The sequence below is a fragment of the Anguilla anguilla genome, chromosome 4 (genome assembly GCF_013347855.1).
Source record: "Anguilla anguilla isolate fAngAng1 chromosome 4, fAngAng1.pri, whole genome shotgun sequence".
NCBI classification, from domain to species: Eukaryota; Metazoa; Chordata; class Actinopteri; order Anguilliformes; family Anguillidae; genus Anguilla; species Anguilla anguilla.
Window position 1 is genome coordinate 31,893,819 of NC_049204.1, and position 121,896 is coordinate 32,015,714.

Below are 121,896 nucleotides of genomic sequence, written 5' to 3' on the forward strand. Positions count from 1 at the left end.
CACGCAATAGGACAATGATCCTAAGCACACAAATAAATCTACAACTGAGTGGCTGAAAAAGAAAAGAATCAGGGTTGTGGAATGGCAATGTCGAAGTCCAGACCTCAACCTCAGTGAGATGCTGTGGTGGCAGCTGTGCAGAAACCAACTGCCTCGAACAGCAATGGTAATGTATAATTTTCTAAAGTGGACCATGTTTCGTTTTTTGTTTTGTTCACCGAAAAGTGCCAACAAGAATTCTCCAGTATTGACCATCAACAGTTGATTTCTCTAAACTTAGAGACAAAGGAAAAATACTCAGGAGTAAAATATTAAGTGCAGCTAGTAACCATTGTAAAGTTATAATTAAAGATGAAATGAACTGGTTACCAGTTGCCTTCAGTTGAAAGCAGCTGGATCAGACGGTAGAACAAGCAAGGCCTCTGCTATTAATTGTAGTGTTTCTACTAGTTAGGGTAGCAATTATGCAATTTGATATGAATTATTATTGAATACTCCAGTAATAAGAATAATTTGAATACTTGTTTAAACTAAAACAGTTATTTGGTTCACAAAATGTAGCCTATAGGTTTTGTATTCCTTATTTTTATTAACAGGACCACACTAACAATTACCCGAAATCAGTCGTTCCAAAACTCGGTCCTGGGTCCCCCTGCGTATGCCGGTTTTTGTTCCAACCACATTCGCAATATCATAATTTCAACAAGCTGCTAATTTTTTTTAATGAGGTGCTTTTCATGTTTAGAGGGATTATTTACCCTCTTAAGCCACATTATGTCTGAAATAGCTTTGTATTCCCCAAAGAATACAATTCCTATGTAAATATTGTGCTACAATGCGCTTATTGTGCTACATTGCAAACAATTACATAAAAAGAGATACGTTTTTTTATCAAATGAAAAGACAAAGGTAAATCAATATGCACCTAATTAAGTTTTTGAACACGTGTTTAATTTATGTCATATTTTTTTCACCTTAATATAATGAACACATTGCAGATCTGACTCGTTGTAATTTTCTTTGTCTTTGAATTCATAATCTTCATTATCTTCCAGGTGGTTAGTTTTAGTGGCAGGTGTCCACATTTTCACCAATTAGGAGCCTGATCGCCATCGTCTTTAATTTGAGGTTTTACCTCTTTTTATGCAATATAACACAATTAGCACGACACAAACATAGGGAATTAATTATTTATGGCAATACATAGCTATTTCTGAAATAATGAGGCATAAGAGGGTAAGCAATCCCACTAAACATGAAAAGCACCTAATTAAAAAAAAAATAACAGCGTGTTAAAATTCTGAGATTGCGAGTGTTTGGAACGAAAACCAGCATACATAGGCGGCCCCAGGTCCGAGTTTGGGAACCCCAGCCCTATATAAATGGCCATTGTAATCTGATCATAAATACGCCAAATAAATTGCCCATCAGTCAGTGCAAATGAAACGATCCGGTTATTTTAATGGTGCACATGTGAACTCGTAGTAACAGGATGAACATACACCTCTGCTGTCGATTTTGTGAGTGTTGGAAACGTATCTTAGAAAACCACGCGTGGATGCTGCACAGCAAATACCCTAAGTTTCATTAATGCAATGATCTGTGGATGCACATCGCAAACACTAACTTTCCGGTATATTAAATCTACTTTCGTTTTTTATTTATTCCTTTATATATTTTCATTTGATTACACTTATCATGATGCAAGCATTAATTTACAAATAAGATTATAGCAGCTTCGTATCGTTAGTAAACATACAACTGCTAACTTTTAACATTGCCAATGTACTTTAAATCGCAAGTGCACTCACGCGGACGTGTTGGTACGGAAGCTCCACACCACCGACGGTTGAACCCGCAACCATGTCGCTGGCTTGCATCCCCAATTGACCGCTAAAGCAGGGTGCTTGTTCGAAGATGTGCAGGGAATCGTTATCTGCCTCTTGCCGGGATTAGTATTTGCGGAAGCAAGCAAGCAGCGGAAACCAAGTCACATGAACTGTCAAGATCATGCAAGCTCCAAAAGCGAGGTCAGATCTGTCGAGTTTCTCACCAGCCGCAGCCCAAATGAGATTCACAATATGAGGCAATCCTCCCTTCGAAATAACCTATACTTAGAAATATCTCACAGGAACTATGTTACAGTAGGCTATAGCCAATTGGCAACTTATAAGAATCATAAGAGAATCGATCCTCTGTTCGTTTAATTAATTACTTGCATAAATTCAAAGTTTATTACAATAGCTTTCGCTGAACTGTCTTGGCATCGCAAATAAAAATATCGGAAAAACCATGCATCCTAGAGGAACCCGTTTCCATTTACTACATCAACCTGCAGGGGTGAAACACAGAGCTTCAGGACCACAAAAACCTGCGTGGTACACACACACGCTCCCTCCACTGCTGGTTTGATCAACAGATACTATTACAGAGGAAACCACTCGATGCTAACGCCCTTCCTGTCGTGCTGTGCTATTCACACATCTGCAAGATGTTGCTGCTCTTTCTTCCTTAAACAGCACATACTCAGCACTACAACACTTTGACACACAGTAAGCGAACTTCAATTTGGAAAACGCTTTCTCTAGTTTGGTATACTGTTTTGCTGGTGCTGCCAATTCCTGTTCTCTCTGCTGTTAACAGTAGCCTATACATTGCTCAGTTTGTACACTCATACTTATAATAATATTATAATAAGTTAGTTCATTAATTTGGTTATCAACTACAGGCCATCAGTAGTTGACATAAGATATCTAATTTTTTTTAGCCGCCCAATTTTTGACACACTGCGTGGTGTGACGTTTTGTGATGTTTTATTTTGCAACACTTGGAAATGACAATAAGGAAAAAAGAGTGCAGTTCTCTGGAGGAGAGGCTTGCTGCCTGTCACTGTTGACTTCCTGGGCTTCTGTGACTTTGTCTCCCCAGTCACTTCAGCTCAGAGAACAACTCAGGCCTAGTGACTGACCAAAGCCTTCCAGAGTCCCACATAACCTGCCCAGTCTCACAACATTGCACTGTAGGAGTTATTGCAAATGACAGGGCTTCGCATTACATTTATGGTGAAAAGGTTTTAATTGTGACTTTAATATGTACATGCAAACAAGTTCCTAAAAGCCAAAGAGTTACTGTTCTTTTGAAGGAAGTGAAGAAACTATAGAGAGCGAGGACTACAAAAGTAGATTTATCGTACAGATGGCTCATCATTATCTGCAACACTTCAGGGGTTTGATTCACATTTAAAGTGATGATGCCAGTTATTTTGTTGTTATGTGGTTGACACAAGACCTTAACGATGTATTGCATGCTGGAGTGGCCGTTTATTCATAAGCAGTTTCATTTTCCTGTTCGGTGTCATGTAACGTATGCTGAGTCATTAAGAGTTTTCATGGTGTGACTAAAAAGAGCAAATTATGGAGAATGGGTATCAGGGTTAAAAGGGTAAACTAGTATGAATTAGCAATATCTAATTTCAACTAGGGCCTCCAGAGGTTTTCAAAATGGACACTAGGGTATGGGAACCTACTGTGCTTCTTGGTTTTTGTTTCTGCCGTAATTGCAACGTCTGAATACATGAAGAATAAATATTCCACATTTACTTCCCAAAATTTTTAACCAGTGAGATCAACTGATTGTGTGGGTTAGAAACGGCAGTTTGGATTTGTGAGTGAAAGAAGGCTGACTTAGCAGAGGCAATCATAGATGAGAAGGAGACCAGGAGTGAGTGGAAGACTGATAGATCATGTGGAGCTCTGGTCATCCTTCACTTCCATTAAAATGGAAGTGGAATATACACCCAATATAGATCAATAATTCTACTTACCGCAAATCTTTATACTTCATTTATGCAATGAGTGTGCCATTCAGCTGAACTATCATGATCGAGAATGAACAGTTTGAATAACCCCCTGGCATGATCAAGAGGACCAAGGAAGCATGGGGCATCTGATGCATGAGTGTGGCAAGGGTGCAATGTCACTCTCAATCCCACATGAAACTTTAATGTGGTTCTCCAGCTGCCACAGGAAGTCCCACATACTGGCAGAGTGGCACAGAGTGCACAGAGACACATCTGCTAAGAAAGCACTCGCCACAGTCTAGGAGCTTTAAATGGCACATGCCTTCCATACGATTCCCATGGCTAATTTCACACTGTAGTTCAGTTATAACATTTGGAACTTTTTTTTCAATTTTGTACCAAGGAAAGACCTGAAACTGTGCTACTATTAAAGATACATGGCTCATATCTCAGCCTTTGGGTCTGAACCGAGATATCATTAAAAATGAAATCTAAAAATCTACTGTAGATCCCCCCCAAACCCTGCATCACAAGGGTTCCAGAACACTATGTGTTATAAATTGTCAGGAGTAAATTGTTGACTAAACCTTCAATCTATCCATCCATCCATCCATTATCTATACTTGCTTATCCTGGGCAGGGTCACGGGGGGTGCTGGAGCCTTTCCCAGCGTGCATTGGGCGAGAGGCAGGAATACACCCTGGACAGGTCGCCCATCTATCGCAGAGCACACACACCATTCAGTCACCATTCACTCATACACACACTCCTCATACTCAGTGTTGCCAATTTAGCGACTTCGTCGCTAGATTTAGCGGCTTTTTGACCTTCCCTAGCGAGTACAAATCTTATCTGGTGACTAGCGACAAATTTGGCGACTTCTTGCAACTTTGGCAACCTCCATTCTCCATTGCAACAGCAGAAATCACCTTTCACCGATTTGTAAATGACGTCTGCCTTTCCTAGTGCTCTAGCGTTGCCCATGTTTATAAAAGTAATGATTTACCTATGTAGAATCAGTTGCTGTAATTACAGGGAAGTAGATGTTCTACAGATCTAACAGGTACTACGCAACTTGGCCAACATCATTGGAGGGCAGGCAGACACAAAACATACGCTATGCCTATCGCCGTGCATGGCTTAACATACGTTTTTTAAATATGCAAATGATTACGTGGTGATGTCATACATATACAAATTAACATATGACGTCTTCTAGCGACTTTTAGAGGAGGCTTTAGCTACTTTCCATAGAAAATAGTTGGCAACACTGCCCACACTATGGGCAATTCAGTCTCTCCAATTAGCCTACCTGCATGTCTTTGGACTGTGGGAGGAAACCAGAGTACCCAGAGGAAACCCACAAAGACACGGGGAGAACACGTAAACTCCACCTTCAATCTATGAATTCCCAATTTCACAAGCCCTGATTGCCTACAATCCATGACTACATTACAGATTGCGACAAGGAGACTGAACAGGTTACATTTTGTTCCCAACTGGGGTTAACCAGAAATCCTGCAATAGAAGCTGAGCCTTATATTTCCATTGAGCAAATGCTGATAAACAAATTACCATACATTAATGAAGAAACCAAGGAACTGTCATTTTGCGATACTAACCCTAACCAAGGGGATTACAGTATTAATCAAAAACAAAACCAACAGCACTCCCTTGTGGCAACATTATGAGATACCTATTACAAGAACCAAGACATTATTGTAGTGCTCTTCCATGGAAAGATGATTTTAAGTTGTGATGTAAGTGCTTCATGAACCGCATAATAAATGAAGCCACTGTATGTTGTCAATTTGAATTGTATCAACCAATGAAAATACTTAATTTCACAACATCATAACAGAGGGCATTTAACCAGTGCTTCTCCTCTCAGGATCTTAAACTGCTTTTCAGTGAAGTGAAACTTCAACTTCTGAACCACCACCATTGTGTAGCACCCACCTGGACTTTTAAGCCAAAATGAAGAAACAATTAGCTATTGTCAGAGTTCTAGTGATTAGATTGCGGCCTTCAAGAGAGAGAGAATATAATAAGTGCAAACTTGTTCATAGTCCATACAATATTATATTGTTACTGAGTAGCCTTCTTTTTTTCTGCTCTGTCCCTTTTTCCCTCACAAATATCAAAGGAAATGTCCTTAGGCAATTAAAAGTTACAATGAGCCCTGGTCGATGCATACAATCTATGGTGTCTCCTCTCCTGCAAAGTTTAACTGACACTAGAACGCAAAGCTATTTACGAGGTGTCAGAGGCCAGCATGGCCACACATTGCCACAAGGGTAATCGTTTCGTTTTTCCATTTTGGGTTTGAATTCCAATCGGCAACATTTGATTGAAAAAATCAATTGAAAGTCTTAATGTCTATGTAGACATTGTTGCTGAGGCCTGCTAGTTTGGAATTCTCTTAACAATTCTTGTTACAACCATCACCAGTTTTTAAAAGCAGGAGTAAATATCCATCTTGTAGAGGAATTCAATAGCTGAGCCGAATTACCTCTTAACATATTAATGTTTGGTCTTGTTAAAAAGAGGCTAAAACCATACATCTTTTAATAATGATATCATGGTGCCTAGCCCTGCTTTCAACAACATAAGGTCACTTTTATAAGTAAATTATCAGCTCTTAGGTCGGGCCTTCAAAAAGAAAGACATTCGCACATTTTCTCCATTGCAATATTTCACATGCAGTAAGAACCTTCGCCAGAGCATTAAAAAAACACACAGATGCACAAAACATTTATAGCCTATTATCATGCCTATAAGGCGAGGGTCACTCATTATGGAAAATAGCTCTGTTAATCAACTTATTAACTATCCCTTTTTAGATCTTATTTTCACATTACAATTCAAGGTTGATCTGGGGAAGCAGCTCAAGTTCCCAGACACTATCGCAGTGACCATGCTCAGGCCAGACATGGTTCTGATGTCTGAAATATCAAGACAGGTGGTCCTGCAGGAGCTGACTGTTCCCTGCGAAGACCAAATGGAGGAGGTCTACAAGAAGAAGAGGGCCAATATGTGGACCTGGTTAGGCCATTCTCTCCACAGGGCCCTCAAACTCCTTGGCATTACAGGACTGCACAGCAGGAAAGCCATCAACAACACCACTGAGGCTGCAGAGAGGCTGTCAAGATGGCTGTGAATCAAGAGGGGGGATCCGTGGACAACACATGCTACTCGGACACAAGCTAGGGCCTGATCAACCCTGGATGGGTCACCTGGGTCAGAGTGTATGATTGCTGAAAGACCCGAAACACCCCATGACCCCAGGTTACATCACTGATGAAGTGTCCAAGTGCATCACAAGATATGTGATTCACGTTTGTATAAAAGACGAATATATATTAATATTTTAAAATCCCATATGTGAACAACAGTAAACGCCAACAATGACAGAAATGAAAACTTTTTAGAAAAACTTTTGAAAAAAAAAAAAACTTATTTGATTCCTCTAAAAAAACAAATGGACCACCTGAATGGGATATCGGGCAGGTACAGTATTTGTTATAAGACTGAGGAGTAAAGGTACAAAATACATAACACTGAAATATTTAAGAAATACTGGCATATTTTATGTAAAGCTGAATTAAAAGCACCTTCTATACAGTGTGAGGGATAGCCTCTTTCTAGAAATCTTTGTTTTATAGCAGAATCATTTTATTCATTTTCAATGAAATCCTCAGTAGAGGGAGACCTTGTTTTAGCGCTTTAGGATGTGCCCTACTGGAAAGGAGAAAAGTATTGCAGCCAGTTTCTTTTTGATAGAAGGTAGAACTAAGCAGTGTTCCCCATACATTGCATTTATTAGGGGGCATGGCAAATTAAATTTGCACGTGGCCAAAAAGTTTTTCTTTGTATTTAGTTGTTCTTTTTTTTCCCCCAATGTCAAAGTGACACACAGCCGATGCTCATTACGCTGTGCAAGAGGCAGAAATACACCCTGGACAGGTCACCAATCTATCACAGGACACACACACCATTCACTCACACACTCATACTTATGGGCAATTTAGAATCTTCAACTCTCAATTGCCCATTAAATTATTTAATAAACAGTACAAACAATCCCCAGAAGTGAATTTTTGGTGAAACCCCCCCCCCCACACAAAAAAAACAAAACAAAACAAAAACACTATTTGTATCCTTTTTTAATAGCATTTAAAAATGATACTAATTCTCTGCTGGAGTTCCTTTAGAATATAATCCAAATATTAATGCCACTTTTGGATTTTTTTTTTTTTTTTAAAGAAAGGGTTATATATAAAATTCTGCTGAAAATGCCCCATGTATAAATTAGCTTAATTTGGAGTGAAAGTAGAGCCCATAGCTGTCCCCTAGATCTGTAAAAAAAAAAAAAAAAAAGTAATCTTTATCAAAGGAAAAATAATTAAGTTTCAACACAAAAGAGGCCAATGTAAAAATAAATTCATAAGGTGGTAATATGTCACCAGTGCTAAATCATGTAGTTTGTAAATTTTATTTATAACATCAGCGGAGTGTCTTATATAGGCAGGAATTTTAATAAAGGGAGAGGACCTCTAATAAAGAGGCGATACTTGCCACAATTGGCCTTCCTTTTGCTTTTGTCAAGCTTTCAAGCATCTTTGGCAGCATATAAAATCCAGGGTCACTGGATATTTAGAATTGAGATATTCAAATTCATGTTTATTAATCCAGGTACATTTAAGTGCTGATGTAGTCTAATCCAGAATCTTTTTTTGAAAGTCAGCTGTGGGGTCATTCTTATGTATAAAATTGTTCATCATATAATTGGCGGTAGGCTTTGGCTTAATTATATTCTGACATATTTTGTAGCACAATAGCGCCCCCTTTATCCCCCAGGCCTGAAGCACTCAAACTCAGCATACCAGGGGTCCCCAGGACAGAGGCCGGGAACCACTGCCTTAACCGAAAGAGCCATGAGCCGCGTTTCCACCAAAATTACCCGGAACTTTCAGTCCCAGGAACTACTTTACCAGGAACTAAAAGGTTCCTTCAGCCAATTGTCTGCGTTTCCACCGGGGTCTAAAGTACCGCGAAGATTAGGCAAATTAGCCCACTGACGTTGTCGTCGGTCCATCTGTCATATGATTTCTTCTGTAACCCCATACTACCACCGAAGTAGCCTACATTATTTTCTAATAACCGGGACAGCCCGGAGGGGTTTATTCCACTTATATACAACGGGTTACCAACAATGACTATATATGGTTACTTTTGTATTTATTGATTTTCATATATCCTCTCAAACACATTCATTAACAGCAGAAAACATGCACACGTTGTAAACAATTTGCTGTTTTATTACTTTCCGTCGTCAATTCCATATAGGCTAATCGCAAAATGACAAGAATAGAACGAAAACTCGGACTTGCGTGAAAATGTAAATTAGTAGTGGTACAGCCACCGTTTGCTTTCCTTCGAAGTTACTGCTAGCCGAGCAGCGAAGTGTGCCCTCCAGATGCGAACCATGCACCATAAATGAGTCCATAGTCTTCCTGGTCTTTTCGTGGAATTGAAAAATGGCAGTAAAATTGAGTAAAATTACGGCAGTCTGAAAAAGCTAAAGGGAAGATTACTAGAATTAACCTGTTATTTTACCCGGATAAAAAGTGCGGAAGGTGATTTCCAGTTTGCTTGTACTGTATCACCAATGTTAATTATGCAGAACTACCGCATACCTCACATAACTGTATCAAACGTTTTGAGTCAATTACAACGGGCTAACAAAGAAAATCCGGAAGAAAATATTCAGCAACCGAATTAATTTGTTTGAATGTTTTGGTAGCCTACGTAATATGCTGTCCCAGCACGAATGCTTAGCATTTTATAAAACGAATACTAAAGCAAGAAAAGAACAGAAGAGCACACGTTATAATTCCAAGACGTTGACAGGCTATAACCAAAAGTAGGCTACTGCGCCGCATAACATACAAGTTTGATTTGAAGTTATTATGAAAATAAATTGGTTTGCCGCTGCATATTTTCAAACATGGCGGGTAATGGCGGAAAATAAATACAACACAAATGCTACGAGTACTCGACCAATCAGAAATGTTCAGCGCTGCAAGCTCCACCCAAAAGGTTCCTGTACTTTCGGAAAGTACTACCCCCCGAGCAGGAACGTTTTGGGGGGTAAAACAAAGCCCCCAGAACTACATTTAGACCCTAGTTCCTGCGGTGGAAACGCACTGAGTTCCTCAAAAGGTTCCTAGTTCCAGGGTATAGTTCCTGCGGTGGAAACGCGGCTATGGACTGCACTGAGCCCCATGATCCGGATATGGATCGAATCCTTACACCACACTGTGGTGCTTTACCTGAATGAACCACCGAGCAGCCCCTTTGTTAGGGCCCTTGGTTTTTACCTGAAAGACAATCTTGTGTCAGTGTCCCCAGTCTGACAGGATAATTGGAGGTATTATTTGCCAATCATTTATGACACCTCCATATAGTCTTACCACATTCAATAAAGCTAGTGGATAGACACATTTTCCAAATACATTTTGTATGGGAAGTGATTAACTCAAAAGAAGTCTGGCACAAGAACCCAGCTAACCTCATACAGTAGATCAATATAAGGAACCCAGGAATTCTTGTTCCATAACGAAACATAAATACATATTGAACTGACAACTTGCAGACTACTCATTTAGACTTTATTTTGAGGCAATGTGAAGTCATTGATGTCAAGGATAAAACCTAACAAACACATTTTGTGAAGTTCTACTAGACCAACAACACAATAAATGGTCAGTTACATTATTTTGATGGTAGCTTCTCCAGTTCTTAACACTTCATATTTGCACAGGAAAAGGGAGTAAGAATTATCTGCATGCGTACAACTAGCTCTTCTAAGAAAGAGCCCAAACTCAATTATCTGCATTTGTATAACTAGCTCCTCAAAAGAAAAAGCCCAGACTCAGAAAGTTGTCCCAGTTGGCCACACGTAGAATTTGGTAACAGGTACGCAACAGTGAGTTTTGGCTTCAACACATCCCATTCACGCTTCCCACTTCAGTTCATTTGTGCTATAGAAATGAGGTTTACGTCAACACATCCACTCTGTTAACTACAATGGCAACAATAATTAAACATGTTAATTATTATGCATCCATTATTATATATTGAATATATTTGCCACATTTTATATTTCATTTGGCCTCATCTGAACTGGCATAAATGTCCTCTACACGTTTTAAGTAATGTCACTTCATAAAATACAGTAAAAAGTCATTTCAGACTATATATAAGTTAAAACTGCCCAGGCAGCTGAGTTCATTAGTCCGCACTGTGACCAATGGAGAGACCCCTGCCCTTCCTCCAACTAAGGCCCCCATCATGCCCAACTGCAATTCTTCACAGGGTGTGGGTTGCACTCCCAAAAGGAATGTTAGGAGTACTCTCCGTGCCAACAAACAGTTTCCTTGGCACACTACCACCACAAAAGTGGCATCCTAAGGGGGTTTTAACCATCCAGCGGTTTCCCCAGATACACCATTGTCACTTCAGTGTTCCCATAAACAGCCGAAACAGCAGGGAAGAGACAAGCTTTTGGGAGTCCTCGGAAGGCCACTCCAAGAAACTCAAACCCTCTCTCGAAAGCCAGTGTCTTGTCCTCCATGTCTAGGATAACACGTATTCTCTCTCCAATCTGGAAGAAAAAAATTAAAATTAAAATTAAAATCACACACACCATGATCACCCTTCAATGATGAAAAATTTCCATTGTAACTCTCCTTCTGTTTACTCCTGTAAGATGGTAAAAAGGTAACATGCATGTAGAATGGCAGTAATTATAATCCAAACCTCATTTTAGAGGCATTGTTTTAAATTACTGATGAGCAATGTTTGTGTAATACTTGGATGTGTAGTACCATGAACAGTTATGTGGGTGTTTACAGTTATCGAGTTCAGCAAAAGGAATGGAAATAGCATCACCAATTCATAGCACTACCACCTGCCACAGAACTTAAGAGGCTAACAAGTTAACTTACCATAGCTTCTGCTGAACACACATACTTCAAAAAAGACCTGGAATGGCTCAAACTACTATGAATCCAGAGTGCTATTTCCATCCCTGCTGTCCATTATTTCTCAACCAACAAGTATACCTGGTACTTGGGTGCATTGTTGCACTGAGGGAAGTTCCCATTGACCTCTCCGTTGTGAAGCAGGTTGTTGTCCACCAAATTCCATCCCCAGCTCTGATCATCACTGCCCAGGAGTGCCACATAGCCCTGGCACTGCATGGGTGCCCGCTTAGTGGCTATGCCAATGACAGCCACAGTTCCAAGAGGACCCTCCCACCAGATCTCCCATGCATGCCTGCCCTCTGAAAAGCCTATCTTTCCACGGGCACCATCGGTGCTCTGGGCAATGGGGTTGCGGTGTAAGGTGAAGCCATTTTTCTTGACATACACATTACGTGAGCAGTCGTGGGAGCTCAGGGCATGCTGGTAGGATTTCAGCTACGAAGAGGAGTATTGAAAAGAAAAAAAAAACAGATATCAGATATGCAAACACACGGTAATCGTTGTCTGTAGATACAATGTCAACTGAACAGTGTGTATGTGAGGGGGATCCATGAAATCACACCAAGAGACACAATAGGTAGGTGCGCATGCAACTTAGTTATTTGCTGACAATTCTACAATTCAAATTACAACACTGACATATTTAGCTAGCGCGAACACGGTTATCTTGCAGTACACCAGCTTGCTACAATCAATCATTTTTTTAAACTTAATTTACTGCTTATATAGAAATTTCGCGTGCAATGAATTGTGCAACGAACAGGAGTACGTCACTGTCAAATGCGTTTACATTCAAATTGATAGGGAGCTATCTTACAATATTCAACTCACAGTAACATGAGCTTTGAATATTACACATACTGTCTACCTATGGGTATGAAAGACTACTAAAAATAAAGCAAATTAGTCAGCAACTAAGCTAGCCTAAACGTCAAACTTGGTTGAGACACAATAGCTAGACTATTGTACATGCACAGCTATCTTTTCTATCGATTAAAAAACAAACAATCACGGGTTCGATCTTGCGGCTACTAACAACAGACAAACAGCAGTGATTTAGCAAGCTGGTTACCTTTCCTTTGTAGGTGGGCAGATTGCAAAGAATATCGGAGCGCAGTGCCTCTTCGCTCAGAGTGCGGTTGCAGAGGCTCCTCCAGACTTCACTATTTTCATCGGCGAGACAGCTGTTCCAGTGCCAGCACACTAAGGAGCACCGCATAAGATCAGGCAACTCCAAATATGAAAAGATGTGCTCCAAAACCCGACTGGGTAGCCTGCCGGCCACGCCTGCGCCTCCACCAGCTCCAACAGCAGAAGATCCGACGACGCTACCACTTGCAGTGGCTGCTCCGATGCATGAAGACGCCCCACCAGCGGCCGCACCAGACATTCTCGGAAAACTATCCCGCTTAGCAGCTATTAGAAACTGACAACGAAAGAATTGTACGCAAAAACTAATAAATAACAAATGAAGAGGATAAACACAAATTGCTCTAAAACTCGTCTCTGTTCTGGCTGGAACCACAATTATTGCAGATGTGTCAAGGTGGACCTAGCTTGCTAGCTCGCTTCAAACAAGGGGCAGGCGTAAGAAAAGAACCGAGAAAATAAAGGTCCTGGAAGCAAAACGAGATTCGGCTATGAAGTAACTGTGTGTATACAAAACACATTGCCGTTGTAAATTGGTTTAGATGTATATGTCATACATAATTATATTTTTCATATGAGTATGGCCCATTTTTTGAAAATATATATGTTGCTATGCAGAATATGATATTTATACTCCTTTTAGGACCTGACGGAAGACCGCCCAGTAGCGTAAACATGGGTGGGATCCGGGGACCAGGGAGTGCAAATTTCCATTCAGAACTACGAATTTACCCAGGCTGCATTATATTATTTTGGGCAGTACTTTTTAAGCTCTAAAAGGTATTCACGCCGAACTACTTTCCAGGGACCGAATTCTCTTCTCAGCCCCACCAAAGTAATATTATTCAGCCTATAAAATGTATTTAATTCGATGCGTGTTACAGTGATGACGTCTTTTTGTAGGCCAACCCGGACGTTTCTCCCACCATATGTTCCTTCAGTAGATTTCCAATGCTTTCTTCCCATAGGGATTTTGTTTTTTGCCGAAAATAAGGTCTGCTGTTAATGTACGCCTAAGAGAGTTTCACGTTTCGTTCTATGAAATATATTACACCCATTAATATCTCAACCGTAAAATTCGAACCCGTTATGCGCTTTTTAAAAGTATAGCCTATTGAAACTACAACAATGGTCGCATTTCTGGCAACCGCTGGTCAAGTTTTCACACTAATCCGCCTGCGGACGACAGCCGATGTAGTTTCAATATTGCAACTTTTTAGCAACTTACTTTTTTATTGCAAACAAGTGTTGTCTCAAATGATAAAAAATCTGTTGAATAATAAATGCAAAGTATTCATTTTTCCTGCCTGTGGGATTTATATCAAAATCAAATTGTACAGCATATGATCCACAAAAACTCCTGATTGGCTTTTGACTGAACTGGGATATGCCCATTGAATTGAGAAGCCCCGAAATCAGCAATCGGCCCTATGATGGGCTGTGATTTACAAATAGACGTGGTCTGAATAGGCAGGTGGCGAACAGCGCAAATCGCAGACCAAAGAGAATAGAAAATTGCACTGACTGCGCCAGTCTGATGTACTTTTCCAGACAGGTCAGATATGGAAGGAAAGGTGAAAGTTTGGCTTAACAAATATGTGGCAGGTATAAGATATAAAGTAGCGTATATCTTATTCTTTCTGTTCTAATGTAGTCATCTAGCCTCTCAGAAGCCAACGAAATGCAAATGTTTCCTGGGGGAGGACGACCAGACCCCCCATTCACCCCGTTTTTTTTTTTTTTTTTTTACCATCTGAAGAGAAGAGTATCTACCACAGTTTGTTGTCCTAAAACATGGAAGTGAGTTAGCATTTTTGAGCCATGGGTTCCCCAGGCAGATTTCCAATTTTTTTTTTCCCATAGGGATTTTGATTTCTGCATAAAATAAGGTCTGTAGTTAACATAAGCTTAAGAGTTTCATGTAAATTACACACATTAATAACTCAAGCGTGAATTCCGAAGCTGTTATATGCTTTAAAAAGTGAGTTGCTTTTACAAGTTGCTATATTGAAACTACAACGGTCACATTCTGCCAACCACCACTCAAGTTTCCATACTTGTCTGCCTCCACACCACAACGTTGTTATTTCAATATATTATGAAATTAGAATTTTTCATTAATTTCCCAAAGCAAATATCTTAAAGTTAATGTTAGATGCTGTCAGACATGGGATAATCCATTTCAAATTCTGAAGAAAAAAAAAAAAAGAAAGAAATTAGGCAAACATTGGCACTCTTGAACTTTTAAAGGCTAATTTTCTGCTGATAAGGCACAACGCTCCCTCTTACCTGAACTCTTACTTTACAAGCTGCACACACACGATGCATGACAAGTAGCCTATGACAAATAATGACATTCACTGCCTTCCATAAGTGGTTCAATCTCAGGATATGTGCTTATTACTATCATTACACAAAGATAATCGAATTTGGGTTTTAAAGAAGTTTACTAATCATTTACATCGTACAAACGTTATAAACACAACATTTTTGCAGTGACAAACTACTTCTCAATGAAAAAAGCATTACAGGATGATTTCGTCCATTTCAATGCCTGGTCTTTGAATGCCAGATCACGCAAACTGTGACCAGAGACTGAAGCCACATAGACCGTTAATTTCATTGTCACGTGATATAAGTCCAGCTACTGGGATGCCTCATAATCGGAAGTGACGTTCGTAGGTGAATGTTTGGTTGGTTGGTTGGTTGGTGCGCAAGTCCAGACAGGAGAAGAGACAGCGAAGGGGAATATCAAAACCACAAAGGCTTTTTTCAAGACAAGAAAGGCTAAATTCGGTGAGGTAAGGTGGAAGAACTTCAGGGAAGCTTGTACCAAGTGGTTCGTGGTAATGCTTACTGAATCATCGTCGTTTACCTGTTGCAACGAGTACTTCGAGACAGGAGCGGGCAGAAGGTCGAATGGGATTGCAAGCATGCTAACTCACTGGGGATGAGAAATGCTAAAGCAGTCTTGCAAGTGCTCCTTGCGGCCTGTGTAACATTGTTATGAATTTCTGAGTGGTCACTGCGGGGCATCTCACGACAAATAGTCACGTTTGTATACAACTGTTATTCTATAGCTGTTTAACATTAGTATGTTAGCTGAAGGAAGCAAGTTAACTTGACTTTTTCAGGTGCTTGGCTAGCAAGGTAAATCACATTGCCTCACGAATGCTGCTTGGGACCTCAGAAACGAGCGCACTAGCTAGCTAATGTGAGATCTTTTCGATTCGCGTTGTTTCCTAGGTAACTTAGCCTGTTTACCTGAACGACGTAGTCCAGCTGGCTAACGTTAATTTGCCCGAAGTATTTACTCGAAGAAAGGTCCGGAGAAATTGCGTCTGAATCGGATTAAGCGTTGCTAGCTAGCAAGCTGTAATTTAGATGGCACGCTAGTCTGATACCGGTGTTCGTATTAATTTGTACAGTGTTAAACGCCTTTTCTAACCGTTGGTTTGTTCGGGTCTCAGTAAACAGTCGATCATAACGTTAGTCTAATATTAGTGGCAAAATAGCAGTCGCAAATCAGTTTGCTCAATTCGTGGGCTTTGTAAGTAACGGTGTCATGTGCGATTATACTCGATGGATTTTGGAAGTAATTTCATGTAAAGTCTGAATGAAGTTGTTTGCCTATAATGCTTGTATGCTTGGTTACAAGTAAACTATTGCATTTAAATGAACACAGTATGAATTATGCATTCTGCGCTCCATTACACATATTGGAGTCTGTTTGCATATTTACTACGTTACATGGATTTGTCGAACCACTGTCGTCGTTGTGAGGGTTATTCAGAGTATAGAATGGTCAAATAAGAGGAAACCGAAGATCTTGATATGCTCATACCAATCAGTCGGCTCTACCGCCTCTGCGCCCTGAGAATGGTTGGAATGTATTATCCTGTTAAATGGTTTGAGGAACAGCTAAGTTACAGCTTTCGACAAAAAATGAAAAATAAATAAATACGCATGTGTATGTATGTGTGTATATATATATATATATATATACACACACACACACACACATACACTCACCGGCCACATCATTAGGTTACTTGCTAGTACCGGGTGTGGTCTTCTGCTTCTGTAGCCCATCTGCTTCAAGGTTCGACGTGTTGTGCGTTCAGAGATGCTCTTCTGCATACCTCGGTTGTAACGAGTGGTTATTTGAGTTACTGTTGCCTTTCTATCAGCTCGAACCAGTCTGGCCATTCTCCTCTGACCTCTGCCATCAATAAGTCTTTTCGCCCAGAGAACTGCCGCTCACGGGATATTTTCTCTTTTTCGGACCGTTCTCTGTAAACCCTAGAGATGGTTGTGTGGAAATCCCAGTAGATGAGCAGTTTCTGAAATACTCAAACCAGCTCGTCTGGCACCAACAACCATGCCACGTTCAAAGTCACTTAAATCACCTTTCTTCCCCATTCTGATGCTTGGTTTGAACTTCAGAAGATTGTCTTGACCATGTCTACATGCCTAAATGCATTGAGTTGCTGCCACGTGATTGGCTGATTAGATATTTGCGTTAACAAGCAGTTGAACAGGTGTACCTAATGTAGTGGCCGGCGAGTGTATATATATATATATATATATACACACACACATATACGCGTGTGTACACTCCTGGGTTAAAAAATAAATAAATAATGGGCCAAGCTCAAAATGGCAAAAAAATTAAGCTTTTAATGGTCTTAACAACAAATCATTGGTCAGAAAATTAGCAAGAATTAAACAAATGCACTCCACCATTTGCTCGTTTACTTTTGCTGCAGTGAACTGTTTGGGGGAAAGCTAGAAACAGGGGAATTCACTTATACAGTAGACAAAGTAACATAATGTCAAATAAAGGAGTCATGTTTTGTATTTGGTTGCATATTATTTGCATGCCATGACTTCCTGATGTCTGTGACCTATCAACATCATCAGAGTCTGGATATCTTATTTTCAGGTTGTCCTACAAGCGAGACAAAAACTCTGCATTTGAATGGATCTCTATGGGAATTGGGGGCTGGGACTAGATTCAGCTGTAAATTATGCTGATACAGTATGGAACACATTTGTTGGCTAAATGGCTGTAAGTCATCAAGGGTCCAAGGTATCAAATGAGCCTCAAACCACTGTGCTGCTGCCAGATATGCAGTAGATACTACAAGCATTGTTTCTCCACTAACACTTTAAAACGGTATATTGTGTGACCAGATTCACCATTAAGAAAATGTCATGAATACACACAAATCCACTCTGGCCTGAATATGGACTGGTGCGACTTAAGGGGTTAATGATAACACAGTACAATCCACTGAATTGCATAACGGATTATCGCACGATTCAGTATTTGCATAGAATTGCCAAATCCTGAACCATTTCCCATTCATTACTGTGAAGAGATTGCATATTTGCACAAACCATTAGCGCATGTTGGATACTTTCATGGAATTATGAATGATCTATTAATACACAAAAAAAAATCAGCAGATGGGAAATAAACCGCCAATTGTTTGATAAAGACACGAAATTGCCTCTTATACAATTAATTGGATTCTACTGTAGTTAATTTAGTGAGTCTAAGGTTGCACGTGAACTTGAAAGCAGTCCAAACTTAAACTTGAAATTCAGTATCATTCATGACCAAATTGTACCAATAAATACACAGATCGTTTGTAATTGTCACTCGTGTTTTTTTATTGTTTTTTTTTTTTAATGTGACTGGAAAAACCGTGCTTGAAACTTGGCATGTGTGAAATGTAAGCTAGTAAAACGGGCCCATTATAATGCAGCTGCTAGTAGCCCCATTACAAGTGTGTGCAAATTTGGAGCTTTGCTTGTAAACCGGAATGTTGGTAGTGCCTATCTTTAACAGATTTCTTTAATAATTACTCTGTCTCTCTTTTTACAGCAACTGTAATAACTACAGTATGAACCCTGCATATAGCCCCACTCCATCAGGGGTCCCTTTTGCTAACCCAAAGGGAATAGGGTACCCAGGTAAGAATAGAGCAGAACTTCCCTTCACTAGCCCTGTTTGTATTATGTGCCTTCATGTGCCATGCATACTTCAGGTCCTGACCGCAAATAACTAAAGCAACACATACTCTGTAAATTTTCTCCCTATGTTAGGCCTGTGGCATCACATAGTTGGAACACACCTGTTCATGCAAAGGAGAACGCCTGTTCATGCTAAGTCTGTGTGCCCATTAACTGTACTGTTTTTCTGATTTACGTTTTTGTGCAGCGGGTTTCCCCGTTGGCTATGCGGCTGCTACACCTGCATACTCCCCTAACATGTACCCTGGAGCCAACACGGCCTTTCCCACAGGTAAGGGCCCCTTTTCCTTTTCCTTGTCCTTTTCTCTCCAAACCCCTGAAATTCATCACTTTGCAGTGTGTTTGAACTCCCTCCATTTCCAATTACAACAAGGTTTACCTACAACAGGAATCTCACAAAGCTCTAGACTCAAGCTCAAGCTCTAGACTATTAGGGCTCTACTGCATCAAGACAAGTAGTGCATACTTGAAAGACTGGGAAGACATTAGAAACCCATTAAATTTTAGTTTCTTTCAGAGTGATTGCAGAGAATCTACTTGCACATTCTTGCAGCTCAATTAAGTCTGCATGGCAATAATAGAAACAGGAAACTGAATTAATTCAAATTAAGCAAACTGCATAATTACAGTGCTACTGTGTTTTATTCAATATGTGACAACTCTCCTGAGGCAGATAATTGAATGCTACACCCCCCCCCCCCCCCCCTTCCGCACACACACACACACACACACACACAGTTTACCAGTACATGACATCTCCTTTGTGGCTCAGGGATGACTAACAAGTATAAATAAATCAATTAAATAAAAGTTATTTGTAATTCCTGAAATGTTGAATTTTGTTCAAGTACACCTCACCATTGTCAATTTTTTTTGACCCTGTTTCTTCGTTTCAGGTTACACTCCGGGCACACCATACAAAATGTCATGTTCTCCTGGCACTGGTGCTGTCCCGCCCTACTCCTCATCCCCAAATCCGTACCAGGCAGCAGTGTACCCCATGAGGAGCTCATACCCCCAGCAGAACCCCTATGCTCAGGTGAGGCCTCAGTAGTGCAGCACTCCACTCTTCCCCATATAGAAGCAATCGATGAATTACAGCTGACTGGTTAGCGGGAATGCACACGCTAGCAGGAATGCTAAAGCACATCTACAAAATTGTTATTCCCTGTTTAAAAATATAATAATGCGTATATATGAAATTTCTTCTGTAAGCTAGCTAGCTTGGAAAGGAAGAAGTGTTTTTGGCCATGTATATTATGAACATTTAGTTAGCTAGCCAGACATGTAAGAAGTGGCCATTAGTTTAGCGTTCATTAACACTATTGTGATATTTTGACCATATTTTTGGGGGAAAAAAACTGGGAACTTCCTTTGTGTCATGTAAGCTAAGCAGCAATGTTTTAGCAAAGATGTGGTCAGGAAATGCACATCAGTCTTTCTGGTCACTGGTCTTGTTGATCTTTGATTGCTTGCATTTGATTCCAAATAATTTTATCATTATGAGTTTTACCAACAATATACCAAGTGCAGTATCATCGGTGTAGTAATGTGCATAGCAATAACCAGCTGGAGGTGTCATTAAAATACGATGGCGTAATTTACAGTCTTCTGCCATATAGCGCAGGTAACGTTAATGTGCCACGGACACCTTTGTGGCATGTAGCTAGCTAGCCTCATGTCTGGCACGACTATGTAAATAGTTATAGTTTTTAGTAGATTCAATTCCAAAATCTAATAATCTAATATGAATCTTCATCCTGTGCTAAATCTAATGATGTCTAATAGTTTTTTTTCCAATATCTGATGATACTACATAAGTGAAATGTTATTACAATGGATTTGTGTTTCTTTGCTTTTTGTTTCACTAGTAAATTTATTTTCTAGTAAATTTATTAAGTATATGAAATTTATTTTCTTACGAACTTGCAAGTGTGACAAAGCTATGACACCTGTAACAACAAATCGAGTGTCAAGCAAGCAGTTCTACTGGAATTACAGTGTAGGTGTGGAATTGTATTCAGAATGAACCAGTGTGGACTGGACTTGATTGGACTGAAGTGTAAAGAAGCATTTTGAAGATGCTTTGCGTGTAGTTTCAGACTCCTGTGGTTTCCATACTGGCGTACAGGATGCTCTGAAGAAGGTCATTTTGACCAAAAGCTCAGCTAATTAAATTAGATTTGCAATATACTCAGTGTGCCAAGTTCTTCCTTTATTAATCTGTTTTTGTTCTTGTAGCACCAGAGCCATAATTGGGCTGAATGTGCGGACGTCTCTTCACTATAGAGCACAGTTAAATCCCTCTAAGTTGCACATTTGTTAAACAATACGACCTTTCCCTCCCTCTCGGCAGCAAGGCGCTTACTACACGCAGCCCCTGTATGCGGCTCCCCCGCACGTCATCCACCACACCACCGTGGTGCAGCCCAACGGGATGCCAGCCGCCATGTTCGCCCCGCCCATCCCTCAGCCCCGTGGCAACGGCGTCTCCATGGGAATGGTAGCAGGGACCACTATGGCGATGTCAGCCGGTAAGCCGCATGCCACATGGGAGAGTCTACCTCATCGTCGCACCTGTTTGTTTCCTCCCCAGCAGGCACACGCTCACGCCATCTCATTAACCCCTCCCCTGCAGGGACGTTGTTGACGACCCACTCTCCGACTCAAGTAGGCCCGCACCAAGTCACGATCCCCACGTACAGACCCCCTGGCGCGCCAGCCTACAGCTATGTGCCCTCACAGTGGTGAACCGTTGGCTGTGTAAGTACAATAACACATTTCTTTTAAATCATTGAAAAGTTTTTTTGTTTTTTTTTTCTTCTTTTAAATCATCCACACAGAAAAGACAGTGACCATGTTTGCATGCACATCAATATTCTGATCTTATTCGGGAATAGCAGATCATTCCAGTTATAACGCTGATTTAAATGCCTTATTTGAAAAATCAACACCCGGTTAAGCCCTTATTCCAAATATGTGAAATCGGAATGAGAGAGGTTTCATAATAATCCACAAATGAAAATCATATGAACGCTTTATTCCATTTACAACTCTTCAACATGACCTGGTACAGATTCTCAAGCTGTCATTGGTAATGTCAGCCAGCTAGTTTACTGTACAAATGGCACGGTGAGCACAAAGCACTCACTTCAGGATCGATGAGAAGACTGAAGTCTTAATTTCTCTGTTGAAATAATGAAACATTGTGCAGTACATGGAAAAAGATTGGGATATTCTTTCATGATGCATTGGAATGGCATGATAGAAATATGACCCTATGCTGTATAAGGATTGTTATTCAGAATATGGCATGCATGTAAATGTGGTCATTGGCACAGAATTAGTGGTAATTAAAGCAGCAGTAATGAAACCAGTTGTGGGGAAAAAAAATGTTTTTCCTCCCAAAATAGAAGTAGATAGACAATGACATTATAAAAGCTTGTTTAAACAGGGTTGAGCATATGAAGTGTGGTCGCTGGATTAGAACACTCTCTGGGGTGTCATTAAAGTGGTCTGTAGAACAATGAAAAGAAGTGACATCGTTGGGTGTGTAAAGAAGCCAGCAGCCTGGGTCAAACCCAACTTGGGAAAGGTTAGCTTTCCACATACTTCTTGCTTTGGTGCCGAACCAGGTATCTTCTCATTTTCTGTTAAGACTTGTTGCTCTCATCAGTTTCCCTTCTTGAAAACTTGTACAGTAGGTTATGATATATGAAGCAAAATGGGGAGAACTGCTTGCCATCCCTGTCTGTTCCATCCCTGTCTACCAATCAGGTTGAATCATTTTCAGACCAGTGTTTTATGATTGGTGCTGAAGCCCTGATGTCATGTCTCCCAACAGGATTTCATTCTTCCAGACAATTAGAGTCCAAATGGAAAGATTCCTTAAAAAAAATTTAAAAAATTAAAAAATGGAGGAGGTGGAGTGAGGATCTTCCCTGTCTGGACCCGATGTGGAAACACCGCCCCACACCCTTCACGCCGTCTGCAGCACATCTCACCGCCCATAACAAGGTCTCCATGCAAAGCTCATGTTTTTGTGGACCATCTTGCAGTTTTATAGTGATGGAAAGGGAGTTTGAACTGATTTTATTTGGGATTCATATCCAGTTGAATGCATGTTTATATTCAATTCAACGACTACAGAAAAAGCTTGCTCAATTTACCCACAGTGACTGATGCAAAATCGCCCTAAGCAGAAATCCTCCCTAAGCAGAGGGAGAAAAAAAAAAAAAAAACTGCAGTTCTGTCCTCACTAATGCAATGTCTTAATGTGACTTTAAACATGTACTTCTTTCAAAGAGATATGTAAACTAGGTTTACTGACCGCAGTGTACTTGGAACAATTTCTATCAATTAAGTTTTTTGTTTGATGTTATCAGAATGGTTTTATTTCACTGGCTGATGCTGCAAGAGCTTTTATCTACAACAGTGCATTTTTGGGATGGTGGCTTCTTGAGCTGAGCTGGTGCCTCTAGGTTGGGGTGATGTGAGAGCCAGGATTTATGAATTCCAGTCAAGTGGATCTGTAGTATGTTATCAGTGATTCACTGGTTTGGACTAAACATGGTGTTCTGCTGTGGGAAGAAAAGGATTTTCACTGGCTGGAATGAAGTGATTGACAGGACACGGAAGCTCCACCTATTATAGTGTTCATTAAGCCTTGCTCTCTCATTGTTAAGTTGTGCCTGGGAAGGCCTGAACAAAAACAAGCAGAGCTTTGTGATTGGATCTGTATTATATTACCCCTGCATATGAATTGTAAAAATTCAGATGGGGGAGGGGGGAAAAAAGTATTTAACTCGAGACATTTTTAAACGAGTGAGATGTCCTTTTGTCCTCCAGTGAGTTAAAACTTTAGTATAAGTTTGCTAAATTATAAATGCACTGTTATTTTATGGAAGTTACTGGATAACAGGGTAATGTGGTGGGAATTAGAGAGATGTAGTTACAACGCAGTAAAAAGCTTATCAGCCAAATCATCCTGGTTTGTTCAGTTTTTAGACTGAATCATTGTGGACCACCCCTAGGGTGCACCAGAGCTGGCTTCATCGGTTTTCATATACACTACATTTTTCATGGAAGCCACCTTACATGTCTAAGATGTTAAAAATAATGTTAATGTTTTTTGTACTGTATTTTCAAGAGACCAATATAATAAATAAAACCCAATTGTGAATATATTCTGTCTAGCAAAAATGGGTAGTAAAAATACAGTGGAAGAAGTCAGCTACCGCTTTTATTCAAGTAAACGTATTAAAATATGATGATGCTAAAATTGTCAAAATGTGCACACCGTAAGGATACAGCAGTATGAGGCGATTATGGTGCTATACTAAAAATTACCACCAGTGCTAGAATTGAAGTGATGTTTGTGTCCACCCTAGATATTGGTATAGAATCCTAGAATAAAGCCTTAAAAGCTTTGAATAAACACAGGCAGGCGGAATTGCATTTAAATCAGCATTGCTGAGAACTGCACCAGTTTATACCAGTAGGGCTTGCGTGTTTTGAAACTACAGTATTCAAAAGCTTTTTATATGCACGCATAATGTCATGTATGGTTATGACAGCACAATTTATGAAGAGTCCTTCACAGGCATTGAAATGTCATTCTGTGTCTGCTGTAAGTGACTGTCGGTCTGGGCCCACATATTCCACCATGCTGTTTGAAATGAGCCTTATTTTTTATTTTTATTTTTTCCCCCCTCTTTTTTTATGCCAGTGACTTTTATCGTTTTATTTAATTTTTTGAGACATTCGTTCAAATAGTTCAGTCCATAGTTATGAGCAATTCAGATGCAGTTCATTGTAGCATGTCAAACAAGAACAAAACTAGAAGGTCATAAAATGAACATTCCTACAGACTCCTGCAAGGGCTAGCAATATTTCTTTTTACTGAAGGTTTTATAATTATATTTGCAGTCCAGTATTGGTTTTCATGTTTGTCTGTCCCTTCTTTCAGAAATTGGCTGTGGGAAATTGCCACTCGGACTAGCTCTGTGAACCTCTGGCATGTCTGCATTGGTCTCCCTATTTCACGCAGATGGGAGTAATGTATCATAACCACAAAGTTGTTGGAGATTTCATTTGTTGTTAGTAACTCGTTGGATTGAACCATTTGTTTTGTGCTTGTCTCCTGTATTTCTGGTTTGGTACGGAGAGCACGTCCTCACACCAGAATGACAGAATATTTCTGCTTCGTATTCTGCAGCAATGACCTTCATTCCTGGTCCTGGTGGGCCGCAGGGTCTGCTGGTTTGTTTAGCCTTAATATCAGCAACCAATTCAGACCCAAGAAACCAGGTGAGGTGAGTTAGCCCTGTAATTAACCGCTTTAATTGATCAACTAAGTGCCGAGTAACAAACAAAAGCCTGCAGACCCTGTGGCCCGCCAGGACCGGTAATGAAGATCACTGCTCTACGGGGTCAGTGCTTGCTGCCATTGATGCAGTTTAGAAGCCCAAGGCCAGAAGCTGTTATGAAAAGAAAGCTCCATCACTGAAGGCAACGATCCTTTTCAGTCAAGAGCCTCATGCCAGAGAGTCTTGGTTTTTGCTTTCTCTGAGCCCAATGAGGTGCTGATGCGCTGTTGCTGATGCGATATTGTGTAGAGAGGTCTGATGGTTTTGGATGCTCTGTTCCAAATTTATGATTGGTCTCTAATTAAACAAATTGTACTAATTAATACCAACCAATGCAGGTTTTTCTGGATAGGGGACTAGTGCTAGAAGCCTAGGCAGAGATTAAAGTCTCTCAAAGTGAGGAATTGATCAAGAGGCAGGCTGATCTGGGAGGCTTCATTAGGCTTCTTCCTGTTAATCGTTTAGGCTCGATACAGCTTTGAAAGGCTGATTATACCTTGGACAGGAGGCTACAGTGCTGGTCTGGCCAGCATTCAGCTCTGCTTTGTGCAATAGGTGTCAAGATCTTCATGCGACCAAAAAGCACTACTACATATCTTAGGCTTGCTAAATTTGCTGTCCAAAGTGGAATTCATAATTGGTTTGAATGCAGTGTTTAAATTCATTCATTTTTTTTTGTCTATTGTATAAGTCTCAGCAATATGATTTAGTAATGCTCAGCACATAAGGACAAGGCACCCATCACACTTCTTTGTGGCCTGCTTATAGCAACGTGTTTTAGGAACTGTGATATGACATTGATTGTGCCCTGTTACCTCAGTTGTGGGCAAGCTTGCCCGTCTGGCGACGCCAGTCTGTTGCCCGTCTGGGGCAGCTTGCCAGCCTGCCTGCCGGGAAACGCATGGACCGTGGCGAGCGCCGCCGAGTCCCGTCATTGTGCTGGTATCCACTAGGTGGCGTAATGTCTTGATCTGAAATGTGCATCAAAGGAAGTGTGTGCGCGTGTGTGTTTTTTGTTTACGGAGATGTATTTACAGCATTTTAAATAAAGTTGATATACAAAATGAAATGTGGGCATTTAATTATTTCCCCCCAAAATAAAACTTGATTAACTGATGACCAATTTGTCCCAATTTCAACGCATAAACCTTTCACAGAGAGACCCAGAAGAATGCACTCTCATGAATGTAATTTTTTTTTATTTTTGTGCTTGTAATTCTTTTCTTTTCAGTTCATGAGATGTTAAGGACCAGAGAGGTGCATTTTAGATCTAGCTGGTTGGGCCAAGGCTACTGCACTGCCTGTGTTCTTGCATGCCTAGAGTTATCTGAGGTCCTTACAATTTGAAGCTGAAACTAGGATTGTGTCCAACTGTGAAAAGGAAGATTCAGCTATATTTATAAGGAGTTGCGGCAGGTAGGTGCTGAGAGGTCATAGAGAGAATGTGAACTGGCATGCTAATGCCCCGTTTAGAGACAAGTGGCCACATTTTCAACAGATCTGGGTCGTCTAAAGGTAGTTGGTATTTTTATCTTTTCCTCATCAGTTGAAATTGCACTAGTAGGAATGATTTTAATCCTGTTGAGTTATGACTTCTTACATTTACTTATTTTCTTGAGCACAGGGATTCATCATAGGAAACAGTTTCAGTGAGCTTAGATGCATGTGTAGAACCGATTTACGTTTCTGTGCAAGCTGTGTTTAGAGTTGCTTGAAATATATCTTCTTGCTTTAAACCATAGACCCATCAGTGCCCCTATACCAGCTATTGTGAAGGCAGCAGGATATGAGAACATTCTCTAAATATCTAAAATATCCTTCATAACTCACAAAACTCATGGCCAATCAAAAACATACACCAAAAATGGAAATATCAAAAACGTTTAATTTTAAACGTCTGCAAAGCATTAACAGATGTTTTTTCGTGTCATACATTGGGTTTTCTTCTCCAGAAAGTAAATGATCTCTTAGTTTTATATAGTTTTTCATATTTATCTCAGTGTTTAGAGGAGTCCGAGATGGTAGAAATGGGAAAGTAGAATTCCAGTACCTGTATTTTTTGTCCACTAATGGACATGCGCTTAACCAATGTAAGAGTATGTTTTCCAGTGTGCAATATCAGGGATAGGCATGTGTGCAAGGTGACTCTGGATACCTGCTTGGAAAACATTTTGACTTGGGGGAAAAAAAGCATAAGGTAGGTCTGAAAATCTGAATTGGACCCAATGTAACATAGAGGTTCAATATTCTGTGTACAGAGAAGAGGGAGACCGATCTGAAATGACCAACAGCATCAGTAGTCTGAACTGGCCGTCAAGTTCGTTGTAGCTGAGTTGCTTCCCGTCATGAACAAAAAGAGCTTGCCCATTAAAGTACATGTTGAATGATTTTATTCTCTCCTGATCTGAGTGCATATGTAAACAACCATACACATACAAAGGTAATGTACAAACACTTTTTTTTTTCTTTTTGTATTTTACACAAACTATGCAATTTCACAAGTGCCTAGCTCACGGCAAGATAGAAAACGTTGCTGCAAGCCCACAATCACTGGCATTCTCCCCAATTCAGTGCTTTGCCTTCCAGAGACTTGGTTTCAACAATGTATCGAGAACCACTGCTTTTTATTGACTTTAAATATTCATCAGTAAGCAGACAGAAGATTGCTCAGAATGTACACCTCAGGAGAATGCATTCTGCTATTTTTGCCCTTCAAAAAAATAAATAAAACACGTGGAAAGTTACCTCATCTTTCTTGTCGGGAAACAATGAGGATTTCATTGGGTTACCCTAAACTCATTTTAGGAGTTGCTCAAAATGTTATCTGTTGTAGAGAAAATGATCATTCTGTAATGACAGCACAGCATTCGATTGCTTGGGTAAAGCATTTTCTTACCCAGAGACACAGCACAGTGCCATTTGGAGTTCAGTGCATGTACTCTGCCCTTGAATAACGATGCATGAAAGGATTACTTTTTTTTTCACAAAGTCTGTTGCCTAAGCAACACATACAGTAAAGGCAGCTTAATTTCAGCTACCTGACAGTAACCAGTGCGGAGAGATTGTTGCCCATCCAACAGCGCTGTATTACTTGCGTCATTGAGCAGATGTTTGTTCAAGGACCCAGAGGCCAGATCACACACTTCATACAAGCATTAATTTAGTTCAGAAACATCTTTAGGTATTTTACATGCATATTATGCTGAACCTACTTATGGGTATTATATGATGTAATACAATATTTTTTGGATAAAAAAAGATCAAGCTTTGACAACTGCTCCCATCTCAGAAAAGCAGAAATGGGTTGTGATCACTGCATGCAGAATCCAAAACTATATCACAACATTTTAAAACCATTTTCCATAACTATTTGCCAGTTGGAATTACAAAAGAAAATCTAAATGCAGCCAAGAATCATCTTGGGAAGTGTGAAGACCTGGGCATCTGAAATGATGTCCATGTGACAGAACCAGAAATGGCACTACACTTGCACACTCACTTTTGCCCTGAAATCTGACAAAAGTAGGGGAAGAAAAGAGTTGTCTCCAGTCATCCCCAATAGGGCGCCTCTTTTGATTCTCTCTCTCTCTGTCCCTCTCTCCCTCTGTCATCTCCCCTGGTTCAGCCTAACAGAGTTCAGAGTGTTTTGCATGTTTAAAGGGAGGTTTTCCCTTTCCGATTTGCTTTAATTCTGGACCACCTCCTAGGCTGATGCAGAAAAACCAATGCACTGGTTACTCCACATATGAATAATAAAACAGGCATAAGGTTCTCAATTTTCTTATTTTACTAGCTAAAATTCACTTCCCTAAAATGTACTTTTTAGTCCAATTCACAAGGCCCCTAATCTTCCTGCATGTTTCACTTTAGCAAAAGCACCTCTCATATGCTATAAGTGGGGTAAAGTTCATGTTACATTTCAGAGATGATGAAATATTCCAATCAGTACATTATGGATTGAATAAAGTACCCGGGGTTACAGGGTCAAATGCTGCTGTGTTCGTTCACAAAATGAAGCATTTCTCATATTACAATCCTGATGACTTCATCCCTGCACTAATAATGCAAATAAACAGTGAAGTGTGCATCATCCACCGCTTACAACAATGAACCAGAGAACCCAAACAGTCAGTATCATCTAGAACTGAAAAGAAAAAGTGAAAGGTGAAAGATAGAATTTAAATTCTAAAAATAGAATTTAAAGCCTTATACTTTCAACAGCACTTGTAAGACAAAAACAAAACAATGTGCAATTCTCCCACTTCACAAACAGTGGAACGGCGTGGCAGGTCTTGTTAAACTTGTCCATTCATCTTCAGGCTCCTCTTCAGAGGCAAAACAAAGTTACACTTTAGTCACAATTACCAATATACTTCCTGCAGTACCAAATGAATATTCCACAGTAAATTAGAAGATTTTGACATGTCTAAAAAGATGCACACAATGTTCTGCGATGATGTACCTCTCTATTTTCTATCATTTTCTTTTTTATATATACACATGCTATTTTAAATTTTGAAATAAAAATATGGATTCAATCTTTATTACAGTATAGGCACATTTCCTTCTACAATTCTACATGTTTGAGCGTAGGTTTTCTTGCTTTGTTTTCTTTATTTTAAAAATATATTGTATTAAATATTTGGTTAGTTGCCAACTTCACAAGGCAGACTTGACCAGCTCAAACGTCACGGGACGTCTTTAAAAACAAAGGCTGTCTGGGCACTGGTTTGAGTCTCTGTGGAATGATGCGTTTCCGTCAAAGGGTCCTGATATGTCTGACATGGCTTTAGGCTCATGTATACGTATAAGAAAAAGCTTGTTTATGCTATGCTAAATGTAAAAATTAAACTGATTCATGAAAATAATCATCTAGCTGAGTGAAATGTCTCTATTTCATAGACATGCACAGTATTTCATGATCAATGACCTGCATTTATAGGTACAGTATTATAAGAAAAATCCAAACATTGACTTTTTTTTATCGTTTCACAAGAACCTGCTTGATGCAGCAAGATGGCAACAAGAAACCTACGTCCTCAACCTTTGATGAGCTGACCACATGAGTGAAAGTGAGCTTTTAATAAGATGAAAAGAATATGTTAAAAATGTTAATACCTTGTTTCAAAATAATCCATGCAAGTACCACCTAACATTTCCTGTTGATGCATTGAATGGCACTTAAGAAAATTAGTTAGCTGCAGACACTAAAACTAAACAGGATTCATGGGTAAGGCTAAGCAAATACAGAGACAAACAAAAAATGCATTAAAGGACAGGGAACTGTGCAAGATATGGGTCAATGGTCTGCCATGCTTGACATTAGAACCTCAAAGTGGGTTTCCGGGACAAAATCTTTGGGATCAATACCCTCTGAATCATTTGCACACAGACACAAATACGACAACCAGTTCTCTGAAATCCCTTGAGAATAAACCAGCTTGAAATGCTCATGTTCAGTAGATCGTCCCACAAAGATGGAGCTTTGCATTAAGTACAACCCTTTTTTCATCTCGAACGCTAACACGGTTCACTTGAAAAAACAAATACAAAAACTATTATCTGGCACTGTGAACAGTTGCCATTTTTTGGAAAAAAAAAAGAAACACTGAAAAAATCGATCCTTCAGTAGAGGTCCCTTGAGAAAAGAGACGCTGCAGAAGTGTTAGGCGATCACTTGAAGCAGTAGTAGTATTAGCACTAACGGGTGGGCGCTGCAGCTGAAGCAGTAGAGGAGGTGTCCTTGTAGTCCTGGAGCTGAGAAGCTGTAATGTCCCTCCCAAATAGATATATACAGAGTCCGGGAGTCAATCTCAAAGTCTGATTGTAACCAACCAATAAAGTGCTTTCTCAAAGAAACATCATAATCGTTGTGATAGTTACCATATCAATAACCAATGCAGGTAATGAAAAAGGAAGTGAAAGTTCAGTCACAAACATGGATCCTCCCTCCCCTCCTCACTTCTTGAAGGGCGTCAGCCTCCCGATGTTGTGCCAGAAGTTGGAGGACTTGCGCTTGGGCTCGGCCAGCATGAAGACCTGCTGCTGGGGCAGGGCGGTAGGGAGGGTGGGGTGCTTTTGCCGCAGCAGGAAGTCATAGTAGGGCCTGGTCACCGCTGGGGCAGGCAGGGGGAGGGAGAGAGAGGACCAAGATCAGTTTAACCGAAAATCGCCAACATGTCATGCGTAACACTCAAGCTCCACTCCCAGTTCAGTATGAGAGCGCTCATGGCCCCAAGGAATTTCAACCAATCAGGGGCCTGCACTCCATTTCCTGGAGTGAGGAGTGGGCATGACTACCTATTATACCAATTATAATCAGAGGATGTATGAGTTGGAGAAGGAGCAGACTCCCTGGGAAGTGAACAAAGGTGAAGGGGTGCGAAATATGAGCAAGTGAAGACAGACAGGTACAGATATAGTTTAAAGAGAGACAGGGATGTTGTATACAACATCTGAGATGGAGACAAATCAGAGAGGACGTAAATTCATATAAAGGGATAAAGGTGAACAGGTACTGGCCACTATTCTAATGTAATCCAGCATGCTACCCCACCCCCAGCCCATACTACAGTGCAGGGTGCAAGTACCTTTTGGCTTCCCTGCTGGGTGGCTTTTGCATGCGTTCAGCATGGCCTGCTTCTTTTGGACTTCTGTTAGGGAAAAACCTGGAAAATCAAGAGCAAAACATGTCATCGCTGCTAGCTCAGAGCTTTTATTAAGGCTGAACCTATGTGCACCAGCACCACTGGACAGGCTGTGCTTGCAGAGGTTTCATACACAGCCACAATTCTAATTTTGTGCCAAATGTCCTTTTAAAAGGTTATAGATTAAAGTTTAGAATCTTCCCATTGTGCATTAATAGAACTGAGTGTCTGCCACGGGAATTGCAAGCCAAAGTGCTTTGATCAAGGGCATTCATACATTACATTTATTTGGCAGACGCTTTTATCCCAAAGCGATGTACAATAAGTGCATACCGAAAGTAATTGGACCAACTACAAAACACAGGTGGGTACAATACTCATTATGTGACAGCTATCCATAGCCATGGACATCAAGTTCAGTTGACACAGTAAGCATTGGCTAGGTCAGAAAGTTATGGAACGTCAAACTAGGAGGCATGAGTTACAACATCAAGATAAGGATGTAAGTGCTGGATGGAGATACAAGGGTAACGTGAATGTGCTAGAGGAACAAAATAAAAGGATAAGAGCGATCCTAGATTGACCTGCAGAGTAGTGATAGTTAGTCCAGGTATAGTCTGAAGAGGTGTCTTCAGACCACAGCAAAAAATGGGCAGGGACCACTCAGACAATATCATACTAACTCTGATTACTGTGCGCACAAACCAAGCGGTACATGGCTTTGATCAGTCAAACAGTTTCATTTGAATGATGAGGAAAGCTTGTGTTTTAGTGCAATGAGTGCCTAATGTTTCCTTTATCTGCCTCTGTAATTAATGTGACAGAAACAAGTGAACATTTAGACCTTTTAGAGTTATGCACTCATGAACTAGTGCATAAACAAAATAGAAGCTGAAAGTGGATTCCCTGCACTTCTCTAAAACCTTCATTCTACAGCTCCAGACCAAAAGTCCCACATCTCAACAGGTAGAAATGGACAAAACAACAATCAGAAATCTCTGGAAAGGAACTGCGCTACAAATTCAATATTAGACCAATTTCAGCGGTCGCACAAGCCCATGGAACTTCTGCCATAATTTGCCAACTAATAGCACAATAAATGTCACCCAGAGCAAAATCGTATCCATTCGACATTTGTGAAATGTCACCGTGTTGTCTGTGGGACATCTCCTGAGTGGCCAGAATGGAAGTTTACAAGACATCCGGATGACATCCGGATGACACCTCCGTGCGCCCATACACCTCACTCTTTAAGGGTGAGTTAGAAGACATTGTTTGACAATTAACAATATTTTTTGGCAGATACACCATCTAATGTGGATAGGAGAGCCAAGAATGAAAAGTCCATTTCGAGTTAATCAGTGGGTATGTCGTTCATGACTGCATTGTTACACTAGTAACAGAAGTGGGATGAAATAGTGGAATTAGGAGGAAGAAATAAGCGACAAATAATTAGACATTCTGATAAAAACACACGGGCTAATAATATAAAAACCTAGGATCGATTTCTCTTTTAATTTACTCATGATGAAAAAGCTAGCTAGAGCCTGACATCTAATTTTTTACTTTTCATTCAAATTAAACTCTTTCTCTTTGAATCTCACAATGCTACCAATGGCTGGGCAGATATTATGGTCAATAAACAACACAAATGTCAGACCCTGAAAGACAATTGGCAAGTGCCCTGTCACTCGTGGAGTGCATGGAAGCGGTTGGAACAGCAAAGCTACTGAGGTCTGATGATCTTAGCTGGTGGCATGATCAATGTAATTTAGAGCAGAGTTGTGGAGGGCTTTGTAAGACCTTGAAGTCACTACAGTACTAAATGGGAAACTAATGGAGCTTGTAGTGTATGGGTGTGACTTGGCCCCTGTTTGAGGTATGGGTGAGGACACTAGCTGCAGACTGCTGAATCATCAGCAACTGTGTCAGGAGTCAGGATGAAGTCCTGCCAGCAGAGCATTACGGTAATCTGAACGAGATGTGATAAATGCACCAATTCCTTAGAGTCTGTGGCCGAGATTGATGGCCAGAGAGGAGCTATATTACATAGCTGGGAAAATAATACCTTTATAATGTTTCTTAAGTCTGCCTCAAATCAGAGGTTGGAGTCAATTATCACTCCCAGACATTTTGGCAAGAGAAGCTGGGCAAATGAGTTCTTTACCAAGGACAGGATGAATGCGTCCATTTTGTTCAGCATGCCATTTGGACCAATCAGTAAAAGCTCAGATTTTCCGAAGGTAGATGAAAGGTAGCTGCATCCAGCTATAGATGGCACTTAAACACAGCCAGGGGCTGCTGGGTGGCTCATGCTATTGAGTCATTGCTATAGTGCATGGATGGCCCCTACAGTTTGTTATCAAATTCTGACAATACTAGTACCGAGTGCAGCTGGCAGACCCACAGGGCGATGGACAGTTGGCTCTAGCGTCACCCAGGGATGGTTTCACTTGGCCAGGATGACCGTGTCTCATCACGCCAGCAACACTGTTAGTCAATCAGACACCCGCAAGCCCACTTTCAAGCTGCATGTGAAGAATTCATCTGTTGAGCTGCATATGAAGTGTCTTTATATGAAACCTGACTTGTCTGATGACTGCGGTATGGTTTTGTTGTCTGTCTGCAGTGTGTCTGATGACTGTGTCTGGTGCATTTTCCCATCTATCTGCTGTCAGCAGAGGGTCTGGAGCATCTCTCACACGTGGAGAGCTTGGCGAGCCCCACCTGTCTCACGGTCGTGCTGCACCTGCCCTCTCTCGTCGGTGAACGCGCGCAGCCAGCGCTGTTTCTGCTCGGGCTTCTTGGCACAGAGCAGGTGGACCTCTTCGCCCTCGACGGACCGCAGCTTCAGTGCATTCTTCACGCTCACGTTCAGGTCCTTGTCCTTGCCGTCCTCCAGGTCCAACACCTCCATCTGATCCATGTCCATCCGCCCCTTGTAGTAAAGAATGTCCCGGCGCAGCAGGTCCTGTGGACACAAAATCAAGGCTACATGTGAGACTCACAAACACACACAAACACACACACACAGGGGACCTGAGGATTCTCACCCACAGAGATACAAGTGTAACCTGACAGTACACACAAAATCCCTAAACAGAGGCATAACAATGGTCGCCCAATGACCAACTTCAATATCAATAGCAGAAGTGATTCAGGTATTGAAAATCATTTAACCTGAACACTGGCCCCACTCACCTTCTTGCAGTACACCATCTGGTGGTCAAACAGGAAGAACATGCGTTGCTGGCTCTTGGCCTGGGGCTGTGAGATCTTGGTCATTTCCCCCGAGAAGATCAGATCTGAGCTCCGGCTGAGGATATCTTCACCCTAAGAGACACATGCCTGCTCATAAGATGGTGTTTTACGTACGTACACACACACACATATCTACTGTACTTGTACATTTCTGCAATTGCCTCATATAGACACACGCTTTCTCAGCAAATCACCAACACACACACAGACAAATAAACTGTGAAAGGCTAATCTTCCATACCTCCCAGTCCTCTATGGAGCTCTGCCACTGGGCGATCTTGTCGATGTTCTCCAGTCGACGCTTCCGCTCGTTGATCAGCCGGGCAACGTTCTTCATAGCATTTAAAGCAGCTTCAACGTCTTTATAATCTCTGCACAGCAAAGACCAGACCAGCCACATTACAGAGTCAGCCCCTTTGACTCTACACACTGCAGTGGCCACAATAAAAATTGGGTTCCACAATTAAGAAAACCTGTGACAGAGGTCCTCTGCATATTTTATGTCTGTTCTGTGTGTACATACAGGTATATGTGTTTCTGTGTGCAGGTATATGTGTTGGTGTGTGTTGTACCTGAGTACCTAGCTAAGTATCTCAGCTAGTTTGCTAGTGAAGCACAGTAAAAGGGGCGGTAAATTGAAGGTCTCATAGCAGGTTACCGTGACAACATGCTCTGATGACGTAACCTTCAAATTAAAAAATAATGACGTTACCCTTGACTATGGGCTATTTCGCCTTTAGCTGATTGGTAACGCGTTTGCCCATGAAAACGTTTGAAAGCTGGGTCCAAATCCCACTTCAGACTCAGGCAAATCTCTAACTTGTTACATGTACGGGTGGGGTAGCAGTCATACCTGTGCTGGGGGTTGGTGTACTTGAGCAGCTCGGCCAGCTGCAGAGGGTACTTGCAGATCTTCTGCACCGGGGTGAGCAGGAAGCCATCTAATGAGATGTCAATCATCTTCTGCAGCAGGCGACACGCCTCAAAGAAGAAGACGTACTTGTTGACCTTCATTAGCTTGGACAGCTGCACGCAGGCGTTGGGGTGGTTATTGCAGTACTCAGAGTAGATCTGGAAATCTGTTTGCTAGGGAAAGAGCGAGAGAAAACTCAGGTCACTGAAGGTCTTCACTCTTCTCCATTCAATGAAGGTTCACATGTGGCAAATACCTCATCACATGTGGCAAATACCTGATTAGCCCTAAGAGGACAAACGCTCTAAAGAGTCATTTACTTTTGTAAGAACCACGAAAGTAGGAACATCATTTAAAATAAGAAGATACATATATATACATATATCTTCTGATAGCGCACATTCTATTTCACCAGAATTCCAGTTTATTGAATTTCAGCACAGCTATATATGACATTCTTAACATTTGAAACTTGCACTGAAAAAAAGAAACTCATTGGAACAGACTCCAGTTGTGGTACATTCCTAGACACACTTCAGATGAAGAATGGGAGTGAGCACAGGACTGGGAACAGAGGCTGCTTACGTGCTCCAGGAAGCAGGACCCTATCTCGCTCAGGTGAGGCTGCTCCTTGTTGAACCTCTTCTCCAGGCCCTTGAGGAACTTCTTCTGGAACCTATAGATCTCGTCGATGTTGCCAAAGATGGTGCGGAGCTGCTCCTCAGTGAACATGTCCGTCCTCTTACGGCACTGTTTGATGTAGCCCTGAGGGAGACAGGGAGACGGATGGTGACACAACTCCTCGCAGTACAGTATTACATATTTATCTGGCCTGCGGCAATTTAAGCGGAGACTTGTAAAAGTAAATGTAGAAATTTGATATGCCTGGCAATGTAATTAAAAACAAACACTAGCAGGTGGCGAATACCAATAAAATACTGATATGAGGAAAAGGAAGGGAAAGTGGGCAGAACTGATTTCTAAGGTTTCTAAATTCAGTGCTTGCAGAAATCAGGGCTAATGTCATTTATCAACTGTGTTGTCGCTAGAATAAAGGATAGTTTCCTACTTTTGGACTTGGACCAGGAACAGCAGAAGACTCAGTGCTAAAGGAAGTATTTAAAGTTCAGAGTGTGGAACATGGCTACATTTATTCAAGACCAAACTGGCTCTTCAGATGACTTGCAGCTCAAATAAGTTTTGCCAGTTTTATTTTTTATTCAAATGTTCATGCATACAAATGAGAATGACAATTTCCTCCCAATTGTTTTTTTAAGGGAAGGCACGATAGTCCATTCTCCATTTCTATGTTTTTTGCTTTACTCAGACAGGTGGAAATCAGAGAGGGTAACAGAAAGATAATGACCACAGCTAAAAAAGCGCCAAAATTTTATTAGAATCCTTTTAGCCGCAAATGAATTAATATTCTATCATAAATCAATGTTGACACTTTGTAAATGATGGCTTCAGCGAAACATTAATATATCAATTAATCATCAAGGAGAGGAGCATATTACAGTTTCTTGCCCCTAATTGGTTTGTAGGAGAACCGGGCAACTCAACCTTGGACGGTTACAGTCCAGCTGGTTTTATGGTTCAGGTCTGTGAATCCTAAAACCCTCACAAATGGGGTGATTGATAATTTGATTCAGCTGAGACCAAGATGGAGGATGAAAAACAATACTGCCCTCTAGAACTAGAAATGAGTCACCTGGCATCAGAAGCCTGCAAAGAGCCAGTCAGTTACAGCAGTCAATACCTTAAATCTGTGAGAGCCATTCACACCACTCCTTTGCAATAATGATTTCTCAGATGTGCAAGGAGCATCCTATCCCCAAAATGATAATGCAAAATGCATGCACCTTTGAAGGTGCTGTCTTTGTCTCTGCAGCGTTTTCCAAGGTATATTCACAACAGGAATCTCTTTCTAACTCTTCAGCTAGTTGTCATTTACATCTCAACAAAAACACATTTTCTACTACCAAATTCCATGTTACTCCATGGGCATTGGGCAAGAGGCAGGAATACACCCTGTGGGAGGAACCAAAGTACCCGGAAGAAGCCCACATGGGTATGAGGAGAACATGCAAACTTCACACAGAAAGGCCCAAGCCGGGATTCAAACCCAGAACCTTCTTGTGTTGAGGAGCCTGTGCTGCCCAGTGTCGTATTTAAGATTTTGGAGATATAAATGTAAGGTGGTTATGCAGAATGAGATACACAGCCAACTGGCTCTTAACTCTTGCTACAAAACTGACTGCCTGCAATGCACATCCCAAGCTCAATAGTCACAGTTATTTAAAGCCTTTATTATGTACTGTATTGTATTGTATTATCGACCTAGTTAGCTCTGTCTTACATTATTCTGGCTAATTAAACAAGTGATACAGCTAACGTAACATAGCTTTTAAGGCACAAGCTAATAGCTTCCTTTAGAACTATCAGACAGCTCTGCCTGGCCTGCTCCTAGGTGTAACCATAGCAACAGGTCTTTACAATTGATTCACAAAACCAATAGTGAAGATTAAATCTGCAGATAAAAAGCGGTTTTATCCAGCAAATACCTTAGTTGCAACACGTTGCATGTAGGTAAGCATTTTTTTGAGGTTAGGGGTCTAATATTTATTAGTTTGGAATGCTAACATTGTTGGAGGATGTCATACATAGCAGTCATTTGTAAACAGGGATTGGTGGACTTCAGTGTCAGTCATACTTTGCTAAAGGTCAGTTGGGATGGCTGGCTGTGATTACCTCGCAGATGTCCTTCAGGTGCTTGATGTAGTCCCTCTCGGTGCTCATGATCTCGTTGATGACGTTGGCCCTCATCTGCTCCTTGCAAGGCAGGCCAGGGCCCAGCAGCCTCCCCGAGGAGGCGCTGTCCTCCTCCCGCGCGTCCTCCAGCTTGGCTACGTACTCCTCCATCGGCTCATCTTGGTTCACGCGTAACTGCCGGACAGTGGGACGGAGGCACCCTTAGAGATACCATCCCTCCTCGTCTCTCTCAGTGAGGCTGGTCTACAATTTCAGCACTCCAGTTTCTTTTTGAAGTGGGTTTCTGGTCTCTCGAAAATTCAGTTAAAAGTAACATGCCGGAATGCCAAAGGGAAAAGCCACTGTGTGTATTCAAACACCGAGACTTCAAAGGGAAATTTTTAGCCTACCGAATCTACTGAAAATATGGTAAAGAACTGTGGCAGTTACAACATACCGACCTTATATAAACCTGTTCCTGAAGAATCAGCCTGAGAGATGCGGTTCACAGTACTAGGGCAGTCACACCAACTCTCAACATATTAGTGACACAAGGCTGAGTCAAAGAGGAGTGTCTGAATGCAAAACGAGATTATGGGCTTGAACATTATTATGCGGCAGATAATATCTCTAATGCATCCCTCTCATCCATTGTGCTTCCAGCACCCCTTGCAATCTCAGAACGCCTCCTGGGGAGTGGTACTGCTCATGTTGAAAACCCTACTCTAAAGCATTAGCCCTTGCTATATGTGCGGGAAACGACACAGGTGTGCTTTGGGAGCACCTGGGGAACAAGTGAGGGTTGCTCACCCGAACAAAGCTGGCCGGAAACCAGCCCTCGCTGTCAAGGATCCGTCCCCACCACCACTCCTTGTTGGTGGCATCCACTACTTCGATGACGTCGCCAGCGTTGAAGCCCAGCTCCTGGTCGTCCATGGTGACATGGTCCCACAGGGCCTCGGCGTAGACCACACTGCCATCGCTGATCAGCTGCAGGGACAAGGGGATGGGCGGAGGGGTCCTTCAGTGGCCAACACTTTAAGCAGCCCAACATTAAGAACAGGTCTGGGGTCAACCCCCCCTCCCCCCCAACAGTCCTGTAATGTACACTCAGCACACAGTTGAGATAACTCTTAAAATCTGGCCTGTCTTTTCATTCTCTACAATTTCTTTGTTGACGAGATAGACAAAAGAACTAAAATGAATGATTCCATGTTTTTAATTTTTAAGTGCCAAAATAAGACAGAAAAAATTCAGAATCCAGAGATTTGTTTTTGCATTAGATGGCATTTGAAGAGTAGAGCACCCTCAAATAGTTTCAGTCAGGCGTCCTCTCCTTATTGTACCAGTAATACGTTTTCAGGCCTTCATTGGAGTAAGGTGCACCTGATGGCTTTTGCAAAACCAGAGAATCTGTGAAGGTTGTTGAGCTTTAGAACAGATTTGGGCTTATTCTATTATAAATGCACTGGGTACCTTGGCAAAATTGTGAAACTTTTAAGAAAAGTAGCGGTAGACAGCAATGATTTCAAGATTGGTCATACAAGCTCGGCATCCTTTTCTGTGTGACATGGACACCCCAGTACCTTGGATCAGAGGTGGTAATTGCTTTGCTAGTGCCTCTTGAATTGACTTGCATAATTAAAGATGTGGTAGTGACAGAGATATATGGGGGATGTCAACGGGGGAATAGATTGGGAGAATAATTGCATCGTCATCCCTTTAGATGGTAAGTAGCTCTTCATTGCTGCAGAGTCACGGTTGCAGCAGTGTTAGAGCGAAGCTTACTGGCTTCTTAGCTGGCTCCTCTTGGCCGTGCACAAACACAGAAATGCCCCTCGTTTGGAGCAGAGTCTCAGCTGGGGTTAGACACGCCCATCTGAGCAGGTGTAGGACTGTGCAAGGTGAGAGGGGAGGAAAACCAATGCAATGCAAGAGGTCCCTCTGTCCCACGCCCCACTCCCCCTCATCATTGCCATTGGAACGGGGAATAAAACCTGTTGCTAAGCGACACACCCACGGAAGCTTGCCTCTCCTCTGCCTCCGCTCCAGAACCTGTGCCGTTATGTAACTACAGTAAACACCAGAATACCACGGTTCTCCATAAACGCATACTCACACAGGAGCACATTCCTCCATATCAAACAGGGTCACTCAGACAGCAAGAGCTAGTTCAGATGCAGCATCCTAAGTTACTTTTTAGCCTCAGTCTTTCTGTCTGAACTTCACACTTGGTTTTCCACATTTGCACAAGACACTTCCCCAGTCTGTAGATTGGGTCTGCATATGTTGGTGAGAATGTGTGGTGCACGTGCATGTGTCGATGCATCTGTAAGCAATGACAACCCCCACATTCTGTGGGCAGTGGAGATGCACTTTTGCATTTTTATCTCTCCCTTCAGGGTAGTGTAAGCTCACAGCTGTCAGATAGACTGGGCCTCTCTGGCTCCACTGAGGTGCTGTGATGCCAGGTCGCTGGGTGATGCGCCGATTTGCTGAAGGCCCGAACGTGGCTCACACAGGGCAAACGCGATAACCTCACATACCTTAACATCTCTGTCTGCTACTACACAAACAGCTCAGCTGAACTACTGGCCATGTGCAGTCAAGGAGCATGGACACAGACACACACACGCACACACAGACAGACACACATACGCACACACACACACACACACACACACACACACAGACAGGCACTCACAGATAGACACATGCACACACAAGCACAAATACACACATGCATGCACACAGAAAACAGAAATAAACACAAATGTGTTTTTTCTATAAGCCACATGGGACGAGCTATACCTACATGTTTCAGAACACTTGACACAAACTATCACACACACACACACACACACACACATAGACAGCCCAAGCACAAAACATGAACAGATAAGCACACATGCATACATTGTCCCTCCCTCCCACACAGATGCAAACATTCCCACATCAAAGCATATGCTCAACGGTCAGTAACCACAGAGACGGCTTTTATACCCAGGAAGCACTGGTCGCCGGCGACCAACCGTACCCACTCTACCGCCAGGCTGCTGTTAATAATTGACTAGCAGCCGCTCCTGTTCGGCTGGGCAGGAGCATGAGCCAGACACGTTCCACCTCCCCCCACCCTCCACCCCCCCCGTACCTGCGCGCCTGTCACCGCATCCCGGACGCCCATCCACGCTGACACGCGGCGAGCGGCGAGCGAAGTCCCCCCCCCCCTCTCCTCGGCGTTTCTGGGGTTCTCTACTGGAAGGCCAGCAGGAACATCAGCACCACGTTGATGATGACGAGCAGCATCATGATGACGAACACCACCACCTTCTGCGTCTCCGGGTGGAGGTTGCAGCGCAGGAGGGTGTTGACCAGGCCCAGCCGCTGCCGAGCCTTCTGGGCGCTGCGAGCCATCCTTACCGGCCCAAGGGCCGCCCGCGCCGCCGCCTGTTTCCGCGCGCCGCTACCGCTGTACCGCCGCCGCCCGTCCGTCGCTTTCGTCTCCCCCTCTCCCTCTCTATCTCTTTCCCCCCTTCTGCTTTAGCGCTCTCTCCTCCTCTCTCCCTTCCTCACTCCCTCTCTTTTCTCTCGGTCACGGTCCCACTCCTCTGCTCGCTGTACGGAGACAGAGCCTGTCTGACTCGGCATCCCCTCCTTTAATTAGTGCTCCCTGATGCTTCTCATTCTCTCCCTCTCTCTCTTTCTCTCCCTCTCTCTCCTCCCCCCCTCTCTCTCTCTCTCCCTCGCTCCCACTTAGCTACAATACCTACGCTGAAGGAGGTAGCAATTCTATAAATCTTTGGCAGCCGTTATTTCTGCCTGCTCAGAATACTAAAGAAAAAAATGGTGGACAGGTCTGCTTACAGCTGCACAGGCACAGCCATCTATCTAACTCGTAGAATTGCTTTCTACTGTTTTTTTTTCTTTTCCTTTTTTTACCACTAGCAACCAATCGGCTGGCTGTGTTCTGCACCGTATCCTGGATACCAGAGTGGCTGAGGCCGGCCATAGCAACCCAAGGGAGCGCAGGGGGAGGAGACAGCAGGAGGATGCAGTATAATAGATCTTAATAGCTCCCCGTCTGTCAGAGCCCTGCTTGTTTATTAGCCGAACCGTCTAATTGTTAGCCCTCCCCACCCCCCATTCAGTTCCATGCTCCCATTTTGCTGATAATTACGGGTACAAATATTGCGAGCGTGCCTTGGGTGATCTCATTTTTAGCCCACGGAGGTACAGTGATGGGTTCAAACACAAGGGCCTCATGCATCGGCTCCACTTTGGAACAATCTGATTCATTGCTGGCCTAATGGGATTAGTGAAGCCCTTTAACTTCCTTTCATAACCCCACCCCCCTCCCCAATATATGCCATACCAGCAACCTATCTTATTAGCCATGGAGCAGCTGCAACTGAACAGGATGCACATTCTCTGAAATTTACGGTCTCGGAGGTGACATCATCCACTCAGAAACATTGCATTCATCCTGCGCATGCTTACGGACAATTTTACGTACACTGCACACAGCAGAAATACGCCAGCCAGCATTATTTAGACAGCACAAAACACGCTGTTTCTGGGGCTGCTGACTTCAACATCTGTCCTCTCTACAAACACAGCCTTAAGGCTCTCCTCTCCGAATATGAAGTCAGATGGAGGGTAGTTATGTTTGTATGATGGACAGTAAATCAATCTGTAGTTTTATCTTGGGTGCCAGATGCAATATATTCCTCCTCTAGTCCGCACTGCAGGCAACAGAGGCTTAATAATTTTTTCCACTGCATCTTTATTGTTTCCCCACCAGGTGGCTTCCGTTATCTGTCATGATATTTCTGTGGAACACCATGGAAGGGGGTGGTTCTGAACAGCAGCCAATCACAGGTCAGCACTGCCAACATGAGCCGCAGGACCCTGAACACCCTTCCCAGAATGCCCCTGAAGATTTCCCTGAGCTCATCACAAACAGAGCAGGGGAGGGTCTCAGGACTTTTAAATTAATCTGTGAGATTTTAATTAATCTGTGCTGCACCTACACACCCTCACATTGAAACAAACAAGCACACACAACACACACACACACACACACACACACACATGCGCATGCACACAGACACAAACACACACACACACACACTCAAGCAAAAGATTCACAAAGCCACTCTTTCAACACCCTCTAGTGTTCAAACACTCTTCCTGCAATGACGCAAAGATGGAGAACGAGAGAAAGAACGAGTAATTGAGAAAGAGCGATGAATATAGAGGGCGAGAGAGAGAGAATGAGAGAGAGAGGAACCGCACAAAAGATAGAGAGAGAGCTGGGTTCTGTACCTCGTTTATAGCGAGCTGCTCCCCCCCTCCTCCGGGGTGGCCGAAGCGGTGGCCAGTGCTGCGGAACTCCTCGTACAGGTCCTCCTCACTCTCCAGGTCCTCCCCCAGACAGGCCTTATCTGGCGCCCCATCAGGAATGACCACCGCTGGGGGAGAGATCAGGCGCACATTCACACACTCGGGCTCCCCCCCAAAACAGGCAGGCAGAGGAGCATTGTGACTCTCACACTAACTGCTGCAGCATCAGAAACCCCTCCGCCCTTCTGCAAGAGGAGCACAGATCTGGCTCTGATGAAAATGAACGCTGCCGCAGTCGCTCAGCCCAGCGTGCAGCTCAGCGGGCCTCTCATCAGGTGCACAGACCTGGACTACATCTCCCAGCAGCACACAGGAAACCTGGGACAGAACAGCAACTAGGGAGGGGCCAAAGCCCCTGTGTATTCTGTATAACGGGGACCGGGATGTGTGAATGTCATATTATGTTTCAATATCCAATTAAATTTTATGAAATTGAAATATCTAACATTATAAGTTTTGATATTTTAAAAAAACAGCATTTAATTTACTGCCAATCAAAAGGACATAAAAACCTGATATCAGTGACCTGAAAACCATTTATGAGCTAGGATCTAAAATATTACCAAAACATATGGTGAAGTACATTTGTTTAATGTAACACTTTGTTGCAGTAGTAGTTGTTATAAGAAAATCCGTTCAGTTGAGAATACAATAAATCATTATTACTGTTATGATAAAATTGTACATGTGCTACTACAGCAGTTTGCAGTGTGTGCACACTTCATTCCAACAAAGGTCGAGGCCATATGCCAGAACATGTGGTGGAAAAATTTTGTCCTGAATGTAGTAATATAGTGGAATGTAGTGAAGTAAATTGAATGAAGAGATGACAAGTGCTTACTTCACTGTTTTTTTTTTTAATAAAGTTTTTGGTTTTAATGTTCATCGTTTTGGAACTTTTAGGAATTCAGTATGGTTTTGACACGCATAGTGGGAAAAGACAGGGCTAATCTGTTTTTATCTTTGTGTGTTTTGCATTACATCAGCACAGTCATTCTGCTTGCTTTAGGAGCTGAGTGCGAGAGAACCTGAGCTCTGCGTTGTCACACATTTGTATTTAGTGACAGGGTGAGAAGTTTCCGTGTGAAAGCATGTCAGCACTATCGCATCTTTATGTTTCGTGGCTCACCACAAGCTAAGTGCAGAAAGCCCACATGCAATTTGCTATCCTACTTAATTTTAGTGTTAACAATGAGCTTCAGAAAGCATTATAGTGTAACAGAATTTGTGAGAATGCACTATTAGACCCACACTTGACTGTGCAAACACCATGCTCACCCTAATGCACACACACACACACACACACACACACACACCTATGTCCTCACAGTAATAGAAGTATATAATTATGCATATAATCACGGATTCCCTAAAAGAAAATGCATACCTGCTATATTGGCTAAAAATATCGTACTTGCAGTATCTCAGCACTGCTGATCTATATGGTCTGAGCATCTGTTCAAGCAGCTGCGTTACCTCAGTGACAAATTGCCATGGAGACAGAGAACCACGAGGAAGCATAGAACCCACACCCCCTCAAGCACCGGGGCGAAAATTGATTCAGTAAATCATTTGACTATTATCTTTATAAATAGAGCCTGCAGCGGGAAAGTATTTTTAAGACAATTCAGCATTTGTGGTCCTTCTAAGGGATTGCTGCTGTCTACCTGCACAATTCACAACAGTCAACTGGGAAATCTAACCCGTATGAAAGCTTAATAGCCTTCACGACACCACACTAACTGAACAAATGAATTGACTACGTAAATTCACCAATTCTGTGACAAGTACTAAGTGCTGGACCTGAAATTGACTCGAAACTGCCTGTTATTTTAGCATTATTTTGTTGCTGCATCGCATTAACATTTCATATTTTTGTTTTCTCTCATGCCCTATTCTTGTATATCCCAAATCTGAAATGTCAGTTGCAGGTCTGTTCCACTGCCGCAATGGCCTGTCACACCTTTTCTTAGCACGCACTTCGTCTGAGAACCTGAAAGTCTGTCTCTTGTTTCGCTTTTAGCACTGGTGTTATTTCTCACAGGTTGGAGTCTATAACCGAAACGCAAAATGCTCTGGGGTATGACAAGTCTGTTTAGTCTTTTTTTTATCTGTTTATATTATCGCTTGCGCAGTCCGTGTCCAATCCGGTTTTTTGCATTATGGTATCTCTTGTCTATGCTGAGTGAATTGCCGTCGCTATCAACGTCCCCTGCTGCTCCCAGGAAAGCGCCTTGTGACAGTCCCAATCTAAGGGGCGATTGGCAAAATACACCCTGACAGAATGTTTCAGTTCTCTCAGGTATAGAGAAAAACTAATTAGGGAAAGAAGGCTGACTTCAGGAAGATGCATTGCCTGTCTTTCACTGGACAGGAGAAACGGGCTGGGATTGATAACCCTAAAAAAGTAGGCAATGCTGTTTGTTTCACTACGGCCCTGGTACCAGCCTGTGTAGAGTGATTAGCCGTCTCTGGCTGACTGATGGCGCAGCAGGGTGGCTATGCATAGCACATGGTTCAGTGCTGGATGGTCTCAAATGTGCTTACGTATTAGTGCACAGTAAAAACACAGGGTTGAGACTATCAAGCATCTATGGATGTACACCTTATTACCTCATTCATAAAAGACAGAAGAAAACAGGTAGTTATCTATGCCCCTTCAAAACTACTGTTAAAGCTCTGAATCTGGGTGTCTCTGATGGAGCCCCGTCCCACCTGAATGGCAGCTTTCTCCATGGTAGCTACAGGACTGTTTCGGTTTAAACTGAAGTTCTGCCATACCGTAGCGCGCCACTAGGGAGTGACACACTGTACCATTTCCATCCCAAAGATTTTTTTCATCCCACTGTATCCTCTCATGAAGAGATTTACTTACAGTGGGATTAGCTTTACAGGCCAAAGCAGGACAAAACAGGATCTGCCACAATGCTCCGGTAACCTTATATTGCACTATTCAAGGCTGAAAACACACAGTAGCAATCAATGGTTTAACTCCCACGCGCACCCTCAAGTGACTGTTTTTCAGTCTGGGCTTGTGTACGGTGATGCCGTTGTTGGCTTGGCGATACCTGGCACTGATTTCTTAAGTAAGCTATTTCTATGCTTATTCATTAAGTCTCTGCATTTTCCTAATGCCAGCCACATTAAGCAGGTACACATTAAAATAAAAGTCGATCGCACGTGCCATGGTTCTCTCAAGTGTAGTTGTCCCATGATGGGGCTTTTGGGGGGGGGGGGGTGTGATCTTCCTGAGCTTCTCTATGTAAGTTAGTAGTTAGTAGGTGAGAGACTGCTTGCAGCCTTCTCTACCCACTGGCGCTTGGGGTGGACTGAAGCAGTTATTATTTAATTTGCTCTCTGTAGGCCCTAGTGCCACGTGCCGAGTCGCGTGCAGAATGCCTTGCGGGCCAATGCGAACTGCACTTCATGCCCGAAACTTTAATCCGTCCAGGATCCCCCGGATCGAGAGGAGCGTGAGGTCACTGGGAGAGAGGCGTCAAACCACTGCGGAAATTATCCTTCATCAATGCCCAGACGTATCTGGGGCTTCAACAGTGACACAGAAAGAGTCACACACTACAGAAGACATTTAACCACTTGCTAGTCACCTCATAGGCCACCACAGGCTGTAAACAATGATTTTATCAAGATAATGTGAGGGAGTGTGGAAAGACTGCTACTGTAATGGTAGACAAACAGCTATCACAAATACTCATGTGGCCTGATATCATAAACATTTCCCCCAGACCATTAATGTGAAATGAAAATGAAGACAATTAGTGTCTTGTAAACGTGTTTTCCTACCCTACTGCACTTGTTTATAAACATATAAGCAAAACAGGGTATTTTAGTATGTCAGACACACAAAGTGGTTTTTATTTTCTATATTTTATCTCTCAGTACTTTTTCCATTTATTCATTCAAATGACGTCTCTGCCGTACAACAAATGAAATAAGTTCAAAAAAAGTTATCTATCCCTCTAGGGGGCGGAGCTCTGTGGTGGACACGGAGGTTTCCCCTCCAGGCAGACCCATGCTCGTGCTCATTCTTCCTCTCCACTGCCTCGCGCTGGGAATTACCGCTCGGACTAACAGAGCAGAAGAAGCGTTTCCCCGAAGCCTACTAACCCCATTGAATACTGCCCCTTCACTCTCTCCTCCTCTCACGTTCACACATTCTCACGTGTCTCTCACTCCCATCATCCTCAGCGCCTGAGGCACACAAACCAACGCTACTGAAACTGTTCACTGGCTGGCTGCCATGTGAAAATCTTTCATTTATACCTCCAAAATATTTCGATATACAGAGGCAACAATATGCATATTCATCAACGGCATCGAGGACGACGCAGAATAAATTGCTTGCCCCTGTGCAACGGTGGTAATTTATTCATTTTCAATGTTTAACACTGTGGCACCTTTTGAAGCTGCTGCCTGCATTTTTAAAAGAGCTCCTTGGAAAGAGCTGGGCTGCTCAGACAAACAGATTGGTGAAGAACACCGTTCCTACCAGCTCAACTCGTGCTCAATTGCTGTGCCTTTCTGCCCTCACCCCCATGATGCCCTCCAGTCCCACAGACAAAAGGTAGTAAGTATGCCTTGGCAAATTACACACTACTCTTCACATCCTACGACCAGAGGTGCAGAGGTAGGCAATATCAATCAGTAGCCAGAACCCTTGAGTCTGCTGGGTAATGTTGTCCCACTTAACGGCACGTTTTTCTCGTGCTCAGCAACAAAGCAGGGCACTGAGAAAGTTACTTTAAGGCTTCACCTCAATGCTCCTTTTTAGCATTATAAGACGTGACAGGATCGAGTTAGGCAGCGTGTCTTGGCACATCAGCCGTACTTTGGAGAGAGGTGACAGAGTGAGTCAGTGCCCTGACCCTCATCTGTCAGCTCCGGAGAATTCTGCTAACACGCCGCACCACGATCCATCCCATCCAGGTCACCGCCAGCCCGCTAACATCCTCAGCCTTAAGAGTTTCTCCCGTTTCACGAATACATTTTCCTGTGCAACAATCTCCAACAACTTGTAAAGTAGGGTGACATCATTAGTGAAGTGAAGCACAGATTTCGACCTTTAGTATTTGGCCCAAATAGATTCTGTAAATAACTGTCTGTAAAGAGTAAATGGTTAACATTTCAAAATGAAAATTGTAAAATGAAACTAAAAAACGAAACTTAAAATGATAAACTTTTAAATATACACTACATTCCCAAAAGTATGTGGACACCCCTTTTAATTAGTGGTTTTGACTAGTTCAGCCACACCAATTTCTAACAGGTGCATAAAATCAAGCATACAGCAATGCAATCTCCATTGACAAACATTGGCAGTAGAATGGGTCATACTGAAGAGCTCAATAACGCTCAACGTCGCACTGTCATAGGATGCCACCTTTCCAACAAGTCAGATAGTCAAATTTCTACCCTGCTAGAGCTTCCCCAGTCAACCGTAAGTGCTGTTAGTGTGAGCTAGAAATGTATGGGAGCAGCTCAATCATGAAGTGATAGGCCACAGAAACTCACAGAGCAGGACCACCGACTGCTGAAGTATGTAGCATGTAAAAATCATCTGTCCTTGGTTGCAGCACGCACTACAGAGTTCCAAACTACAGTACCTCTGGAAACAATGTCACCTCAGGACCCTGTTTGTCAAGAGCTTCATGAAATGGGTTTCCATGGCCAAGCAGTCAAACACAAGTCTAAGATCACCACACAAAATGCCAAGTGTAGGCTGGAGTGGTGTAAAGCACACCGCCAAAGCACAGCGCAGTGGAAACGCGTTCTCTGGAGTGACAAATCATGCTACACTATCTACCAATCTGACAGCCAAATCTGGGTTTGGCAGAATGCATATTGCCAACTGTACTGGCCTGAATACTGCCAGTAAATTTTGGTGGAGGAGGAATAATGGTCTGGGGATGTTTTTTATGGTTTGGGCTAGGCCCCAAGTGAATGGAAATCTTAACGCTACAGCATACTGTAAAATGACTTTCTAGTCAATTGTGTGCTTCTAATTTTGTGACAACAGTTTTGAGAAGGCCCTTTCCTGTTTCAGCGACAATGCTCCTGTGCACAAAGCAAGGTCCATAAAGAAATGGTTTGTAGAATTTGATGAGGAAGAACTTGACTGGCCTGCACAGAGCCCTGACCCCCATTGAACACCTTTGGGATAAACTGAAATGCCGACCGCAAGCCAGGCCTTACACCCAACATCAGTGCCCAATCTCACTAATGCTCTTGAAGATGAATGGAAACAAATCCTCGCAGCCATGTTCCAAAATCTATTGAAAAGCCTTCGCAGAAGAGTGGAGGCTGTTACAGCAGCAAAGAGTGGTCCAACTCCTTATTAGTGCCCATGATTCTGTTATGACATGTTCAACAAGTACATACACATACCTTTATAAATGTAGTGTATTTAATATAATCCATTAAAGCTTAAAAGTATGGTATTCTAGCTACATATACCCACATTCACCTGTTGAAGGTATACACAGATCTTTCTGGTCTAAGGTGGATACAAGACAATGCTATTAGTTCAAGCCATACCACACACACAATACATACACACACACACACACACACACACACACACATGCATAAAAGCAAGCAGACCCACACATAAATTCGTACACATGCAGGCACACAAGCATGCACACACCCTCACAGGAACACAAACGCACACACTCAAACACATATAGACACACAAACAAACATACGGATGCATATATATACAGCTTCATATTTTTATCATGCACAGTGAAGTTTCTGTGGCACAGACAACCTATGTATAGCATCTGCCTTGGTTCTGCCTCACCTCAACACAGAAAAAAAAAACATCTGATAAGGGCCCAGCAGAGACTAAACAGGCGTCAGGAGCACCCTGGGCGGTTCCTGAAAGCTCTACTTATCCCTGGTGACCCTTTCTGGTGTCGGAGACGTCAATGTCAAAGACACCATTTCCTGACTCTGCCCCCCCCCCCCCCCCCCCCCCCCCCACTGTAGACGCTGAGCGGCTCCATCATCACAGTGACACAGCCGCTGGCCTGTCTGGACCAGACACCTCTCTCACAAAGCCCCCCCCACTTCACACACCCCACCCCCAAACCGCTGGGGACCTGGGTGACAGCCATGGCAACTGGGCCAAAGGGACTTTAATTAAATTGGCTTGAATCAGTTGTGCCGATGTCTGAGAGATATCCTCAATCTCACCCCTTGCAAAATGCAATAGGATCACTGCCCTATGATTCAACTGGCCTAGATGTGCTTTGGATTGGAACAGGGGAACAAATAATGCAAAAACACATTTCATTGCTCCAATCAGAAAAGGCAACCAACCAATACAACCCAGACCTGGAGCAGCAGAACTGTTATAAATACAGATTTTGTTCCATTCACCGTAATCTTCTTTCTATTATTTAATTTCCTTTTTTTTTTCCAAACTCTAATATGAAGAGCATGTCTAGACTGAAAGACTGGCTGAACAGAGCATCTGCTACAGAGATGAATTCTATCTAATCCAGAATCATCCCAGCATCAGACAGAGTTGAATCCGGCCAATGAGAACCCATCTGCTGTGCCTCAATTTTTTTCCCCTCTCCCCACTGCTGCGAAACACAAACAGGAAGATAAATAAATCATAAATAATAATGAATAATGAATAATAATATTAAAACACTCTCTCCAGCACCATGTCAGAGGGGAGCCACAGGCATGGACAGTGCTGTAAACAGACAGTCAAGAGGCCCCTGTCCCAGCATTACCAAACAGCACAGCTCACATACTCATTTCACCAGGGAGTGGACACCGCCGGCCCCCAGCAGTCAGGGGCCCGGGGAGGTGGCTAAACTGCACACTCCCATGGGGGGGCAGAGCTGTTTGTCTCAGATAATGGTTACACCCGTGCATTAGAGCGTAGATTAACTCCCGGGACTAGTGCTTCATCACCTTCGCTTCCAACGCCCCTCATAAATAGGTCCTTTCTACACAACAAAGGCCTGGTGGCACTACTGGGTATCATGTCTATTACACCCCACTCACGCAATAATAACTGGGGGACAACTACAGTTATAACTCAACAAAGCAAACAACAAAACCAGAAAGTCAGCTCGCATGGCCAAAAACCCAAATGTAACTGAAAACAGCCAATTATATAAATATAGCAAAACACAAAAAAAAATTAATATCTCCATATAAATTAGGATAGGTGCAGGGTGTTGGGCTGTGCAGAATAGTGGGCAGGTTGGAGCGGAGCCAGCAGATTCCGACCCAATTCACAAATATTTTCCCTTCTGAGAAATAAAAAGGTGAGTCATCCGCAAGTTCCCAACGCCAACCAAGCCTGACAAACCGTGGGCAAAAAAAGGGAATGGAAACAAAACAAAGTCTGTCCATCACAACCCAAACAACACAGCCATTAAAAGGAAAAACAGACAGCATGCAGCCAAAACATTAAATGGAATGGCAGTAAACAAAGCCGGACAGCTAAGACAGAGGAGTCTAAAATATAATACTGCGGTACAGTGCTGTCCTATTTAATCCAACATCATTTCAGACCTTGCGCTATTCTGTTATATGAAATAACTGCAATGCCTGTAATACTTATGAACACTCTAAAATCCTCTTTGTTTTTAACAAATATCACTCGAGGAACATACCTGCACCCAGCTTGAACTTCTGTAACTCAAGTTCTCCAAACATACGGAAAACCAAACCAAAAATTCTGAGCAAGAAATGGAATAGTAAATGCAGCCAGTGTGGTATTAAGAAGAACAGGGAGGGGTTGATTAGTGTGGAATATTACAAACAGCTGGGAGCTATAGCTCCTGAAATGAAGACATCCCCCAAAAGCCTTGAGTCCATAGACATTGCACAGCAGCAGGTAGGGTCCTGAGTTCTCAGTTATAAACATTCAATTTAAAAGGCAGCGGCTGGTGTAAGGTGCAATTTTCTATTCTGTGGACCACAGTTGGACTCCAGTTAGTCTCTCACAAAAATCTCCACAGTCCTACACTTCATTTGCAAGTTTGCTACGTTGGATTCACAAAAAACCTAAAACACAACTGGAAGGCCAATAAATGCAACCGTCAGGACATGGGATGGCTCACCATCCTTTTAATTGCGAGTGGGTGACCTTTGTTCGCAGCCATCTGTCTGGAAAAGCCAAATCCCAGGATGTTCCATGGGGTGAACAGAGGGTCAGGACAAGGTCTGGTTACATAAACTGTCATAGAGCCCCCACAGGGTGCCCCTGGGTCACGCCTCCATGTAGGCACACAAACATTCTGGACTGAAATGAATAAGGCATTGTATGTCTGTATGAATAATTGGGGATGATATGATAAATGTGGTTGAATCGGGATAATACGACCTGAAATACAGTCATTATTAGCTCGCAGTTCATAAATGAGTGCTGCAGAAGCATTGCTGCATTGCTGTGCACAACAAGCTTTGCAGCCAGACAAGGAGAAGGGGATACGAACGAGTGTCTCTCTCTCCTGCAGCAGACCAGCACAAAAACAAACGACCGCTCCCAGCCACAGGCTAACAGAAGCGAGGGGATAAAAACAGCAGACTGTACACACAGAAAACCCCCACAGCCAGAGCGGGATGAAAAAATGACACCCCATTCTCCCCAATGGACAGTGTGCTGAGAATTCAGGGAGTCTGCAGAAACTTGATAAATTGCAGACTTCCTGCTCACATATAAGACTGTTTCTGGAAGACAACAGACAAAATTAGAGAGGCTATTTTTGACTTCGGTCACTATGACCAGAGAGGTTATTATTTATTGGGTCACATCACTTAATATTATTCTGACCTGCATGTGCAATAGCATTCAAACAAACATGATGAAGATAAATTTGAGCGCATGCCTGTGTTTGATTTAATTATGAGAGCACAAGCGGGAGTGAAGCAGAGGGGCTCTCCTCTCAGGCTGGGAGTAGCCCAGTGCTCGAGGAGAGGTCAGTGCCAGTTCACTAACGAGCTGTATTATTCAGGGCGTTAAGGCCTCGTTTATAATTAGCCGCACGGCGCTGGGGGGCGGGGCAGCGGGCAGTGTCGCATTGCTGCTGGCACGCTGCTCCAGGAGTGGGAAGCAAAACGTGACAACCATCATCATCATCGGGCCAAACCCCAGAGCCAGCGGGGAGGGGGGTATCAGCCACAATGGAGCAGAGAGAGAGAGAGATGGGGGGGATGTGGAGGAATGATTGATAAATTGCTTTCTTCCTGATTTCTGATGAGCTTGTTTATGATTATGTGTATACTGTCTATGCTAATAGCAATATAGAAATCCTTCCACCATGTGATTATAGCAACTTGAATACAACAACTACAATGACTTTGATCCTGAAAATGCCTTTATTTTATAGAGCAGTTCAGTGGTAAAAAGGGAAACACACACACATATTCATTATAGGAATCTACAATGCAGTCTTTTTTGCAACACTCAAAGCATAAAGAGGTACATAACAGGAACAGGAAATAAAACCTCTGCATCCCTCCGATTTAATTATGGCTGTGCAACAGTCAGGCTTTATAACCAATGAATGAATAGCCCCACCAATAAACCATTGCATCCCCCAGGATTATCGATTCAAACAAGATAGATGGATGATTGGTTATTTCTCTGGAAATACTACATCCTGTTAGCCCTGGGAAATAATTCACCTACCCACTGCAGTTGTTAAACAGTGCTTGAAGGCTGCTTCTTACTGTGTATAAATTCTCATGTTCTGACCAGAACTAAGGTAATGCTTATTATATAAGCTAATGAGTTTTTTTTTTTTTACTAATCAAAACTAATACCAAGTGTCTCTGTCTCTTTAATGCCTTTATACAGCAACATGAACATGAATATAGCAATGATGCAGGCTTAGGTATCTAGGGATCTGCTCACAGCATTGTGACTAAAGAAGTTTCAATTTATTTCACAGGGACAATGCACACTAATAACACTTCTGTGAAAATACCAGAGCGGCTCACATTCATCTATGGTCCCTGGGCTACATGTCTTTGGACTGTGGGAGGGAACGAGAGTATGCAGAGGAAGCCCACATGAAAGTGGGGAGAACACGCAAGCACAAGTCTGGAACCTCTTTCTTGCAAGATAACAGTGTTAACCACAGCGTCACCATTCCACCCTTAAAACAATAGCTAATTATCAGTACGTAAGGCCTATGTTAGTTACTGGCATGTCAATGCTATAGGTCTTCAGAGTGACTGCAGTGTGTGACTGCAGTTATACAGTTTGCACCGATATATGACAAAATAACAGAATTCTGAGCACTCGCCAAAAGTATTTGGCATTGTACTGTTACTTGAGTTAATATAACTTATATCCAAGAACACCTCAAAAATGAAACTGAATAGCCTTGAACATTTTAAAAGGTCATTTCTTTCCGTGATTTCTTTTTTTTTTTTGGCACAAGCCTCCATTTCCTGGCACCTCCTCACCTTCCACCCCCTTCCTCCACCTTCATTAAAGGAGTTGTCTGCTCTTCTCTCTCCACCCACAGTCACTTCCTCCTCTTCACCCCCCTCCCTGCCTCTCCTCCGGCCCCCACTAGGTCCCAGCCTGTTGAGAGTCTCTCGTACAGAACATTCCCCGGATACTGAGAGCCAGGAGCACACGGACACCGCCTGACGCATCTCTGCTCTCCCCTTAGTGCCGTCTGTGCTCGCTGCCCCTGCTGCCCCTTCCTGATCTAAGCCACATCCTCCGCTACCGTGCCACCTCCGGCCATGACATCATCATCCAGCAATTCTAGGTATTCTAAATAAGACGGTGAGGAGGCGGGAGTAGTTCTTCTTAATGAGAGCTGTGGCTGTCTGGCTTCTTGGTGAATGGACCTCCTCCCATTCATTTGCCAGCTCATTATTCAGGAAAGCACCAAGCCCGAGGAACAAGAATATAACACATAAACACCCATGCAATGACACCAACAGCAAACAAACAAATAAAAAACAATATCAAAGTGATCCACGAGTTCTCCACTAAAGAGCACTGTGTCTTTAACGAGTGCTGTTGTCATTGTTCGTAGAGCAGCTCCAGGGGTGTGGGATAGACACCCCCCACCCCTCCCGCCCCCTCCTAATGGTACGAGAATAGATAATTCCCAAGACAAGTGAAGAGCTCCAGTTCACTCCCCCACCACCCTCCCTCCCTTGATGCTGACAGGCTCCTACAAGCATATCTTGGGTTTCCCTGCTACTGGTGGGGAATATTTTCACAATGTAGCTGATCAGAGGAATATTTGTGTTTATAGTTAGAGCGGAACATGCTGTTCTCTCCCAGCCCCTTTGACTCGCCATGTCTCCTGAAGGGGGCAGGCCAGGCCCGTGGGGAGGGGGGGGGGGGGGGGCAAAGGGCCTGGGACAAGTTCAGCTGCTTCCCCTCCAAGGACACGTTCATGATTCCCTTTAGGTCTTTAACCCGTGTGAGTGGCGCTGGAGATAAGGGACTCGCGGAGATCGCGCACTCCGAGGGACCATGTTCTTTCACAGGGCTCCAGGCCAGGCTCTCCGCAGCACGAGAAGCTGGCGGCTCAGGAATGTGAGGTCGGATGAACGGCACGCTAAGTCAGTGAGACATACAATAACAGTTGGCCCTGGCTAGAGAGAGGAATGGGCATTTACCGCAGTTTTTCACTTGATCTGGTGAAGCAGGCTTCCTGGCCACCCCACTCTTAACCCCAGCAGACCCTTCCACACGCACTCAGGTCAAGTTGGCGGTAAGCGCCCGCCACCAGACTCATGGGGGCACCCTCTATACTGGGTCTGTTCTGGCCTAGTGAGGAGTGGTGGTATGTTTTCGGAGAGCTCCACGAGTAAAGTGGAACAGCGCAGGACGTGACGCCTCGGCTGTCAGGACGGAGGTGGTGCCAGCCTCTGAAACTCGCCGGGCCATCTCTGAAACTCTTTGAGGGCCATCGTCGGAGGGGAAGCATGAGCACGTTGCTCCGAGTGCAGGCTAATTCGGCTGTCATCTCACGTGGCGCTCTGACGCTAACCGCTTCAGACTGCTTCTGATGCGCACGCCGCGGCGGGAAAACGGGAGCAAACGAGAGCAAAGTTTGCAGAGAGGTTTCTGGAAGAACATTCTGGAAAATAAGCAGGTCACTGCTCCTCTCTCCCTTCATTCACAATAAAGACCAGGGGCATGAGGGTTTGTGTGAGGGGTTGAGGAGGGATGAGGAGAACCCTCTGCAGTGGCTCCGTGTCCCACGGCAGCTTAACGCCAATCCACTTCGATGAGAAGTGATGGGGTGATGGAGAATAAAGAAGAGGAATTTCTTTTATTTCGGTCCTGTTTAATTGCTTTGATATTAAATTATTCATGTATTTACTGCTTTACTTATCTCCGTACTCTATAGGGAATGGGAATCGTGGAGCATTCTGGGACGGCTCCGCCATCTTTGGAGAATACGAGTTTAAAGGTCTGTATCTGTCAGCTGTTATCTGTCACTGTCACCAGTCGTTTTAAACAATTAAATACATTTTTTTTTTAAATAAATGAATAAAGAATGTGAAAAACTGAAATGTCCGTACAGGGAAAAGCTCACAAAAGAGGCAAGGGAGCGGTAACAACAAAAACTTATTAGTAAATAACATCGACCAGTACGAGTTGCCAAGTTCCGAGTGGTCTACAAATTATGTTTACTTATGCTAGCTAACTAGCTAAATCATGCTAGCTAAATGTCAGAATCACAAATCACAATCACAGTCTTTTATACGTGTATACTGCGACGTAGCACCTTATACATAGCTAGTAAAATGTAAAATTTAAACAACCAGTGGATGGCACTGTATCCATGTCGACATTTGTACCATCTTGTATGCTAAGATCCTAACTATTTACCTAATCTATCTCGCTATCTTATCCCTCATTTAACTTCCATGTAGGAAACGTGTGAAATGTTATTCCGTTGTCCAGTTTAAGTTTCGTTAGTTGGTCGTGTGAATGACTGTTGCAGCCAATTACACAGCAAATTTTGCCGACCATGGTGTGAAGTTGAGAGACAGTTTTTTTGTCAACAAAAGACTAACGTTAGACTGCTAGCTACGCACCGTATTCTCCAAAGATGGCGGATTTGCTGTTTATGACGTCACATTCCCATTCTCTATTTATTACATTAGCGTGCCAAACACATGTTTGTGCTGCAGACACCGCAGGCACATAGCACCATAATCTCAGTGATTCTCTCTTCTCCACAGAGCTGCACAAGCTCTAGTTTACCAGCAAAGAGGAACTGAGAAGTGGTGCGCAGCAAGACAAATCTATTCAGAGCACTGCGGGATATGAGGTTCCACCTCACCATTAGGACGCAACACGGCACGGATGCAGCTGTCTGTCACATGCGCACAGACGCATTCTCCATTACGGCGTATGTCACAGTACGCACAAAGTCATTATGAGGCGGGTTATCATCGTCAGTCACACTGATGACATCCATAGGGAACTAAAGGGCAGACCGCATCGCCTTATTGGCGCTGCCGATAAGGCCCGCGGCTGTGGAGCTCGCTAGAGGGGCTGAACTTCTGTGGCATTTCGTCTGCAGGCCCGTGCGATTAGTGCCGTGCTTTCATCCCTCCCTCTTTCTCTCCTTTTCTTTTTCTCGCCCCGTATCTGTCTGCCCCCACAAGCCAGAAGCTCCCCTCGTTCTCTGCATGCTGAGAAAGACCAGATCCCAAATGTCACGTTCACAGGGAAGGCTTATCGGTGTCCTCTGTGCTGATAATAAAGGAACCATCACTCAGACAGGGGGGTTACACACACACACATATACAGTACACAAACACGCACACACACGTACACACATAAATACACACACTTATACACGCATACACATGTTTACACATATAAATATGCACAGGCACATACACATATATACAAAAGCATACATACACATATATAAACACACACACACATATACACATTCAAATTTACACATACACACAGATATAGGCATACACGCACACACACACATTAGAGAATGTATTTCTTTCATGTAGTCAATGACCCTGAATTTGTTCCATTTTTTCTGTATAGTGAGGTCAGAGCTGAAGAACTCAGTTATGAAGAAAAGCATGACTGCATCCTTATCAAACATACCACACATTCTGACAGTTCAGAATGGAATGCTTTCTCGGTGTCTGTTTTAGAATAAGAAATTTCTCATTTGGGCGAGTCATTGGAATTCTCAAAAATGACTAAAGAATTTTATACAAATCTGAACAGGTGTTCTCAGTCCATGAAATAAACGAAAGGATTCACCGAAAATTTAGTTTTGCTTATGTGAAAATGGAGAAACAGGAGAAAATCTATTTCTGTGAAAACTGCTGTGGTAATGACATGTCGTGACAATTGTGGGGAATACAGAGACACACCTGGAGGGAAGTGAAAAAGGAGATAAAAAATACAGAAATATAAACATTCAAACGCAAGAGGGGCTGAGTCATACACATTAGAGGCCATCAGTGACCAGGCACAGCACTCTCCAATCTCCCCCGAGGGACTCCAATGAGAGAGAGGGGGGTGGGGGGGCAGAAAGAGAGAGAGAGAGAAAGTGAGAGGAGGAAGAGGAGAGGAGGAGACAGACAGCGTAACGAGAGCTACAACCGCTGAATTTCACACACCAATAGCTCCAAATTGTGCAAAGATCAGATGTGGTCAAGTACAGCACTGCACACCTGTGTATATGGAACTCTCACACGGCATCTTAAAGGAACAATAGGGACAGAAGAGGAACCGGCCGACTTGCGAGTGTGTGTGTGTGTGTGTGTGTGTGTGCACGTGTGTGTGTGCATGCGTGCGTGTGTGTGTGTGTGTGTGTGTGTGTGTGTGTGTGTGTGTGTGTACAGAAACTGTGTATAAATTGATCAGGAAAGTTTGCAGTCATCACTCTTCTATCCCCATTTTCCCCTCTCAGGGGAAGGCAAGGTGGGGGGTGTAGATAAACTCAGATCCTCAGACAGGCATTTCAGATATAATTTGTCTCAGGAAACATTCCTGGTACTGCACACAGGCAAGGGATTAGGGGAGCTCTTACAGGATGTCTATTTAAGGAGAAAGAATCTCAGCTACTCTGCTGGGGTTCGGAGACAGTGCATTTTGCCAACAAGACAAAAGAAATGACTTACTGCTATTCATACTTAGGGTGTTCCGACAGTTTACAGATTAAATATATAGCACGAGGCCTCTACAATTGCACTGACACTCAGGATTAGACTTGACGAGCTTAACAACTAGCTGGATAGCTAGTGGTAACGCTAGTGGTAACGAACAGAAAACAAGCCAACTCCATGTCGCTTTTAATCCCCTTGGCAAACTTCAGCTGACACCACAGAGGAAAAGTAAGGTTAACTCTCTCAAAGGTTAACTCTAGTACTTGAACAAACCCTGTCAGCTTGTCTTGTTGCTTTGCTGTATCTGGGCTGTATCTAACTAGCTATCAACAAACACTGCTGAAATCTGATCCCAAACTACTTGTTTCTGTAATGTTAGCTACACCCACCCCTCCCCACACAGAAAAGAAAGCCATGCCAGAAATACACATTTTAGAACAACAAATACAGGTAAAGGTGCATGAATTTGGCAAAAGTGTGTAAAGACAGAGATTGCCAGTGCATCATAGATATGCCTTAGCATGGCTATTTTGTAATAAGTTCAAGGAAAAATCTTGCACAGGATGCCTTTAATGACAGCCAATGACATGATAAATACAAAAAGCAAAACAAAAATAAATAAAAAACTCCTAAAGTCTGGCATGTTCAGTATGCAATTTATCGAAACATAGCAGTTTAAGGTGTTGTAAGAATTGTTAGAGCTGAAATACCTGCACCAGCATGCCATTGTCACTGCCTCTACTGTATATGATACATTCACCTGTTTACATGGATAATTTACGGCTGCTTCAAAAGCACAGTAATCAATTTTATGGCATATTCAATGCTGCTGGAAGATGACCTCCCCAGATTACAGCCCCTCTGGGTTCTGACAAATGCATTAGCTGGTTAATTGCACCCAGCATACACAGATCCATCCCGGTTAAATGTCTGTTGGTTGTCTCTTCACCTCATTATAAAGATGACCTATGGGTGTTAATTCTGCCAAAGTACCACAATGGTGTCTTCATGCGCTCTTGGCTTCCTTCTGATGCTTTTGAAAACAATGTTCACAAGACTAACAAGGAAACCACGCCATTTTATTCAAGCATACATCTATGTTATATTCCTCAGCAACACACAGAAAGGTCCTAAAATGATCAAAAGCATGCAAAAAATCCTAAAACAAACACTCATATTACATAAGTTGCTCAGCATCACTGCTTAATTACATTCCCATTTGTTCAGGCAATGCTGTACTGAAATGAGTAGACCAAGAAGGAGTTTGCCCTCAGACCAAAGTCGGTCAGTCAGATTGCTAGTCTTTTTTCTAAATCCTTGCTGTCTTTTCTCCTTCTGATATCTAAAACAGAATTTTCGACACAGGGAAGAGTTCTATACTTGGTGAAAAGACTCTAGCAAGCCGGTATAATGTTATCACTTTGACCAGCTCTGGTAGTTTCAGTTCTGCATGTTGTACAGTGCTACGCACTTCCATTTCCCCCTGTGGGCTCTGTCTGTATCAGAGACAGACAACTGCCAAGGACGCTCAGGGCTGTTTAGTTTCGTAAACACATCCTATTTACATCTGCATGTCTCGCCTTTGTTCCGCCTCCCCAATCTGAGCTCACGAGGGAGATTTGAGAGGGTTTGCTGAGGCTGACTGGCCCTTTTAATGTAGCCTACACTACTGCCAGACTATCAGACGAGCGCAGTTTTTTTTCCTCGGGAGTAACATGGCAGGTTTGCAGGTTTAAAGGCAACTTTAAAGTCGTAGTCTGGAAAGGGACAAAGAAGCAACGCCGCGGCTACATGGCGGAGCTACGTCTGCGAGGTTCTGGGCACCGGAATGAAACGGCCCACGCTCTTCGCTGCGGGAGCTCGCTGCGGTTCGGCGTCTCCAGGCCTGGGAGAGACATCTGTGAAATCAGAACGCTGACGTCGTCAGGCAGCCCAGCATCTCCTCACACCTCCTGTCACAGTGGCTACGTGTGTTCAGTGGAACAGGGCTCTCTGTCACCATGCCAACCCTGAATGGAGCACGCTTGAGAACCAAGAGGCGCAAACTCAATTATGGCCCTCACCCCTGTCAGGGCTAATGAGGCCTGTGTGCTGTCCCTTCCGCTTCCGAAACGCGGCCCTTCTGCTCGCCCCTGCAAGGGCAGACCTGATTACCATCTTGGTCCCCGGTTCCTTTAACCTTGTGGCTTCCTGGCAACAATCTGTGACCCTTGATCTGAGTCCCTCTATTCAAAGGTCAATGGGCAAACACCAAAATCAATTTTCATGATGAAATTGCATTACTTGAAAGCATATCTTCAATAAACAGAGCCATCGCTAAGGCTACAATGACAGAGGCACTGAGTGAGCTGAACAGGAAATAAAGTATAAGAGGCATTGTGCTGTAGCATACTGCATGGGTCTTACAGAGTAAGGGGCACGTCAATTCTAATTGACATCTGTAACTATGAAGGATCCCAGCTTTTTCAGTGGGATGTTGCCAGTTCCCTCACTCAGCTCAGAAGAGGCTGCACATTGGACTGCTGCACATTCTCAACAACAATTATGCTGCTGGTGAGATCCGGCTGTTTATCCAGCCTCAGGTTTCAACAGGCTTTTCAGAGACAGGACTCACAGATACACGGACTCACTTCCACTATTAAGTCTTCTTATGGTACACCAGTGAATGTAATCCACCAAGTGCACTCAGAAATACAGAAAAACACTCACTATCCTCTGATCTTTACAGTGATGAGTGTAATGGGTGAAATCATTTAAGTAAGCTCAATCTCAATCTTGTAATTTCACACACACACACGCACACGCACAAGCATGTGTGTATAGACATACACACACACACACACACATACACAAACACACACACAAATGCACACACACACACACAAACACACACACACACACAAGCACCCAAGTACACACACACACACACACTCATAGGCCTGAACATAGAACAACAAATCAATCCTAATAAGCACACAAAGTGAAAAAACCATCAAGAGTCTTAAAATGGCACCAGCAGATGCAATTTATAACTTGATGTATAATTTATTCAAAATGATACCATTAAATGATACCCTTCTTAGTTTCCAAACTGTCTCAAAGTGTCCACAGAGGAAAGTATAGACACATATATTGAAGTCTGTTTTTTTTAAAGCATACAGACACCCTGATATCACCTGCATAGGAACTAATGTCCCCTCTAATAAACATTGGCTCTGTTTCTGACAAAAGCTGCTTGTAAATGAACTAAACCAATCAATGAGCACCTCTCTCTTTCGACAGTTAAGCGGTAAGCGAGCCCCGTATCTTTGCTAATGCCAGTGTTTACACTCTCCAAGGCAGCATGCTGCTGTTCCAAAAAGCCCCAGCGTTATGGACACAGACACAATAATTACACCCATTAGAGACAGACTAGCAGTCATTGCTGCATTTACATATTGCAGCGATGACAGCGACAAACAAGAAGCCTGAGAGATAAGCTTCTCTCTCTGTACAGAGGCACAGACATCCAGACGGACGGACAGAGCTCTTGGACGCTGGGGTGCAGTAATTCGCGTGGGGGCTCTCTTACCGGTGGTGGAGTGCAGGCTCTCCAGGCTCCAGTAATGGGACAGGAACCCGCGGACAGCGCCCCCCACCCCACCTCCCAGTCCCACTCCGGGGCTGCTGTCCGAGTCAGACCCGGGGGAGAGACCCGAGCTCCCGCTGCCGCTGCTGCAGCTTCCCCCTGGCAGCGGGACGGCCGTCTCTGCGCTCTGATGTGTCCGCATGGCAAAAACACTGTCAGCACAGCCCAGCGAGCTGTCTGCTCTTCAGTCACTGAGTGCTTACTTCGCCTCTGCTTCTCTCACAGGCTGCAGCAGCACCTCTCTCCCTCCCTCCCTCCCTCCCTCCCTCTCTCTCCTCTCGCTTACTCACTCTCTCTCTCCACTTTCGGTGGCTCTCTCTCTACCTCCACTCTCTCTCCCTCATTTTCTCTCTCTCTCTCTCTCATTTGTGCTCTCTCTCTCTCCCACCCTCTCTTGCTCATTCACATACAGTAAAAACACGCATAAACGCTGCCACAGACTGACATCACTGGGGCTCCTTTGAGGGGGGACTCAAGGGCTGCCTTTACAGATGACTCAAAAGCCACGGCTGCCGGACTATCTCTAACTGCTTAACAGTCTTTAGACCAGAAAAGAGTCCCCTTCACCTACCCCCAGCCCATGTTCTCTGCCTCTACCTTCTCTCGGCTGTTGCTAAATCAGAGCTCCTTGTAACAGAGTACATGCTAAGAGTAATTAGAAATGTAACCTGTCAGATAGGAAATGGTGCCATATGTCTTCCTCCCTGTGACACCTGATGACCAGAGGCTGCATATGATGACACACAGAGCCCTGACTAACTTCACTGTGTTACTTGAACTCCAATAGGACATAACACCAATTTGTATAATATATAGTATAAAAACATGATTTGAGGCTATATTTTTCAACCCTGGTCCTGGAGTATCTGTGTCCTGAAGCATCACAAGTTGTTAACTGTTTTTAATTAGAGACTTTAACGGGATGATTAATCTCTCAATGACACATATCAGAAGGATACTCATGTTAAAATGAATTAATATTCCTTATTGATTCAAGGACATTCAGCCAGTCAGGTACATATTTAGACAACTAATGCTTTTTTTATTAAAAGTTAATTCAAAGCAATTATAATGCTTCAAGAATTACACTGAACAGAAACCAGCATATACAAGTGTACTCCAGGACCAGGGTTGAAAACCACTGATTTATTGAGGCATAATTAAAGCCTGAACAAATATTTTGATTTAAAAAGCAAATTGTTGCTGTCGCAACTCGACTTTTACCATGAAATCAATAATGCAGAAACGTGGGAAAGCAGACAGGAAGCAGGAAAATGAAGAGAAAACTCCCGAGGTTTGTGCTGTGACATAGCTAACCGTCAGCTGGCCAGCCTGCCGAGCAGCTGCACACTGTAATTACATTCCCAAACCTGAACCAGAACGACCTCACATTAAAGCTCCCTCATACTGACAAGAAAAATCTTCACGACTCATTTCAAAACTGAGATCAAGGCCTGGAAGCTCTGAACCAAATTTAGTTGAGCCTAAGACTTGAATAGAATTTGCATTGATGAAGAAAGATCCGTGTGAAATTAGACATTTCACTGAAGTACACACTGTGCTAACTTTAAGGCTAATAAGACAAGTTAGATGACTAAGTCATCCCTGGATTCTTTCAAACGCTGGCTGCTGCTAGCAGCTGCTGCATTCAGAATAACTGCTGAGCATCTGCTTTGAGAATTTAGATAAAGATAAGGGAGGAACAATGTTTTGGCACTGAAGGTGTGGGAAAGCAAAACAGAAAACGTTCCGATTGGTTGCGGATTAAAAACAGACAAAACAGAACCCACACACACAACACCATGAGCACATTCACAAGGTCAGTGAAAAACAATCCCAGAGATGTGATCTGATGTGATACCTTCTTTGTGCATACCTAAACCTGAGAGAGAATTTCATACTCCAGTACAAAACAGGCTGGCCTAACACACTAATTATGGCTAGAGACATGTCATCTTTCTTTGTTTTCTGCTAGCATAGGAACATTGGTTACAGTATGCAGGTGAACTAGTGACAGTTAACACATTATATAATGGCAGAGACAAATAGCACGGTGGGGGGGGGGGGGGGGGGGGTGGCTGAGTTCACTTGTCTTTTGATTCAGCCCTTAGGTATTTAATTAACAAAACATGTAATGTAATTACAATGGCAACATCTGATGCAAGACCACAGACCATGCTATGAGACTGGGTACTGCATATTCTATGAGTGTGTGTGTGTGTGTGTGTGTGTGTGTGTGTGTGTGTGCATGAGTGTGCATGTGTGTGCGTGTGCGTGCGTTTGTGTGTGCGTATGTGTGTGTGTGTTAGTGTGTGTGTGCATATGTCTGCGCAAGCACATGTGTCTGTGTGTCTGTGTGTATGTTCATGCTTTTGTGTGTGTGGTCAGAATGTGGCTTGTATCAGGGGCAAATCTCTCGGCAGCAGGGTCCAGACAGACGGCTGGTGTAGAGGTCAGACAGAGCCAGTGGAATCATGGGATCATATTACAGTGACTCAGACAGAGAAGCAAGCCTGGGAGACCCCCACACCATGTCTCAGGAGTAGAAACATGTCCTCTGTGCCCCTTCTGGCCTCCACAGCCTCAGACTCATAAACAGTGCTGAGAGGAAATAAGACCCATCAATGGCCTGAAAGAGGCCCTTAATCAGTGCCTAATGAATCCATCATTCAGGAGACAGAGAGAGGGAGAGCAGAGGGAGCAGTGTCCCTCTTGGAAGGCATACAAGAGCTTAAATGCACCACAGAAAAGGCAGTAAGTACTCAGATCTACAAGCTCCTGACTCGGCATATATTACAAAGAAAAATCACCAAGGAAACCACTTTCCCCTCCAGAGCTGCTTTGCCAGGATGTAAGAAGTAATGATGATGCTGGTACTGTTCAATGGAGCTGTCAATCAACCACTCCGTCTGTCTGAAACAAGTGTTACTGCACTAAAGCAGTGCCCTCTGCTGGAGACTGAAGGGAATTGCAAAAGCAGTGCTCTTCATTTGTAGTTCTAGACATGTCATTGTACAGGCATCTATTCAGAATGTAGCTAAAAACAAAAATAATAATAAATCAGTGCAGACTGCAAAATCAAGCAAACCATGTATATGTATCAAAAATGGCATTCAAAACAAGCCTCTTGATGATGTCACCAAACCTATTTGAAAGGAGAGCTCATTTGTATGCCAGTGAGACCTTGTCTATAAAGGCCTGTATTAGCTGGAGTAAAGCCCGCTGTGTTGCTGACGGCCAGGGAGTTGAGTGGTACTCACAGGGATAGGAGATCCGACGCGTCCAGCCCAGGCAGTCCAGGCCGATGGGGGTGCTCTTGGAGAAACAGTGGGCCTTCAGGGGTAGTGAGGGGAATGGCTCCATGTTGGTGAGGGAGAGCCGTCCACGTGCCTGCAGGGAGGGGGGAAGACAAAGATTGGGGATCTCACAGGGCCTTGCTGCTTTCATTTCTTTGATAATTATCTCATATTTCAACTGAATATACAAGTCAAAAATGACACTGGACTTTCGCCGTGCACAAAATTCCAACTTTCTGGAAAATTCTGTGCTTTTAAAATGTCCGAATGTCCTTCCAAATTAAGTCCTTGAGGGTATGAAGTGATGGTTCCTCTTCAGCTGCTTGGCGGTGAATTGAAGAGGCTCTGGTAGTCCCACACATCCATCCATCCATTATGCATACCCGCTTTTTCCTGGTCAGGGTCGCGGGAGGTACCGGAGCCAAGCCCAGCATGCATTGGGTGAGAGGCAGGAATACACCCTGGACAGTTTGCCAGTCCATCACAGGGCATACTCACCATACACACACACTCATGCCTAGGGGCAATTTAGACTCTCCAGTTAACATAACCTGCATGTGTTTAGACTGTGAGATGAAACCGGAGTACCCAGAGGAAACCCATACAGACTCCATGCATCAAGGATCTTCTTGCGAGGCAATAGTGCTACCCAGTTCACCACCATGCTGCCCTAGTCACACACAGGTTGGAAGATCTGCTGTTTGCTGGCATTAAGCTGAAATTTGCTTATTAACAGTTTGGTCCAATAATTAAAAATTCTTTAAATATATAGACAACTGTAGAAGAATACATTGGATATGAAATATTTTAAAAGCTCAGAAAATCTTCTTCCCTATGGAAAAATTATAACCTCTTAAAAGGTGCTGAGCCTTTTATGCACATATCATCTATCTTCTGCTAAGGGAGTCTACACCCTGCAGGACATTTATAATGAAAAAGGGCTGATCTTGTTTCCAGAACTGAAACAGTTACATTCACTTCCCGGTTACTTCTGGCTTTTATATCCAGTTAATATCCTCACTTCATAAATACTGCATTGCATTGGAGTCACCCTTAATTTCCAACCCAGTGATTATGTGGATTAGTCTCTTGATAGACCCTGAGGGTTTAGTCTCAGATATTAACATTTATTTAATCTCATTAAAATGTAAGACACTAGGTGTGACCCATGTTTGGGAACATGAAATGAACCAAACAGGATATAACCTGGATTGGAATACCAAATGGGAAAATGTGTTTACAACTTTGAAGAACCCAGCACATCATTCATTGGAGTCTCTGTTCTGGTCCCATGCTTCACTTTTTTTCTAAGCTGGTAGGACACTATACTGAAAGATCCAGTTTTGTTTCTGTTCCTTGATGATGCCTCTATAACTCTTCATTTCTAAAGAAAATTATATTTGTATGACTCTCGTTCAGTAAAATATTGCTTGCCTGCTAAGGGATATTGCTAGAATAGAGCGATCAATGCCAATTATCAACAAAGCTAAACCCTCTACTATCACTGCATGGGATGTTATACTCCAAGTACTTAATCATACAAGATACTGTACCTTAGGTTCTCTGATCTACATATTGTTCTACATATGTATTGGATGCATTTAATTCAGTGAGGAGATATCTGTGTATATGAATGAAGTGTGTAGGACACTTGTAGTCTATGTCAGTAAGCTCCTGGTGCTGAGTTTTTTATATATAATCAAACAATTAGAATGTGGCCAAAGTGCACATTCTCAGCTTTTATTTAAGGCTATTTTTTATATACTTTGGTTTCACTGAGTAGAAATTAAGGCACCTTTTTATACATAGTCACTGCATTTCAGGGCACCATAATGTTTGGGACATACTAATATTATGCACATGAAATTACCCATGTTTTGTATTTTGTCACATATCCTTCGCATGCAATGACTGCTTTAACTCTGTGACCCATGGACATCACCGGGTGCTGAGTATCGTCTCTGGTGGTGCTCAGTCAGGCCTGTACTGCAGCCAAGCTCATTCTTGTTTCGGGGGCTAGTTGCCTTAATGTTTTTCTTCAGGATAAGAAATGCATGTTCAATTGAATTCAGATCGGGTGAATCACTTGGCCAGTGAAGAATTTTCCGGTTTTTGGCTTTAAAAAACTCCTTTTCTGCTGTAGCAGTATTTTTTGGATCACTGCCTTGCTGTAGGACAAAGCGCCGTCCACTTGCATTGTAGCCTCTGTAGTTCTGTATGTGAAGTCTTCAGTGGACAAAAGTCACTGACACATCCACACTTGCCTGCTGAAGATTGTTTATGATCCTTTGGACAAGTGTGTAAGGGTAATTCTTCATTATGGTGGGAATTCTGGTCATCTACCGTATAGGTCTTCCTTGGGCTACCAGGACCTTATTACTGAGCTCACCAGTGCTCCTTTTCTTCATGAAGACATTCCAAACATGATCTTGGCAAGTCTAAGGTTTGTTCTATGGTCTGACTGGTTTTCTCCTATTTGTCATAACAGCTTCCTTGACTTTGATTGACACAGCTCTGGTCCTCATGTTGACAAAATAATGCCAATAACAGAATCAAGAGTAGATACTGAAAACTCTCTTATACCTGCACCAAGTAAGCAAGTGAATATACCTGACACATCAGAAACAACTGTGATGGCATTTGTCACAAAAAATATGGTACCTTGAATTGGGGGGGACTATGGATAAAAAATGCTGTCATTTCTAGGTGGTGAAACCAAAATGTATAAAATTCCCATTAATTAAAAGATGAGAATCTGCCGTTTAAACTCATGTGAGTTGTAAGAGCCAAAACCCAAATCAAGAAAAAATATCTTTGACCCAGACATTATAGAGCTCACTGTGTTATGTTGCAGTTTTGTTTGTATTGTTTGAAAAAGTGATCCTATATTCTGCATATGTCCATAAAATATCGCATAAAGAAAATGTTGTTCATTGTGAACAGGCACATCAGAGCATGCAAAGCATTGAGTCACAGTTAGAGTTCAGGTGACAGACAGGAGTTAATCTGAGCGAACTGTGGAGTGGAGTGACTCAGCGGCCAGCGTGGAGGAAAGGTGGAAGAGAGGAGGAGGTAGAGAAGGAAAGCCTTGAAGAGTGAGTGGAGACAGCAGCCAGGAAGGATCGGTCGGAGAATTGATCATGCAGAGGTTCAGGCGGCCATATTTAAACGCGGCCTTACTTTCTCCGGCTCTCCCTGGAGCTGGCCACTCAGTCGGCCGAGGCCGGCCCTGGCCACCCTGGCCAGTTTCCTCTTGCGGCTCCTCTCCTCCTCGATCCACAGGTCATCCGAGCAGCATCGCCGGCGCCTCCCCGCTCCTCGCCTGGCCCCCGGGTTGGGACAGGACCCCGCCCGCTGACGCTGGAACAGAGTGGAGCTGCCCGACTCAGGCAGTAGTCTCTTCCCTTGGTCCAGGCTGGTGGCTTTACTAGCCTCCTGTATGAGCTTCCAGCACAAATTCAACCAATCACAAATCACCACACTTTGTACATGTTAACACACTGAATTAAGAGCTGCCTGGTAATAATTAGTCAATTACATGGAACGCAAACAGATGCAATAAACAAACACTCATGAGCAAAAAACTGTAATACATCAGCTACAGAATTTCAGACTCCAAACAAACAATACATAATTTTAGGGCTATTGACTAAGCCTACAAAAATGTAATGGATGAAATAAATATAATCAGGAAGCAAATCTTTCTTCCAGTTCTTGTCTGTGTATTATAAAAACACCACTAGGAGGCGCTGCCAATACATTTACCAGGGCACAACCCTGGCGAGGCTAAATACTGAGCAGATTAAGTCACAGAATTTAAATCAAGCAGTAGACAGTGGTTAAAAAATTGCTGCTATCAGTCCCTGTTTGACAGAGGAAAAGTGAGTATAGGATTAAGAGATTCCTGTTTTGCAGAGAGTTACTGTCAAGGCCCTGAGTAGGCACACACTGTGATCTGGCTGGAAGGCTGACGTTGCACGAAGCAAAGGATTAAAAGCAAGATCCAGCTATTTATACTCCTCCCCTGCACCGGGCCAGGGAGAAGCCCAGAAAAGCACGTATAAAAACATCACTGCTGAAACCAAACCTCAATAGGATGTTTGGGTTTCCACAGTACTTATTCTCAATAGCAAACAGACATTTTATTGTCAGAGTGTCTACTGGGCATCTCTGTTGATTTTCTTTCTTTTGTAATATTTCACCCATAGTGTATACTTTGTCATATGGCATGTTGCTCAGAATTTTGTAATATCTTAGATCCTGGGACACTGCAGATATGGACACTTTTGTTACATTTCCATGAAGCTTATACGAAGAATTATAGAAGTTTATTGCATTTTGTATTTTGCATGTATTTTCACTGGTTTCCCTCACATTTATGAAATGTATTGTGAAGAATGTCTGTTATATATAAATAAACAAGTAAACAACCCAGGTTTAAGGAGTTACAAATGCGTAAATGAGCATGATTAAAATAGTTACTCAAACTCAAAATACAGAATGTCCTGCCTGCTGTGTTCATCTCCTTACCTCAAACTCGTTAACAGACATAGAGGTAACCAGACTGATCTGGGACTGGCTGCTCATTCTGTCCTCATGGTGGCATTCTGCATCCGGGGGATTTAGGGACATGCAAGGGGCCGCTCTGGGCTTCAGAGACTTTGGCTTTTTTGGGGGGTCGAAAAGCCCCTCTGGACTAGCTCCCTGTCCCAACATGATGAGGGACATGGTACTGGCCCGTGAAGAGGGGTAGCGGAAAATCCTGCGCTGGCCACCTGGCAGGGGGCTCTGGGGCTTAGGGCTCATGGGTCTGAGCGGGCCGTCCCAAGTGGGGGTGAGCTGGTCGGACAGGGTGGCTGTGGCACCTGGGCTCACAGATGACAGAAGGTCAGAGTCCTCCAGGGTTGGAGTCTCAGAGTCTGAGGAGTGCTGGCTGGAGTCGGGCGACTGGCCGGGGACCGACAGTCCATTAGGCAGACCCCTCCTCCACCTGCTTTCGAGCCGGCTCTCCCCAGGGGAGTCCCCTGCAGTCTCTTGCAGCACTCCCCTCTTACTCAGGGGGTCAGTGTGACATGTGGCTCGCAAGCTGGAGGGAGAGTCCTGAGGGCTTGAACTATCCCAGGCTGAGCCTTGGGTCCGGAAGCTTGGTTTGGCCCCGTCTGCTTCCGACAATGAAAGGGCTCGTTTCAGAAGCTCTGCCTCCTTAGCCTTCTTCAACTTCCTCCGAGCATGCTTAGCCTTCGCCTTATCGCCCTCAGGCTGGGGCGGCTCCTCTTCCTCATTCTCCTTATCGTTGGCTCTGGACTCGAAGAAGCTCGACAGGGACTTGTGGGCCTGGGCAAACCTGAGGCGCAGGTTCAAGCTATCGCTGCTCTTGCTCCTCTTGTAGCCTACACTCTCTTGTGGCGGGGGTGTCTCGGGGCTGCTCCCCGGGTCCTGGTCATTTGCGCCCTGCTCATAAAGCTGTCGGACGTGCCTTGTGCGTGGAGTGGATGGGCAGAAACCGTGATCCTCTGCGTCATGGTTATGACTGCCAACCTCGAATGCCCTCTCCATAGTCTGGTTGAGAACGTCATCCTTGCTAAAGACATCATCATCAGAGTTCTCAACCTGTGGCTCCGCCTCCTTCAGCTGCAGAGCATTGGAGGATAAGTGCGATCTGTAGAAGGGGGCATGCAGTTTGTAGAGAGGAGTGCCGTCCTCCCCTCTCTCCACAGCCCCATCCTGAGAGTCCTGCCTGCCCTTGCTTTCCCGCACCGCTGCTTTGCCCTTCCTAAATGAAGACATCTTGGAGAAGACAGAGAATTTGGAACCCTTGCTGCCAGAGCCATTCTTGGTCCCCTTGACCTTTGTGGCACTGTGGAGGCTGAGGGTGCTGCCTATGAAGGAGGGGTTATCATCCGTCTCCTCGCTGTTGGTGCTGGTGGTGTCCAGGTCCTGTGAGATGATGGTAGGGCTACAGTGTTTCTCGTTAGCCATGTCTCCGTTGGGCACCAAGGTCATAGACTTCTGGTCATCTAGGTCAGAAGTGAGGGTCAGCTGCTGCTGAGAGCATACACTGGATGAGTGTTCACAAAAACCCCTCAGATGAGAGGGGGTAGAGGGCCTGTCCTCAGATACAGGCTCAGCGCTGTCTGTCACTACCCCCTGCAATGCACTGGATTCAGTATGTTCCCCTGAGAGAACACAGTCACCCAACGTCTCTGACAATAAATCTGAAGTGTCTCCCTCCTCCTCTGATTCTGTGTGCAAAAGTATGCCCCTGCTTTCCAAGTAACAGGCTAAAGATTCAAGTCTCTCTGGATCATTGATCTGCAGGTGCGACTGGGAGCCCAAAACCCTTTTAGCAGTGCTCACATTGTCCCCATCCACCAAATCACTAAGCAGAGGGCCTCTGAGTGGGGGCAGGATGGGAGTGTGTGCGTGCAGGTCCTGATTAATTGCACTAACTTCATCTATTAGCATCCCCTGCTGGTGAAGCCTCTCCAGCTCCTGTATCTCCGACTTGTCAAGCTCACAGTAGATGCCCTTGAGGTCGTTGCAGTTCTCGCTGCTCCAACTGAGTTTGTGTTTTAGAGTTCTAGGTGGGTCTTCTACTGTTAGAGCACTGCTGGAGGACCCAGCATCCCTGTCTGGGGCCCCCCAAAGGGCGTTGCTTTGAGAGCGACCGCCTGCCTCTTCTGATCTAATGTTCGCTGACTGCCTTGCTAATGTGACCTCCAGGTGAGTGAGGGGACCACCGTGGCAGGACTCTGCTGGGGTCTTGGTGTTGTTGTTGGAGTCAGAGTGCCAGTCAAGTGAGGCATGACAGTGTTCCTTGGGCACCCCGTTCAGTTCAGGCTGAACCAAGTAGGATTGCACCTGCTTACACAATGTGGAGTTGGTCCCTAGCGTAATCTCTATCCTCCTCACTGGTATATCATCCAGATCTGAGCCACTGGTGCTTGCTGTGTCCCCCTTATTAGAGTCAGTGTCTTTGTCACCGTTGGACTCGTTTGGGTGCTCTGGGATCTGAGGCGATGGCTCACCTGTAGCTGATGTCAGTGCTGTGGCAACAGAAAGCTCAAATGTACCTGTGTCTAATTCGGGGGAAGAGTGAGCACTTTCTACACTGTGCAATACAGGCCCATAAGAAAGTTCAAATGAACCTGTGTCTAATTCGGGGGAAGAGTGAGCACTTTCTACGCTGTGCAATACAGGACCATCAGAAAGCTCAAATGAACCTGCGTTTAACTCAGGAGAAGAGTAAGAACTTTCTACACTGTGCAATACAGGACCATCAGAAAGCTCAAATGAACCTGTGTCTAACTCGGTGGAAGAGTGAGCACTCCATAGGTTGTGCAATGAAGGACTATCAGAACGCTCAAATGAGCTAGTGTTTAACAGAGGAGAAGAGTGAGCCCTTTCTACACTGTGCAATAGAGGACTATCTGAACGCTTGAATGAACCTGTGTGTGAGTCAGCAGGAGGGTGAACTCTTTCTACATTGTGCAATACAGAGCCAACAGAAAGCTGGAATGCATCTGTCTTTAACTTGAATGAAGGGTGAGCACCGTCTTCATCATTCAGTAGAGGACCATCAGAAACCTTGAATGCATCTGAGTGTGACTCAAGGGGAGAGCGAGGACTTTCTACACAGAGTGCCTGTGGAGCAGAAAGGAAGCCATGGTCACACTGTTGCCCCAGCGGGTCAAGCGCAGAGTCTGCCCTCCCCACTCCAAGAGAGGCCTCTGAAGTCAGCACTGAGGAATTTGCAGGCCTGGTGTCCTCAGGGTGACTGACCGCATGGTCCCTTTGGGGGGATAGCGGGCTCGCCTTCTGCTCGTTGTCAGCGCTGACCCGTCTGCAGGGATTAGAGAAGGGTGACCTCACTGGGGCATGCCCCTCACCACCCTCCTCCTCAGCACTGTCACTCAGCAACCCCAGCACCTCGGAGATAAGCTGGCAGATTTCTGTTTCGTCATCGAGCCCAAAGTCTTGGGGGGGTCGGGAGCAGGGCTGCGCTGAGGAGAATAGGTCAGGGGAGACCACGCCCACGTCTCTGTGTTCCACAGCAAAGCCCACCCCGTCACGGTCACAGCAGGCCACGGTTTCCTCTGAGGTGCCAGGAATACTAACGTCTTTGAAGGGAGGAAGTCCCGCCTCCTCAAAAGATGTTGTGAGGGTTATCCTGTTCACACTCTTATGTGGCCTGGAGAATTCAGTCTGTTCTGGCACACTGCCCGCACATACATCCTCACTCACCACTCGTGACAGGAGGCTAGTAGAGCACTCTTGCGTTTCTGTGAGACTGTTATGAATCTGCAGGTGTGGGTCTGTGCTTTGACGCTCACATATCTCTGGACTGTCGGCCCCGTATATCTCTGTATTGATAGTCTCAGTGCTGAATGCCTCTGTGCTCGGAGTTCTTGTGTTGTGTCTGTCTGTGATTTGTGTTTCTGTGGTCTGTGGTCTGTGCTTCTCTGAACTACATGTCTCTGTAATATACGCCTCTGTGCTGTGAGTCTTGGTATTGAGTGTCTCTGTGTTATCTTTTTCTATGCTGTGTGCCTGGGCACTCTGTATCTCTGTGCTCTGTGTCTGTAAGCTGTGCACCTGTATTTGATTTGTCTCTGTGCTGCACACATCTGGGCAGTGCGTCCTTATGTTGTGTGTGCTGTGTCCACAATGTGTCTCTGTGTTGTGTGTATTTGTGTAGTTTATGTCTGTATTATGCTTCTCTGTGCTGGTTCTTGCAGGATACTCTGTGCTCTGCCTTCTGTGGGTTGCTGTGGACTGTGTCTTTGTGCTCTTTCCACTGTGCGCCTCTGTGTAGTATGTCTCTGTGCTGTGATCGCTGTGTGTCTCTGTACAGTATGTCTCTGTGCTCTGTCTTCTGTGTGTCTCAGTGCGGTATGTCTCTGTGCTTGGCGTTCTGTGCGTCTCTGTGCAGTATGTCTCTGTGCTCTGTCCGCTGCGTTTCTCTGTGGACTGTGCCTCTGCACCGCGTCCGCTGTGCGTCTCTGTGCTGCTTGTGACGCGCGGGCTCCTTTCTCTAGGCCGTGATCTACACTCCGGGGGGTGGAAGCTCTTCTCCAGACGCCATCCCAGGTAAGAGTCCTCGGCTCCCAGCTGTGCAGTCCTGAAGCAGTCCTCCTCGCTTTCGGTGGAAGTGTCACTGCGCCACGGGCGAGAGTCACAGCGCTCGTCCACGGCGTCCTGCGTCTGCTCGCCCCATTCCGGAGGGTTCTGGCCCACGTCCCCGTCCTCTAGGTGCTCGCTGTCATTCGCAGAGTCCTCAAGAGCTTCCTGGGTCTGCAGAATGCAAGCACAGGGCCATATTGAATGAGAACAGAAACAACACTGAAAGAACATTTGATGACCTAAATGTAACAGCATTACAGAGGATGAAATTAAACATTTAGACCAAAAAAACACACAATCAATCCGATCAGTTCAGTAAACACTTTTGAGTGAGTCATTCTCTGATTGAGTCACAACAAACATATTTATGAGTTGACAACAGGTGATTGTATTAATTTACATTTTCAGGTACCTAGAAAAGATTTCCCACAAAAGACTACTCTACCCAACAGTGTACCTAAAATCCGCACATTATTCACATTGTAAATTCTTACAGTCACACATTGCAGTCTTATCTTCAAGATCATTAATCACACACACACACACATTTAAAAAAATGCTTTCGCAATGAATCATTCTTTTGTTCCATAGCCAACAAACCTTCAATCAAAACAGTCCCTACAGGAACTGTTCTGAAATCAGCCCTCAATCTCCAAAACCATAAGCATGTTTTCAAAACAAACAGCAGTACGTGACTGAAGCCACAGCAAAGCCGCTCTTACATCGCCGCACACGAACACATCGAGCGCGGTCATGCCGCGGAAACTGCATCAGATATAGCGCTCCCCCAGGTGACACTTACACTCCAGAGTCCCGAGAACACGGCTGCGTCAGAGACCAGGTCACAGGTGCGTACGAGCACCCAGCTGAGCAGAGCTCCCATACTGCCTCACACACGCGCGACACGCTCGTACTGGGGCTTCTGGGCTATAATGCCGACCCTTGTCCTTTCATCCTCTTCCTATCTCTCTCACTCTCTCAGGTCAATTCAGTTCAGTTTTCTCTAGCTCTCTCCTACTCTTCTTCTCTCTTTGGCTGTTAGTTTATGCGCTATTGCTTATCCTCTGTGGCAAGCTTGTGTCCCGCTGGGGATATATCTTGAATTACAGGGACTTCCCATCCTGTCAACGCCCTGCTACCTGCATGAACACACACCCTACAACAGCCACAAGCAGTGAGAGAGAGAGAGAGAGAGAGAGAGAGAGAGAGAGAGAGAGAGAGATGGAAGGTGGGATAATTTCTGCTCTCTCTTCTTTGGAAACTCAAGTGCTTTTCAGTGTCTAATCCAGTCACATCAATGAAGGGAGACACTAAGAAGCCCGGCTTTATAAACAGGGGCGTGTACAGGAACTGCCGTCACAGTGAGGTGGAAAAGCCCAGATCTCAGGGCATTTCCGGCAGGGGGTCAATTATCATATGAGCCGAAATAGAAAGCCAGCATGTAGACTTTTTAGGGGGCTTAATTACTATAATAGAAGGCTGTGTGCTAGTGACTGCAGCAGTAACAGTGTGATAAGCAAAACTCTCCAGAGGAGAGAAACAACAGCGTTCGAGATGTTCCAGTGCGATACAATGATCAGGCTAAAGTGGCACTCCATGGAAAAAAACCCCACTGTTTTCATGTTGGACAGCTCATGGGGTGACTCAGTAAATCCAGAAATGTCACAAAAATGACCAAACCTATTTTCCATTATAAATCATTAGCGGGTACAGCATGAACAATGGGCATCCACATCCACATCTACATGTACAATACCACAGCAGCATTGAGAGGCTTTTGTCTGTATGTGCATCAGTATTCCATAACAGGATAATGTGCATGCTGATGTCGGTTTTTTGCAGGAGACGCTGAGAGGAGGGCCTTGGCCATCACTGAGGGTCACCTCAGGGCACCGAAACCAAAGGGTGTCCTGGCTAAACTGGCCAGGGTGCCCCAGAAAGGGTCCTTTTGAATTATATTCACAGCTTTCATCTTTGTTACTATGCACTTGCTTAGCAGTTGCCATTATCGCAAATAAATTACTTTTTTTTTTACATACAAATAGACAATTCCCACTTATAACCTTTCTCAAAGGTACACAGCCAACAGCTCACCTGGGAACTCAAACCTGCACCCATCTGATTGCAATCACAAGTCACTACTCTGCAGGCTGCCCACATTGAGAATGTGTTTATATGAGTGGCACAGGCAGAGCAGTGCGGGTATTATGTTCCGATTGGGTGACATACCATATACACACTGTGCTGAGTCATATTTCACTGAATGAAAGGCTTCAGCCGGCTGAGGTTCACATGAGTTGCGGATAGAGGAGGCGGGTCTGCATTGGCTCCCAGCCCATTCAGAAACCTTCCAGCTGCTCTTATTTCTCCAAATTATCAAGATCCCAGTTACTTAAATGGCTTAAGTGCTTAAAGCCGCAGCTATTTGCAGCAGACAATAAGAAAAGGTGAATCACTTGATGCAGCCAGACAGTCTTTAACAATTAACTGCCTCGAGCACATGTCTTGATTCAGGAGAGAGTGTGTGGGGAACAGAAGCAGGCCCTCATCTATGCGGTCATCCCGTCTTTGACTCAGCTTCCTAATGGTCATGTGACCACACACTCACAACTTAATGTCAGGAAATGACTGACAGTGTTTGAATCCCCACTAGGCGATGCTTACAGTACACATGGGTAAAGGCACAAGGGTGAGGAACCTATTTTAATAGCACATTCACTTTTCTTTATATATGGCACCTCTCAATACTGGTATCTATAATGTCAAATACAATATTATGCAACAAAATTAAACATGAAAAAATGAACACATTCAGTTCTTTACTGGTTCTACACCTGAAATACACATCAATTTTAATAACACATTGCATGCATGACAAAGTAATAAAAAACATACACAAAATTCAACGCAAACTTACACAAACAGTATGCACATACAGTATACCCAGTACATATCATGACCAAAGTAATATGGCATGCCATTACCCATCCTTTCATCTGTGTGACACCCAGAATGGAAGCAGATCTGTCACATAAAGGGATCTGTGATGGGAGGGATCAGACGGTGGTGACCTCCTCCTGACACGCAACCTGAAGTAGCTCCTGGTCATGTGACCAAACATCAAGAGGTCAATCCTCTCATGCCTTACTGCTGCTCTGTCAACATGGAACTGGGGGAGCTTCTTTCTTCCTGAGACAGCATTAAATATGCTTCAGGACTGCAGATACATGTTCAATTTAACACATCGTTGAGCACATGGTTTACTGTAGAACAGGTCTTTAATAGCTCAAGCAAGTAACCAGGCCTTCACTTGAATCAAACAGACACTTAACTTCTGTAAACTTTCTAGAGAATCAATCTGGGGATTGCTTATCAAGCAAGCAAGTTTATCACACAGCATATTCCTGTACTTCTAACAACCTATACGAAATATATTCACACTTGAGTCAGGGCCGAAACATCTAAGTAAAATAAAGGCGTATGCACTCTCATTTGAATAGGTGAATAAAAGTATGCATGTAGTATACCCACAATTTAGAATACAGAAAAGCCAACTCCATTCTGTACACTGACAGCACAGTGAAAATAGAACATTTGAACATTTTGCATTGTTCAGGTTACAGTAGATACTGGATTGGTCCAGAGGAAACTAGGGGAGGTTAAATATAAATCATGTGCCAGGTCAGTGTCATCAGAAAACAAGGCTGAAGATAACTGTTATCTCCTCCAAAAAAACATGTATACAAAGACACACCTGTACATCAAGCTGTGCCCCAGTTTACTACTGTGTGTATGTACTCAAGTAAAGCCAGGCGTTGTTTGGCTCTAAATCGGGGATAAATCTGAGATCCGACCTTCACTGCCCTGCTCCAATTGGCATGGGTGAGGCTATGCAGGTCACAGGAAGCCAGAGGAGGTGAGGGATGGAACCCTTGGGGAAATAAGGGCATGCTATCTGATCAGTTCTCCCTCCCTGTATATCCTATCAAGTTTTAAGGATTGAGCACTTTTCTTAGAAACTCCCCTGTGATGTGTTCAACACAGAGAACAGGGGTGTGAAAGAGCGGCTAGGGTACAGGACTCTACCACAGTGTTTTGTGTAAATGTGCTGAAAACTGTGCACCCGGCTTAGGTATCCGTCAATCTGAAATGAGCCACGATAATGAGACCACAAACAGCAAGCAAACGTGCAGCCAGGGAACGTACACCACCAGCGAGGGAAGTGCACTGAGCCCAGGGCCCTTACAACATCCTGTAAGTAAAGGAGGGCAGTAAAGGAGAGGCTGTGCTGCACCGTGCCACAAACTCCAGTCTGAACCCTGAGATGTCAGTCATGTTTTAAGCATCTCTCCCTCTCTTACACACACACACACACACACACACACGTGTGCGCACACTCTCTTTCTCTCACACACACATGCACACACACACACACACTAGGGAAAAACCGGTTTGTATCATCATATTTGTATGCTAAAAGAACATACACTGTGGGATCAGAAATTTGTGAAGTCACTGATGTTGACGTCACTGATATTTCTTCGGAGAAGTGTTTTAGCACAAGGGCTGTAAGCTATGGATTTCAACACCTGCCGCATGATGGCTATATTAGACTTGCAAGCTCTTCACATTACGGTATTTTACATCAGTAAAAGCTTACAGTCTAGTAATACAGACAGCCATTTGCTACATTTAAACATTCACCTTTATAATCAAAGAAAGAAAAAAATGCAGTACATATCCAGAATGATCACATTTTATACATTCACACAGGGTAAGCACTGCCGTGGCCTGCAGGAATTCATCGACCCTTAGACTGGTTCTATCATTCCCCGCCCCTACACTCCACTGTTTCCTGACATCATGAAGGGTGACAGAGACGAGACTCGGTGACCGTGCGGACATTGAACAAGTCCTGTTCAACAGCATTTCTGTGGATTGCTAACCTTCTCAGACACCTGGGGTATGTTCTCTTCCCAGAACGACTTGCTTCACCGTGCCGTGGTATTTGGCCAAACAGAAAGCAAAACATTGCTTGTGTTTCCTCCTTCAATTCTTTGCAGCCTAGATGTTATTCGGTTCTCTCTGAGAGACAGACTAACAGCTGAGGTAACCACCTCTGTCTACCACTAAGAGTACAAGTTCAGGTCAAGGTAAAAGGAATTAGAGCTGGTTCTTCAGTAACACATTACCCCAACACCACTGTGGCTCGCTCACTCAGGTTGCCCTGCTAACCAGTTCCCACATAATTTTTAAAGAAGAACTTTTACAGATAATCTCTTGGGAACCAATCCGTGTGCTCTACAATCAACTTCTCCAAATCCCTTTCAGAATGCCTGAATATATCTCTAGCATCTAAATCCAGATGATTTACTGATGTTATCGCCCCTTGCTAAAAGAGTGTTATTATTTCTGCTGGACTCTGTGAGAGCCAAGCTCTGCCAGGGGGTGGAAACCCAGCTGCTTCATGGGATTCGAAGTCTCTTTGATGTTGCAGGGGAGTGTTTTAGGGGATTGCAGGCAGATTCCAAACTACTTAGAATCTGTGTGCTCTTGCTTCCCCACACTTACCTCATCAACAGTGGGGATTCAAACACTGTGGACATGTTATTTTTAATATGCATTGGGAGAGAGCAATTCTCACTGTTATTTAAACAGTAGCTCAAGACGATACAGAACAGTGGTTCTCCCTTTGAATGTATGGCTACTCTGCATTTAGAGCTCAGAGTGCCTCTCCAGTGTTATTTAAACTATTCAAAAACATGTGCACCTGGCTGTCAGGCTGCAAGGTGGCTGGAACACTTGCTAAACCTGCTGTGCATTTAGAGTTACAGTACAGATCGCTGCACTGGTGCTTCAGTGTGGCTGCCTACCCGGGGCCTGGTGGACAGTGGTCAGGCTAGCAATGTGCCACTGCAGCCAGTTGACATCCATTACACATCTACCGTACCTACATGAACAACAGCCTCACCTCCGTACTACGACCTGGCAACCCGCCTGAGAAAGAGAGGAAGGGGTTTTAAACTGGTCCTAATTACAGCAAAAACTACACTATTACAATAACAGCCACTTTACTGGGCATATGCAAGGCTTCGGTAAAAACACTGGTAAATTCTCCACAGCTATTCTTGGATACCTGCACGTCATGAAGATGACAATTAGTCTCAATCGGCATGTAATATATTAATGAGATGGGTTAGTGTTCTATTTACACACGCACACCCGGTATATGAGGAGGACCCCATGTCTGCTCAATCACCACTCATTATTAAAACACACAAGCACACAAACACACACACACACACAAACAGCCAGACAGACACATGAGCACTGTACCTGCACTGTACGGGCACCACTCCAGGACTGTAACACGATTACCAGTCGGTCCTCATTCTCCTCGCACCATCCACCTACTACCAGCCACACAGGACTTGTGACTCCCCGACTTCAGTTTACACTGCAATCCCCTCCAGTCACTTATCGCGTACTGACTCCGCCTTCGTGTCCATGGTGCACTGACTGCCTGAGGGCAACTCTCGCTCAAACCCTCAGGTGGTCCTAATGAGCTGCTCCGCAAGTTTCTGCGCAAGTCAGGAGCGTGCAGGCGAGCTCAAATGATGGGTGACATCAAAACGTCCACAGGGGGGAAAGGCGCTCAATACACCTGGGACTGAAAGCTCACAGGAGCTGTTTCCGCTACCATGTGCGATATTCACCCCACAATAAAACATACACGGAGACAAAATGTTCAAGCAACAAAAAAAAAGAGTATGTTGATCACTTGCTTAACAGTGGGACGCTGTTGACTCAGGTGTGGGCCACTGTGCATCGATGGTAAGAAGCAGGAAGATGGGGATCCTCTGACCAAAGCTGTGTCAACAGAGAGGGCCTTTCCAAACACGGCACAAGCTCTCGGACAGCTACCGCTAGCACAGGTCTGTTTTTCCAAACCCTAACATTATTCCTAATTTGGGGAACCACCATTATCTACAACCTATCAAACCTGAAATAGCAGATTTATTTTGATATTCAGAGGTTCAATTTCATTTTTGGACAAGGGGAGCTACAATGTAATTCATGGGAATATCCTAATTGTGGGTGTGTGAGTATTCGCATGACCTCATTTAACAAAAAAATATCCAGTGAGAAAACAGAGGGAAGTAAATCAGGAGAAGAAAAAAACAAGACAATTGAAGAGACAATGACAGATATGAAACAGAGCCATGTGGACAGGGAAGTCAAAATGACATATGAGAGAAAGGGGAGGAGGATAGAGCCAAAATGGTAGACAGAGGAGAAATAGAGCCATGAGCCAATAGAGCCAATATAGCAGAGTGGAAATAAAAGCATAAATGTGAAGGACAGACAGAATTGCAACAAGGAATGAAGTACGACCAAGAGAACAGCAAAAGGGAGTGCCCGCTGTCATCTGAGGAGGCCTCAGTTCTCACTGGTGTGCTCAGTTTACAGAGAGCAGAAGGGATTTCACAGGCAACCGCCACCAAAATGAGTGTTTGTGTAAGAATATCTTCCATTCTTTCCTTTCATCATGATGCCATAAATACAGCTGTAAAATTAATGTCCCAACAGGCACAAGTAAAACTGGCAAACGCGAGGAAAAAATGGTCAAACACTAAGCACATCTCATGGCACAATAAATGCAGGACATGCAGGAGAAGCAGCTGACCAAAGACTGACAGCTGGCTGATGATAAATTATTAAAGTAGACATAAAACACTCACGTCCATTGACTACCTGCGATGTGCGGAAGAACCAGCAGAAGTCCGGTGCTAGGTGCAATCAGAAGCCTCTTATTCACCTGTGGTGGTGACGGGGATACAGTCCCGACGTAAAGATGCACTTTAGGAGCCACTCGAGATGCCGAGGCTCGAGCCTCGCTCTCCTACCGTCACACCCCGAGGTCATTCAAGCCCCGCCTCCCAGTGTCCCTCCGGCGACACAGATTTCAGGGGGGTAATTCAATCCCTGCTCTATGGAAGGGTGGGGGCTCGGGGGTGGAAAGGAGCCAAAGAACTCTGTATCACTGAATCCCCCGCCCCGCCCGCCCTCGACCCTTCCCTCCCGTCGTTCAATGTTTCAGGGCAGGAAGAATACTCTGGAGGCTGGGACAAAAGCAGTCAAACTAGGCTGAGGGGGACACAGCTGAAATGGACACTCATGGAACGTTACAGAAGGAGAAGATGCAAACAACAATTCTAACACGGTTGAAATTGTACAAAAAAAAAAATCCGGATTTCAATCAATATCCATGATGGATTCTGACTGCACACAACAAGCCTGTACCATATGGAGTTCTCAGGCATCCGATATCACTAATGCTGTAGACTGCAGCTCTCCTTCTTAAGTATTCTTCCATCTTCCGGTCTCCTCTCCGCTGTACATTTTCACTGCAATATTCATCAAGGGGCGGGAGGAAGGGAAGATAATCTCTTTTGTACTTGCTGATGCAACGCATGTAAACACAGGCCACACAGATCTACAGTACCAACTGACTGTATCAATACAATCACTCTATGTCTCAATTCATCCTTCTCAAGGTCATGGTCCCTGTAACACTACTGTCTGTCACCCATGTGCAAGAGCAAATAAAACCTGTTAAGCCTTAACAATCTTCAACATACGGACCAAACATTTTCTGTTGCTTTCCTAATATCAAATAAGAAAGAAAAGTAATTTACAAATATCAATAATTTCCTTTAGACCAGGAAATGTTACCCAGTACATAATAAATGAGTAGATGAACCTCCGCAACACTGTTCTCTGTATAACGGTATAACATACAGTACATACATACATTCCATACACACATGCACATTATATCAGGTCAATAGCATGTTTGGCAACTGATGATGAAGTATGTTAGGCCTACCCTCGTGAGCGCACGTTTCAATTGGAAATTCCACACCACTGTTACCTTATCTTCCTATTGATAATTCACAAGAGGCATGTTTCTTGGAAATCAAGAGTAAGCAAAAATGAGCAGTTAAATAAAACCTCATCTATGCATGCATGTGTATGTGTGTGTGTGCCAGTATTTCTTATAAGGTAATATATAGATTCAGAAAAAAAATGTATTAGTTTTTTTACAATTTGGCACCCAACGTGGGGCTGAACATGTCCAGTTCTCACCCTCATTTGAAATGTCCAATTATCTGCACCTGCAGCTATGTTCATGTGCGAACCCCACAGCTGATTCAGGTGAGTGTAGACATCCACAGTTCTCCTCTGCAACACATGGTGTCACCAGATATTTCTTTTCACAATGCAGACTACAGCCAAGCTTACACAGAATATAGTCAGAGGAAGACCATTTTAGCTTTGATATGTAGCCCACAGGTGCCCGATCAACCATCGGGGGTCGCTAGACATTGATGAAAAGAGGACCACTTACCGACTGAACCCTCCCACATCCTAGGTGACGCAATCGCAATTGCACGTTGCCCTGTGGAGCTACAAGTCACAGTCAGCAGAATGAGCCAACCAGTAGTTCAATGAAAAATGAATTTAGCCATCTCTCTCTGTCCCTCTCTATGTCTTTAACACCTGTTCTCTGTTCTCTTTTCTTTGTCTCTCCCCTCCTATTTTTACACTCATAGCAAGTGGAGGATAGGAAAGTCTTGTAAAGCATCCAGATTAAGGGGATTACCTCCTTGCCAAGCGCTGTCCGTGTTGGTGTGTTGCTGCTGTCCTTCTTTCTTAAACCTTGAGGTTCAGCTTTGAGACTGAGGCCTTACAGACAGTAGTCTCAGGACAGATCACAAATCTAGTAAACTGTTCAAGTGGCGAGGGGCACTGTAAGGGCGTGGCAAAGACGGCAAGTGCACACGTAATCGAGCAAATATGGCTCACATCCGCACCGCCTTTGTGTGAAGCCCGTCCGTCCCACTCGCGCTTTGACCTGCTTCGGCCGCCCGCACCCTCTCTCGCGGTCCGCCGGCGTGGGACGGGGGGTGACGGCGGATGAACCGCAGAGAAAATGCCACCGAGTGCCGGCAGAGCCAGGGGCGGGGCCCCCGCCCACGGCACCGGGTCTACAACGTGGCTCATTGTACGCCCACCGCCAGGACGGCGCATGCGCGTCTGACGCGCCCGACCTTCCGAGGGCGAGCGAGGGACCGGGCGAGGAGCCGGGGCCCGGCCGGGGCAGGGGGGGTGGATTTGTCGACTCAACAGCGCGGCGCGATCCCCAGTGGACTCACTGAAAAGGTCAACATTTACGATTCCACTCAGATAAGTTCAGCTGCCATCCTGCCCTGAGATTCCAGTGAAAACAAAGCCAGCACGAGATAAAGACCGCCTTTTATTCTCCGGCCTGGGCACCCAGCCAGCTGCTTCCAGACCGGATTTACTCCCCGGTGCTGTCAATAATCATAATTACACTCACCCCCCGTTTGTGAATACATTTTTTTCTTTTCTCAGTTCAGCTGGAAATTCTGTCATGTAATAAAATAAACAGTGACAGATTCAAAACTGGACACCTGTAGTGACCATACTTGCCAACCTTGGAACCTGAGAAACAGGGATATTTAACGAATAACAGTACAGGGGTGAGGGGGTTCATCCCCAGAAACTTTTGAGTTTCAAGGACTTTGTTGCCTGGATTCTGGTGATTTTTAAAGTATGAAAATAATAAAATAATAAGCACACTACAACAACATTTTAATGTGAAATAGGCCTACTTTTCAATTAAACAAGCAAGTTTTAGCTAAAATCTCATTTAAGGGTGCCTACTCATGTTTTACAATCCATCTAAATATACCATTGAAATACAGTGAAATAATCACTGTAAATGAAAATTACTGCTGAAAATGTAATGAACTAAGCTACCAATTACACAACACTGGAAGTAGTTAAACCACAGCACAGCTACCAGTAAGAGAAATGTAGTTAACTAAACTAAAGCTACTTTTAAAAAGTTGTTACACTGAAGCTACTTCATGATATAACATTAGTCAATTTAGGTCACCTATGGGAAATGCCAGACGGTAGTCAATGCTACTGTTTTCAGGCTCAGACCCTCTAAATAAGATAACAAATGAAAAATAACTTTACTTAAAAGCTGACTGTTTCCCAAAGAAGTTAAGATACCAAATGCTACTATCCGGTCACTTCAGAACTGTAATGGTGACTCAGCACAGCAGCTCTCTTCCTGTAGACGTAACTATGGAGATGATACATGTAGTGTAGCCGCATTGTCGTCCAGGTGGAAACGGTAGAATTCTCGAGTTGTAGGGCCTATACGCTGCACACTGGTTGCAATAACAACAACTAAAACGTATGTGAAAATTTGATCGAAAATGGGAGAAAACCGGGGGAATTGTGAATTGTGGAGCTGCAGTACCGAATATTTCACTATGAAATAAGCCAGTTTATGTGTACCTGTCCACAATTACATGAAAATATGTACAAAATGCCCATTTCTTCCCCTACCACGTGCTGCTTACTGTATGGACATTCACAGCCAAGGAAAAACAGGTTGTGTTGAAAAGATCTGTTTAGCTTTGTTTTTCCGCACAGTGCGTACAACAAAAGTAAAATTCTAAGGATCAGATTTCTGCCACCTTTGTGTGTGAACAAGCCGGGGCCGGTATTCTTACAGAACAGAGGTCATGCAATAGTGACACCCAAAACCGCCTCCACGCTGGCTCTCCCCAGAGCCCTGTCTTGCCTTACGAGCACCTCCTCTCCAAACAGAAGCTGTTGAGGGGGTCACATGAGGGACACCATGCGGTGAGGATGTGCGGCCCCATAAGGTTAATCTGAGTGTGGGGGTGTTGGGAATCCCCCTGTGTGGGACCTCCCTTCCCTCCCTGAAAACCTGCCTCCAGAACCTTCTTCCTGTAGGGCCCCAAGTGCCTTTTCTCAAAGCATACTGTATGGTTTATAATAATTTACATCCTATACATTAAATTTGCAGTCAGTGATTAATTATCTACTCTGTTAGCACCACTGTTTAGATTGCTATATAGTTAAGGTGTGTTTATATATGGATACAGAAGATGATTGCATGGCCAGTTCATATACATGGACACAGAAGCGCACACACACACACATACACACACACATGTACACACATACATGCATGAACACATACAAAAATGCTTTGAAATGTGCAGCATAAATAAATGAAAAAAGCAGGTATGATCTCCCATACCCCAGTAATCGTAGGCTCGGTCCACGGCCAATAAGTTCCATCTTATCTGGGAAAAGAGGAAGCAATGGAGTGTTCCCCTTTGAGTTCATTATCCAACAGAATTTCCAGTTACATTGTGTTCTTTGTGTAACCTTCAACACTTTGGGAAGACACACATGCATGCACACACAGACACATGGCCTCCTTATTCAACACATCCCTCCCTGCTATTTGATCCAGACCCATACATTTAATCAGCCATAATTCCATTACACAATAAAACCTTTTAACAACAAGACAAAATCATTTCATTTCACTGCAGCTATGCACCACAAAACCTGGTAACTTTTATAGGACATCTAAAACATGACATGATAAGAGCCAGTTTCAAGTTTCTACCACTTAGATTTGGCCTGCCAGTCTCCAGAAGTATCTATTTATAGCACCACTGATATTTTCTGTAATCAATGGTCTACAACACAAGCTATCAAGCTCGATATGGATAAACCACGGAGCTATTATCAGCAGAGTGGAGCTGCTTGTTTACTTGTATGGTCTCTTGCAGACAGTAAACAGACCTTGGTCCCCAGACCTCTGGTAGCCTGGAGTCCGAAGGGATTTGCACCGAAATGTGCCTGTGGTCAACTAGTCTCAGCGGTTAACCATGATCACATGCAAAAGACATCTGGGGGTTGAGTATCTGTGCAACGTGCAGGTCCAATATGCTCCCACACACCTCAGCCAGCAGGGGGAGTTTCTCAAGCCTGATGTCTCCCTCCATTCAGGACCACAGTGGTCAAGCAGCCCATTCCCTGAAATCCCAAACCCAAGCATGAATCCCAATACCACCTTCGCTCTTCATTAAAGTATATTTTCTGTCCTATAAAACTTCACTCGCACAACCAAGTCTTCACTTTCGTGATTAACACTGATATTTTCACTCTCATAATTATTAGCTTTACCTTCCATAAGTAACACGAAGCCAGCCACTGTTGTCAGTGACACAAAGATTTTAATTTAATTATTTTTGCATATTCTGGAAAAAAACTGAAAATTTCACTTTTGTGACAAATATAAAGTGAAACCATATTAACAGCATCTAGAGAGACCCATGAAGTCATACATCTGAGTGGCCCGAAAATACAGTGGGAGTGAGTTATTGCAAGGGTGGATGGGGGGAAGGGCAGTGCACATGTCCGAAAAAACAAAATCCTAAATCTTGAAGGATTTTTCCAGGAAAGTGACTCCCAGGAGTAGAACTGTTAAGTGAATATTCATCTGCCTGTCAGTTCACAGGTTAATAGGTCCAAAAACCTTTGTCTAAAGCAAATGCTGCACTACCCCCAGCTCCATATCCCAGCAGCCACTGCAGCTACATTCAGCGATGGTCTGTGCCTGGTGACATTTTAAAGACTCAAGACATTTACAAGGCACATTGTAAATGCTCACACTTCAGCCTAGTAATTCTCTTGGGGTAAAGGTCTATGCGCACATTTTCTAATTATAAAATGCTGATTCTTTAAAATGTCACAATCTTTAAAAACAACTCATATATCCCACATGAACTACAGCTATACTTAGCACTTGAGATAAGTATCTCATTCAAAATATGCCTGGTAAAATGCAAAGTGACAAAATGTCATCCTACAGTCATGGCTTATACAGTCATGGGAACATACTGCCCTCAGACTGTCACTCATATGGTGCCAGCCCCCAGGGCATGCAGGTGGATGTTGCTTCATATATATCTCCAAGTCTTGGACTTCAAAAAAAAAAAAAAAAGATTCTATCAATTCTAACACTAGAAAATCTTGACTAAAGCTCACACCCTCACAGGCATACACACATACAAATGTCAATTTTCTGATTTGTTCTGTCTTCTAAGAACACATAATTAAAGCACTAGTATTTATCTTCACAGGTGTCCTCGGGGCCTTGACTGCTTCTTTATGGAGCCACAGGGCTCGACAGAAATGTCCACATTCCTCGTGCAGGGCGTCATGCTTATCGTACCTCCCTCCAGCACAAAGTGTGAAATCAGGAGGTGTGTCCGGCTCGCTGGAGGAAACCGACACGCTTGTCACACCCTGCCAGCTTTCCACCTCATCTACTCCATGCCTGCTGAAGTTAGGCATGATTGACTGACAGACATCTCCCACACCCAAGCAAGTCTACTGTACTGTGTATGTGTGTGTACCTATGTGTGTGTGTACGTGTCTGTGTACACGTTTGTGTGTGAGCACATGCTTGTGTGCATGTGTGTGTGTGGTATGTGTGTGTACACATGCTTGTGTGCATGTGTGTGTGTGTGGGGGGGGTGTTTGTGTGTGTGAGAGCAGAGCATGTGTGGAGCAGCTTGACTAGGGGAAATACAGAAGGAGACAGGTGATGGTGGGGTTAGAACAGAAGTATACACACAGATGCACAAATGCATACAGGTGCACACATTCACACACACACACACATACACACGCATACAGGCATGACCATTCAGACACACACACACACATGTCCAGAGGTAGGGGAAGGTACAGTATGACGACTGCAGTAAGGCAGGGTTGATGGCTTCCAGGCCCTAGCTGCGAACCTAGGAGCACGTGCCGCCATGTCATGTGGAGTGGCAGAGCCAGCACTGATAGCAGTCAGCTGCTGTTACTTCAGCTACTAAAGAGTCTGTCCTGTGCAGCCTCCACATCATCCTCTGACTGGGATAGTGACAGGAGTCACACGGCCCCAAAGTCATAGACACTGAACCCTCATTAACACTCAGAAGGACAGCCTCTGCTTACTCTGTTTCCCTGGCTTAGCCCCGCCCCCACCCGTCTCACACCTGTCTGTCACACCCGTCTGTCCCTAGCCAGCTGTCTGGCAGCATGCGACTCGTCTCTGTGGCAACACAGGCCAGATTGACCACAGCACATGTATCAGGCGTTGTTCACGCTGGCTCCAGGTGGGCAGATGGACTGTCAGAGATGATCGGCGATCAGTGATGATGAGGATGGTTTAGTGCCTCCTGCAGCAGAGCGGGGTGCCAGCTGCCCAACCGATGCCAGGCCAGCGGGTGTGACTCTGCCCGGGCTGAAGAGATTAGGATCTGCAGAGCATGGTGGATCCTGTCCGACCTACCTCTCAGGCCCAAATGTGATTCACCAGGCCATGAGGGACAGGGCCCTGAGATACTCTAAAACGCAGTGAATCAAACAGACTAAAAACCATAAAGGAATAAAAGAGCGGGCATGTGTGCCTGTGTATACATGAGATGAAGAATGACCCTTACAATTAGTGGACTTTAAAATAAATGTTCATTGCAAAGAGAATTTTTAGCACTATCCTGGAAAATGTCTTTCAGGTGTGCTCCTTCTCTCAGTTGAAAGCTGTTAATATATAAAAATGATATGCATAGCCCAAGATACTGGCTTGCAGTGAGTGTGTGTCTCCAGGACCCTGTGCAGGAGTTCAAGCATTTTTTCTTATGAGAGGCATGCCTTGTTCCGCCAAGATGAAGCCCAAATCGGCTGTGTAAGGCCCCAACTTCCTGCCTGCTGACGGGCTCTGCATTCCTTAAAATGAGATCCATCCATTGGCAAAGCTACAGGTGTATCATGGCCCATGTCTGAGATTAGCCCTTTGTGAGTTTTATCACCGGCCCATTACTGACAGTAATAACAGTGAATATTGCGCAGTTATCATTAGCCATCAACATTCTTTGTGGGTTTTCACAGTACTTAGCAGAGCTCTGATTCCAAAAATGGCTGATATTTCCATGACACTCTCTGGGAAAAAATACTCTTAATGCTTTTTAGAAGATTTTTTCCCACTCTTAATAATCTGCTGTACTTTGCATTTCATCCTCGTACTGGCCAATCATAGACCAATCAAAACACATCAAAGACTCAATTTCCCCGCCACTTATGAATTTATCTGTGCCTATACTGTGTTTGCCCGAAACCCCTCCTTGTTTAACTACTCAAAGAGTTTCATACAAGACCTTGGAAACCATGGCAACCCTTCAGGCCTTGCCAAAGTTAGTCTGAATAGGCACAGAGTCCCATGATCTTCAGCACCCACGCTGCCCCCTAAGCATCACCCTCCGATGCACCATCGCAAAGACTGGTCATATTAGTGGGAAAAATTTCCAAGAATTCTTCTCAGCAGCGTAACTGATTAATCACAGATGTGATAATATGAATACAACAACTCAAAAGGAATAAGCTTTCCCTTAGATCCTTTTTTCTTTAAAGAGGCACACACTGGTAACAATTTAATTGAAAGATAGCGTGGGGACACACAGAGCTTGTGGAGCACACTGAGATAAAAGAGAACGGTGTTTGTATAATCCCACAGACCATGACATTGTGAAGCATTAAATCACAGCTTTAATTCCACAATTCCACTTTTACTCTAAATAACTGCTTTTGTCCTGCAGACACAGTAACTAATACCGCAACATGCACCGCATAGGTACCCCATCTCTTTGCATCATACAGCATAATTAAGCTAGAGACCGAGAGAGAGGCTCACCGTGAGATTAACGGTAAAAAGTTAAATAAGAAAACAGAAGAAGAGAAACAGAAAAAGCAATCCCTTCTATGTTGATTCATGGTGAAGAAACCTGATAGCCCTTACCTTGAAGAAAGTGCGAAGGAAGTACATGACACTCAACATTTTGAGTGGCGTAGGGGAGACCCCTCTCCTGGTCTACTCCTGGGCCCTGCTGTGCCTCCACTCTGACCACTGACGCATGCTCAGAGTACTTGTTGCTATTCTGGACAGTCTTAGCACCGGAAAGGGTGCAGGAGGGAGGGAGCGAGGGAGCCGTGCTAGCGGCTTATGCTAAGGAGGTGCATAACAATGAGGGCTTATCTGCGCAGCCCTGCTCCACTTTGCAGATAACTCGGTCCAGACCCACAGAACCACAAACATACAGAAGCTACAACGCCATTCCTCTCAGCTCCCTCTCTCCGTCAGTTGCATAACGTGGTGAAGAGCAAAGTTTTAAAAAACAGAGGGAAAGTGAAAAGGAGGGAGGAGAGAGGGTGAGGATGAGGATAAGTTTCAAGTAGCAGTGAGGGGAAGAGATTTAGCGATGACTTTTAGGTGACACAACATTTAAGTCATACAGAAATGCCAAAAATAAGAGAAGTGTACCTACAAACTAGAATAATGAACAGCACTTCTGAAAATGTATCAACAGGTAGTTATATTTAATTTCTTCCAGGAAAAACAAGCAAATCAAATCTGGCTTTTGTTGCATACGCAGACACTAACTCCATGGACATAGTGATCGCAGAATTTGGTTTACTGTCACCCGCAGCCTGGTTTATTTAAACGCACAAAAACACAGAAACTGACAACTCCCATCTGGACAGGCAAAAGAGGACAGTGTCCTGACACATTCCAGACACATACACTAAAAATAGATTATCAACAGAAAAACGACAGCAATGGAGCAATTACAGGACTAGCAGACAGCTGTGGAGGTTTGACAGCAACAAAGAAGTATACATGTAGGGTAAATAACAGAAGGGAATGAAAAATCTAAATAAAAGCAGTAAACAGAGAAAAGGTTTAGATGAAAGTTAAATGTTAAGCATCAGACATTCAATGCTGGTTACAATTTCTTTATGTTTTTTTTTTTTTCTTTTTACATATAAGCCCAAATGCTTCTTTTCTAAGTGTACCATCCAATAAAAAAGTATTCAAAAACATTCAAATTAAATTACCTGACTGTTATATCATTTTCCATTACTACAGTTTCCATACTGTGTACAGGAACAGCAGTGACTTCTGTTGTATGTCACCCCCTGTTGTGTAACAATGGTAGTGCATCTATAAGACAGTGCTTTGTAAATTCAGTCCCAGTTTATGTTGTGTGAAATAGTTAAAACCCGCAATGCATCACAGTTGACTTTACTTTCACTCTTTCATGTGGTTCAAATAAAATTTTTGATCATTTAAATTTCCCTGCAGGGTATGCAATGTTCTGAATCATCCCAGGCACATGCATACTGTCTCACATATCTTCCTGTAAGCCATAAATGAGTCAGTCCCCAAATTTCCCAGAAGAAAAGCATAAAAAGGGGAAAAACACATTCTCACTTTAGAGTCAAAGCATGCCTTTCAAAGTGCTACCCTGCTTCCATTTGAATTGAACAATTCCAAGAGTTGTTTTAGCGGCAGTTGCGTAGCTAAGCTAATTAGGAGGAAAGACTCAATGGTCCACTTATCAGTCCAGTTACCCAAGTTCCCTTTGTCAGTAAAAACACTCTCCCAGCTAGCCCTGCTCAATCTCTACTGCACTCAAATTTTCCACAACACCCTTCAACCTTTTCACGGCTTTTATATAATTTTATATAATTTATCATTATTAATTATAATTTTCTATATTGAATCCCTGTTACTAATTTCAAATTAGCTTGTGAATAACCTTATCATTCAAAACATGACAGACAACCTAAATATCAAACCTTTAGAGATTGCATATGATGATTTAAGGCTAAATTTTTGAATGCGTAACTGGTGAATTCATAAAGTGGCACTGGGGGGGCTCTCCAATGACCTCTCCTATTGTGAGACAAACAGATGCTTGAGATAAAGGATGCACATATTCATCAGCACTCCTGCACTTTATATGTTTAATATTTAAATATTTAATACTCCAATTCTCACTGTCCATATCCCCCATCTGTACAGGCTTGTACTGCTGCTAATATTTAAATATTATGTTTAATATTATGTATATTTTAGATATTTTTTGATATTTTTGCTCTGCTTCTACGTAGTTGCTGCCTGCCATGTCATAAGAATTTCTTTGCTCAGAATGACCTGTGTTATACTGTGCACTTGACAAATAAAAACACTTTGACTTTGATGACTCCTGATCTCACCCGCTAATATATCCACAGCTGTCTGCAGAACCAGTGCCACTGCAGAAGGCACATCGTCACTACAAGGCAAGCCCGTAGCTTTCTCACATTGGTGCAATCTACACAAGAAATTACTTTAGGAACTAATGTCACAGAAAAGCCTGCGCAAGCTGAGAATCTGTCAGAAAATATATAACAGTGTGTATTCTCATTTTGGCAAAGAGTGAAAACTGTACAGCGCAAAGAATGAAACCGAAAACCAAATTAAACATAAGGTATAACTTCTACTGGGAATTTGGGAGCCATTTTCTTTTCATCTATGTTTACGTTGGCATTGAGGTTTCCGCACGATTTTGTACAAGGTTTTTAATGCTAAATTGAAATCCTAATTTCTCTGGACTGACATGATGCACAACGATACTGATGCTTCTGATACTGAGGCTTATTTACGGATGTAACTATTTCATTAAGCCATTAAGAGGTTTTATTCATAAACATGGCAGTTGTAAGTGTTCAATAAAGATCTGAAAAGTGCAATTGATTGTATTATTAGTTTAAGCAGAATGTGTTTGTCTGTTATTGTGACATGAAGATTAGATGACATTTAATGAGTAATCAATGCAGAAATCCAGGTAATTCCAAAGGGTTCACAAATTTTTTCTTGCAACTGTATACGAATATTGAAGTGAGTTCTCATCACTTCAACCATTCTAGGCTACTAAGACTTGAGAGAACGTAATAGGGAAATCTAATCTCGTGCAGGTTAATTAAACTTATCCAGTAACAAGATTGAACACTTTACACTTGTTATTACAATTCTGGTTGTTTTTTGTGAAATGTAAGCAGAGTTGGAAGTATGCATGTAAACTACTGTATGTCTCTATGGGCTAAAAACAGGTTTAAAAAAGTTGCTAAAATGAGTTTCCTCTTGATTTTATAACTAAAACAAGATTGATTCCTAAAATAGAATCCTAATGTTGTCCTCTGTTCATTAATTAATTTATCTACAGTATATGCATTTTAAAACTAAGCTTATCATCAAGGCAGATCCCAAGGTATTTATAGCAAGATGTGAAAACTGAATCTGAATCAAAAGAAGTGAAAAGTCATCAGATAAAATGCAACTTTTGTGCTCTGTTTCAGAACTACAACTGTGCCATTATAAGGAACATGTGGAAGTCTTACATCTTTGGACCCTTTAAGAGGGCAGATTTTGAAACAATCAGGCTTTTACTGTGTCTCTTCCGAAAGCAGTAGACAAACCGGTTTGTTTGTGGCCCCTTTGGACAAAAGGCTGGGGGACTCCATGCCAGGAGCAGTGGATTGTGTGCTGCCAAGCTGGTTCTGCAGTTTTTGTGTTTTTTTTTATCCGTGTGGGAAAGAGGGGGAAGAAGCCAGTAACACGCGGAAAGAGACTCCAACTACGTTCCCGAAAGTCCCATAATCCTAGCATTAATGTGTAAGTGCGGGTGAGTGCCCTGGTAACAGCTCAAGACTGCAGCCCAGGGCACAGATGTACAACTCCTACCAGACAACCATAAGCACTTCAACAGCACAGAGAGACAAACAGATACAAACACATAGAGACAGTATTGTGCACTCAAAAATCTTTGGTTGCTTTAGAGCACCTTGTGCTCCATCCTAACAAAACCTCCACATTTCATTCTGGAGCACTTCTGTTAAGCACCAAACCCAGCCCAAAAGGTGTTTTGTGTTTTGGGCCCAAAGGAGAGTGAATTTGTGTCATGTGTACTAAATGCAGCCCTTTGCTTTGGTTTTATTCATGCCATTTCAGAACAAAAGACAAAAATAGAACCTCACCCCCCACCAACTGCACCACACACACACACACACACACACACATATACAAATGTGCATACAGAAACACACACGCACTGAAAGATACGCACAAGCGCCCACACACGTACACACACACCCCATCCCCCGCTGCCCGGAACAACAGACAATTCAGCGTTCTCACAGTGTGGGTCCAGTCCCTGCGTTTCCTCTGCTCTCCTTTTCTTTCCCATTCCCAGGGAGACAACAATGACCCTGGGTTATTATCTGAGCGCAGTGGTGATTCGCTGCCTATCAGCGCGGGCTGGCACCAGACCAGCTCTCTCACGAGGGCCACGGCCTTTTCTTTCACCGCATAATTGATCTTAAGTGCAGTCAAGGCTCTCTCTCATGCAGCCCGGTGACAGCTCCTGTTGTGTGTACCGCCTTGGGTTAAAGGAACGCTGAATTCGCTCTTCCCTCTTAAATCTTTTTCCCTCAGGTAGGTCACGGTTACCAAGGAACGCTCTCACCAACCATCCCCCCCGCCAACTGTCTCTCACTGCCAACTTTGCCTCGGGTTGACCTCTGCACGCCTCTGCCATGGGCTTTAGCATTCTCACAATGTAGCTGATGACAGGCGCTATCACACGATTGCTCTCACTTTGAACCCAGACAGGGTAGCCAGGGAGACAGAGGTTAGAAATATCAGCAGGCTGTCCAAAACATACACTAAAAAAGAACACAGCCGAGTGTTGATGTGCAATGACTTCAAACACACAGTCTATTATTAGTACATTATATTATAAATTACTGTTACATGATCAAGGAGAAAATTCAATCAATATCCCAATTTCAGTGGTCACACTAGCCCATGGAATGCTGCATCTTTGGAAGGCAGGGCGTTTCAATATCTGCATTTTACACAAATTCACTTGTGTTCTGATAAAAATAGCTATTTTTGCCATAATATGCCAACTTACAGAAATAACACAATAAATGTACAGCACTGTGAAAAAGTCAGAGACCAACCTTTCCTTTGTATACTTTCCACTGAAAATAGCCATTAAGTGCAAGTCATTTATTTTTCAGTGTCAGAAAAATAATGCAGCAAACATGCAGACGGGTGTTAAATAAAAGGAAAAACAAACATAAAGTGTCTTAGTAAAGTGTTGGGCCACCAAGAGCTGCCAGAACAGCTTCAATGTGCCTGAGCATAGATTATATAGGTCCCTGGAACTCTAGAGGGATGAAACAGCATTCTTCTAAAAGATATTCCCTCATTCTGCGTTTTGATGATGGTGGTGGAGACTGCTGTCTAACACGTCGGTCCAAGATCTCCCATAGGTGTTGCCTGATCTGGTGACTGCGAAGGCCATAGCCTATGATTCACATTATTTTCATAACTAATATTCAGTGACCCATCGTGCCCTGTGGATGGGGGCACTGGCATTCTGAAAGAGACCACTCCCATCAGCATAGAAATGTTTCAACATAGGATAAAGGTGATCACTCAGAATAACTTTGTATTGATTTACAGTGACCCGTCTCTCTAAAGAGTGAAGTGGACCCAAACCATGCCAGGAAAATGCCCCCCACAGCATAACAGAGCCACCAGATATCCTCACTGTAGGGGTCAAGCATTCAGGCCTGTACCGTTCTCTTGGTGTACACCACACATGCACTAGCCCACTTGTTGAGAATATGGTGAATGATGACTCTTCTGACTATATCACTTTTCTTCCATATCTCTGTAGACCAGGCCCTATAGTTTTTGTACCACTGAACTCTCAAATGTGCATTCATCTTTGTAATGAGGGGTTTATGCACTTCAACCCTACTGTAACATCCCTCTCTATGTAGTTGTTGATGGACTGTTCATGTTAACACAGTCTGATCTTGTCCTCCATCGACATTCTCAGTCATCAGAGGAATATTGCTCTTCTGTTTTTCCTTACATATTACATTAATGCACAAGCATCACAGTCACCAGTGGTGGTTCAGCAGAGGGAGGCCTTGCGGGGGAAGCTTGCTGCGGATATGACACGGGCTAAATGAGGCAGGACAGCAGGCGCTAACCTGCCATTAAACTAGGATGTGGATGGTTGTGATAACCTCAGGTCTAACCTCATCCTTCACACATGAGTTTACAATGCTTCAGTGCTGGTCTTCTCAGCCTCACCACCAACCCCTGGTAGGGAGATATACAGATAACACTTCCAAAAAGTCCACTTCTTACTATCTTGAGAGAAAAGGGATAATGCAAGGACAAACTCTATGTGTCACAAAACTCAGATGTTTTGTTCACTTCAGAAATTCAATGAAAAACAGAAAAATTGCATTCATCTCTGTCTGTCTCCACACCACAGGGTGTCCTTGTCCTATTAGTGGAGACTGTTATAATGAGGAGCTACAGCCAAACAATTACATCCTGATAACAGCTCTCCTCTCCCCCACAGCCATGTGACAGGGGCCTCTGTGAGACCGCTGCAGCTGAACATTAAATAACACTCCCCTCACACTGCTTTGACCCCACCGCAGTATTAAATTAATGCAGTGAGAAGATTCTGACTCATGAAACTTCTATTTGAACCACAGACCTGGCTCAAACATGTATTTGTTTTGGATTCAAATACTTTTCTACACTTTACTAAGTTTGTCTGGTGTACTGGAACCTATGACATTCTCTCAAAAAGTGCAAACCCCACCTTTTGGTCCTATTGGCAGGCTTAGTGCAGGCAAGATCAACAGAACACAGAAAAGTATTTGAATTCGAAACAAATACGTATTTGACCCAGGTCTGGTGAACCACTAAAGTGCAGTGCTTGAAGAGCTGGGGTCACCATGGTCTGCACTGTATGTAGCCTGCTTTACTTCTGTGGAGATATGATTATTTGTGGAGTAAAGGCTGCCACTTATGCTAAGTAAATTAATACTCATCATCAGGGATTTGGCTGAAATGAGCATAGTCCATATAGTACTATCACAGGAAACATAAATTCTGAGACAATGGGTTGAGATATAAACATGGTTATGATCTTTCTTTGTCAATTATATTAGGATACTGAACAATTGTTCAACAATTTCACGTGGAAAAAATCAATTATATGATAATGATGTCATTAATTGTTGAGTATATCTTAAAATATTTAACTGTAATTAAGAGCAAGCTACCAAATTATCAGCCAGTGTTTTAAAAATGTCACTTAACATTATCAATATGGTTACTCATTATTCATATAAGCTGCCTTTAAAAATAATGCCTGGAGAATACCATTGATCACTACTATCCAAGCACATTCATGTAAGCTGAGAAAGACAGAAAATGCAACTTTCTGGAAATCGGCTAGCTATTTGGACAGCTAGCTGTTTCAGAAGCTTTATTTGATGGTTATTTGTTCACAGCAGCAGTGGGGGACTACAGCCCTGCACCACACACTGCACATCTGGGATTGATGTCAGCTGAACTGGACTGTAAAATCACATATTTCAATAAGTTCAGTGCAATGCATCGAATCCAAAAGCTGTTTAACTGCTTAACCGTTAACTTTGACAAGATGTGGAATGATGCAGTTTCGATCACCATAATCAATACAGAAAAAATACAAAAACATGAATATTGTTTCAAAGTGAAATTAAAGGGGTTCCATTTAACATACTAATCTGCAAGACAAACCACACGGATTTCACAAGCCATAACAGCAAGGTGGATGGCAACCAGAGGTAGATATTAATCAAGCTCTTCTGTATGAGAAAAGGAAATCATTCAAAGAAAGGAAGATAAATGTATACAAGAACGTAAATGGAGTGAAAACAATGGACATATTTCACTGTGCCCCTCCAACTCCCTCTTCCAAATAGCCACCCTACGCTTACGCACTCACACGTAAATATGAGCCATTTGTGTAGAACAAAGGTAACACCATGCAACAAAAAAAAATGCTGATTTGAGCTTGGCTGTACAAACAATACACCGATGCCGCTAATTAATAGCGGGAGTTAAAACTGAACGGAGACTTGCTTTTGGGCGACTCCATAATGAGCTCCCTTCCATGCTCTCCTGTATTTGCTAGCAGGGAAAATGCATTAGCACAAACTACTGTAAAGCGACATGGGGGTTCACTGACACTATAAGACAGTAACCTCATCCTTTTCAACACAATGCATGCTCAGCTAGCCCACACAAGACATCACCTCGCTCTTTTGTTGTTTTTGAACTAGTATTTCTTTACGTGAAAAGCCACATTTTCCCCAACTGCCCCTGAGTCCTCTCAAGGGTGGAATGTATTATTTGGGGAGTAACAGTATCATTAAAGGCAACTCAGCCCGCGGGGTCTACACTGGGAGAGTGCCTGGCCGTGGAAAGGAGCGGACCACTTGGCGCGGAGCTGCTCTTTCGTGAGAACGGGACCCGGTCGGGCCGGAGGGCGTGAGAAAGGCCCGAGGCTGGACCGTGCCTCCCGACAATACGGCGGATTGTTCTCTTCCCCTGGCGAGGAACCTCATGGCTCCATCTTGAGTGGAGCGCGCGGTCCAGACGCCGTGAGACCCTGCCTTTTTATTTTGGGGGGGGGGGAGCTTTCCATCTCACCGGTGAGACATTTCCCTCCTCTGCCCCTCCGTCGCCCTATACATGCTGACGGAGATCGGAACCTGAAGGAGGCTCGCTACATGATTTGCGGCTGTTTGGAGAGCTGAAAGGATTCCCACTGTAACAGGTCAAGGCAGGGATTGTGCAAAGAAAACATAGATTTGCAGGGTACACAAACAGTGGCTCTTCCTTTCGCATGCAGTAGTACAGCAGCCACGTGAGCGCCAAGTCCACATGTCACACGTGTACCATGTCAGTCAATATGTCCCTGTCACAGCACGCTCAGAGTACACTGTGCATTGCACCACGGAGGACAGTGTTAGCACAGGCAGGTTACGCTGTGTAGCAGTAACAGTTAAGTATAGCAGTTAAATGAACAACCAGCATTTTCAATGCGTACACATTCCGGATGCAACACTCAATTTTTGCAGAACTGATTTTCTCAAGCCGCAATGGCTAGTTCAGCGATTTAGGCTCCTTACGTAGATAGTGACGTATCTCCCTCCACGCTGCAATCTCAGGCCATCGATTAACTGGTCGAGTTTTCTCTTTACTGCACACTTGTAACCATGGCCATATTTAGTGTAAGAGAAACCAAGTCGCATAAAGATGCACACAGACACAGATACTGACACTGACGTTTTTTCAAACTAGATGCTCCAAAACTCAAACCAGGTGAACATTCCTAGCCCTGACTGTAAAGCACAACTCTTTTAATCTCATCGCACTAAACAGCAGGCTTCCAGTGTGAAACCTTAGCCTCTAGGGGCAGACAGAGGGCCTGAGGACCAGACCTGAGATCAACATACCGGGAGCAGGTGTTTGGAAGGCGCCTTTTCGGGGTTCGGGTCTCCGGGAGGTCCGGGGTCCGGGAAGAGAAGCCAGCGCAGTGGCCCCGGTGAGTGCGAGAAATCTTTGTTGTGGGTCCGGAAAGATTGGAGCTCTTGCGTCTCCACAGTAACCCCATCAAACGGGGAATAATTACAGATTCGCTCCCCTATTTACATCACAAATGAGGTCTTGAACCCTGTCCAAGGCCAGTCCTTGTAAGCCATCAGAGCATGAGTGTTTATGCAAAACACCTTTGCCTCCGTACAGAGCTTAATGTTCCTTTTTGTTTCTTTAAAGCAGAGATGAAATGAAAACACGATGTACCGCACACCAAACTGCAGAATCTTTAAACAATGTGGACATGTCTGCACTGTGGCCTTGATGGTATCACTTTGTTCAATCCAGAGTGCCCATAAATCATGCGAAATATCACAGCCAAATACAATATAAAGCTTTTTTTTTCCATTACAGACCTTTTACAAAACATAGATTCGCACGCACTGACAGGCCAGTCTTTACACCATAGCGATGCAGACAGGACCAAGCTATGGTACTCTCCAACAGCTATCATGAACGTCTCATCATTCTGTCATGTACTGAACGGACTTCGCTGGAGCTTAGCTCAGTGCCAAACCAAAATGTAATCCATGTTCCCATGTGATGAAAAATCACCATTCCATTCTGGAAGCCTGGCTTTTCTAAAAGGAATTTGTGTATCTTTAAAAGGCACAGTGAACATACAGTGGAAAAAATAAACTGCTGAACTTTTATCTGAAGTAAACACACACACACACACACACACACACACACACGCACACACACACATGCACACAGATAATGTACATATAAATTCACCCACTCACAAACACACACTCCCACACACATTCACACAAATGAGCCAGAAATGCAATGGCACCAGTTCCATGCGGTCTGGTGAATGATGCTTTTCTCAGTCAGTACATAGGTGTATAACGCTGGCCTCACATAATATCTTTCTGAAGCCCATCTCTCAGACACACAGTAGCCTAATGAGCAGGCTACATGACCTACACACCAGGAAATAGAAGGGCAGACAGTCTTTACAGGCACCCCTCTCATTTCTGCCTTTCCCTCGTCACAATACTGTAAGGAACACCCTCCTGAAGAATTTTCTTTGGCAGGCTTGGCCATCGGCTTGGGCACCGGGCCTCGAGAACATCAAGGAAATGGCTCAGCACTGATGAGTGGAATATTTTCTTTCAGATAATACCTTTCCATTCCTCTGAGATGGACTCTGGAGTAACTCCAGATGGACAGCAGAGGGTGAGGGATGGGGGAACTGTAAGAAATGGGGGGGAGGTAGGTGTGGGAAAATAAACCATGTTTCCTTTAGCGTTCCCCAGACTAGCTCACCTCTTGCCCCATTCGAACTGGTTCCTCTTACACCGGGTGAGGTCAGAGCTCTGAGTTCCTGTAGAATGCTCAGTTGACATAAGTCAACCATTGGCAGCTGTTAGAGGAGTCCCAGTGTAAAACAACCCTGAAAAACAGGTGTTCCAATCCCGGAAATCACTGGACTTCACCTAAGTGTGGAACGCGCAGTGCTTCCCTTACACTGACTCAGTTGTGCCAGACGCTGACACTCTTAAAGTAATGAAAAATAGACAGGAAGCCAGCATCTGTTTGAAGGCTTCTATGATGTGCTCCGTACCACCTGCATTCACAGATTTAATGCAGCAAGCACAACTCAACGCCTCTTAAATCATTGTGAGGGCCCAGAGGCAAAGGAATCCTGTTTTAACAAATCCCTATCTCATTCCAAGCAGGGCTACATGCAAGGACATCATGACAACTGGGTCATAACCCAAAAGCTGGGAGATGAGCTGCAAGATACAAGCAGATGCTAAATCTCAAATTTTTCACTGGCTTTTGATTTCAAATTCAGTTTAGCTTTATTTATTATTAAGAGCAGGTTTGGTAGTTTTAGTATAGTTTTTTTTTTTTTTTAAACTGTAGTTATTCTAATTTCAGTTCACCATAATGTTTTCTTTTTTGCACTTTTTTCTTCTTTTTATTTTACAAAAATAACCTTGCTGGGAACACAATGATTTCCTTTTGTTTATTGATAAAAGTGATTTATGAAGTTTGATAGTGGTATGTAAAGACCCATAAATGTACAGCCAAACCGAACACTTAGCAACGGTGTATTTGTTGCTTTTGGATTACTTGGCTAATTATGCGTTGGGGAGGGTGTGTCTTTAGGGACCTTACATGAGGTTGAGATATGTATGTTTGAGCAATGAACGGCAGATGTTTGCACATGACCCTGCAGGTGGCATGCCTTTCATGTGATTGCAAAGGTTTTTCCTTATGCAAATCAACACAAACAGCCATGCATACATACTAATTTACGAACAATTGGTATTCATCCTCTGATACACCTGGGATACACACAAAATTGAAGGTCCGTACATGTTTCATGAATCCCACGCTGGTTTTTCATAGGAACCTTTTATTAAGAACAAAAGTAAGAAGAATTTAAGAACAGTTTTTGAATGAGGCCCAATATTCCATATACAATCCATTTATTCAGCTGGAAATATACTGAAGCAATTCAGGCACAATTGTCTTGTTCAGAAGAGCAACAGCAGTGCCCCACCTTTGAAATGATCCTACAACATCGAGTTCCCTAACCATTATACTACCCTGTTGCCAAAAAAGATAGACCTTTGAGACAGAAGGACATATTAGATGGATAAGAGACAGCAAGCAAAAGAGAGAAAGACAGAGACTGAGAGTGAGGATGTTCGTATGCTGATGGCAGAAGAAGAATAACTCCATACTACAGTACTTTAACATGTCAGTATTTTGTTTCCACCTACAGTATGAAAATAGTACAAACTCAGAACTGAATGCATGCTAAATGACAGTAAAATGAAGACAAAATGGACAACCCATCAGCATGGCCAGCCTGTGGGCCTTTCTGGGGCAGTGTAGTCACTGTCTGCTCTGACCTCTGAGCCAATGAGCTGGCTCCAGATGAAAGAGATTCGGTTTGGAAATTTGTAGTACAGGAAGCAGAGGGAGGAAGCACTGTTCACTGGAAACAGCAGCAGCAGGCCTGCCACACTCCCTGGCCAATGGGAGATGCCGGAAGCCCCTCTAATAACACGCCTGTTTGTTATTTTAAGACCCTGCCCACATTCCATTACTCGGTTGCTTCAGCTCGTTTTAAACGAGGAGTGACTATGCGCTGCAACAGCTGTCCTGCTACCGATAAACACAGAAGTGCAATGTCCCAGAACTGAGCAAGAGGGGCCAAAACTTTTCCACAGTGGCTCATATACCTTTACAACCCCTTCGGGCTGGGAAGACAGAGCTGCGTGCCAGAAGCCAGCCTCATCTCTCTCTCTCTTTTGCTCACGCGGACGAATCCGCAGCTAAGCCAATGGCACGGCTGCCCTCGAGGCACCCGGTGACAGGGCAGCAAGCTCACGCCCCACCCCGGGTCCAGCAGCGGCATGTCGGTGGGGTCGGGGAGCGCGGCAGGCTCACATCTCTGGCCGCCGCGCTTCCAAAGCAGCACGCCAAGTGGCAACGCTTTCCCTGATCATGACTTTACCGTGCTTTCTGGAATGTTCTTTTATGACAGGTTAACTCCTGTTTCAACTCAGTTATGTAGCAGGGGTGGAAAATACAGGTTCAGAAAGTAAAAGTCCTCCCAGTATTTTGTTCCAATCACCTGGGTTTATTCCGATATATTGCTGTAAGCATCGATATACGAAAAAAGAAACAATGCAAGTTTGTAACAAACTTTTTTGTGCAATTTTACAAGAAATTATCAAGAAAGTACCTGAACTTCATTTTACGAGTCTGGAACTTTATAGAATCTGTTCACTATCTACTAACTCACACAAATGAACCTGTGAAGAGAGCAGAATATTCTATCTATATTGATAATGCAGACAACGAGTCTCTATGGAAAAAGAACGTTTCACTCAGACTCAAAGAGGCTGATTTGCAATGAGGCTAAAACATTTATTGGCCGTTATGTCAGGTGGCCTTAATGACATCATGAAGGACCTGGACCCACAGGTCAGAGCCAAGTAATACATTTAACTCCACCCATTTAATCCACACATAGGAACTTATGGAAATGTTTAGACTGATATAAGTTGATATTGCAATGCAATTGATTTCTCTTACTATTGCTGATGCTTGCCATACATACATACCATAGTAATCCCATACAATGTACTATTCATGGATTTACCTTTACAGTCACCTTAAGGCTAGGTCTCTCATTTCTTCTCTACTTTGCATTTCGCCCAGGACACTGATCTGATCTCTGACCTGCATGTAAATGTGACCCTAGACCCAGTTTAACATGGTGACAGAAGCAGATGTGTACATTCATCCCTCATCTGAAGAATGCTGAAGTTCTGGAGACAACTTCTGAATAAGAAGCTTGTGAGCCAAGCAGAAATATGTGTGCTTTCAATTTGCCCTCTTCTCAGCCTCATAAGGAACTTTTGCATGCCCTCCATGCCAAAGGGATTTTTTTTGGCTAGGTTATAAAAAATAAAATCACATTCCATCAATGTTGCCACCCTTCTGCACTTGACATTTTCCCCTTTCGTGCACACAAAGTGTCACAAAGTGTGCTGCAATTTCTGTCATGTCACATGCCAATTCCTCACTGTCTAACTGGGATTGGACTCAATCAATAGCCTTGCCAAGTAAACAAAGGACTCGCCCCCAAAATGTGTGTGGTATGCACCATTATGGAATGTAAAATATGTAACAATGTGGAATAAGCAGTTATCACAGAAGAATATCATCTGCCAGCTAAAAAACAGCCATCCCAAATGAACCTCATTTATCATACTCTTCCATGACCCATACTATACAAACATAGCCGAATGTTTATCTGAACAGCCTGCTGTGAGACTACACTGGAATGATAGTATGATTAGGGCCACCACTTTGTCTCCACCATGTGACTGGCAGGGATTTAAACTTGTATTTCACTAGTTATCTTCAAGCGGTCCACAGAGGCACTCCAACAGCACAGTTAAGTGACGAATCGTACAATTGAGTATCTAATTGAGACATTTATATACAATTAGGTAGTTGATCTGATATGGGGAGAGTCAGGGAGGACAGAGAACATGGATGGAAGTTAGAACGCCATAAAAAGCATGCCTTAGAGCCAGTGGTCCTCACTCCTGGTCCTGGAGAGCTGCAGGGTCTGCTAGCTTTCGTTGCAACTCAGCACATGAGTAGCACAGCAATTTATCAATTAAAGCAGTTGATTACACAGTTAACTCAGGTCACCTGGTTTCTTGAGTCTGAGTTGATCACTGATCTTAAGGAAAAACAAAAACCAGCAGACTCCGTGGCTCTCCAAGACCAGGATTTTGTATCAGTGCTATAAACAGAAAAATGCATCCATATAAAGCATTATTATGCTTTTTGTCATTCTCATTCTTATCCAAAAATGGCTGGTGTGGGCGCAAGTTTTTGTTTCAGCCCAGCAATAAGACATCTGATTCTACTTCAGGTCTTGACTGAAGACCATATTTACTTAGTTAAATCATGAATACATTTTTGTATTTAACTTTTTTTAAAAACTGCTCTCATTTTATTGCGGGCACTTCCCACTGCTTCTAACAAAATGTATCGTGCCCCTGTACAACATTTAAAAATACTGTAGCATGCCCACGGTAGGAAGTAATCAAACTGAATGTGTCTCTTGTAAACATCACTGTCAATCATTGGCTGTGCTTAATAGTGGCAATTACTTTATCAACTTAGAATACTGAGGTTGTGAAAATGGGATAACTTTGAGAAGGGACTCGACAAAGAGGTTATCACAACCTCTAGCTGGCGAAGGACTGATGTACCATGCGAAAAAACAAAAGGAGACAAACTGGTGGCCCGAACTATGATGGATTTCTGCCAAGTTTTAGTCTGCACATTCAAGGTTTCACTAACATTTTCATTGTTGTTCCTGCATTATGGCAGGCAAAGACTTTTTTAAAAGAATTTATACATTTTCAACACTGACCAGTTAGCAGTTCAGTGAAAGGTCACCGGTAGTAAAATGTGTTCTCTGCTAGTGAAACTTGGATAACTTTATTAGTCCTTAAATTACAGATCATTAGCATGGAAAGGCTATAATAACTTTCTGAAGACAGGTAATAAATAATAAATAAATTAAGACAGGTAATAAAAAGGGCTCATGACACATGCACCACACTCACATGTACATGTACACACTGAAAAAAAAACACACACAGAAATATACATGAATATGCGCACGCAAGTCCGTTTCCAGACACACACACACACACACACAAACACACAAATGCATGTACGCACACATAAATTCTCAATATGGGTGTCAGAAGATATTCATTACTGCCTACCCCTCTTACAGCATGGAAGTGCATATCAAGAGATGGTCCACCAAGACAGAAGAAAAACAACATGGCTTACAACTGCAATGTTTACATAGTTTTAAGGACTGCCAGCATTTTCTTTTTTTCAGATACATTCATTTTATAAACTTCTCAACTTTCACCAGCATATAAATCTGCTATTCAGACAGACAGCAAAACAGATGGACACATATCACATATTATTATGATTTACATAGTGCTCTAAACATTCCCTTCTCACCCCATATAACAAGCATGTTTTTTGTACAGTAAATATGCTTCCTGATCATGGCCTGAAAAAATGTGCAAACTCAGAGCCCAGCATGCCGTCATTAGCATCTGTCCTTTTCTGGTTTTCTTTACTCTTTTGTCCTTTCATTTACAGTATTTATGCATGCCACAGTGTCACCAAGTCCCACAACCAGAAAGAAACAGAAATAATTTAAGCATTAGCAAAATGCCAACGGAGATGTCACTGCTGACAAAAAAGTCCTTCGTGTGAGAAACTCTCTGCAAAAAAAAGCTTGCACTCAACAGCTGACTGACAGCCAAAGACTGCCTCTGTTTTACTAAGCACTGCAGGCAATGAGGCATTTACAGCACTTCATCCGGACATGATTCATTGGGACACCAGAGAAAGTATTACTGAGCGTCAATCTGTCTGTCTACTGATCTGGTGGTATAGACACCGTTTCCATAGGTGAAGCATTTTACCTCTCTGCACTCACCTGCGACATGGCTCAGGCTCAGACCAGACTGCCAGACAGAGGGCCAGGGACCGCGCAACGCTACTGCACTGCCGCACACCGTCTCATTGGACTCCTAAATCCACACATCACTCAAGAGCTTCCCAAGCAGACACAAACAGACGACAGTACAGTCTGCACAGGCAGAGAAGCAGCCCGTCTCCAGGGAACATTGGAGAAAAAAAAATGAGATAAGGAGGAGTTACTCTGTCCGGATATTAAGTGTCCCAGCAAGACTGCAGAATTCATGTGAAGGAGGAGGACCAATCAGGGTCTGCACTGCCCCCAGAGTAATGAGTGACTGTGACCAGACGACTGACCGATCAGACAGGTATGGATCGTGTTAAGACCACTGCTACAGTCAATGCTTCAGCTGAGGTTAAAACAGGCAACTGAAAACAGACCCGTTGGAAAAAGGTCAGATAAAAAAAAAAAACCATGGCCGTCTGTGAAGAAACACAAGGAGTATCTGCTTTCATAATATTTTCTTGGGAGCACAGAAGATATACTTTCACAGATTTAGCCAAGAAAAATGGCATGTTCATCCAGAGCATTCAAATGTTTTACCAATTCAGAGAAAAATAAAAAAAAGCATTTCTATCAAATAAGCACTTTATTTTTTAGTTAGTCCCTTTGGAAGAATGAAATAAAGTGCAAATGGATTCATACAGCCATCGTGGGTGAACTGATTGAATCTTGCAATCTGACTAATATAACTCTAACAAATTAAATCATCTGAGAAAACCACCTGAATATACATTTTTACTGAATTTAGGCCGGATTTAATTCAACGTCTGGGTAAACCATCTTACATGCAGAGTAGACTGAATCTCAGTACCCGGCTAGCTCCCTTCACTCAGTTAGAAAAACGCTACTCTGTGTTGCTTGGTTAGGAGATGTCAACAGTGGCATTCTGCAACAGAGAAAAAAGCACTTGGACAAGCTACCATATGACTTGTACCTTTGATTTCATCCAACAAATCCCAATGCAAACATTCCCACAGTAAGGGGTGTCTCATGGCTGGCTGCTACTCAAGCACTGGCATGTGACTTATATTTGCAATCAGAATATGTTTCCACCACTCAGGAAAGTTTAATAAGTGTCAGGCAATGTGCTGTGTCAGAAAAGTCACTGTGGCAACTGTGATTTAAACTGCACAAACTGTGCAGTAACAGTAGCCAGTTTCAACCTATGTTTAACTTTGCCAAAGTATTACAATGGTAGCTGTCTGGCTGAGTAGTTAATGTGTTTTGCCATTTGACCTCTTCTAAAAACTCTGTAAAAACACAAAAATCTGAACCATAATCTGGTACTCTTCAAAGCTAGCCATGCACAAAATCATTACTGCAAACGAAGATATAGCCATTGATACTGTTTGACTACGTCTTTTTATTTCTGCTTCTATGTGGTTTCTCGACATTTTGAGCAAAACGCCACTGAATTTAACCCTTTGCAGCAAACGGCTGTCGTCAGAGTCACTGCAGTATAAATTACACAGGCTCCTCATTGTTTACCCTGAAAACTTTTTTAAAAGTTTTCCCAGATTGGACTGAGGTTTATGTTGGCAGAACGTCTCTATCTACTCAAAAAAAACCACGAGCTGCTCAATGACAGATCTGAGGGCGGAGCTGGGCTTTGGAGTTCAGCACAGGGTCAGGGAGACTGCGGCAGACTGCACCCTTGCCCTGCTGTAAGAACGCTCCGCTAAGTAAAAGAAAACAAAGGCAGCCAGTTCAAATAACTTCTCCAATTATGCTTCAAGTCGTGAAACAAGGTGTACTCCAGGCCTCTGATTCGCGTAAGCACTTAATTTTATTTTTGTCAACGTACCCTTTCTTCGGTATTCAGTGAGGGAACCGCATGTTAGTATTAAACAATTCTACAGCTGCCCTCAGTTGGAGTTAAGTGACTCATTGTAACGAAGCTAGCAATCTGTATGCAAGCATGAAACCAGTACGACTGGCCTATGTCTAAGCCAGTAAATAGAGTACCAGAAAACAGAGATCAGTATTGTCTTTACAGCACATCAACGGGTGGATAAATCTGGGTGCTTTGGGAACTCGGCCACTAATCGCGTGTTGACAGCACTTGAAACCAAAAACCTTAATATTAAAAGGCTGCATAATGCTTCTGAAAAACGGTTGAATTGCAAAGCCTGATGGGTACAGGGGCAGTGATGAGCCAGAGAATGGCTCAATTTCCTCTTTTCATCTCCTTTGATCAGCCATCATGTTTTCCTCCACAGTCCACTCTGCACCAATTCCTCAGCAAACAAACGAGGCGTTCACACTTCAGTCCTTTCAACTTGCACATGCGATTCGTTCCAGGAAGTGAATCAATTAGTATGTCCTTGTGCTGTCAGTCCCCCAGGGAAAAGAGAGAGTGTGTGCCCATGGTGATGCTTTTCAGAGCCCAGTGTATGCCAGATCTGAAACCTCAATCTTCTGCCCCCACAGAGGACGTAATTACACAACAATGCATGCACATATGCAAATACACAAACACAACACAACCCTCCGCCCATGCATACACAACACACACGTACACACATTTGCAAGCATACAATCACAACACACACATGCATCATCTCTCCTCCTTACGACACTGAAGATTCACGGTCCTTTTTTATAAGTGAGGGAATGGACCTGCTAAAACAGAATTATGGACAAATTCGAAGAAGATTTTAATTCTGTTATAGATTATATAGACTTGCCAAATACATGGCGTGACTTCATTGAAGGACCTTCAGCGCGTATGTTTGGATTCGCTGTTATCAAACAGAGATACTCGCTTGCTTGCCTACAGGATTTGGCAAAAGTTTAATTTTTCAAGCGTGGCCTACGGTATGCAGTCTGCTATCGAATAAATACCCAGAAAAATGGCCAGAAGAAGCAATGGTTTTGATTGTTTGCCCGTTACAATCAATACAATCATTTTCCCCAAATAGGGCGTATTGATGCGGGTCTGTGGAAGTTTGTCTCCGGTAATGTTTTCCGGTGCATGTTTCAGACCATGCCTGGCCAAAATATTCTGATTGGTTGGGAAAATACAACTATCCCGGGATAGAATGTCAAGGCATCGGCCAGGCTCTGCTGAACGAAGTGAAAAAAGAGACTGGCTCGTGAGGCTACAGACAGATTAACTCTGTCTGTACAAATAGCTGCTGGACAAATAAACCAAAAAGACAGCATGATTTAGAATCTTAGAAAGTCTACATTTTAAAAGTTTTTCAAAATTGTTAAAAGGCACAATTAGAACTGGAAGGGCCTACACAGGGACTGACAGAAGTCAGCAATATAAACAAGATCTTGACAACACACCAGGAGACACTTCCATTTTAATAAATTATCTTATTTATGTCACATTTTCTTCTATGCATTTTATAACAAAGGATGCTGAACACTGGAATCTAAAACCTTTATAAAACATTTAGTCTCTTTTGCATAATGCACCAGATCGGTTTTCTGGTGGTGACCCCCATGCCTAGGTCAGAAATTCCATAATTGATTCAGCTCTGAGAAGCTAAGTATGAACAGTGTTATCTGCTTGCATAGAAAAATTCTCAATGAACTGTTTGCATATTGAAATTAAATGATGTACATCCTATTCAAAAGGCTCCAAATGAACTCAGTTATGGAAAAGCTGGGGAGGGGACCAAAAGCATGCTCCTTAATCCCAGGGACAGTCAAACCCACTGCTTTTTAAAGATTGTTGTTTTCTTTTAACTGGTCTTTGTGAATGCAATTTTGAGTTTCAGTTGGTTATGTGATTGTTTTTCGCTTTCCTTTTGTGGTTCCTTTTCTTTCATTTATAACTGCACTTTTGAGTTTAAAGTTATTTTAGTTAAGCCCTGCCCTGTTGTGTTTTGTGCATGTCTTTTGAATTTTAAAAGAGCAGTTTTAATGTTTGAACTTGTTGAAAACTAATAAAACAAACCCACCGGAACCCACTGAAATCCTACCAATCAGTAGAACCTATAGCACAATTCAGCCAGAAAACAATCTCTGACCTTACTGACTGGTTCATGTTGTGTAAATGTAATGAAGAATGCTAAAAGTTATGCAACCACAGCTCAATACAGAGAATTAGGAGGAAGAATGGAACAGGCTTGAACCTGCCATCAACAGATCCAGCAGCGCTGTCAAGACTGTCACTAAAGATTCAAATATTGGCCTCTTTGTTTTCTCAAATACAACATAATATGTATATGTTCATGGCTATGGATAACTGGTACTTTATGTGAATTGTAGCTGCCGTATCTGACCTGTGTTCTGTACTTGTTCTAACATCCTTCGGTATGTAGTTATTTTGCGGGTTGCTTCGGATGAGGCCGCAGACTTTATGGATGCGGTTGACGGGTGGGGGGGGTCGGGGTGCTGTTGGATGCTATTGCGGGGGTTTGGCGGGTGTGGTTGTGAGGAATTGCATGTTATGCATTCTGCTAATACCGCTAATTATACCGCCAGGAAACTGCATCAGAGAACCGGTACAGGTATTTTCTGTGCTACTTGTTTGGTAATATTGTTTTCACAACATTTTCAAAAACCCACCTCATTTTGACGAAAGTAGCTCAAATTTCATCTACCTGCCCAACGCTATTTTTCCCCGCCCAACGTAATCAAAAGGAGCCCAATTGGGCGAAAATCCGCCCAATATGGCAACACTGTCCACACCACAAGCTCTGTAGCCACGCCCACACATCCCCACACAGAAAAGAATGCCACGCCCATAAATGTCCCAAACTAATCACATTTTATAATATCAAATACAGGTAAAAGGTGCAGGAATTTGGATTGCCAGTGCATCATAGATATGCCTTAGCATGGTTATTTCATAATATTTTCAAGTAAAAAATCCTGCATAGTCTGTCTTTAAAGAGGGCCCCTCATTCTTTTCAGTAGCATGCCTGCCCCTTTCCTTAACCTCTAAGGACCATTTGACACAATTACTAAAAAGGCAATTAAAGCACTCTGCCCCACCATGAAAGATCTCTTTTTTGATATACAGTATAAAGGAGGATTGGGTTGATTGTCAGGTGATGAAATGCTGGGGTTGCCTTTCAAGGCCAGCTGCCCCAGTGAACTGAATGAATCTGAGAGCACTTGAAGATCTGTTCTTTGATATGTTAAGACTTGCTATTCGAGAGGAGTGTCCTCATGATCTATATTTCAGAAAACATTTTACAATAGAGCACACTTCTATAAAATGTTAAGCAAAGAAATACGAGCTACAAAAGTAAAATTAGCACTGAATGTCAAAAATAAGTATTGGATTTACTTTTAACAAATGAAACTTTGAAGAGAATGTTCGGCATGTTGACTATAGTGTAAAATAAAAACAGACAGGGTTTTTTTGTTCTCAGAGGAGAAAATATGGCCTACCTGTTGCAGGACAGGAGAGCATCTCAGCCTCTGGAAAAACAGGAAAGAAGAAAACTCTGATGAGGCCTGTCTTTGCTGCATCAGTTACCTCAAGTTTGTAAAACAGTGAACCAGAGCTGCATGTTCTCCAGCTCTCGGCAGCCATATATGTAGATGCCTGTCTTCAAATTAATTTAAAGCAGCACCGTGACTTTCGTTAGTGGTCCCCAAACGGCCGTGGCATCACAGTAGGTATCAGGACTTATTATAGCAAAGCTTCTGATAAAGTGGGAAAATGGCACACAGGCAGCACTCTGTTCATATAAGTGGCTGTAAATGGCAGTATCTACCAATATGAGGCAGAATTCAGTTAGGTATTGATCTGGGTGTTGTCAGAGCACTATGTAACTTAATCAGTGCAGTACTAACCTAATATTTGACTAACATTCAATTCTGACCCAATAGATCTGGCTAAATACCTGCCTCAACAAGAAAAAATGACTCTTTCATTGGTAATCCAATGATCTTTTTACTTCAGATAAAAGTATAATATTGCACCGTGGATATCTGCAATGGGTGGGCGTGCAAGACTTGCAAAACAACATTGTTTCTACTTGTATTTTATCAAACTGCATTGAGATAAAAACAAATAAATAAAAGTGTTGGAAGTTCAAAGCCCCATTAAGAGCTCCTGTACACATAAACTGGATGGCTGGAGTCTCGTTAGTCCTAAAAGTCACAAGCAAAACAATAAAGGGAGTTTCACATAAGGTAGCAGCGTTCTCTGCGGCTCGTAAACAGCACGTGTGTGTGTTTGATCTGCCTGGGTTTATGTTCCTGCTGTTTCCCCCCAGAGGAGCCAGCCTGCGTGGGGCAGCAGCTTTTCTGAACGACAAAGCCAATGAGGGCAGTGACACCATGACCTCTGACCCCTGCCAGCTGGTCATATGGGGTGACGCGCCACGCCAGGAGAGTGGTCGGGGCCAGGCAGGCTGACGGGGGGCTGCGTTAACCCCGGCAGCTTGGCGGAGACACCGCCCACGTAAAAACATTCCTCCATCAGCAAGGGTGTGCCCCCCTGCGACCAGGACCCTCCGCCCATCTGACCACAGTTCTATGAAGAGTGCATTAAATACTCCATAGTATTAGGATAAAATGTAAATCCTAGAGGGGAGGTTTTTACTATAAGCCCTTTGGGGTTTCTTACCTCTCCTGCACAATTCCTGCTATGTTTGTTTTTATATACTTTTGTTTTTATCATTTACTTTGTGCTAACAAATACAAAAAAAAAAAAAAAAAAACTATAGCGCTGTCAGGTACCCAAAAGAATGCTGATTTACCCCAACCGTCACATCCAGTCCCTTACACTATACTCATTCTGAAACTGGCGCCACATTTTCAGCACAGTGCATTGAGCAATGCATACCCCTGAACCAATGAAACGTAATGGGATCATGACAAGCTTAAGTAGGTTTCTGTGACATAAATAAATACTTGGAACAGAAGCCAATTAACGGGGAATGTGTAGGCAGGTAAAGATGAGTGGGGTCAAAGGGCTGGTAATGGCAGTTACTTCATGAGCTGCTGAGCCCAGGGGAGACTCCCCCAACATGACTTTGCTTGCCTTTTTGTTGCCGTGCCACATGGAGGGAGTTGAAGGGACACACCTCCGTGAATTCTGATGCTGCCCTCCTGCACTCTCTCTCTATATAGATTAATCTGTCTGTGCAACATAGCGCCTGCACAGGGAACTGCTCATCCATATTCTTAATGTAGGTTTTGGGGGGCATAACACAATGTAAAACTTGTGTAAGTCGCTCTGGATAAAAGTGTCTGCTAAATGCCTGTAATGTAACGTAATGTAATGTATGCCATTGCAGACTTAACCTTTTCACTTTAAAATCACATACCACTGACAGTAAAACCACAGAGATCTTCCAAATAAAACTGAAGGGAAATACAGAAAGAGGTACTCAAAACCTACCGAAGGAGACATACCAGTCCATGATCTTCAGATGATCTATAGTCAGATGAACAGATAAATTGCTGCTAATCTGTGTTATCTCTTAGATTAGACTGCCTATTTGACTGCATAAGCAGAAAATGATGCCACACGCTGCCTGCGAGATGATCGGGGGAGGAAATGGGCTTCAGTCATATTAACGCATCAGCTACACAAAGTACAGTACCCAGAACATCAGAGAGAACTGTGGCTTGTACATGCTTTAACTCCAAGAGATGTGATGGGAAATTTTAATGACATCATGCGTAACCTCCGTCACATCAACTGCAGCTTGTTGGATTGAACGGCTGCAAACGAAGAGCTTTAACCTGCCCTGAACTTGCATGTCGTTTGGGCTGGCCTGAAGACCCTTTTTGTTGACGTGAATCTCGCTCTGTGCTGTTTTAGTCAGTCTCTCTCAGCTCAGTGGCCATTCGAGCAGCCACCCTTTGCGAATGAAAACCCAGGGTTGGGCAGGCATTCCTGACCATGCCACAACACCACTTCAATGGATGTCCACAGCCTAACAGTGTCCCCAGAGCAAACAGCGCGCCATTCCAGTGGAAACGGGCCTTTCCAGAGGAGCTATTCAAAGCACCACAATTCTGGGCAGTTTACTTAAGTGGTCTGCCCATGTAACTCAGATACAGTAGGACCCATGTGCATAGACCATAACAGAAAAAGTGGGACCATGGTGAGAGAGTAGCCCCTTTCTCAAACTGAAATCCACTAAACTGCTAAAGCCGGCGTTTAGCAGCATGTGCACCCTGTTTGGAGTGTGGGGAGATGGGGTGGATAGACAGGTGTAGGGGCAAGTGGGAGTCAAGGACTGATGAACTTTGCAGATTTCCTCTGAGCACAGGCAAAACATTAAAGCATAGGATCCTGAGGGATAGGATGTAATATGACTGACCATACTGCATTATTCACTCTCATATGAAGGTGTGTGTCCAGATATTTGCTATTAGGACACATTTACGCTACACATAAAAAATAATGTGCGGTGTTTATACACACACACACGCTTGTGAAAAATTGGCCAGATGACTCTCATTGGGAACAGGGGCTTTTAGCAGCGTTAAGCTGACTTGGTAAATACAAGTGTTGGGTTCCCATATAAATTCAAACAAGTAAATTAGCTTGGCTGCTGTGTTTGAAAACTGACATCAGTTCAGCCCATTTTAAGTTTGTTTTACTGAGCAGTTGCAAATCTTAAAACAAGCTTGGTGGTGTTTCCACATATCAGACGTTTAGGCAGAATTTGTATCTTGTTCACATTACTGTGTACAGCCAGGTATAACAAACAGGGTGCACCCGGGGACAGACTGTTTGATATTCCTTCATTTGCCTTGAACACAGTTTGTTTTAGTTTAAAAATGTGTATAACACATAATTGTTGGCCTAAAACAATTTATGTGCAGAAATGCAGGTTGCTTTAGTAGCTACGTATATTAAAAAAAAAATAAAAAAATAAAAAAAAATTAAGAGTTAACTTTAAAAAGCTAGAGGTGCTAATGGTGGTACACAATCAGTTCAATTTCAGCTTTACATCAAGTTCAATTCGTCCGGTGCTAATAACATCAACCATAAACATTCAACGTGTATCCTATTCATATAGCCTACACATTATGCGTTATTATGTAACGCCTAATAAGAGGTGTGTTGAAAGCGATGCTCATATGCATTTTGGCCATGGCCCCTCGCAAAAATAACTGAAAAGCATGAGGCCAGCAAAATAAATCAAAGCGAGTTTCCATAGCAACTTTTTGTGTGCATGTGAATACAGGGCACTTCAGAAAGAGAGTGCATGGTGGCCAGTCAGATACGTAAGCCTGACACTGCCAGGCGATTATTACATACAATTAGGCCTAAACATAAAGTTCAAACGTTTTCATACCAGCAATATTGCATATTATATAACCGACTCCACACTGTAGAGTCTAAAAGGTTTAGTAGTTTCTTCAGTTAGAGTTAGTATGCATATTATACCGACTGAATGTGTTCAAAATGTGATGTATCTCTCTCTCTTGTTATCCAGCGAAAATCTAATAAATTTTACCAATTTAAAAAACAAACAAACAAAAAAAGAAACATTTAAATGTAATATGACTGAGCGCCAGGCTATGTGTCGGATTTAAGTAGGCTTTCTCTTACCTGGCATAATTTAAGCACTGTCCAGCAAAGGATGTAAGCTGACAAGGTGAACTTTGCCTGCATGTACCGCTCTGGTAGGCAGGTTAAGTACATCTGCACTTCGTCCAGACCACCTGTTGTATTATTATTATTCTGCTCACCGCCCGCAGTGGAGTCGCAGCTGTCCTCAGCCGACTTGCTGTAAACGCTGTTATTGTCCATCTCCCAAGCCACGTTTGTTGCACAAACTACATAATTATAATAGGCAACAAGCACTGTCCACCTCTGTCTTTAAACTGCGGGCGCCGTCAGATTTTCAGAAGTCTTGTTTGTTGGCTTTTCAAAGAGTCTGCGGGTCTATCCCGCTTTGGAACGTTGGATTAAAAAAAGTTTCGATAAAAACAAAATAAGTGGTTGCCTAGTTACAGCTTCCACGTCGTTTACTTTATCGGGTACTTTAAAAGTTTGGACTGCAACTTTTATTTAAAACTGTCAAAGAAAGATACCGTTGTCTTATAGTAACATATAAAGCGGACAAGATAACCATGATCCTGGCAGAACAGCCTACTACCACTGCTTGCGCTTCGAACCTCATCGTGGCAAAAAGTAGGCAGTCATTCCTCTCCGACTTGGACAGAGCAAAGTGAAAGCGGCGCTGTTGAGATGAACTTTAGCTGCAGGCAGTGCGCTGGCGAGACGCAGGACACGAGACAGCAAGTGGGCGTGCATTTGTGACTTTTAGGAAAGCACAGTACAGCCTACTTCGTTCAAATAAATTTACAGCAGTTTGTGCTATTGCAACACCTGTCAATTCATCCACATAAATGGCAGGTTACCTATAAAGTGTGGATGAGGACACTGATATAGGCTGCCCCATATCTTTCTGGCAGATGTTCAACACTTAAAACATTTAATAGTCACTGCACAATTGTGTCTTTCAGTTTCACGAATTGACTGCGAATTGTAGTTGCCAAGATGTTGGTGTATAACCTGAATTGAAAACCACCGTGTGTTGTTGTGCAGGGAGCAGTTTTGTGCAGCGGACTCACTTGCAGGTGCTTAGGGAGCAGAGAACACAACCAGCTCACTGTGCTCTGTGCTTTCCCAATCTCCATCTCCCTCCCAGAGATCCGTGCAGCTGTGAGCACAAACTGCTATTGTTCCACTTCCTCCCACCGCACTTCTTTGCTCCTAGATAACTGCACATTTCTGTATCCAAGGCCTCACTGACAATATTCACAACACCTTTCCCTACACGCATGCACATTCATGCTCACACACATGCACATGCACAGGCACACGCACACACACACAGACATGTGTCAAAGGATGTGGGAAAAGGGGAGAGTAGTCCAATCCATACAGAAATCTCTCAAATGCAGCTTACCTGAAGATCCCATCCCAGATCTCATAACATAATGGACATGTCTTCACCTTGGTCCCAAATTTAGGTGATTATAGAGTTATCTCAGCTCACCTGGTCTCTTGGGTCTAAACTGATTGCTGATTTTAAGGTGAAAATACAGTGCCTTGAAAAAGTATTTGCCCCCGTCCTAATTGCCTCTGTTATTACATATTTGTGAAAATGAATGGTTTCAAAACTTTAGACAAAATTTTAAATTAGACAAAGGGAAACTGAATAAACACAAGACACATTTTGTTATGAAACACCCATATCAGCCATGTGAAAAAGCCATTGCCCCCTTAGTTACTCAGTCAACCAATAAATCAAAATAAATTGATAATTACATTCAGCTAATTGAACACAGCCAGGCTTAATGCAGCAAGCCCTGTTGAATATAAACCTCTCTCATATTGAACCTTGAAGTAATCACCACAAAGTTTCTACAAACATTCTATGCCTCAATCAAAGTAAATTTCTGAAGAGATGAGAAAACAAGATGTTGAAATATATCACTCTGGAAAGGGTTACAAAACCGGTGCCGTAACAACTCATCCGGGAAGTCACAAAAGATCCCAGAAGAACATCCAAAGAACTGCAGGCCTCTCTAGCCTCAGCTAAGGTCAGTGATCATGACTGCACAGCAAGAAAGGGGCTGGGCAAAAATGGGATTCATGAGAGAGCACCACTGCTATCCAAGAGAAACATCAATGCTCGTCTCATTGATGCTGTGGCAGGACCTGAAATGAGCAGTTCATGCTTGAAAAACGTTCATGCTCAGTTTGTCTGAATTAAATCAGTTCTACAGAGAAGAGTGGGCTAAAATTTGTTCGCAGCAATGTGAAAGACTGATATCAATAGGAAGTGTTTGGTTGCAGTTCTTGCTGCTAAAGGTGGTGCAACCAGTTATTAAATTTAAGGGGGCAATTAACTTTTTTACATGGGTGATATGTGTGCTTGATTACTTTTTTTGTTAAATAAATTAAATAATAATTTAAAAAAATTTGTTTTGTGTTTACTCAGGTTTCCTATTTTGTCTAAAGA

General features: G+C 43.3%; 4 protein-coding genes across 11 annotated transcripts in view; 1 reads left to right on the forward strand and 3 right to left on the reverse strand.

Moving 5' to 3' along the window:
- Positions 1-2,407, reverse strand: part of nrros (negative regulator of reactive oxygen species) — a 7,462-nt gene extending 5,055 nt beyond the window's left edge. Inside the window, exon 1 of the mRNA XM_035415669.1 lies at positions 1,812-2,407. The gene's annotated coding sequence lies outside the window, so the exon portion shown is untranslated. The remainder of the gene's footprint in view (positions 1-1,811) is intronic.
- Positions 2,408-10,456: 8,049 nt separating this feature from the next.
- fbxo45 (F-box protein 45) lies at positions 10,457-13,452 on the reverse strand. Its single transcript, XM_035412305.1, has 3 exons — positions 12,923-13,452; positions 11,929-12,285; positions 10,457-11,468 (listed from the first exon to the last, which is right to left on the reverse strand). The coding sequence occupies exons 1-3, from the start codon at positions 13,238-13,240 to the stop codon at positions 11,283-11,285; spliced, it is 861 nt and encodes a 286-aa protein (XP_035268196.1). The 5' UTR covers positions 13,241-13,452; the 3' UTR covers positions 10,457-11,282.
- Positions 13,453-15,673: 2,221 nt separating this feature from the next.
- On the forward strand, positions 15,674-23,282 carry LOC118226128 (myelin-associated neurite-outgrowth inhibitor-like). Of its 2 annotated transcripts, none has more exons than XM_035415472.1 (7): positions 15,674-15,800; positions 18,893-18,981; positions 19,229-19,312; positions 19,938-20,080; positions 21,398-21,575; positions 21,680-21,804; positions 22,886-23,282. In XM_035415472.1, the coding sequence occupies exons 2-6, from the start codon at positions 18,912-18,914 to the stop codon at positions 21,790-21,792; spliced, it is 588 nt and encodes a 195-aa protein (XP_035271363.1). In that variant the 5' UTR covers positions 15,674-15,800; positions 18,893-18,911; the 3' UTR covers positions 21,793-21,804; positions 22,886-23,282. The 2 variants fall into 2 exon arrangements, with proteins under 2 accessions (XP_035271363.1, XP_035271364.1); XM_035415473.1 differs by having other exon boundaries at positions 15,684-15,795.
- A 4,500-nt stretch (positions 23,283-27,782) lies between these two features.
- LOC118225103 (rho guanine nucleotide exchange factor 4-like) lies at positions 27,783-120,092 on the reverse strand. Of its 7 annotated transcripts, XM_035413137.1 has the most exons (15): positions 119,472-120,092; positions 115,337-115,366; positions 71,976-76,739; positions 70,626-70,889; positions 67,410-67,539; positions 44,307-44,452; positions 39,792-39,971; positions 38,982-39,176; positions 36,816-36,995; positions 36,171-36,403; positions 35,559-35,688; positions 35,258-35,389; positions 34,784-35,027; positions 32,000-32,077; positions 27,783-31,525 (listed from the first exon to the last, which is right to left on the reverse strand). In XM_035413137.1, exons 1-15 carry the CDS (start codon positions 119,670-119,672, stop codon positions 31,368-31,370), a joined length of 7,065 nt encoding a protein of 2,354 aa, XP_035269028.1. In that variant the 5' UTR covers positions 119,673-120,092; the 3' UTR covers positions 27,783-31,367. The 7 variants fall into 7 exon arrangements, with proteins under 7 accessions (XP_035269028.1, XP_035269031.1, XP_035269032.1 ...); XM_035413140.1 differs by lacking the exons at positions 115,337-115,366; positions 119,472-120,092 and adding an exon at positions 109,937-110,085; XM_035413141.1 differs by lacking the exons at positions 115,337-115,366; positions 119,472-120,092 and adding an exon at positions 102,765-102,866.
- Between the last annotated feature and the right edge of the window lie 1,804 nt (positions 120,093-121,896).

Coding starts and splice junctions, on each gene's coding strand:
- LOC118226128 (XM_035415472.1), top strand. CDS start 18,912: ATGAACCCTGCATATAGCCCCACTCCATCAGGGGTCCCTTTTGCTAAC. Junction 18,982..19,228: donor AAAGGGAATAGGGTACCCAG/GTAAGAATAGAG, acceptor GTTTTTGTGCAG/CGGGTTTCCCCGTTGGCTAT. Junction 20,081..21,397: donor AGCAGAACCCCTATGCTCAG/GTGAGGCCTCAG, acceptor CCCTCTCGGCAG/CAAGGCGCTTACTACACGCA.
- LOC118225103 (XM_035413137.1), bottom strand. CDS start 119,672: ATGGACAATAACAGCGTTTACAGCAAGTCGGCTGAGGACAGCTGCGAC. Junction 115,367..119,471: donor CAGTGCTTAAATTATGCCAG/GTAAGAGAAAGC, acceptor CTGTTTTTCCAG/AGGCTGAGATGCTCTCCTGT. Junction 35,689..36,170: donor TACACCAACCCCCAGCACAG/GTATGACTGCTA, acceptor TTTGCTGTGCAG/AGATTATAAAGACGTTGAAG.
- fbxo45 (XM_035412305.1), bottom strand. CDS start 13,240: ATGTCTGGTGCGGCCGCTGGTGGGGCGTCTTCATGCATCGGAGCAGCC. Junction 12,286..12,922: donor TGCCCACCTACAAAGGAAAG/GTAACCAGCTTG, acceptor TCCTCTTCGTAG/CTGAAATCCTACCAGCATGC. Junction 11,469..11,928: donor ACAATGCACCCAAGTACCAG/GTATACTTGTTG, acceptor TTTTTCTTCCAG/ATTGGAGAGAGAATACGTGT.